The sequence below is a fragment of the Gambusia affinis genome, linkage group LG08, assembly GCF_019740435.1.
Source record: "Gambusia affinis linkage group LG08, SWU_Gaff_1.0, whole genome shotgun sequence".
In the NCBI taxonomy this organism is placed as follows: Eukaryota; Metazoa; Chordata; class Actinopteri; order Cyprinodontiformes; family Poeciliidae; genus Gambusia; species Gambusia affinis.
Window position 1 is genome coordinate 7,501 of NC_057875.1, and position 102,048 is coordinate 109,548.

The 102,048-nt window shown below is 43.8% G+C and overlaps 10 protein-coding genes and 1 long non-coding RNA gene across 30 annotated transcripts in view; 6 read left to right on the forward strand and 5 right to left on the reverse strand.

Moving 5' to 3' along the window:
- Nucleotides 1-5,126: 5,126 nt before the first annotated feature.
- Nucleotides 5,127-7,637, reverse strand: LOC122835756 (noelin-like). Its single transcript, XM_044125058.1, has 2 exons — nt 7,531-7,637; nt 5,127-7,130 (listed from the first exon to the last, which is right to left on the reverse strand). Exons 1-2 carry the CDS (start codon nt 7,597-7,599, stop codon nt 6,468-6,470), a joined length of 732 nt encoding a protein of 243 aa, XP_043980993.1. The 5' UTR covers nt 7,600-7,637; the 3' UTR covers nt 5,127-6,467.
- A 2,449-nt stretch (nt 7,638-10,086) lies between these two features.
- On the forward strand, nt 10,087-16,908 carry chmp1a (charged multivesicular body protein 1A). The gene is made up of 7 exons (XM_044126089.1): nt 10,087-10,237; nt 11,141-11,160; nt 11,469-11,546; nt 13,058-13,204; nt 13,310-13,438; nt 13,519-13,712; nt 16,142-16,908. Exons 1-7 carry the CDS (start codon nt 10,231-10,233, stop codon nt 16,161-16,163), a joined length of 597 nt encoding a protein of 198 aa, XP_043982024.1. The 5' UTR covers nt 10,087-10,230; the 3' UTR covers nt 16,164-16,908.
- Nucleotides 16,909-17,027: 119 nt separating this feature from the next.
- Nucleotides 17,028-19,618, reverse strand: LOC122836262. Its single transcript, XR_006371432.1, has 2 exons — nt 19,229-19,618; nt 17,028-18,394 (listed from the first exon to the last, which is right to left on the reverse strand). It is a non-coding gene; the product is annotated as an uncharacterized LOC122836262 (long non-coding RNA).
- Nucleotides 19,619-20,559: 941 nt separating this feature from the next.
- slc10a3 (solute carrier family 10 member 3) lies at nt 20,560-22,978 on the forward strand. The gene has a single exon (XM_044126088.1). It carries the CDS (start codon nt 21,103-21,105, stop codon nt 22,465-22,467), a length of 1,365 nt encoding a protein of 454 aa, XP_043982023.1. The 5' UTR covers nt 20,560-21,102; the 3' UTR covers nt 22,468-22,978.
- A 4,865-nt stretch (nt 22,979-27,843) lies between these two features.
- Nucleotides 27,844-52,509, forward strand: LOC122835352 (Fanconi anemia group A protein). 4 transcript variants are annotated; one of them, XM_044124368.1, is made up of 42 exons: nt 27,844-28,040; nt 29,777-29,889; nt 29,961-30,075; nt 31,022-31,161; nt 31,420-31,515; nt 31,737-31,810; nt 32,544-32,653; nt 33,039-33,098; nt 33,190-33,235; nt 35,042-35,154; nt 35,289-35,365; nt 35,610-35,751; nt 36,245-36,378; nt 36,525-36,635; nt 37,197-37,292; nt 37,373-37,432; nt 39,263-39,345; nt 40,767-40,827; nt 40,902-40,951; nt 41,055-41,125; nt 41,455-41,544; nt 41,629-41,741; nt 41,811-41,881; nt 42,137-42,236; nt 42,537-42,685; nt 42,777-42,873; nt 42,947-43,150; nt 44,357-44,430; nt 45,186-45,314; nt 45,740-45,827; nt 46,303-46,457; nt 46,558-46,663; nt 46,761-46,820; nt 46,888-46,992; nt 50,303-50,418; nt 51,080-51,230; nt 51,338-51,400; nt 51,470-51,563; nt 51,650-51,728; nt 51,904-52,039; nt 52,106-52,204; nt 52,287-52,509. In XM_044124368.1, the coding sequence occupies exons 1-42, from the start codon at nt 27,986-27,988 to the stop codon at nt 52,371-52,373; spliced, it is 4,173 nt and encodes a 1,390-aa protein (XP_043980303.1). In that variant the 5' UTR covers nt 27,844-27,985; the 3' UTR covers nt 52,374-52,509. The 4 variants fall into 4 exon arrangements, with proteins under 4 accessions (XP_043980303.1, XP_043980304.1, XP_043980305.1 ...); XM_044124369.1 differs by having other exon boundaries at nt 45,743-45,827; XM_044124370.1 differs by having other exon boundaries at nt 31,740-31,810.
- Nucleotides 52,510-52,855: 346 nt separating this feature from the next.
- znf276 (zinc finger protein 276) lies at nt 52,856-57,766 on the reverse strand. Of its 9 annotated transcripts, XM_044124381.1 has the most exons (13): nt 56,758-56,959; nt 56,633-56,680; nt 56,298-56,551; nt 55,800-56,121; nt 55,674-55,720; nt 55,245-55,598; nt 55,074-55,149; nt 54,916-54,993; nt 54,672-54,788; nt 54,521-54,596; nt 54,309-54,426; nt 53,967-54,066; nt 52,856-53,440 (listed from the first exon to the last, which is right to left on the reverse strand). In XM_044124381.1, the coding sequence occupies exons 3-13, from the start codon at nt 56,506-56,508 to the stop codon at nt 53,188-53,190; spliced, it is 1,752 nt and encodes a 583-aa protein (XP_043980316.1). In that variant the 5' UTR covers nt 56,509-56,551; nt 56,633-56,680; nt 56,758-56,959; the 3' UTR covers nt 52,856-53,187. The 9 variants fall into 9 exon arrangements, with proteins under 9 accessions (XP_043980316.1, XP_043980318.1, XP_043980314.1 ...); XM_044124383.1 differs by lacking the exons at nt 56,633-56,680; nt 56,758-56,959 and adding an exon at nt 57,634-57,766; XM_044124379.1 differs by lacking the exons at nt 56,633-56,680; nt 56,758-56,959 and adding an exon at nt 57,634-57,738 and having other exon boundaries at nt 55,800-56,124.
- vps9d1 (VPS9 domain containing 1) lies at nt 56,990-72,233 on the forward strand. Of its 3 annotated transcripts, XM_044124373.1 has the most exons (16): nt 57,702-57,800; nt 58,606-58,666; nt 60,252-60,425; nt 60,558-60,693; nt 60,819-60,930; nt 65,807-65,869; nt 66,858-66,910; nt 67,536-67,623; nt 67,770-67,852; nt 68,044-68,119; nt 68,168-68,273; nt 68,404-68,622; nt 68,687-68,816; nt 69,687-69,892; nt 70,489-70,570; nt 71,283-72,233. In XM_044124373.1, exons 1-16 carry the CDS (start codon nt 57,714-57,716, stop codon nt 71,335-71,337), a joined length of 1,731 nt encoding a protein of 576 aa, XP_043980308.1. In that variant the 5' UTR covers nt 57,702-57,713; the 3' UTR covers nt 71,338-72,233. The 3 variants fall into 3 exon arrangements, with proteins under 3 accessions (XP_043980310.1, XP_043980308.1, XP_043980307.1); XM_044124375.1 differs by lacking the exon at nt 57,702-57,800 and adding an exon at nt 56,990-57,060 and having other exon boundaries at nt 68,044-68,273; XM_044124372.1 differs by having other exon boundaries at nt 68,044-68,273.
- Nucleotides 72,234-79,578: 7,345 nt separating this feature from the next.
- Nucleotides 79,579-82,727, reverse strand: si:dkey-238o13.4 (uncharacterized protein LOC560780 homolog). Of its 6 annotated transcripts, none has more exons than XM_044123817.1 (6): nt 82,556-82,727; nt 81,939-82,046; nt 81,085-81,224; nt 80,886-80,982; nt 79,966-80,090; nt 79,579-79,826 (listed from the first exon to the last, which is right to left on the reverse strand). In XM_044123817.1, the coding sequence occupies exons 1-6, from the start codon at nt 82,638-82,640 to the stop codon at nt 79,650-79,652; spliced, it is 732 nt and encodes a 243-aa protein (XP_043979752.1). In that variant the 5' UTR covers nt 82,641-82,727; the 3' UTR covers nt 79,579-79,649. The 6 variants fall into 6 exon arrangements, with proteins under 6 accessions (XP_043979752.1, XP_043979750.1, XP_043979751.1 ...); XM_044123815.1 differs by having other exon boundaries at nt 79,579-79,856; XM_044123816.1 differs by having other exon boundaries at nt 79,987-80,090; nt 81,897-82,046.
- A 4,739-nt stretch (nt 82,728-87,466) lies between these two features.
- Nucleotides 87,467-95,415, forward strand: spata2l (spermatogenesis associated 2-like). 2 transcript variants are annotated; one of them, XM_044123808.1, is made up of 4 exons: nt 87,467-87,539; nt 89,297-89,601; nt 90,000-90,287; nt 93,843-95,415. In XM_044123808.1, exons 2-4 carry the CDS (start codon nt 89,299-89,301, stop codon nt 94,533-94,535), a joined length of 1,284 nt encoding a protein of 427 aa, XP_043979743.1. In that variant the 5' UTR covers nt 87,467-87,539; nt 89,297-89,298; the 3' UTR covers nt 94,536-95,415. The 2 variants fall into 2 exon arrangements, with proteins under 2 accessions (XP_043979743.1, XP_043979744.1); XM_044123809.1 differs by having other exon boundaries at nt 87,530-87,646.
- A 493-nt stretch (nt 95,416-95,908) lies between these two features.
- On the reverse strand, nt 95,909-99,088 carry pdf (peptide deformylase, mitochondrial). The gene is made up of 3 exons (XM_044123819.1): nt 98,952-99,088; nt 96,479-97,082; nt 95,909-96,168 (listed from the first exon to the last, which is right to left on the reverse strand). The coding sequence occupies exons 2-3, from the start codon at nt 97,044-97,046 to the stop codon at nt 96,011-96,013; spliced, it is 726 nt and encodes a 241-aa protein (XP_043979754.1). The 5' UTR covers nt 97,047-97,082; nt 98,952-99,088; the 3' UTR covers nt 95,909-96,010.
- A 198-nt stretch (nt 99,089-99,286) lies between these two features.
- The window catches only part of LOC122835075, a 7,072-nt gene continuing 4,310 nt past the window's right edge, over nt 99,287-102,048 (forward strand). The window contains exons 1-4 of the mRNA XM_044123807.1: nt 99,287-99,474; nt 99,720-99,937; nt 100,059-100,160; nt 100,303-100,404. Coding sequence (XP_043979742.1) covers nt 99,459-99,474; nt 99,720-99,937; nt 100,059-100,160; nt 100,303-100,404 — 438 coding nt within the window. The 5' untranslated portion in view covers nt 99,287-99,458. The remainder of the gene's footprint in view (nt 99,475-99,719; nt 99,938-100,058; nt 100,161-100,302; nt 100,405-102,048) is intronic.

Here is a 102,048-nt window from a genome sequence, read left to right on the forward strand (position 1 = left end):
ACCCTAAATGTTACCAACCCTAAATGTTACCAACCCTAAATGTTACCAACCCTAAATGTTACCAACCCTAAATGTTATAACCCTTTAAACCAACTTAAATGTTACTAACCCTAAATGTTACCAACCCTAAATGTTACTAACCAACCCTAAATGTTAAATGTTAAATGTTACCAACCCTAAATGTTACCAACCCTAAATGTTACCAACCCTAAATGTTACCAACCCTAAATGTTACCAACCCTAAATGTTACCAACCCTAAATGTTACCAACCCTAAATGTTAGGTTTTGCCCAGTTGTACCCTTCCTTAAAATTTTTTGGAAATTTGTGCACCCATTTACTATTACATTTAGCAGAAGTTTGATGAATCTACACTCACTGGTCTAAAACTACCAACCTTTACCCTATCATAACTATTACAATAAAATGGATGTAGGTAATTAGTTTGATGAAGCTACCAACTAAATCAATGAAAATGATTGGAAGAGCATCAACACAAGTTAAACTGAGTGTTGAAATATTTGCAAGGTGAAATGATTTTTGCTACTACTGATGATGTCTGTTAATGCAAGACAGGCAGAAGACACCTCAAACATGTCACAATTAAATATATGAATCTCACAAACCAGTATTGTCCATATACAATACTCCAAGATGGCTGTAATTGACCTTATAATGAGTTGCTACCACAAAATTGAAAATTGAGGGTACCAATTACAGATTTGGCTTTAAACAATGGCTGGCTATTTTACTGCAAAGACCTCTGTGTGGCACCCAGAAGAGCATCATGCACCTTTTTGCATGGAAGCAGCAAAAATTGTCTTTGCTTAGCTTCATGGCAACTGACTTCAGAGTGAGAACCAGAGATTTTAGTCCAATTGAAAAAGCACCCAGTGAAGGTATTGCTCCATGTCTCAGTCCATGGAAGGGCTAATGCCAAATGCAAAGGGCAGTAAACGTGAAGAATGTAATGTGGTGCAGAGTAAAAGAACATCAGGAAAAAAATGAGTGCAGTTTTATTTGCAAGGTGCTCTGCTTACAGGCAGGTTGCAAAGTGGTTTACACACAAGTATGAGCATGATCCAATAAGGGGAAAAATAAGTTGAGTAGATTTGGTCTCTGAATTAAATATTTCAAATTAACTGTATAGAACAGCAATAATGATTTACTTTATACGGAAAATGCACCTTCCCATACTTATTAGCAGTATATTCAATGTGCCACATTGTGGAAACAGTCTCAACTACTGTGTCGCATTTTGTTTTTAAACTCAGAAATAATGCTAATGTGAACGGACACCAAAGGTTTGGATTTCATTGATCAATTGTTACTTTGTTGCCTTTTTTTACATTTAAAATAAATGTCCTGATGTGGACATAATTATTCTCAGCAGCTACACATTGTAAAAATTTTATATTTGGGATGATTGGGAGCTAATGATTGCAAAAATCAAAGAGGATTTAATAATACATGCCATGCTAGAGCTCAGGTCTTAGGAGGTTAAACCTGTTTAGCAGACCTTTAAGCTGAAGATTTCCTAAAAATAACATTCATTCCTTTTGCATTTAGAAATGGAGGAGCTGTAGAATTGAAGACAGAATGCCAGTTGGTGTGTATGTTGCTGTGTGTGTGAGGCTAATCCTCATAGAAGACTGGACTGCATTTAAGACTCCTGAGTCCTAGAGTCACCTTTCCCACGTGCTGTTCCTATAGGCGGAACCTGGGAAGGCTGATACGTACCGGGCCCCTGGTTTCAATAACACGCTATCCGTTAACACCGCAAGGTGGAACTAGCATGCCCAGGAAGCAGAAGCGTTCTCCGTTGATTCTCTGCCAGTCTGCTTCATCAAGTGCTGAAAAAAAAACTGCCAAGCTAGCTAAAGTGAACTGTGCACCAGCAGATCTCCATCGGACTGGTACGGCTTCCCATGCCATAATGCTCCCCAGGAGGATGAGCAAAAGCAGCCATAGCAAGTCATCATCGCCCAGCCATTTTCCCAAGGAAGAAGAACCTGGACCAGCCACAGCAAGCTGCTGCATTCCAGATCTCTAGGAACCTGATGGATTCAAATGATAAACCATGAAATAAGAGCAAAGAGCCATTCTAGTGCCATCATACACCGCAAGACCTCTAGAATGCTCTGTTCCAATTGGTCCCAATAAAGATTCACAACCATATTAATAAAGTGAGGAAACTTACCCAAAGCAGCCAGCAGGAGGTCTTCAGTGATGGCGCATGCAGCAGGCAGCAGTTAAACAATGCACAGCCCATTCTGACTCATGGTGCCAGTTTTCTTACAGGTTTCCAAATTCATTCTAAGCCATCTAGTTTGACAGAGGAGTTCATTCTGATGACAACTGTATATGGTTTGTCAGAGGTTGCAGCAAAAACAGCTGAACTAGAAGCTAAAATATGAAGCTCCAACATGCAATGCATTCTGGGTTCTTTTAAAGTTCATTTCTGATGTTCACAATGGTGTTAATACACATTTCTGGAACCTAGCAGGAGCTCAGTGATGAAATTAGAAGCTGAGCTGTGATTTCTGTCTTGAAAACAGTTTGAAGAGAAATAAAACAAAATATAACTTGTTTAAAATATCAGACTTTTAAAACCAAATTCAAGCCCCTTCAGAGCAGCATTAAGATAAAACTCCATCAACAACAGAGGCATTTAAATTACATTATAAAGCTGAGCTGAGTTCATTCCAAAAAATGAGTTAAAAAAGTAAAAGGAGAGAAAATCACTTTAAAAATTGACTTTTAAAGCCAATTTCTGGTGAGTAGAGCAGCATCAAGGCAAAACTCCTTCATTAATCAGAAACTAAGACGAGTTTTTAAAGCTGAGCTGATTTATTACAAAAAATGGAGCTATAAAAATGCATAAGAATGGATTCAAATTTGGTTTAGTTAGGGTAAGAGGCAACTGAAGATAGGGTTAAGTTCAGCTCAGTAGGAAATTCTTACTCAGTTTGAGTAGGTCAAAAAATGAACGGCAGTCTATGGTAGCTACATCAAAGGACTGTGCTATGAACACCAATCATGGTGGGGACCTGCAGAGGGCAGGAGGGAGTACGCTTATCAAGTTTGGTCAAATGAGCACTTATTGTAGTTCACTCATTTTCCCTAACATTGATATATCTGAGGGCATTAACTCCATAGAAAAGATGTTCTATTAATACTGTAGAAGACCAGATAAGGAGCTACTCCATCTATTGCAAATCAATTTAAGGAGGAATAATTTTGAGCTCCAGCTTGAGGGAACTGCCAGGGGAAAGAAGTTTGAACCCAAATATGCAAAGATCTTCATGGCACCATGGGAAACATCTTCTACTTCAGATACCTGGATGAGATGTGGGGGTCTGGAATCACTCAGAGGAAGATTTTAGATATTTCACTCACACACACCACCCATCCTTCACATTGAAATCTATCACCAGTGTTAGAGCTGTAGACGTTTTATAAACCACCACATACAAAGACTCACAATTCAAGAGCACACATAAACTAGACATTAAAGTTTATTTAGAGCCCACTGACTAAACATGCTCTCCTCTATAAAACCAGTTATCACCCAAACACTCCTAAGCAGACCTAATTAAATCTTAGTCACTCTGATTCCACTGTATTTCCTCAGCAGATTTCAGGGAGTCCTCTTCAAGGCCTCTCTTCTGAGGGGAAATTCCAGGACTTTCCTGAGGAGATGCAGAGCTTCTTTCCTCCAGTCCAGAGAACCAGAGTTCTCCTCTTCTCCCTCTTCTTACCACATTTTCATCGTCTGTCAGCGAGCTCATTCACAACATCACGTTCCAAACAACTCACTGTTACCAAATTACAGAATTATTGCAGTGTACAGCAGGAATAAAAACCTAAAAGACCATTTGGTTCATGCATGGGTTAAACAGTTAAAAGAACCCAGGGTCAAAGGTCAGGGAGAACTTTTCAAACAACTATATTGGATTAAAACCAAATTTAACACAGTATAAAAAATGGCTCAATCTGGATACCCCAAAATCAAAACCTGTGTTTAAATGCAAAAACTGCCAAACTGAATATGTGGGTGAAACAGGAAACACCATTCTGAGCCGTTTCACCAAATGTAGATACAACATTTTGAATCAATAAGAGAGAGAGATTTGTTTCAACATTTTATTGATTGTGGATGGATGAAATTGACTGTTTTATCCCACCTGGCTCACCGCTCAGTGCAGGAGAACTGAGTGAATCTGGACCTCCAGAGTCAACGAACAGATTCCTGTCCTTCAACCGAAGGCGACGGAGATGTTCTATCTTCAGAATCCCTAACCCAAAACCTGATGGAAGGATGATCCTCCTCATCTTTAAAATGCTAACCAATGTTTTTAAACTTAGAACATAAACTACCAAAGAAGCATATTCATAAACTTGAATTGCCAGTTGCCACTAAATATGCCGAAAGGCAATATGTCAAAATCTGCAGGGAAGTTGCTCTTGCTGCAACATCCTTCAGTCGCTACGTGAAGAAAATATGTATGAATGCTTTACACACACAGATTTGTGATTCTACATGTGATTTTGTGCTGACCAAAGAATTGGACATTTTGAGTGAACTTACCTGAGTATATTTGTGTTCATCTACTTCTTAAAGTATCTGCACTCTGTTTACAGATACTTTTGCTCTGAACCTATTATAAAAGAATAATAATAGGTTATTATTATTATTATTATTATTATAAGTCACGTCAAGGAATCTGACTTGACACGACTTGCAGAAACAAAAAGTCCAACAGTGTTGGAAGGGATTGTGACCTGGAAAGAAGATGGAAATGTCTCCCAGAACGGCTGGTTGGTGTAACCCTTCACAGCTGCCACTACCGTGCTCTCCTTGTCCACTATTCAGTATTTACCCTCCCAGAAAGATTAACCAGCCCTCCAGCCAAGCTATTCTGAATGTTTTTGAGAACCGGCAGTGGGAATGACCCTTCACCCATTTCACTTGTTCAGCCATGTGGAGCTTGTGAAGAATTTTGCAGTTCTTGGTTCAATTCCAGTCATTTTTTTTGCAGGTTTATGCAGGAAGGTTCATCTTTGTCCCATATTATTGTACAATAAAGAAAACAAATTTCAGAAACTCCTCAGTCCACACATCTGCACAGTTCCCACTTTTATTTGCTTAATCTACACAAAACAGTGAAAATGTTCATGTTGATTCTTGACTTGTATTAATGGTGACACAAAATCTACACAAACCATTAGAATAAACAGTTATAAGAAGTTTATAGAATAAACTGCTAACCATATGTATAATTAATGGATCCATTTGGATTACTTTACATGGCACCAAACACCGAAATGAACTAAATTATTTCACAAGCAAATAAATCAAATTTCTGAGTCTATAAAAAAGAAACATATCATAGAATTTTACCATCATTAAAGTAAATGTGAATTTTTGATATTCAGCAAAAAAGGGTTTATATTTCAGTAGAAATTATGTTTCACAAATTAAGCTGATAGCACAGAAAGTCATACGAAAAGTTACAGACTTTAAAGTTCTGCTTGTCCTACAAAAAGTTCTAACTATACTTTTTTGCAAAAGAGAACAATAACTATTGCTGTTTGATATGTTACATTTAAAAAATCATAAAATTCCATTTTGAACTGGAATCCTAAAGTTATACATTCTGAAAAAAATACAAACGATCCCAAAACAAAACATAGATTTTATTCAAACACTTTGTTGTAATTTAGAAAGCAATTGATGTGGAGGCTAAGAGGAACTGTTTGAGGAAAACAAATCAGTCCGTTTCCTAAAATCTGTAACAATAAAATAACATTTTAACATCTAAAAGTTACTTTGTTCCATATTTTCAGTACCAAGAAAATGTCTGAACTTGGGAAATTACAAAACCCAGGAGTTTCTGGTTAGTTTCTTAAACTACAAACACTTTCATTACTTTTTGGTTCCTTAAAAAACTATTTTTACAGCAGTCTGAGAATAGAAATGTTTTTAACAGCTTGATTAATGATTTCCAGCCCAGCGTTAATGTTTATATGACTTATGAATGAAAAGAGAAAGGTCTGCGTAAAACTCACAACATGCATCTTAATCCAATATTTGGTGCTGTAACAATTTTAAAAACTTATAAAATCAGAAATACGTTTGGAGTTCCACAGTTCTAAGAGTGCTGTTTTTTATTTGCTCACGATTGACAGGCAGACATCTTATTGTAGTGTGCCATGCTAAGAAACACCTCTAAAACTGTGTAGTACAGAGAGGATTTGAGCGAAGAACAGCCGCTTTTATGCTTCCCTTCAGCTGTGATTAACAGTTTCAGTCAGTGATGCTATTTGCCCTGGAAGCACATAAACTATCTGAATAATTGCTTTTGTCTTACAGGTGTCTTAAAGTCAGAAATTGTGAGAGGAAATGTGGAGTCTTATGTGAGAATCATATCATATTAAACTGTGACACAGAAGAACAATGTCTAGTTACTGTATTATATGATAAAGGGTAACATTATACAGAACTTGGTGGCCGTTGTTCCAGGCATAAAGTGCTCTGTCTCTAGGATTGTAATCCAGCATGGACAGGTGGCTGTATTTGTTGGTCAGGGGAATGTCAATGTACTCGTAGGTGGAGGAGTTGGTAGAGAAGGCGTAGTACACCTTAGTTCCTCCTGAGTACCCATTGGTGACATACAATGTTCCACAGATCATGAAGGCCTCACCGGCACTTCGCTTTGGGTGGTTGGTGGTCCAACTGCGGATTATTTGAAGAGTGTTTGGATTTAATTTGCTCAGCACAATGTTGCCAGCGTTTTGATTGGTTGCGTACACAGCCCAGAGCCCCCCCTCGTCCACCATGAGGTCGATATCAGAGTGCCCACCCCAGGAGTAATGGTACATGTTGTTGTAACCGGCAAAGTCAAGCTGTCTGGAGCGGCTGATAAGTGACGTGCTAAAGTCAAATTTGATTATGGTGTGACTCTGAAACTTGTTATAGTAAATGGATCCATTATAAACAACTTGGCCAGTACCGGACCACGGATGAGGCAGGCGATGGGACGTGAAGTTATCTGTTGTCATGAAGTCAAACATTGACTGGTACTCCCTGACAAAGCGATTGTTGTGATAACCATCCATGTACCACACCTGTGAGACAAGTGAGCAGAAAAAGCAATTCAACTGTTTAGATCATCTTTAATAGCTTCATTAATTATTGACCATGGACACAAATTCTGGGTTTGGTGAAGAATAAACTTCAACATGAGTAAAATGCTTTGCCTAGGTTGGATCATTTCATTTTTTACATTTAACAATATTTACATTTATGCCAACTTTATTCAATGTCTTTCAGATTAGCAACAGGAGATGAAATGAATACATTTGTCCAAAGTATTGTGATGAATGAATTGGACATTAATTGTTCACAACTGGCCTTTGAGATAAAGCTAATTTAAAAATTCACATTTCCAATGCTTAAAGATTCAAAGCAAGACAAAATGTCCTTTGTTGTTTTGGTAGTTTCTGTTCTGAAAGTTGTGAAACTTACTCTGTTGTCTCCAACTGAAGCCAGCGGGTCGGTCATCCACGAACCAAATCTGGACCCAGATGTTTTCATTGTAATAGGTTCTGATATTCCTGTAAGTTTCCCACAAGCTGTAAAAATACAGAACTACATGAAGAAATGGCAAGATAAAATGTGGAAGAGATAAAACCAAGTAGAATGTGAACTTAAAAATGATTATTTAGGTTTTTGGAAATTAGAGGGCTTTTGATGCCACTGAATGAAATTAGTTGTGGTTTTACATTACATTATTGCTTCATTTCCATGTTCACTGTTTCTTTGTAATTATCTTTTAACCTTTAGTCCTGGTCTGATATTCTGGTTAAGATTTAAAAGGTCTTTTGATCCTTCAGCTTGCCCTCAAGGTATTGAAGATCATAAAAAGATGAAGTGGGACTGGATGGATGGGAGATCCAGAAGGCTTCAAATTTCATCCAAAAAAGATGAACTAAGAGTAAAAGTGGTGAACGACAGCAGAGCATGTAGTAAAAATGGGAAGAGCAACATTATTAAGAAAAAAACCTCAAAGATTCGCACACCTCAGTGGAGTCTTCAAGGCAGATTTTGGTTTGATTAACATGTTCAGATCTTGCATAAGAGGCAGAGGCTACATTATGTGAGTCATTTTGAATCAAACAATGACCTAAGTGGAGTACATCAAGGCTCCATTATCTACCCACTGATCCTCAGTGGCTATTTGATCCCATTAGCTTACACCATCTCACACAGCATCTACTAGCATGTTGATGTTGGGTTAGCCATGAGTAGCTGTTAGCCATCGGTAACTATTAGCCATCAGTAACTGTTAGCCATAGGTAGCTGTTAGCCATCGGTAGCTGTTAGCCATCGGTAGCTGATAGCCATCGGTAGCTGTTAGCCATCGATAGCTGATAGCCATCAGTAACTGTTAGCCATCGGTAGCTGTTAGCCATCGGTAGCTGATAGCCATCAGTAGCTCTGCAGGCAGATGTTTATTGTAACACGGAACAGAGAGCTGAGGTTGTTTCTCCCTACATCCAGTGGGTGGCATTACAATAGATAGTAGCAACAAAGGCACACCCACTAGAAAAAAAAACAAACAAAACCAGCATAATACTTTCATTCTTTTGGCTGAGAGGTTGCTAGGCGACGGTACTTTTCTATTCCAAGCGCAAGCAGAAAATGATTTAAGCAAACAGAGAGATTTGCGAGCGGAGATTTAATCTGAACAGAGACCAGTTTTGAGCGTGAGGCAAAAGGTTTGAGAGCAGAGTGAATATCTGAAAGAGAGCAGAAGTTCAAGCATTACACGTTTTGAGAAGAAAATACATAGAGACCTGCTTTCAGACTGACAATGTGTGCTCTCGAATTATGGCAGTAAAATTGATAACCATTGGAATTCCCTAAGGCCAAATGTTTGTGAATGAAAAGAGATTCAAATGAAAATAATGAACCGATCGTACTAATTGAATCTGCACCTCCTAACTACAATTTCTTAAGTGAGAATAGAAAACATAAAAAAGGAGGAGGCGTGGCTTCAATATTTAATAATACCGTAAATAGTAGTAAAATCTCTTTGGGTCACTTCACCTCTTTTGAGTATCTAGGAATTGAGATTAAAGGCCTCAAACGAACTTTGACACTAACTTTATACAAAACTCCAAGATACGTGGAAAATTTCTTTACTGACTTGAATGAGCTTCAATCTCTCATATATATTGATTATGATTGTTTAATAATTGTTGGTGATTTCAACGTTCATGTTGACAACACCAAAAACAGAGGGAGAAAAAAACTCTATAATATATTAGAGAGTTTTGGTGTAACACAACAAGCAACACACACTCAAGGACACACACTGGACCTGGTTATCAGTAAGGGTGTGAATATTTCCAATGTCTCTGTAACTGATGTCGCATCACTTCCTGTTATCTTTGAAAGTTGTTTATCCTTTAATCCACTTGGACAAACAGCAACCATCACAAAACGTTCTCTCACTGAAAACACAGCAGAAACATTTCATCAAATCTACTCTTCTTCCTCACCTTTAAGATGTAATGGTGTAATGTTTTATTTTTACTAGAAAGTATTTTCTTCCTATCATGCTTTCCAACGCATACAAATTTTCCAACAAATTCGTATGTGTTGTCAATATCGTTGAGATACACTAATAAATAAAATTTACTGTGTGATTACTTAACATGGACTTTATCGTAATCAAATGGGGAACAAATTAACATTTTAATATGTGGGTAAAATGTGGCAGATTTTATTTCAAGCTCTGAGACATGCAACAGTGTTATCGTTTTTAAGCTCTCATTTTCTGCACAGAATATTAATAAACTTGGTTGAGTGCATTTCACCTGTAAGCTGCAGTATGTGACTTTTATTTTTAAATATAAACAAACCTAACTCTAACCTTCTTTAAACGTGTCACTTTGTTGTGACAGTGTGGTATGAGACAGATTCTCCCAGTCGACTGGTTGTCGACTGTTTGCACATCAGCCCAATAGGGGGCGACAACGTACCTTCGCGCAGGTTGCTAACAGCCAAAAACCATCCGGAGAAGAAGAAAAGGAGGCGGAAGAAGGCGGCGGTGGGACCAGGAAGAAGGGGCTTATTTTAACCAGAACAGGTTCAGAACCGCAAAAAAAAAACGTCAGAACGTGATACTCTGTAGCTGTCAGGCATCGTGTTCGTGTCGACATGGAAGGTGGGTTTTGTTCTGACAGATTAAGACTCTGTATTAATGGGATTGGTCTGTTTTTAATCTGATCACTGGGAGCTACTGCTAACCTGGGCGCGGATGCGGCTTGTTGTTGTTTTCTTTATGTTGAGCTTCGAGTAGAACTGAATCTGATCATTAAATCAGATTCCAGCTGGATTCAGATTATTGGCTAATAACTCACATTAAAAAGCAGATACTTCCTGAACTTTTCACCTGTACAAAGTAAAACTTCCAGAAACAAATATGTATTATTAAAAAATATTATCATTTTAACAAGTTTAGGCAAAATGTTGAATCATAATCTATTTGATGCTCATTTTAATATTATTGACCTTAGAAACCAGAGAAACCAGACATTTTTTCTAAAGTGCCTTAAAAGGAATTTGGCTATGAACTGGTGAAATTTCAAAGCGACATTAATATGACTTTATTAGCCTTTATTTATTAGCTGGCAGGCCATCAAACATTACATTGTTTATTTGTCTTTTCAGGTGATTTGTTTTTATGTCATGTTTTATGAAAAACGGCATATAATGGTGATAAAATTGAATTATCGTGCATAGAAAACCTGAAGAAAACACAAATGTCAGTTTAATTACTTTCTGCTTATTTAAATATAGATATTAATGAAAACCTTAAAATTAAATTCCAGGGTTTTTATGTGGTTGGAAGGGGGAATTTTTCTGAAATACCGAGACGCTGTTTGATGAATGCTTTATAAAAATGGAATTTAATATTTTTAGTATTTGCAGTGAATCTGTTTATGAATTAATATTTGTAATGTTTTCAGTTAACAAAAGCATTATTTGAACTGTATTTATGGCCTCAACAGCCATATTGTGAAGTTTGCTCTCATTCATTTTAATGCACTCTGCTCTCTTTCTCCAGAAACACTCTTTCAGCTGAGGGTAAGTCCTGAGATCATGTTTGATCCGTATTGTCTATATCAGTGCTTCTCAATTTCGGTCCTCGGGGCCCCCCTGCTCTGCATGTTTTAGTTGTGCCTATACAGCTGATTCAAATGATTGCATGACATCTTCTGCAGCCACCAAGTACTGCAGGAGCCTGTTAATCACCCAAAGATTCAAACCAGGTGTGGCAGAAGGGAAACACCTAAAACATGCAGGGCAGAGGGGCGAGGACCGGAATTGAGAAACACTGGTCTATACTAGCTAAAAGTTCATTATAATTGAAACGTTTTCCTGGTTTCTCACAGTTTACATCGAAGCAGCTTGAGAGACTGGCCAAGAAGGCAGAAAAGGAGTCAGAAAAGGAGCAGGCCAAAGTCAAGAAGGTGAGGATTAGGAGCCGGTTTAATGCTCAGTGTAGTTCAGGACGATCCAGATTTTATTCTGCTTACTTATTCTCTTTCTTCATTTCTACTGTCACATCTCTACATTGGATGAAACATGCTGGGAAGGCTTGACATGGATCAGCAAACAGGCCAGAACCAAATGACTTGATCCAATTTTGGGTTGGAATATTTCTGATGGGCAGAATTTGGAGTTCAGTGAACAATTAGATTTTCAACTGGAGTACAGAAAGTCCAACTTGTTTGGCGTATTTAACACGTTCAAATGCAAACATTGGGTAACGATCTGCTGAGCTCTGCCGTCCTTGATGAGCTGAAGATGGAGCAGAGTGGCTTTCACAGCCCAACCTGCTGGCTGGTTGGTCAGAGAACAGAACTGATTCATGGTTCTCCAAATTTGGGTTTAACTATGAAGACCTTAAATAAAGTCCAGTGACTACTTCTACACTTCACCTAACTAATAAATATTAATTTAGTATTAATATAAATGTAGTTGTTCTGTGAAGCAGCCAAGAGCACCTGGGGAGCTCTGGAGGAGCTGCAGAGATCCACAACTCGGGTGGAACCGTCCATTAGTCTTGGACTTTATAAATCTGGTCTTCATGGAAGAAGTCCAGGGTTAGCCATTGTTGCACTGCGTCAGTACAGTTTAATCTGTGCAGCTGTGATGGAAAGTCAGATGATGAATTCCAGCAGGTTTGTTCAGTCATTTGTATTTTTTTGTTCATTATTCTTCTGTAGCCCATAATGATTTCTTGAAGATGGACCTGATGATCCTTCAGCTGGAAATCTGGTGCTGCACTTTTTCTCCTGACATTCTTAAAGTGATCAGAAAACCTTCATGAATAGAGTGTATTTATAGAATCAGTAGAAGATGACTCAGCATTTTCTCTAACATGTATTCATGAAATACTTCACCTGTCTCACCTCCTCCTTCATGCCAGTCAGAGGAAGGTTCGTAGCTGGCACCAAAATGGCCGATCATCTGTTACCGTAATTATGAAAAAGCAATATTATTTAGTTTTGTTCATGTATTTACCCTCTGGGTTGGTAGATGGAGCTTTAGACAGTTGTTATGGCGCAGATAAGTCAGCAGGAGGCAGCACAGCTCCACCTCTGAACAGACTTGTTTGGAGCCCAGAGAACTATTTTTTAAAGTCTGCTGTCTGAGTCATTACTATATTACTCATTAGATTTAAAGCTGTTTTGTGACAGTTGTAGTAATAATATTCACTAAGTATTAGTAACAAGATAAACCTTCTGATGTACAGGGACAGTAAAGAAGTCCATTTAAAAAAAAACCTTGTTCATGGAAAGAAAATCGAACTTTACAATTTTATATTAAATGGATTTTCTTTTACAGCTTTGTCTTTATTTAACTGAATTATTCATATAAAATGCTTATAATTACCCGAGAGACCAATCGGCTATCAGTGCTGTTGTGTGTTTCTTCAAAACATGAATTAATAAATAGTAGAATTTCTTCTCAACAGGCTTTGCAACAGAAAAATGTTGAATGTGCTCGAGTTTATGCTGAGAACGCCATCAGGAAAAAGAACGAAGGTGTGAACTGGCTGCGCATGGCGTCCCGAGTTGATGCTGTGGCATCTAAAGTCCAGACTGCCGTCACCATGAAGGGAGTGAGTATCACCAACTGGATCAGCTCCACTTCTGTCTAGAACTGGACACTTCAATTTGTATTTTTGATTAAAAGTGTATAACATTGATGTGATTTCCTGGTTTAGGTGACTAAAAGCATGGGCCAGGTGACCAAAGCCCTGGACAAGGCTCTGAACTCCATGGATCTGCAGAAGGTTTCCGCAGTAATGGATAAGTTTGAGAGCCAGGTTCAGAACCTTGACGTCCACACCTCAGTGAGTCACTGCAGAGTCTCCATCTGCTCTCATGCTTCAGAAACTCCCTCCCTAACCTCATCTGCTCCTACCTGCACCAGGTGATGGAGGACTCCATGAGCTCAGCCATGACGCTGACCACGCCCCAGGAGCAGGTGGACGACCTCATCCACCAAATAGCAGAAGAGGGCGGCCTGGAGGTGATGGACCAGCTGAACCAGCTTCCTGCTGGAGCGACGTCACTGGGCGGAGAGAGTTCCCGGAGCCAGGACAAGGAGGACCAGCTGTCTCGGCGGTAAGGGTCACCCGCCTGACCAGGTAGATCTGTTTGAGATGAAACACCTGGTGAGGCCTGGCAGACACCAAACCTGAAAAACAGGAAAATCTAAACCCACATAAAGGAAGAAAACCAATGAACACAGACACATTGAGGTAAAGGTGGGTCTAAATTACAGGTCGATGTTAATCAAAGCATTTACAAAGAAATACAGATTAAGAATGGCTTTAAATACATTTAAAAAGACCAACTTCTTGGACTAGAAGTCTTTCTCCAGTTCAAGTCAGGCTTAGCAACCCGGAAGGTTTTAACCAGAATCAGAGTGAAGATTATCTCAAGAAAACATCCGACCAGGTCAGAAACAGAGAATTCTATCAAATTGGATGAACTGAAATAGGACAGAAAACTATTTAGAGTTGTTTAGGACAGTCGGTACAAAACGTTTATCATGACTGAGTTATTCTTTAGACTTTATCTTGTTGGCAACGTCGCAGCAGCAGACCTAACCTGTGCTGAAATCATGTGAATACTAAAGACTGATCTCCCCATACTGCACAAAAGAATCATCATTCTATATTGTTTAAAAATGGCAATGAACTTTTTCTATTGTAGGATGTGTAGAAATATCAATACTGATGCATATTGAGATTTATTATACGAGAGAGAAGAGAGGCCAGAGTGTAACAGCCAGTTTATTCCATCCTCAAATGAAATGTGGTACCAAGTGTCCTGGAGTTTAAGTAAAATTTCCCAAAGTCACTTTTACACAAAATTATTCTCCATTGTCTTCATTCTGGTTCTTTTCTGGCCACTGGATCTTTCCTCTGATCTCTGGAAGTTTTGCCGTCGTTATGGGATCAGCAGGAACATCCAGGCCAGAAATAAGAAACATTACGAGGCCACAAAGTTCAGCGTCTGAATGCTAAAGGAACCTCCTCCCAGTCTACAGCTGGAACTGCAGTCTGATACTAAAACGTTCTGCTGGAAACCTCTGGATCAATCAGATCGCTACTGGATCTGATTCTTTATCTGTCAGAATCTGAGATTATAATCTGGACTAACAGGGAGCCGATGAAGAGAAGCTGTAATTTCCAGCAGATGTTTGGGTTCAACTCCAGATCCGAGCTGAAGCTTCACAGGTTCTGAATATTTCAGCCCACCAGAGGGCGCTGTGGTTCAACAGAGTGAAGTATGTGAGCAAGATTTAGAATAACTAAGTCTAGAATAAATACCCTTAAAGTATTTCCTCAAATCTGTGAAACAGAAAATTATTCTGGGAATGTGAGAAATTATGCAGCTGTTTTATAAAGTGTAATATTATTGAAAAGTGAATTTATTTAAGTGATTTTTATTTGCAATATTCTCCATAGTGATGCATCTGAAATGCTTGTTTTTGATCATTTTAATGTTTTTGGTTTATAGTTGATAAAAACCTAAAATTAATTTTACATCAAACCAATAAAAAAATGTTATATCCAGAAAACCTGAAAAGTAAAAGCTGTGAAACGTCCTGGCTGATGCTGCTCTGGGTTTGGACCAGATAGAACCCTACCAGAACCAAAAGGCTCCTCAGATCTTCACTGATTAGAAACTTTAACCCCAGATCCATGGACACATAGTTTCAAATGAAAAAGCTGGACTTCGGATCCGGTCCTTTTCTCGTTACTCTCGGGTTCTGGAGTGGTTCTGTGAATGTTGGAGTTCATGTTCTGAACCAAACCTTCTGGACTTCCTTCAAGCTGTTCAACTGGTTCCGCTTCTATGGGCTGCAGTGAGCCCTGCTGCTTCAGAACCTTTTTCTCAGACAGCTCTTCCTTCCACTAAACATTCCAGCAATCTTCATTCTGTGAACAGCCAGCTTGTTGTAGCTTTCCCTCCTTGCAGAGGGTGACAGTCAGCAGCCCTCTTCAGTGCCCCCTGCTATGAAAACTCCTTTTACGGATTTTTCTGTCAGAATCATCCAGAACAGGCTGTCAGACTCCAGTCCTCCAGTCGCTGTCCTGCAGGTTTTAGATGAGCCACAGGTACAAAACACTGGAATGAAATGGTTTAATGACCTCCTCCTTGTGTAGATCAGCTCTCCAGAGCCTTAATGACCTCATTATTCCGTTCAGCTGCTGCAGCAGAGGAACATCTATACGTTTTACAAGAAACTCCAGGACTGGAGTTTGAAACCTGAGATCCAGAAGGAAGAAACAAACGTTTCCTGAGAAGCAGAAAACAATTAGACTTCAGACCTGGCAGGGTTTATTTTCTTACATTGATTTATTAATATTACAACTGTTCTGTTATGATTCGGTTTGTTTTTATTAAACCGAGCAGCAGGAGTTTTAATTTAAACTGTTTTAATGATTTGAACTGAGCTCAGTTTGTCTGGATTTTTGCTGCAGGTTTTTCTGCCGTCAGTTTGCTGAAATGCAGCTGATGTGTGAAATGTTTGTTTGCAGGTTGGCGGCTCTGAGGAACTGAAGGCGCTGCTGCATGGAGGAGCAGGACGGCAGCAGCTAAATGTTTTGATTGAACTGTTCCTTCTGGGAGAACTTAATGAGTTTATTGATTTTCCTCCTCTGGCCTAAAAATAAATCGCAGCAGCCAGGAATAGCATCAGCTTTCCCTACTGGCTCCATCAGTCTCCTCTTCACTCCATGCACAGAAATCTGGATGCAAATGTTGTAAAATATGTTTCTAGTGATGAGCTCAGCTGTTGGTTCTCAGACCAGATGCTGAAAACACTAACAGGTTTATTCCTCTTCCCTCCTAAGACTCAGACAATCCTCCCGTTTCTCTTCTGTGGAGTTTAGTTCAGTCACTTTCCTGGGTTCAGATTTTCTGCTTTAAAGCCTTATGTTGGGATGCAGCTGCTTCTTCCTTCAGTGCCTAGAAAGAGCAGCCGGGTCGGCGGCAAGAGAAATGTTTTTACTGGTTTTTAATAGTTAGCCATCACAGGTGGAATTCTGATCCGTTTATGGATCAGAACCAGAACCATAATGTGCTCCAGATGATCCTCTGCAGCGTCTCCACCGGCGAGGTTCTGATTCGGTTGCAATTTGGTTCCGGTCCAGTTCCGGTCCAGTTCCTCTGTAATTCAGAGGGAAGTTTCTGCTGTTTCGTTGCTTATCCTTTTTAATAATGGAGGTTTTATTTAAACTGTTCGGCACTTTTTGTTTTCCGTATTTATCTTGTAAAATAAAGTTCTGCCCTCTGTTGTCCGTCAGCCGTTTGTTTCTCCCAGTTTGATAAAAATCCAGAAGCCAGAGATTTTCCAGGCCCTGATTGGTTGGATTCTCACAGTTTTAATTATAAATCGGATCCATTAACATAATCATGCAAATCTTGAAGCGTTATTCACATTTATTTTGCTTTTCAAGTTAATCAGAGTGAAAAGTTTTCATCGATGGTTCATGATCTATAAATCTGAGAACACTCATAAAGGGAAAGACAAGAGAACATTCCTATTCTACCACCAAATTAACCTCTTAAATATTTCAAATCTGATTTTTATCTCGTTGCTTCAGACCGAAGTTGATTTTAATCTGTTTCCAAACGGTTTACTTCTTAAAAAAGGGAAAAGCTGAAACTGATCAAAGTATTTCTATTAAAAACAAATAAGACGATTAAAATACAACTAAGTCATAGAATTGTTGATTTATCTCAGGCTGAAAAAACAAAGTTGAAGTTTCACTTAATTAGAAACTATTTAACTCTAGAGATCACAATATATTTGATTACAATGCCTCTTATGAATCAGACTCTAAAACCAACAGTTAAACAAGCTTTAAACATTTTAGACCCAAATCTTCCACTATTGTCAGAAAACCTTGTGATGTTTCTAAAATATGCTTTTTGTTCAACCAGATTCTCAGTGTGAATGAATGAATCCAGAAAAATCTGAATATTATTCTGATTAATAATCAGTTATAAAATAAAAAGACTGAAAAAAATTTCAGTCTTTTAGGAAAATCTGATTATTTTGGGAACTTTCCTATTATCAGACACAAGTTGATCCCTGTTTCTGTTTTTCATGCATGTTCAGGTTTAGAAAAAAAACTTCACTCAGTAAACGTTCTGGTTCTGATCCAGGCTGCAGGGCTGCTCCTCTGTGACCTTTGACCTCTTCGTCTGGGTTAGGGTTAGAGAGATCAAACATTTGCTTCATGAATGTCCAGATGTTTCTGTAAAACCAGAAGGATCATCTTCATCCCTCCTCTTCCTCCTCACTGAAGGGAAACTCTATTACAGGAAATAGCGCCCCCTTCCGTTCTGGAGTGCAATGGTGCCATTTCAACAAGATATGGAAGTGGTATGTGGTCTGTCCAGAGGTCAAAAGGGGGCGTGGCTAAAGCCAGAAGTGGATAATTGGGCCGCACTACTCACTCAAACCTTCAACAAGCATCTAAAGAGCAGAACGAGGGAGGAAGGGAAAAGATCGGAACCGGGCCTTCATCCTCTAGGACAAACAGGAACCCCCACTACCAAGGAGCCCCAGACTCTAAAAGAGGCCGAGCTCCGTTCCTGACCCCCACCCCAACTGGTTGCTTCTCTCCATTCAGAAACTGCAAAAGAGGGGATGTAGAAAAGAATGCCTCCGATCCCCAAGACCCTCTGAGTCTCAACGGCTCTTCCCAGATCCTCATGTTGGATGGAAGGACAGACGGACGGAATGATCCAGATCCGCCTCCTCCTCCTCATGGACCGGGTGTCTGAAAACAACATGGAGGCAGAAACTGAGTTATTATTACAGAGGGCAGCCAGACTAGTTTATTTTGCTAAATTATTATATTTAGCTAAATATTATTGCTGAGGGGAACAAGCAGGCCTTCTGACATACAGATTAAAAAAATTAAAAATTGGAAAAAAAAAAAAAGATTTGAGAAAAAAGTGTTGAGGGCACTTGGGGCATCAAGAATAAAAGGGGGAGGGGCTCAAGCCCCCTCTGCCCCCCTCTTGCACGTGCCTGCAATGCATCCATAAAATATGATCAAAAAACATGATAATTTTAACATGGAACTTACCTCTTTGTTAATAAATCTTTATTAAGATACAGAATACATAACAGTACAAACACATTGTGGTATAATGTCCACCAGGGTTACAAACATTGAGACAACGCCATAACATTACATAAACACTTTAAAGAGAGAACATAAAGAGTATGTTTTAATAGCTTTGGTATTGGTGGAATTTTAAATAGGTCAGATAAATTGTTTGACCTCATTTTCAAAAATGAAAAAAAGTGTTTTTTGATTAGTGTAAAGGCATTTGCGAATGAGTCATTTGGCTAAGAATATGATAAGATTAATAATATAAAAATATTTCTTTTTTGGTTATTGGGTAGTCAGTGAGGCCAAACAATACATGTTGAAGACAAAGGGAGAAATATGGTTCAATGGAAGTACAAATCAAAGTGCAAATACTTTTCCAAAATTGAACAGAAAATGGGCAAGACCAAAATAAATGAAACACATCTTCAGGATTTCCTTCACAAAAAGAACAAATAATATCCACATTATTGTTAAAACGTTGTTGGAACTTACCTTGTTACGATAAGCTCCAGACCAGACGCCATACTGCTGTCTCCGCTCCTCGGGGAAACACGTGACGTCACAAATACGGAAGGAACCGTTTGGTGTTAATTTAGAAATCAACACCAGAAAGAATTGCTTTTATTTAACTCTCTGGAATAACACCAACTGTTTAGGGAAACTAGCTCATGTTGTTGAATTAACACTGGATTTTGAACATACAACACCAACATTGGAAATCTAACACTTTTAATTTGCTTCGCCTTGGTTTTTCCTCCATTACTTTTCTCAACTGTAAATAAGGAGGTAATGCCCCCCTCCCTCCCACCTTCCTGTGGTCACATGACCGCCCCTGCTGACGGGGCGAGCCGTGACGCAGCGCCGCTCCAAGGATTATGGACCATCAAGGTAGTCATGGTTAGAGTGGGAGAGCAGGAAGTTCCTTTATAAAATGAAAGCATTCAGCCTATTAATGAGCAGGTGTTTGATTAACATACCTGAGGTATTAATCAAACATTATCTTATTAGTAATTATTTTTGTTTTTCACAGTATGTCTTTAACATATGAAAATATTTCTGTCTGTGATGAAGGAAGAAAAACATCATTAGCATCTTATGAGGTAAAGGAAGAACATATTTTTGTGTTTCTGTCAACTTGTTACTATGGTTACAGCAAAGCTTTTCCCTGATAGGTTCATCAAACCTCATGACACCTCCTTCTATATATATATATATATATATATATATATATATATATATATATATATATATATATATATATATATATATATATATATATATATATATATATATATATATATATATATATATATATATATATATATATATATATGTAAAGCAGCTTAGATAGTTCTTTAAATGTTCAATTTCTTAACAGTGTTAGTTTGTAGTCAGATGAAAAAAATCTTAACCTTTCAGTGGAAGGAAAGGAGGTATGAGACTGTTTTACACTTAATAGCCAAAATACTTTAATGTAACTTTACAATGTAACAATAATATATTAAGAATGTAATTTAAATATCTATGAGGTAGCTAAACTACAGTAATGAAAAACTCCTCCAATTTAATGACTTGCTAATTTAATCTCAGGTTGGAACCAACTGAAAACAACGGAACCAAGTCCTGAACTGAAAGAACTAGTTCTGGTCTGAAAGAACCAAATGTGAACTTTGGTCACTATTATCTAAAAAACACTAAGATCATTCGTCTACAAGAAATTCAGTTTTAATCCAGGATTCATCCTGGTTATTCTAGTTTTATCATTGTGATAAAGGTCAAAACTCTAAGATAACATCCCATAGTGTGAACACGAGATTCCTCCATCTAACCTTTATTTTAGCCTTTATTTTTATTCATACAGCTGGGCTCATCGTGTTCGCTCGTCTAAGGAGATATGGGGCTTTTATTTTGGCATGCCTGAGCGGAAGTCTGCATCTTCCATTAACCAGCTTGAAGTGACGCCTCGGCAGAAGGCTGCAGCGTCCGTTTTCATTATTTTTTTCAATCCCTTTTCATCTTTCTAGAGAAAAAATGAGCGAAAGAGGCGAAGCTGCGGTTCTTCCTACGGACTGAAGACCAACCGGCCGGTTGTGGGTTGGATTCCCGGAGCTGCCGCGGTGCCGCTGGGCTCCGCCAGGGCCGGACAGGGCGGGGTGATGCTTCGGGTCCGGTATAAAGGCGGTACGAAAATGGGAACCAGACAAGACGAGGAGGCGGCCGACGACGCGGAGCTTTTATCCCAAAGACAGGAATGAGAAGTTCGGCGTGCCGGCTGGTTCGGGCGGCGGTGTAGCCGTCTGCAGAGGGCCCTGGCCGGGCCGACGCGTGTCTCTGCGGCGCCCCTCCGCCCTCTGGCCGCCACTGCGATGAGGACGCTTTTTACTCTCTGTTTGCTCCTGATCGGCGGACCGAACCGGACCTGGGCCACCGGGAACCTGACCGTGGACAGCAGCACCGACACCAGCCGGACGAACCACACCGGCTACATCTCCATCGGGGACGGATCGGCGCAGGAATTTGAGTTTCCGGAAAACACTGAAGGAGTGATCGTGATCTCCAGTCGGTACCGGGGCTCCAGCCGGAAGCAAACGGTGAGGGTTCGGTCTCTGGACCCGGAGGTCCTCTCCGTCCTGAATGTGACGGCCGGCGGTCGGGAAGGACCGGCCGGAAGCTTCATCATCAGCATCCGTTCTGGGTTCCCGGGCCGAGCGCCGCTGCAGATCCAGCTGCTGGACCGGGACCGGGACTCGGTTCCGGTTCTGATCGAGGAGAGGACGGACTACTTCATCAGAGTGGAGCCCAGCGAGGCCGACGCGGCCACCCGGCTGCTGCAGTCCGGGGGCCTGTCCCACTTCACGGAGAACCCGGTGCTGTTCGCCTTGCTGCCCCTCATCTTCGTCAACAAGTGTGCCTTCGGCTGCAAGGTGGAGGTGGAGGTGCTGCGGGCTCTCCTGCGCCGCCCGATGGCGCTGCTGCTGGGGGTGCTGGCCCAGTTCCTGGTCATGCCGCTGTACGCCTACTGCGTGTCCCGGTTGCTGTCGCTGCCCACGGCGCTGTCCCTCGGCCTGGTCATCACCTGTTCCGCCCCGGGGGGCGGCGGCGGCTACCTTTACAGCCTGCTGCTGGGGGGCGACGTCACACTGGCAATCTCCATGACGCTGGTGTCCACGGTGGTGGCCACGGCGGCCATGCCTCTGTCCTCGGCTCTGTACGGCAAGCTGTTGGGCGTCCACGCAGCCCTCCACGTCCCCTTCGTGAAGATCTTGGGCACCCTCCTCTTCATCGCCATCCCCATCTCCCTGGGCATGCTGATCAAGCTGCGGCTCCCGGCTCTCACCCGCGTCCTGCTGGTGCTCATCCGGCCCTTCAGCGTCGTGCTGATGGTTGGTGGCATCTTCATGGCCTACCAGATGGGGGCGTCCATCCTGGCCAACGTGCAGCCCCAGATCGTGGCTGTCGGGGTGACGGTGCCTTTGCTGGGCCTGCTGGTCGGCGCCGGCCTCGCCAGAACCGCCGGCTTGGCTCTGCCGCAGATGAAAACCGTGAGCATCGAGGTGGGCGTCCAGAACAGCCTGCTGGCACTGGCCGTCATGCAGCTGTCCTTCCGGCGAGTGGAGGCGGACTTTGCGTCCCAGGCGCCCTTCATCGTGGCGCTCAGCAGCACCTCGGAGATGCTCCTCATCGTCCTGGGCTCCTTCATCTGGCGGAAGCTCTGCTGTCCTCAGGAGTGACGGCTGATTGTAGCTGCAGAATGGACCTTTGGAAACCTGTGGACATCCGTCTGCCTTCGTGGTGGCTCGGTTCCGGTCCACTCATCACTGTTGTACAGCGGACTGATCTTTTCTGCTTCTTTTAATGTCGTTTTTGGTATTTTATTTTATTTTTTCATGGAAACCAAAGGCCTTTTACCCCTGAGAGTTTTGTGTGTTGCTCCTTTTTCAGATCAGATTCTACTGTGAGCTTCTTCATGCTGATATTCCTCTGAAGACAGAACTTATTTTTCTACAAGACGGATTTTTGTATTTCTGAAATCAGACTGAAAATGTATCATGTTTACAAGTGATCTACGTGTCTTAGCCTGCCAGGGGAACATGGCTGCTTCAAGAGGAACACCCTTCAAGGATCATGATGATGTGATTATTTCCTTCAGAAAGTATTTGCCACTGATTGTGTCCTGGATATTTCACATCCATGTACTTGAATATTTGAAAATGAAGAATAAAGTCCTTGTGAGAGCTTTAACTTCTCAGCTGTGTGTTTTGTTTCCAAGGTGCATTTATCACCAAGTTGAAGTTTTTCTCCTGGTGGTGAAACTTTCAGCAGCTCAGTGTGAATCATCACCAATTGCTTCTTTAAACTCGGCTTGTTACAACAAGCTGCAAAGCTACCCACATTCACGGTCCTGAACCTTTCCACTTTGTCATGACCGACCATAAATGCTGATGCTTGGTCTTAGGATTTTCTGCCACAGATGTGAAAAGGGTTTTCAACTTGTTTTACAAGTAAAAAATATCTGGGTTTGTATTCATTCCCCATAAATAAAATTAGCTTCATTCAGTCAGATATTTTCAGGGCTGAAAGCTGAAAATTGTCAAATGATCATTTTCAAGGAAATTAGTTTTGTGCTTTCATGTTCTTCCTCTGAAAAGTGTTAAGTGTGTAAAAACGTGAAGTGAACTGGTCCACCGCTCCTAAAATGTGGAGCTGTTGAATAAAAAGAAAAGCTAATGAGGAAATGTGAGTTTACTAACTTGTTGCAACATGGGACAAGGTACAGGTTTTATCTGAACAGTTTCACAGGGTCAAAGTTCACAAGTTTCACAACAACACAGAAAACCTTCATCTGTAGGTTGGAGCTAAACACTTTGATGGTGGGAAACAGAAACGTTTGGCTCTGTTTGGTTGCTTGAGCTCTCAGGAATGTGGCGCAGCTGTAAATCGTCCAAACAGGACAAGATTTAAAATGGCGGTTAGGGGAAGTCCAGCAGAAACAGGAAGAAGATCATGTGAGTCATCACTGTGGACTCCTCCTCTGCTTTGTGTGCAGGATGATAAACATGAACAGTGGAGCCATGTGTGACATACAGCAGCATCATTACAGTAGATAAATCTCCCTTTTTTAAATGTCATTTGTTTTTGAAAATTATATTCAGACATTTATATATGAATTGAACCAGAAGAAAAGCTCCCTGAAAATGAGCATTTTATAAAAAAGTTAACTTGTCTTTGCAAAGAAATCAACAATACAAAATATTAATGTGGGTCCATTAAGATAACTTCTATTTCAAAGTATTTAAAATACAACAATAAGAACTATTTACAACTAGAAGATGTGTCTATTAGGCGACTGATCACAGCTTGTTTGGAGCCGTCTGCACTAACACTGATGAAGAGTTACTTGTGCAGCAAACCACAGAGTTTTAATGGTAGTTTTTCTCAAAAGGGTGCTGAGAGTTGGAATTCCACAAGGCAGCTGTCTTGGTTCACTCTTGTATGCTATTTTTACAAATGATCTACCTTTTATGTTAAAACATGCAAAATTAACAATATATGCAGATGATGCTAGTGTGTATGCATTTGCAAAATCATTATCTGCATTGACATTAATCTTAAACAATAAATTGGAAATTGCAGATCGATGGGTTTTAGATCATCAAACAAGTAGCAGAAGTTAAGTTACTTGGGATCTTTTTGGATAACAGGCTGTCTTGGTGAAGACACATTAGAGTAAATAAAGAGTATGGGAGAGGCTTTGGCTCGCATGTCAGAACTTTAATTATCTCTCAGACTGAATATTGTCACATAATACGGACAGAATAATGCTGCTCACCTAGTGTTGAATTGTTCTTCCAGGACTAAAATACACACAATGCGTTTTAGTCTAACCTGGCTAAACATGATAGGATATTAGCTTCATTATCTCTACATGGAAAACTTTAAGATGCCAGAGTCCAAGAGTTTTCTTTGCTCCTTAAAGAACAATTTAAGCTCATATGGAAATGTAACCAGACATGCAGTTGTAGGATGTTTTCAAATTCCTCAGATAAAAACTTAATTTCTCCTTGTCACCTTCACCTGCAGAGTGTTGACAGAGCGGCGCTCTCTACCATTAACTTCAGTCAAAGCTCAAAAGAGGCTTTTAAAAAGAAAATGAAAAGCTGTTTGAGAAGAAATGTACCTATAACTGGAATGGTTAATTATTTTATACTTGATAAATTTATCAACATTTTGTATGAACTGTAGCTACTTTGCATTGACATGCTAAGTCTGTCATCTGTCATATATTTGAGTGATTTCTATTGTATGATGTGTGTTTTTAATAATAGACACCAAGAAGAGCTGGGTGTAAATCCTAGCTAATGGCAATTCCAAGTAATAAATAATAAAGTAGATTTGTTGTTGATTTTTACATGTCAGGACATAAAACACCAACTTCAATTCTGTTTCGTAGTGGAGAAGTAAGTTAAAAACTGTTTCCCTAAAAGAGACCAAGCTGATGATCTTCATAAGTGTGAGCTATGAAGGGTTAAAGAGAAGTTTCTGTTTTAATGGATAAAACTTCTTCCTTCTAGAAACAAGATGGCTGTCGGTCGTAGGTTAGCAGAGATCCATCCGGCTGAAGGTCAAGACTTCAGAGACAGATGAGAGAAACTAGAGGTAGTTGGACATAATATTTACAAGGAAACACTTCAAGACAAACACTTCAAACAAACTGTCAAGCACGGTGGTGGAAGGTGGATGATGTGGGCTGTGTTCTGTGAACCCAAACATGAACCCTGCAGTATCCCATGCTGTTCTACAGCACAGTGGGAGCTAAAGCTTGGAGAGGATTGGTCCATTCAAGACTCAGGTTGTCGTTAGTTAAAGAGGACACAAATGCAGCGGCAGCAAGTAGATTTGAAGATTTGAATGAAAACTATGAACAAAGGTTTACAAAAACACATCAGAAACAAAGAAAAGCACAAGGAACATGGCTGGGACCTAATGCGATGTGACAGGAGGAAACAGCAGCAGAAGAGTTTAAATACTGGCACTGAATGTGGGACAATGGAGCTGAGCTGACTGGGAGGTAAATGTATTACCAATCAATCAATCAATCAATCAATCACTTTATTTTGGTAAATTGTCCACATTAAACACAAGAAACAAAAGAAAAAAGAAAACAATAAACAAACCCACAGTTTACCAAAAAAGGAATAGGCCGAAGCAAAGCTTATTCTTGTCTATCCTATTTTTTTACTTTACAACCTACCAGGATTTCTTCAAATTCAGATTCAAGTACATAGTACATATATAGATCTACATAACAGCGTAAGATTTTATAATTTTACATTACCAAAGAATAACTAGACCTAAGAAACATAATAAAACTAGTAGAACAAAGAATAACTACAGAAAAGAAATAAGCTAAAATCATTAAAAAGGACTGAACTAAAATAAAACAGAAACATGACTGATCTAATCAAAGAAACACAGAATAATAAAGAAACCTTAAAAACAACTGAAACAATGACTTGAGGTCTGAACATTGGTGTAATAAATAACGGGACAGTGTGGTTTATTCTGTTTATAATCTCTTCAGACTCGTTCTGAATGATTTCAGGACCTGGGAAGCATCGACTGCAGCCAGCTGGCTGCACATCCCCCTCTATTTATTTCTCTGTCCAGCACATTAGTGGCATAATAGGCAGATGGGCTTTTAAATATTCAAGAGGACAGGATGAATTAAGATTTCATGAGTTTCTTTTAGCAGCTTTTATAAGCAGCTTTTCTGTTGCTTGAACATCTGCAGCAAAGCCTGGCAGAAACCAGTGCCTTGTGGACGGTTGCTTCACTCAACTTTCTCTAAGTTTGTTTGAATTTTCAGCCTGATTAGTGATAATTTTCTGTTTTGTACAAGTGGATTATCAGAAAGCTTGAAGAAGTATTGAACAAAACCACGTTAGAAGACGACTGGCTGCTTCTGAGTAAAATCTAGAACCCAACAGGTCATTAACGGGCCTGGGTTCTATTTCACCTGAGAACCAGAAAGTGAGGAAATATTGGGCGGGTCCTGAAGCCTGAGCTGCTATGCCTTGTTCTGTAAGACATTTGGGTCACTGAGCCCAGATCGGAACCAAGTTGATAGTTTTGTTTTATACAAAGGGAGGATTTAACCCTAACCCAACTCACTTAGATATTCAAAAACACTCCTGCTGCATCTTTTACATTTCATACAGAAAATGCATATTAATGAATTTAGACCAAATGCTTGCTAAAATCTGCAGTGATCAATCTACACACCAAGATCTAAAGTGACAGTGTAAATTGAGAGTCCTGGAAGATCTGTGGAAGAACAGAGAGCAGCAAACTGGTGCTCATGTTCTGATTACAAGAGGACCAATGCTGAGCTAAAGCTGAAACTTTATATATCAGTGACACAATAATGTTGTGGTTGCACAGTGGTGCAGTTGGTAGAGCTGTTGCCTTGCAGCAAGAAGGTCCTGGGTTCGATTCCCGATTCCCGGGGTCTTTCTGCATGGAGTTTGCATGTTCTCCCTGTGCATGGTGGGTTCTCTCCGGGTTCTCCGGCTTCCTCCCACAGTCCAAAAACATGACTGTCAGGTTAACTGGTCTCTCTAAATTCTCCCTAGGTGTGAGTGTGTGTGTGAATGGTTGTGTGTCCTGTGTGTCTCTGTGTTGCCCTGCGACAGACTGGTGACCTGTCCAGGGTGACCCCGTGACCCCGCCTCTCGCCCGGAACATAGCTGGAGAGGAACCAGCAACCCTCCTGACCCCATTAGGGACGAGGGAAACAGAAAATGGATGGATGGACAATAATGTTGTTCTGCAGCTTTACTCAGATTTCGCCTCAGCAGCCAAACAGGAACCTGATTCTCTGCTCTGCAGGCAAAGCAACACAAACAAACATACAAAGCTATCTGCTGGTACAACAAGATATTCTAGGACAACTTGCTAGTAACCAGAGGAAATGGACCAGATGGTCTGTAGTTTACGATCAATAAGGTTTATATATATCGGTCCAGTTTGTGGCGATGATGCGTCAATATTTTACTTGAAGAAGAAGAAGAAGAAGAAGCTCTTACCTGATTGGCTGCTGGTCCGACCAATAAGAGCGTAAAGCGCCAAGCGGAAACATGGCGGAAACAGAAAGCAGGAGCAAGACAAGTTAAACCAGAACTGTTTCTGGAACCAAAACCTTCTCTGACCCAGAATCGTCTCGGAACCGGGACCTCCAGTCCAGACATCATGTCCCTCCAGGCTCGCCGTGGGTCGCAGAAACGGCCGTTCTGCTCCCTCCTCGGTGAGTTAATACACCTGTGCAGGTGACCGTGGCCGGGTAAAGTTAGTAATGTTGTGGTTATGAACCTAGTTAAAGTTTGCACGTCCTATAAATACAGCAGAAACTGAATAAATGTGAACGGAGCTAAATATGACTCTATTTTCTAGACCTGGCTTAAATATTGAATAACCCTAAACCTAAATATTCTTTTCAGCCTCACAGGGTGAAATATTACAAAGAAAATAAAAAATTCTCAAATAAGCTAGAAGAAGAACCAAGGAAAACAAGAGAAGAGAGGCTGATTGGAGCTTGAAGATCCTGAAATATTAAAGTAGATTCCAGCAGCAGACCTGCAATGCAGCCATAAATTATTGGGCAAATATTAAAGGACGTCAGGAAAGTTATCCTCCAAGTTTTGGATGGATTATTAATAATGAAATAAATGAGGTAGGAATAAATAATAATGTAATTAGTCCTGTGGTGAGTATTCCTGATACTCCACCTTGGTTAAGTGGAAAAACTGAAGTTGATTTAAGTTTATTGGAAAAAGGCAGACAAATAGAAAAGAAAAAGGTGGAAAGTTATATTAGGAAAGAATATGCAGAGTATATACAAGTATATACAGATGGTTCTAAAATGTAAAATGATAAAATAGGAATAGCATTTATAATTCCGGACTTAAATATTATGAAAAATAAAAGAGTAACAGATAGGTTGACAGTATACACAGGTGAATTAATGGCTCTAGGATGGAGTGAGGAAACGAGAAAGAAGGATATATTGATTTGTTTAGATTCAAGTAGTGCATTAATAAGTATTTTAGAGCAAAATTCAGAAACAAGACAAGATATCATACTGGATATTAATCAATCAATTTTTACAATTAAGACATATGGATCCCAGGTTAAATTAGTTTGGATTCCTGCCCATATTGGAATAGTAGGAAATGAGTTGGCAGATAAATTTGTTAAAAATGCAGCAAAAAAGGATAATGTTGAGCTTAATATCAAAATGAGCAAAAAAGAGGTAAAAAGTAAAAGTGAAACGTATATTAAAAAGAAATGGCCGGAGCAATGGGATAGAGAAGACAATGCAAGGTTTTATTATAGCATTTAAAAAAAGTTGGGGAATGTAGGAAAGGTAATAGGAATAAAAGAGAAGAGGATGTTACATCCAGGTTAAGGTTTAGGCATCCGGGGTTAAATAGTTCTCTGGAAATAATTAACAAACATCGTACAGGTATGTGTAGATATTGTGGAGAGTCAGAAACAATACAGCACATTTTTCTAGAATGTAATAAATATTATCAGGTGTTAATCAGAGAGTTAAGTAGAAACAAAAATAAATTAGATATTAGAAATTTGCTGCAAAAATTGTCTGAGGATGTAGTGTTCAGTAGCATTTTTAGTTTTCTTAGGAGGACAGGCATTATGGGAAGATTATAGTGGTTTGACATCTGGTTCATACTCCAGTCTGAAAGGTGGTGGTAATGCACCGCCATAAAACAAAAAGAAGAAGAAGAAGATCTGCAATGCTGCTTTTGAGCAGGACAATTTGTCCACAATTTTTAATTCTCTGGTGAGCGGATGTAAACGTCCTGCCACCTTTCTGCAGATTGAGGAAGCAACTGGAAGCTTCCTTGTCTTCCTCTGTGCTGAGGACAGATTCCCGTCCCCATGGAGGAAGTTTGTCCCTGGAATGGTTTCTAGTTTTCTAGCAGATGTTGTTTTAATATTTCTTGTTCTGCTCGGTCTCAGCTGGGCACGGCTTGAAGAAGCCAAAGCCTGATGATGGGGAGCGGCTGCAGGAGGCCGCGGTCCAGCTGCTGGAGCAGAACCAGAACCTCTACAGCCTGTTTCAGGAGCTGCAGGTGAGTCATGGTCCATCTAACAGAGAGGAAGTCTCTTCCTGCAGTAACCTTTAGATGTTTGATGTTTCCAGAACCCTGATCCATGTGGCATGATCTGCTTCCAGAACATGGAGCAGAACCGAAACCCGGAGCAGAACCAGGCAGCGTCTGATGCTGACCCTTTGAATGTTGCAGGACTGCTAGTGGGTGAGAATGTGCACAATGTACCTTTATATTGTCTGACGTGAAGGTCAGTGGAGATTAATTTATGTTTCATTAACAAAATTAATAATTTCAGAATTGTAAAAAATATTTAAAAATCTTCCTTCAGAGTCAGAAGTTTCCATCCATCTCCTCAGTTTTTGGTGAATTAGTTGCTTTCAGATCAGTGGTGTCAAAACTGGACACAAAATTTGACACTTTTGGAATTAAAAATCAAAAATTAATTTTTTATTTTGTTTTCTATTGTTTTCTACATTCTCAACAATAACTTAACATGCAGTGTTTTAAAAAAGGATGAAAGTATTGTGAGCCTTGTGGTAAATGGATCTGGAGCCAAGTGTAAATATAGGTTGGCCTTTGACTAGACCAGCCTAATTTAATGAATAGATGAACTAAAGTCTGCTGCTGAGTTAAAGTCGCTGCATATTTCAGTGAGAATTTTTCAAATGGTACTTCATGTTACAGCAAGTATGTAAATATAAAAAGACACATAAACTACAAGACAAAGTATCAAAAGTAAAAAAATATAAAACAAAAAAAAACATACCAAAAATGAAATCAAATACAAATCAATGCATAATGGGAAGAGCACAGTGGTGTATATAGTTGTCTACCGACAGTTGCTATGAACACCAACACTCAGGTGAGGGTTCAGTCCGCCCACCGTGTCCTGCGTTAAAGAGACAAGTTACCATAGGATCAAAGCAGAGCTTCTACCTGTTACTGTCCAGAAGAGTCTGAGCTGGGATGTAACTTGGGATGTAAAGGCTGAACAGTTCTGTAAGTGAGCATCGTTCAACTCCTAATACTAATACTGGTAGTCAATCCCAAAGGAAACTAGTCCCAGATTAACAGATTACTCGCCTCCACACCAAGATCAAATATTTGCCTCTCATTATTTCACCCCTCCCCAACGTGTTGTCTGCTGCAGGGAGTGAACTGCGGCGTCAGGCCGACCGACGGGGCGTCTCTGTCGGAGCCGTCTCTGTGAAGACGATGTTGGACAGACTGGAGGAGATCGCTGGGAGACGGGAGGACAAACTGAGGCAGATGTTCACGTCTTCTCAGAGAGTGAGTCAGTCTGATGGACCCACAGCTGCAGCTTTGCACGACACTGATACCGGTACCGGGTCACCACTACGGTACCTTACATGTTCAGTTCATCTGACTCTGCTGCAGAGCTTTCCCATTTGTACCTGCACCCGTTTTCTGGTTCCTCTTTAGGTTTTCTGTGGTTCTGGTCGCTCTGGGTCAGTTTTCCACCAGCAGCTTTGGGATGTTTCTGTTGCAGATGTTCTGACAGGTTCTGTTCTTCCCTGTCCTCTGCAGGTCCAGTTGCAGGTTCTGTTGGAGGCCAGCAAACTGCTGCTTTGCCAAGGAGTTTTTTGCCCCAGGCTGTTGTGGGCGGAGTACCGAAGAGATCAGGTGATCACTCACCTGGCAGGGGTTCACTTCCTGCAGCTCAGACACTTTTCTTCTTAACTTGCATGTTTTTACAGTTCTGAATGTTTTTAGAACTTAAATGAAGATTAAAAGAACCTAGGAGACAGAACCTTGGGTCATGTGAATCTGGTACTCTGGAGTGTTTTTATTCTCTGCCAGCAGGAACTTTGTGTAAATTAAACTCAGGCATGTTGTGTTTTCAGAAGCATCCTGACCTGGAGCTGCTGTACTTTCTTCACCTTTACAACATCCTCACTCTGGACTACATCATAGAAAGGTGAGCTCTGCTTTCTGGTTTGCTTCATGATGAAAGTTGGATGTTTCAGGAGCTGCTGATGCTGCCTAAGCAGAAAGCATCTTGGTAACCTGAAGTCAGATGCTGCCGTATTTCTGAGCATGATTTATTTTTCTGATTGGTTGTCAGATAAAAGAGAAGGTGTTCTGGACCCAAACCGCTGCCATTACTGATCTAATGTCCTCCTCACTTATTGGTACCAAAGGGTCAGATGTTTAAGAGCCTAGAAATAAATTTGTTTTAGCTGCATTTTCAATAAAATTACTTCCTCTGGTTTCTACAGGGTTTCGTTCTGAATGAGACGATGGAAGGAGGAGGAACTGATGTTGATGGTCCACATGTTCTGGTTCTGCTATCCAAACAGGAGCCATGTTCAGTTTTCCATCAGATTATGATCTAAACAAGGTTCTCAGAACCTGTGGGAGAGAAACACTCCCACAGCATCACTCCTCCTCCATCATGCTTAACGATGAGCCTCAGGTTCTTCTTTAACACAGAAGAACTTGAGCGTCATGCTAAGGTTTTTCCTGGCAGAACTTAGCTGACCAATCAGCACTCAGATGGAGTCTACTGGTTGCTATGGAGACCCCAGTGTTGTTGCAGTTATGGCTCTGATGGAACCGACTCACCATGTCAGTGATGAACCTTTTAGATGTGTCTATAAATCCAACGTCCTGCCCCCCCCCCCCCTCCCCCTCCCCCCTTTGTGTTCCAGTGATGACGCCGTTGCATCATGGCTGCCCGGTCAATTAAAGGCTCTTTGCTGCTGGACGCCTCCACAGGAGGAAGAGGAGACCAGACAAGTTCAACAGGAAGTTTTATCCAGTAAGAGCATTTTTCTCCAGATTCCTCTGGAGGCGACTTGTTGTAACCCTGAAAGTAACAATAGTTCCTGCATCAAGCGAAAGATGCAGCAGGACTCAGTGTAACTTTACAGCCTTCCCTCATACTGAGCAAGCACACGGCGACCGTGGAGAGAAAAAACTCCCTTTAACGGGAAGGAACCTCCAGCAGAACCAGAACCGGGCTCAGGACAGGTCATCTCTGTTTTAGATTTAGAGCAGCTCTATGATGCTTCAGAAAGGTTTGAATACGGTTTTGGTTCTGCCCTGAGGTTCTGACTGTGTATTGTGGTTCTGTTTGGACCCGAGGAGAGTCCAGCTGCCGGTTCCATAGAGCCACAGCTGAAGATGCGTCTCCTGTGTTTCAGCCGTGGTTGGAGTCCTGGTGGCATCGCCGAGGAGTTCAGTGCTGGACGAGCTGCTTCACTGTGAGTCTGCTGCTGCGCCCGCTGCTGCGCCCCCTGGTGGTGCATTTACTTTCTGACTGATTGCTAAGGTTTGGCTGTTGTTTGTTTTTAGGGTTTCTGGACATCGAGGAAGAGCGCGATGAAGCAGCAGAGCGATGGTTGGTTTCTTGTTCTTAACCTTCAGGTCTGTCTGCTCCTTGCAGAAAGGGTCAAAGTTCACGCTGCCCTCAGTCCAGATTCACATTCATCCAAAGGCAGACTGGATAAAAAGTTGCACCAGATGGTTCTGGGTTCTGGTGTTCTGCCCAGCTTCCACAGTAAAAATCGCCATACGGACAAAATGGCGCACAAATGTGGACGTATAAAGCTGTGGCTCAACCTTTCCTTTATAAATCACAGGTGGCGGAAAATAGAAAAATACATCTTAATGTGAATTAGAATAAATACCTGGAAGTCTGCTGCCACCAGAAGCGGTAACCATGGCAACGCTCTGGCAGTATAGATATTTAAAATAATAACTATTATTTATTTAAAAGTTGCTTTCAGGGATCATAAGGTCATTTCACAAAAAAAAATATAATAATACATTATAAAAAAAATCCAAATAGAAAAACAGAGAAAATAAAGAAATCCAAGTAGAAATGTTTGTTTGAACAGCAGAGCATTGAGCCGGGATTAAAGTCAGACAGAGTGTGTGGGGAATGTGGACGTTTATTCCAAATACAGGAAACGTGTGTGTGTGTGTGTGTGTGTGTATAAGTTGCACATTTACAGAATGGAGACGCTTTGTTTTCATAAAGCTGTTGGCTCAACTGAAGGATGACTGTCTGACCTGCAGCTGTTCGGTGAGCGTTCACTGTCTGGTGGCCACACAACAAGATTTGTTGCTGCGCAGTGAGAAGGAGAGAGGAGATCAGCTGCACACGCAGGCTGAGAAGTGATCGGTTTTGGTGATTGGCAACCATACACTTTTTCTTGGAAATCGGGCGGTTATGATCGATGGCCAATCGATCGGCACAACTCTAGTCTGGATGAATCTAAACGCTGATCAATCTGATCTCTGATCAATCTGATCTCTGATCAATCTGATCTCTGATCAATGGCTCCATGTTCTCCTCAGGTAGCGGCTCACCTGGATGCAGCTACTGATGGACCTGTGATTGTCTCCACACCTGATCAATAATCAAAGCTGTCTGGAGTTAATCTGATGATCCAACATGTTTTATATTTTTAGTGAGAACAAATAACCCATAGATGTATTTACATCTTTATGAGACAAAAACTGAGGAAACGTAGTTTTTACATTCTAGTGAGGTTGAAATGATGAAAAACACCCTAAATCATCAGGTTTGATGCTTCCTGGTCTAAATAACTGAATGTCATCAGATTTTGGTGTATTTATGTGAGTTTTGACTTTTTGTAGTTGATATTGTTCACAGAAAAGGTTTGCGTGGCTGCCACACATTTTCACGGCAGGTCAAACGTTTGCGCGTACAAAGGTTTAACTCTAGTTGCCTTTATTTGAAAGTATCCTGACAGGAAAGAGGGTGATGAGAGAGGGGGAAGACATGCGGCAAATGTCGCCAGGCCAGGAATTGAACCTGTGACTCCCGCCACCAGGACTATGTCCTCCATATGTGGGTTGCGCTTTGCCCCTGCGTCACCACATTCATTTAGGGTTAGGGTACCCCACTCTCAGCGCCAATAAATTGGTGCACCACTATTTCTGTGTTTGTCCAGGTTTGGTTCATGCCTTAATGCCTTGAAGGATATTTATAATGTTTTTTTTTTTATTATTATTATTTCACATAATTTCTTTTAAATGCATAAATTATTTTTGTATTTTTTTTAATGTGAATTTTATTTTGTATGCCTGCTATTTTGAACATCATTTTAAAGACGCAGCTCGAACAAAAATGTCTCATCATTTTGCTCTTTGCTCTTCTGTTTTGGGTTTCCTGCAGGATTCAGACTCTTGATGCTTCGCTGTGTGGAGGTTCGGTGTCACCAGAAGCTCTTCAGCGGTTCTTTGCTCACTGCCTGACTCAGATTTTCACCTGGAATCCTCAACTGACAGGTAGCATTAGCATTAGTAGTAGTATCAGCAGTGACAGTGGCCTTAACCGTCGTGTTGGTGTCTGACACGATGACTGGATGAATTTCTCTGATCTGGCCTGAAACTTGTTGGAATACATTTTTGTTTGTCGTCAGTGTCAGACGCTGTGACCTCGCAGAACGACTGGACTGTTGCTAAAGCCGGCCGCTGTCTGACCTCGCTTTGCTGCAAGGTAAATGATTTCTACCAACTCTGCTGTCTGGAAAACTATGGGCTGATGCTGTGTTTGAATCTGTAAAAGTTTGTCACTTCATCAGTCCTGGCATATAAGCTTTGCAGCTCTGTGTCTGGTGCTGAAAGGAAGAGGAAACGTTAAATATGGCATCATATTTGGAGCCATCTCCGCCGTTCGCTGCCATGATTTTCCTGATGATTTGTGGAGGATGCATGCATTATGGATGTCTCCTGTCTGGCAGCTGGCTGTGATCTTCAGTGTGGAGCAGCTGCTGCATCACCTGCAGCAGGTTCTGGAAACGCACGAGGTCAACTGGAAACACGTCTTGGTCTTTGTCTCCACTCTGCTGGTTTACGACCAGTCGGCCCAGTCCAGCCTCAGCGGTAAACCCAGTTTCTATGAAAGCTACACTGACCAGGATCTCATTCCAAATATTCCAAACCATAATCAAGTCTTTAACTAAATTTAAACAAATAATTTTCTGACTGTTGGTTTTGCTCAATATACTGAAAGTTTATCACAGTAATAAAATAACCTTCATGTTGACAGAACTGCAGCTTATGTTCTTTCAGGCTTTCTGACCAGAATATATCTGCTGACTCGTGTTTACAGCAGCATTGAGCAGCACCAACATTTTTGGACGAACTTTTTTGCTCAGATTGAAATATTTTGTAAACTTTCAGCTGCTCTGGGGTTAGGGTTAGGTTATTGCTGCTGCTACATCGATCAGCGATATTTACTGGTTTCTTCACTTCTCTGCTCCAGTTTAACATCCCATAATCCTTTGTTGCGTCACTGTCACATGATCACATGCCAAGCCCCCCGCGGGGCGTCGGGTTAGACCAGCTAACGGCGTGCTGCGTCTGTTTCTGTCAGAGTTGTTGTGCCGCCTGCTGAGCTCGGCATTCGGAGGCTACGATCTGGAGAAGCTGATCACCGCCTTCCTGCTGGCCCGGCAGGGGGCGCTAGAGGGCGCCGGCGTGTTTCCATCCTACACCGACTGGTTCAAGGTTTTGTCTGGTTTTAACAGCAACTTGTAAATGAACATTTCCCCGTTGCTTTTGGAACAAAGCTCGTTATATTTCACTCCATGAATTTGATATGAACGTTTCTTTTAAAGAGTAATGTTTGTTGAATTTATCTGCTTTGCTTTCAGATGTCGTTTGGCGGGCGCTCCGGTTTTCACGCTGGCAGCAAGAAGTCTCTGGTGTTCCTGCTGAAGTTCCTCTCTGACCTCGTGCCCTTTGAACCTCCTCAGTACTTAAAGGTGAAATCCTTTAGCTACAGGTTGAATGAACAGAGCACATTTATTCACATTAGTTATTTTATTTATTTGGAGGCAGCAGAAAGTGGGAGTATCCTCACATTTAATGTCAGTTGAATTTTGAACATACTGAGGTAATTAAAACCAGGCTTTATTTTCCCATCATTAAATATTAAACAGCCTCAATTGGAGGTGGAAAAAAAAAATCACAAAATGTCATTTTTCAGAAAAATCAAGATCAGGATTTTATATCAATTCTCTTGTAAATAAAAACTTTACACAGGCCAAAGTTTGTTTCTAAGCAATGACAGAAAATGTTGTCATGTTTCACATCTGAAGTCATTCAAGTTTGAAGTAGTTATAAAAAATTACTCATTTTTATCATTTAAAACGTTTTAAATATTAAAACAATAAAATGACTGAAGTCTGAGTTCCTTAAAGGTGTAAATGCACCAACTGTAGCAGTAATTGGTGAAAAATTCATTTCAGCCTAATTGTGGAGTTTGCTCATGTACTAGGGTGACCTTTGACCTTCCACAGCTGACAGTTATCATTTTCTATCAGGTTCATATTCTTCACCCTCCGTTTGTGCCTCCAAAACTCCGCAGCCTCCTGATGGAGTACGTCACGCTGGCGAAGACCCGGCTGGCCGACCTGCAGGTGGCAGGATGAGTTTGAGCTGAAATATTTTATCTGAAGGTGATTTTAATAAACAGAACAATTATTCTGTGTTGTTACAGGAGTCGGTGGAGGACATGGGTTTGTATGAAGATGTTTCTGCTGCTGGTGCTTCACTTCAGGTACTTCCAGCCAGCAGGACCCTGAACTGTTGATGTGAATCGCTCACTTTAACACCATGAGCTTCTTAGCAGAGCGCCGTCTCATCAATCCCCAGCTGCTCTTTCTTATTAAACTTACTCCCATTATATTTGATGTTGTTGGCATCAAGCACAAAAAGTTAGTTTTGGGTCAATTTTATTTCGCCTCCCTGCTGACGGTCTGTAGATCTTTGTGACTTGAACTTTTCTGAAAAGTGTGGCCGGCCCTGCTGCAAAGTCAGACACACACGACTGGTAAAAGAAGTCCACCGTTCTGTCACACTTTGTATTTAATATGTCTGTACTAGGCTGTCAACTTTAACGCGCATGCGATTAATCTGGACATTTTACCAAGTTAATATCACATCATTCAGATTAATAGACTATTTCAGTTTAAAAGCCTCTTTTAGGCTGCCGTGTTATCAGAGTTACGATTCGACCAACGGCAGCGAAAAGTGAACGTTCTTTAACGTATGTGGCTGCTGGCCTGTGTTTGCAGATCCGTGTGTACAAGTCAAAATTTCAGATGTATGAATTACGCCGGTCGCTTTGCTGCATGAGGACCAATGACTGTCGCCTCATCGCAGAAGTTTCAGGAAATGAACGGAGAGGAACTTTTCTAAGTTAATGTTTAGAACAAAATGGCTTTTTTTAACCTTCCTGAAAATTAAAAGCTGAGAATCTTCAGCCATGTCTGATTTCAGACATTAAAGCATTTTTTGAATTCGGGCAGTTTCCCAGGGCGGCATCAGGAACTAGAAAATTAAATATCTCACAACGGTTGGGCCTTGAGCAACTTTGCTGCTACTTTTTTCTTAATCAGGAGATTGTATATTTATTGACATTACATATATTTTGCAAAACTTGCATAACTTCTCAGAATTCTTTTCCCTTTATGAACATAAATTACCATACTGACATAACAAAAAAGAGAAAAAATAAATAACATTTAAAAAGGGGGTGGCACTGTGGAGCTAAAAGGTAATGGTATTTTACCTTTGTCATGTTACTAAGTTTAAACATTGAATAAACGTTTAAACTTTTATTCAATATCTTCTATGCATGAAGGTATCATGCATAGAACGATGCCTTCATGATGCATCGTTTTATCTACGATGCAGGCAGAGATTTGAGGGACTCTGCAATACTCTGGGTTTCCACTTGTGATTAAATTTTGCTGAACTGCCCTTCACTGTTGATGAAATTTGTTCTACCTTCAAAAATGCTCTTACTTTGCGCACCAAGCCATTATCCTCTTGTGGTGCTTCAACAACTTGACCCAGTTGCCACCGACTTCTGGGAAGTATGTCTTCCTTTATGATGACAATGTCATTGACCTCAAGATTACAACGAGGCAGATGCCATTTTTGACTTGTAGATATGTTCAGAAGGTACTCCACTTTCCACCTACTCCAAAACTATTCCATTAGATATTGCACTCTGCGCCATCTTTTTTCTTGCATATAAGTCCCCCTTCATAAACTTTCCAGGAGGAGGCAGTGCAACCTTTGATTTCATTAATATGAGATGGTTTGGAGTTGGAGGTTCAGGTGATTTAGGGTCATTGATTCCATTTACGTTTAGTGGTCGGCCATTGATTATAGAGATTGCCTCATGAAACAGTGTTCCAAAATCCAATAATTTTATGTAAACTTAGAAAACAGAGATGCAACACATTTAACTGTATTGTGGTTTTATTAATATGAGAAGCTAACAAATAGTTTCATTGTAGTAAAAACTCTAAAGAACAACATCAGATCTGCAACAAAGACGTTGATGAAATAAATTGTATGTTAATGTTTTTCCACTCAGAGCCAGGCTGCACAGGACGTGGAGAAAGCTGTGTGTCTGTTTGAGAGCAGCGGCAGGATCCCTGCAACAGTCATGGAGGCCAGGTGAGTCACCTGTCTTATAGATATTATATTAATTGTTTATTATTGAGTACTTTATTTCAGCAGACCTCATTGTCAGAGGTTTGTCCTAAAACCGTTAAAAGGAGGAAAACGCTGTAGGAAACATAAAGCCATTTTTCCTTACTAATGTATTATTGACGGCGGATTGGAATTAGTGAACATTCAGAATAGCACAAATATCAGAAAAGTTGTTTTACATTGTTTCCTTAATGGTAAAAAAACCCATTAATTCAGTTTGTTTCAGTCCCAGTTACAATATTTAAAAAAAACCCAACATGATTAACAATAGTAATAAAAACAATCGCAGTCCGACTGCAGAAGGCCTGCCTTTAACCCTAACCCATGGTTACTGTGGGTAACCATGGGAACAACACTGCTTTTGCACTGAGTCCCTCTTCAAGGGGTCACGCTGTTTTAGATCAAGTTTACCAGCTGGCTGAAATACGGATAGATTTCAGTTGGTCATAACAATCACCTGATCAGCTGCAGCCATGATTCCTGCAGCAGCGTCTTCACAGGTCTGACTCACAAACCAACGGTCCAGAACGCTGCTGCTGGAGTTCTGACTAGAACCAGGACGATAGAGACACCACCCGATTCTACACCATCTAGTTCTACATTTCTTCACTGAGAGGCTTTAATCTGCTGTTAGTTTATAAATCACTGAACAGATTAAAGATCTGACGCTGGATCAACCTGCTGGTTCTGGTTCTGATGCAGAGCAGAACCAGAACCAAACATGGAGAAGCAGCATTCAGCTTCTATGCACCACAGATCTGGAACAAACTTCCAGAAAACTGTAAATGCATCCTGTGTTTCTGTGTTTTTATGATGTAATGAACTTTGAACTGTCTTGTTGCTGAAATGTGGGACAAATAAACTCAACTGATTAGAACAAGGAAACGTTGCAGCCAGACGTAGAAAAACTGAACTGGAAATGAGAGGAAGCCATGATCAGAAACGTTGGATCGCACAGAACCAGCTCCTGTAAAGTAACTGGATTATTCCCATAAACTGGAATTAAAGATGGATCATTTCTATTCATATATCTGTTTGACCCAGTTACTACAGATGAAAGCAGTGGACTTGAAATTATTCTGATAAACATTTATTATTAAAGTATTTATGTTCACAGAGTGAAAACGCAGCAGTTCATGGAATGGTTTTATCTGTCTGGTTAGAAATCTGAGCTGAACTCGATGCAGTCGGATCCTCAAAGCTTCCATGGAGCGATTTAAAAACCTCGGTGTCATTCTGACCTTTGACCTGACCAGCACAGCCAGACTAAAACATAATAAAGTTATGAAGAGTTAACATCAAATGATTTGAGACAAAGTGACTAAAATCTCCTTCCAGCTAAAGCTAACATCCCAGAACACTAACCGCAGTTTTTCCCTCCATAGCATTTTCCGGAGGCCCTACTTTCTAACGAGGTTCCTTCCTGTGCTGCTGAAGCCCAGAGCGGTGAGAACTTTCAGTGTGTTAGTCAGAGCGGTCAGAACTTTCTGTGGGTTGAGCAGATTTTTCTCGTCTTCCAGTTTCCTCTCAAAGCCGATGCTCAGATGAACTTCATTGAAGCTCTGAAACAGTGAGTTCTGCTTTTTCTTCACTGACTGATGATCCAGCATTTCTCCTCGTGGTTTACTGGGAGTTGAAGATCCCCAGCAGTCAAACTGGTTTGTTGTGTGCAGAGCAGAGAAGATCCCAGCTGCCCAGTATTCCCAGTATGTGGAGTCCTGTCAGAAGCAAAGGCAGCAGAGCGGTAAACGATAAAATTTATTCTTTAAACCTTCATTTCGACTGCGGCATCAATTCAGGTGTAAATATTTAGGATTAGAAGTAATAATTCTTAAATCATAAATTAAGTTCAGTAAATTTGGATGAAATGTTTTCCTTTAAATGTTCAGAGATGATTTGATTTGAGTTTCTTAGTTTGGATTTGATTTTCCCAACAGTTTATTTATTAATCCAGCGCTGACTAGATCTGCGGCTCATAGATCTGTGGCTCATAGATCTGCGGCTCATAGATCTGTGGCTCATAGATCTGCGGCTCATAGATCTGTGGCTCATAGATCTGCTGTGATGTTTCAGGAAGCCCTCGGCGATCCGGAGCCCCGCTGGCCGTTCTGCAGGAACAACTGCAGGAATTCACCAAACTGCTGGCAGCAGGACGGGACCCAGGTTCTGGTTCTGTTCCTTTAACCCAGTTCCGTTCCTTTAACCCGGTTCTGGTTCCGTTCCTTTAACCCGGTTCTGGTCCCTCAGAGTCGTTGGCCCAGCTGTCCAGGATTTCTCACACCCTGAGTGTCGTCTGTCCCGGTTCTGATGACCCGGTTGGACCGGCTGCCGCCTCCTCGCTGCCCGAGCTCCATCTGAAGGTAAACCCGGTTCTGGTTCTGGAACATGTTGGATCTGCGGTTCTGAAGCGTTTGTGTTGTGATCTTCAGGTGGTTGATTTAATTCTGCAAAGTTTCTGTCAGAGTCTGCTGGTCGCTTCCAGAGGAAATCCTCCCAACAGGTGACTTCCTGCCACTTTCACATTAAAAGCTTTTTTTACTGCAAATGGCTGCTTGAAGTGATTATTGGCAGATGACCGATCTGCAGTGATATCATACTAATAGATTTCTGTCAATGTTTCAGAAACTACATGGGGTTAGAATGAATCATATTTAATAAGAATCGTTTCTGTTAACGTGGAAAAGCAGCATCGATCAGAAATGTTTGATTTCTGATCAGAAATTCCTTATTTTTTCTGATTTGTTTCTGTTTTCAGACAGAATTTGTGGGGCAGCAGGTTCGTCTGCATGCTGCTCGATAACAGGCAGCTTCTCTCCAGTGTAATCCACAGACTGAAGGATCTGTTTCACCAACAGGTACCATAATCCAGATTATAGCTCAGCCAGAATAAATGGAAGTCCACATAATTCATTTAGACAGAAAGAGTTCACAACAAATATCGTCTGAAGACGTTTCATGAAAAATTGTTGAATCAGTTGAGCTGCAAGAACAGATTGGCTTCTTCAGGTTCACTTTAATCTAGTAATAGATTTCTATCAAACTAGCTGCAGAGATTAACCCCTTAGTTGCCATGATGACGCCGGCGTCCTCGACGGTTACCTTGGGAATGTTGTCATGGTGACAGTTAAAGGGTTAACCCCGTCTTCTGTCCTCAGGCAGCTTCTCTGAAACCGGCTCACATCCTGGGCCTGGCAGCCTTCATCAGCCACTTGCAGGCAGCCCAGCCGGGTCCGGCTCTGGTAGAAGAGGCCCTGGGATCGGCTGTGTTGACCGGCAGTCGGACCAGCATGCTGTTCTCTGTCAGGTGAGATGGTCCAGTTAATCTGAACACCAGTGAAACCAATAAACCTCCCAGTTTGCATCCTGGGTATGAAAGCAGCTCTCTCTGTCCCCAGGCTGGCTGTGGCTGCTGTGTCCTATGGACTCTGCAGAGGACACTCTGCATCTCCGCAGCGACTGCAGGACTTTGTTCCCAGGAGCCTCTATAAAAAGGTTCTCTCTCTTTTTCTCTCTCTGTTTCTCTCTCTCTCCCTCGTTCCTCATCAGTGGTTGTTTCTCTGTCCAGCTCCTGTATCTGGTCCCAAGGCTGTTCCCTGAGGCCAGGATACGTCCAGAGGGACAGGGGGGGGACGGTCCAACAGGTGGCCATCTTGGGGATGGTCCGGCTCTGCTGTGGAGCTTCACTGATGGAACCAGCTGGATAAAGACGGTGTTGCATCTGTGGAGACACGCTTCTTTCCAGCAGCTGCAGCAACTGCAGCTGTACCAGGTGAGATCAATCTGGGTCGATCTGGATCAATCTGGATCAGGTTCTATTTGCTTAGCTGGAGAGATTTCCCACCTTCAGTGTTTGGATCCAACCAGCAGGTTCAATGTTTCAGACATGATGATGAGGATGATGAAGACTAAGCCAGGCTGTGAACTGATGAACTGCTGCCAGTGAATCATTTAGTCTCCTGGATTATAATCTGTTCATGTGGTGAAGGAACAAAGGAGCTGATTGGAGAAGAATGTCTCGCTCAGGTCAGAGGTCAAAGTAGAACGGGCCGACTGGGTCCAGAAGTTCAGAGACCCACTGGTTCTGACTGAGTTCTGTGTAGACCCTTGGAGCAGCTGAACCGGAACCAGACCAGGTTGGAGAGACGTGATCTGGTCCAATCAGACTGGATCGGGTCAGAACCAGGTGAAACCAACCAGGTGGTATCATGAAATAGGGGAGATTTTCCTGGCAGACTTGGACCCGTCAGAACCAGCTGAGCGTTTGGACCCCTCGGAACCAGCCGGTTCACCGCCTTTATTCATGGGATTATAGAATAGAATTACTTTATTCATCCCAGCAGGGAAATTACTCCGCAGTTGCAGCATAAAGACAAGACACAGTAACAACTAGTTGTAGATAAAATAAAATATGAAATATAAAATGCTATAAATTGTAAAATTATAAAGTGCTGTAAAATGCAACTTAAGAGCAGTCCTTGCAGAGATTCAATAAATGCAGATATGTAAATGTAAATATATGTACAGCAAGTGTGCCACAGTGCAGTTGTGCAAAATTGGGCTGATTAGTGCAGAACAATAATTTATCTTTTATTGTACAGTGATATTTCATGTGGCAGGAAGGATTTCCTGTATCTGTCTCTACGACAGCAGAGCTGCAGCAGTTTATGTGAGAAGGTTCTCCTCTGTCTGTCCACTATGTGGTGGAGAGGGTTCTGTTTATTGTCCATGATAGACAGAACCTTCCTCAGTGTCCTCCTCTCCACCAGTTTCCAGGGACTCCAGCCTTAGTCCCAGTACAGAACCAGCTTTCCTGATGAAATTCTGAGCTTTACTGGTTGTTCATCTGAAGATGAAGAGTTGTGACTGGATAATGTTTATTAATGTTTTATTAATGGTCTTAGTAATGTTATATTAATTACTTCATTAAGGATTTATTAATGTTTAATTATGTTCAATATCTGCTATTTGTGTGTAGTTGTGTTTTTCAGAGTGGCTGCATGAAGAGCTGAGAGTCCAGAGAAACTCCGATGTTTTGTCAGACGCAGAGCGGTGAGAATAGAAACTCCTTAAAATCATCCACAAATTTGTTCCTCATCACCAATAAATGAGAAATCAGAGAACAGCGACCTCTAGTGGAAACAATCACATCCCGTTTTTATTCACATTTCAACTAAAAAATTTATATTTTGATGTCGGTAATCACATTAAAAACCCTGATGGAAGGCCTCCTTACCATCACCCTAATCTGTAGCGACTGCCACCAGAACCTGGTCTGGACTTGAACTGGACCGCTCCACAGCATTAATATTCCTTTTAAAAATGACTTTAAACTTGAATATCTCTGGTCTGAACTCCATTCAAACAGCTTCAGTTAAAAAAAAACTAAATTTTTATTCTCACGTTTGAAGCTTTATTAACTAAACTATTTCTATTTCATAAACACATAAATGTTTTTGTTTACTCTAATTGCTTTATTTCCCAATTATTGAATAATATCAATTAATTCTTTATACCCAGAAATAATCAATATCATCCATAACAATAAACCTGATCAAACCGTCAGGTTCATGGTTTGATCAGTAGCTAAAACAAAGAGTTTGGTTTATTATTGTAAGGTTTTATTTCGGTCTTTAAATTATTTGTATCAGTAATTTCTGATTATTTCCTGGAACGCTTCAGAAACCTCTGAATGTGCGGTGCTGCAGCTTCAGACGTAATCGCCACGGAAACCAAAGGTCAACACTGAGGCGTGTGAAAACGTTACAGCAGCTCTGAGTGCAGCTCTGCTGTCCGTCTCCCTGCAGGCAGGAGTACCAGCAGTGGGCCTGCTGGGAGCTTTATCTGCCCCGGCCAGAGGAGCAGGGAGGCTGCGGCGGCGACCCCAGGGCGCTCTGCTCCCATCTGCTGACCGCCGTCATGGAGCCGCCGTCCAGGTGCCAGCGACACTCTAACCTTCTCTCACGACTCGTCACAAACCTGAACCTGAAATAGTCAATGACCTGCTGTGTTTTTTTTTCTGCTTTTGGGTTTAAAGGTTGCAGAATAATTTTTATTGTTTTTTGGAATCAGAAACGAACCTGAAGCTCCAGATGAATAAAGATAAACTTAGAGATGAAACATCTGGACGTCATTCTGAGACTAAAACAAAGCAGCAATGAATTAATGGAGTTCCTGAAGCTTCCAGTTTGAGTCTCAAACATCTGCGGCAAAATTTCTATATTATCGTGAATATCGGCAGCTTATTGGTTTTGTTTGTTTAAGGTTCATGTTGCAACGCTCAAATGAAAGAAGTACATATTTTATAATGTTTCTTCAGTAATTTGATTGTTCTAGTTGCCATTAATTTATTTGATGTTAGTAGGGAGATGAACCTGGAAAACCTGGACTTTTCTCCAGGATTGTCTGGAACTGGAACCTGTTTGCCGGACCTGCTGTCCAGATTACAGGTGAGCATCTCGGCTAACGATGCTCACAGTTAGCATTACATGGGAGAACTCCATGCTGCTTAGAGGAGCTTCAATTGTGAAAAACTGAAAAAAAGTCGATTTATCAAAGTTTCTGGTCTGAAAAATATTTCTATCCCATGTGTCTGTCTACATGGTAAATATCTATGTCTCTGAAGACGAAGCGGTGCAGTCGGTTCCCACAGGATCAGAACCTCCATCAGTATTATCTGCCAGTAGACTCTTTAAGGAGTTGTAACAGAAAGAAAATGCTGAAGTGTATGTTTCTGTTATTCATATCACTGAAGATATGACAGAAAACAACTGCAGTCAATGAATAACAGTACAAAACTCCAAATCAACTCACATCAAAGATTACTAAACCGTTAATCTTTCACAAAATGCTGACAAGCAGGATTTTCACATTATAAATAAATTCACCACCAGTTACTTCCTGGTTCTGCTGGTCCGCCCTCAGGAGCTGGTCTACGAGGCAGAGGTCGGTGAACTCAGGGGTCGCCGGGGAGGGCTGGGGGACTTCCTGCTGCAGGTCGTGTCTGAGAAATGCTCCCCCTCCTCTGGCAGCATCTCCTCCAGGCTCAGCCTGGAGAGAACCATGGAGGCCTGGAACAGGTGCTGCTCCGCTCAGGTGACACCTGTGGACAGGTGATACTGGTCTGATGCTCAATGCTGTGTGTGTGTGTGTGTGTGTGTGTGTGTGTGTGTGTGTCAGGGTGCTCCTGGCTCTGCCACCCGTGATGTTCTTCAAAATAAAGGCTGTAGCAGGGCGGAGCGTTGTAGACTGTAGCCAGCTGCTGCAGCACATCACACATCTTCAGGTAAGCTACAGGCTAGCTGGCAGTTAGCTGCAGGCTAAATGGCAGTAAGCTGATAGTTAGCCGCCACTGCTTCAGCTTCTGTCTCCAACTTCCTCAGAGGAAGGCGTGTCCTCCAGCCGGCGTGCTGCCCTGCGTGGTGACAGTTCATCTCTTGAAGGTGAGTCACCTCTCCAAGCCTGAAGATCCTGCAGGAACCAGAACCAGAACCTGCTCCATCTCTGCAGGGCCTGCTCTTTGCTGCAGGACATTGTGGACGTCCAGCAGCAGAAGTGGACCGGGTCTGGTCCCTGATGAGCGCCTCCTGTCCTCTCCTCCTCGTCTCTGCAGTGGTACTTTGCTTTTCATGCCTCTTCTATCAGATTATAGTGATTCCTCCTGACTAGCAGGGGGCGACAGTGGAGAGGAAAACTCTTAAAGCTGCAGTACATAACTTTTCTAAAATGTTTATTACATATTTTTTTGAAAGTGTCTCCTTGTGACAGTTTGACAGATAATCTATGATCAATTCGATCTCCTCCATGAACTGCTATTACCGTCTGAACCAATCAGAGCCAGGAGGCGGGCTTACCGCTATCAGTCTTCCTTGTATACACCATTAATGTGTTAATGGTGGAAAAACAACTTACTGATCCAATTTTTTATTGGAACAGTAAGTTGTCATGGGTGGCTATGCTAACTAGCCAAGCATTCATGGCAGGCTCTGCTGGCAGGAAAAGCTGCAGCGCTGCATAGAGCAAGGGGACGGTTAGAGCAGCGTCGACAAGAATGATTGACAGTGCTAAGACCCTCCCACTGGCTCTGATTGGGTGTTTCTAACACAGGTTTCTGTAATTAACCCTGAAGTTTCACAGATTACTCATTTTAAACTGTTTGAACAAATATGTAAAAAACATTTTTATAAAAGTTGCAAACTGCAGCTGAGATTTTAAAACCAAAACAATATTTTAGTTCAGACATGAAACAAAAATTTTTTATGATTATAAGTTCTGATCAGCCGCAGGGAGGGAGCTGAGAACATCGGAGAAAACGAGTTTCTCTCTCTCAGTGTTGGTGACGGTCAGTCTGAGAATGAAAGCGTATCTAACATTTTCTGATCTATTCTCTTATGCATTTGTTTTCTAATATTCTTTACTCTCAGCGGTTCTAAATCTTGGGGTTTGTTTTTCAGTTTTAGCGTTTACAGCAGTGGTCCCCAACCACCGGTCGGTGGACCAATTGGTACCAGGCCACGCGGATAATTAAATATGTCCATTTTATGTGTTGAGTCTGGAGGAGCTTTTATTTTGAAAATCCAAAACCGGACGCTGTCAATTACGTTTTGCGCGCCAACATGCAGCAGAATGAGTAAGAAACAACGGCATCGGTCTCTATCCTCACAACGCCTCGATGTGAAGGAGCAGCAGCTCTACTCTGAGTCCCTCCTGGATGACTGAGCTTCTCTCTCTAAGGGAGAGCCCAGATATCCTACGGAGAAAAATCATTCCAGCCGCTTGTATCCGTGATCTTGTTCTTTCGGTCATGACCCAAAGCTCATGACCATAGATGAGGGTGGGAACGTAGATCGACCGCTTCGCACTCGGCTGCGAACCGCTCCAGCGAGAGCTGCAGATCACGTCCTGATGAAGCCAAAAGAACCACATCATCTGCAAAAAGCAGAAATTTGATCCTAAGGCCACCAAAACGGATCCCCTCAACACTTTGGCTGGTCCAGAGATTCTGTCCATAAAAGTAATGAACAGAATCGATGACAAAGGGCAGCCCTGGCAGAGTCCAACTCTCACCGGAAACGAGCCCGACTTACTGCCGGCAATGTGGACCAGACTCTGACACCGGTCCTACAGGGACCCGACAGCCCGTATCAAGGAGCCCGGTACCCCATACTCCCGGAGAACCCCCCACAGGGCTCCCCGAGGGACACGGTCGAACGCCTTCTCCAAGTCCACAAAACACATGTAGACTGGTTGGGCGAACTCCCAGAACCCTCCAGGACCTGCTGAGGGTGTAGAGCTGGTCCAGTGTTCCACGACCAGAACCAGAACCACACTGCTCTTCCTGAATCCGAGGTTCGACAATCCGACGGACCCTCCTCTCCAGAACCCCCCTGAATAGACCTTGCCAGGGAGGCTTAAGAGTGTGACCCCCCTATAATTGGAGCACACCCTCCGGTCCCCCTTTTTGAACAGGGGGACCACCACCCCGGTCTGCCAATCCAGGGGAACTGCCCCCGATGTCCATGCGATATTGAAGAGACGCGTTAACCAACACAACCCTACAACATCCAGAGCCTTGAGGAACTACGGGCGGATCTCATCTCCCCCCGGGGCCCTGCCACCGAGGAGCTTTTTGACCACCTCGGCGACCTCGACCCCAGAGATTGGAGAGCCCAACCCAGAGTCGCCAGGCTCAGCTTCCACAATAAAAGGCATGTTGGTGGGATTGAGGAGGTCTTCGAAGTATTCTGCCCACCGGCCCACAACATCCTGAGTTGAGGTCAGCAGCACACCATCCCCACTGTAGACAGTGTTGGTGCTGAACTGATTCCCCCTCCTGAGACGCCGGATGGTGGACCAGAATCACCTCGAAGTCGTACGGAAGTCTTTCTCCATGGCCTCTCCAAACTCCTCCCACACCTGAGTTTTTGCCTCAGCAACCACCTGAGCCGCATGCCGCTTCGCCCGCCGGTACCCATCAGCTGCTTCCGGAGTCCCACAGGCCAAAAAGGCCCAATAGGACTCCTTCTTCAGCCTGACAGCTTCCCTCACCGAAGGTGTCCACCAACGGGTTTGAGGGTTGCCGCCACAACAGGCACCGACAACCTTGCGGCCACAGCTCAGATGAGCCGCCTCGACAATGGAGGGGGAGGTGTTCCCCACCTCCCCCGGGACATGTTCAAAGTTCTGCTGGAGATGGGAGTTAAAGCTCCGTCTCACAGGGGATTCCGCCAGACGTTCCCAGCAGACCCTCACAACACGTTTGGGCTGCCAGGTCTGACCGGCATCCTCCCCCACCAGCGGAGCCAACTCACCACCAGGTAGTGGTCAGTGGACAGAACCTCTCTTCACCCGAGTGTCCAAGACATACGGCTACAGATCCGATGAAACGATGACAAAGTCGATCATCGAACTGCAGCCTAGGGTGTCCTGGTGCCAAGTGCACATATGGACACCCTTATGCTTGAACATGGTGTTCGTTATGGACAATCCATGATGAGCACAGAAGTACAACAACAGAACCCCACTCGAGTTCAGATGGGGGGCCGTTCCTCCCAACCACGCCCCTCCAGGCCTCACTGTCATTGCCCACGTGAGCGTTGAAGTCCCCCAGCAGAACAAGGGAGTCCCCAGGTGGAGCACTCTCCAGTACCCCCTCTAGGGACTCCAAAAAGGGTAGGCAGTCTGAGCTGTCGTTCGCCATCGTTGCCCCCCCTCCAGGCCTGGCTCCAGAGTGGGGCCCCGGTGACCTGTGTCCGGGCGAGGGAACACCAAGTCCATTTATAATTTATTCTATGTTATATTATGTTACTTAGGTTTCTGTTCTATTTTCTGTTACACAGGCTGTGATACTATGTCGCTTATTTATTGAAAAATAAATGAATTATTAAAAATCAATCTCTTTCTCTCTCTCTCTCTCTCTCTCTAGCGTTGGTGGCAGCAGATTTCTCCGGTTCTGGCTTCACTCTGGACCCGCCTCCAGGATGGAGAACCTTTTCCAGAGCAGCTGCAGCTTCTCTCAGCCTGCCGACTCTGGGCCTGCAGGTAGAACCCGACCCAGAACCCGGTTCCCCCCGACTCGCAAAGACCACAGATATACCAGAACCATGCAGGAACGTTTTCTGAACCATCTAAACCAGAATTTCTCAAATCTTTTCAGGCCGAGGATCCCTGAACCCGTTTAACAAACGCCCAACCCTAAATTAACCACAATAACATCTAATTTATACAACCTGAAATGTTTGTTCAGGACAGTAACTCACTCATTGTCATAAACAATTCTTCTTTAGTTATTTTTATTGTGAAACGTATGGTTTCTAAGCTTTCAAATTTTGTCAAACACATGGAAAGTAGAAAAGAAGTTCTATACTAACAAGTGCTGTGTGCATGACATGTAGGTCTTTTTGTAATTTAGAAGCAGGATTAAAGAAAAATAGACTTGATTTGCTTTGACAGAAACAAAAATCCTCTTCTGCACCATTAAACATAAAACTATACACCTACTTATTTATCTATTGTTTGTAATTAATGTTAATTTTAATTAAATAAAAGTCAGTAAGCTAGCTGTAGCATCACACTTTCAGCTGATGTAACGGTCGTTTACATGCAGTACCTTGTTGACCATTAGGGGGCGCCCATGGTCCACAGTTTGAGAAAGACTGGTCTAAACGGACCTGGCTCAGCGTTGTTCTGTTGTCTTTTGCAGTCTGAGAGCAGATCCGGTTCTGGTCCAGATCCCTCCAGGTCCGGTTCTGGTCCAAGCTGCCAGCCTGCATGGCGCCTTCAGAAGCGGGGCGGAACACCAGCAGAACTTCAGAGAGGTTCTGGACAGACTGAGAGAGGTTGAGAACCAGCAGGTGAGAGTCCAACCAGGTTCTGATCGGGTCAGTTCTGCTTTCCCTTCCAGGTTCTGATCAGTTTGTTGTAATTGGGTTGGTTCAGAACGTTCTGCTTTCCCCTCCAGGTTCTGGTTTCTCTGCTCTTTCTTTTTGTGATGGACTTCCTGTCAGAACTCCTGGATCCTCAGGTGGGTCCGGTCCAACAGAACCGACGTTGTGCTCTGCTGAATCATTCTGACGTTGCTTTCTCTACGCAGGAGAAAAGTTCTGAAAGGTCCAAATGGTTCTGCTCAGAACTTCTGGCGGTTCTGGTGAACTCAGCTGATTGGCTGCTGCTCTTCAGGTCCAACGGTACCGTTTACCCTACTCTGGCTGCTCCGGATCTCTGGTTCTGGATGTTCTGTAGCCTAAAGATCTGTGCTGTTGATGTTCTCCAGAACCGGACCTGGAACCGGACCCGGTCACCCTGATGGTCTCAGATGATTGCAGCCGGTTGATGCCCTGGGCGATCTGCAGGTAAACCGACCCGTTTCCTGCTGCGGTTCGGTTCTGCTGGGGAACCGGGCTCTTTATCTCCTTTCCTTCTTCCTGAATCGGAGTAAAAGATGTAACCGAAACGTTTCGACATGCAAGCTGATTGTCAGGGCGTACTTACTTTTCTCAGTGTCGGAACCGTTCTCCATGTTCTCAGTTTGCTGCAGCAGCAAAGCGCCGCCTTCCACCAGAGGGCGCTGCGTGTCCCCGGGTTCCTCTACAGCACCACCCTGTGGTACCTGGCAGCGCTGCAGCTCTTCCTGGACGGAGAAGCACCCGCCTCGGCGCGCCAGGTGAACGAGGTTCTGTCCAGGCACAGAACCATCAGAACCAACTCTAACTGTGGTTCGGTTCTGCAGGCGGAACCGACCCGGGTTCTGGACCGCACCAAGCAGTTTGTCCTGAGTTTGATCCGGCAGGCGCCGGCAGCGGCCCTGAGCTGCAGCCAGTGGAGACAGGTAACCCCCTGACCCGACCCGACCCGGCCCGGCCCGGCGCCACTGACATCCTTTTTCTCTTCCTGTCTCGGTTCTGGTCCAGTTGGAGACTCGCTCTGCGGACCTGGACCCAGAACTGGCTGCAACTCTTTCACTTCACCTGGACCATCCTAGGGTGGGCTTCCTTTAGCGGACCGGAACCAGAACCAGAACCAGCTGATCTGATACTGAATGTCAGACAGTCGGTTCGGTTTCATGAAAACTTTTTTTATTTTCTGTTTTTTCTGCAGTAACATGAATCCTAAATAAAATAAAACCAGTTCCTCCTCCTCCTTCTTCTCCTTCCTGCTGCTGACAGGAAGTACAGCGCCACCTGGTGCATCAACTGCAAACATCAACTTTTAAATATTTCATTGTCTGAGCAGCAGCCCAGTTGTTAGAAACTTGGTTCTGGAATAATAGGAGCGGTTCCAGAACCAAAGACTTAAGTGCAGCTGTAGCTTCACATTACTGAACTCCAGCGCTCTCTGGTGGCTGAATCAGGAACTTCACAACCTGTTCATCTGAACACTAATATCTGATCAAACTGAACTGAGTTCTGAGCTTTTAAACCCAAATAATCCAGAGAAATCTAAACAAGCAACTTCATCATCATGGAGTGTAACGAATAAATAGAAAACCATCAGGATTTATTAATCTGGATTAACTGATCCTCCACAGAAAGGTTGCACAGAACTCAAAAAACAGACCTTCAAAATAAAGCGTCATTATGAAATGGTAATAAGGGTGGCTGTATTTCTAAACACTGGAGCCGTAATCCAGAAAGTCGCTTCTCTGTTAATCCCATCATCATCGATGGGATTAAATATTGATCTGTTGCTTCTACAGTGAAATTCAGACGGACCTGGCTGAGTTCTGCTTCCTGGTTCTGTTGTAGTCCGTCTGAAGAACCTTGTGAAAAACTGCGTCCAGCGGCAGGCTCCTCCGGACCGGACCCCCGGCCGTCATCTGTCCTGGTCCTGCGGGACCAACTCTCCGGTGAGGCCGATGGTCTGCAGGCGAACCGGGCCGGCCTGCCGGGCCTCGGCCAGAACCGGCGGGTGGACCATGGACATGTGGACGTTGAGGTTGTGGGGCTTCTCAAAGCGCTTGCGGCAGGTCCGGCACTCGAAGGCCAGGTCGGACTCGGCTTTGTGCTTGGTCATGTGATACTTGAGGGACGCCCGCTGGCGGCACTGGAAGCCGCAAACCTCACACCTGCAGGACAAGAACCGGGTTAGGTTCTGGTTCTGGTCGGTACTGGGTCCAATGTTTCAGACATTGAGACTGGTGGTGGGAAGACTAAAGGAGCGCCACCATCAGTCTGATTAAGGTAATGCAGTGTTGAGCAGCTTGTTCTTAGAAACTACAATTAAATTGTTCCTGTTTATTATTTTACTTATTATTTTATCCTGTTATTTTATTAAATCCAATTAAAATAACAGGAAATAAAACTATTTTTGGAGCTATGAATCAGGAAAACCAATTTTAATCTAAATGCTTCCTACCAATAAATTAAACGATGTTGATTGCCTCCTTGTTTCCTCATTGTTTTAGAAATTTAATAGTTTAACCATTTTTTTTTTACATGGTTTTCATTTTAAAATTTTAGACTGTTTTTCAACAAAGGTTCATCATGAATCTATGTGCCATATTTCTACAGAGGTCCCTAAAACATGAGGATGGGAAATGCGACAGACATTCTATTCCTAATGTGTGTTATAGCGCCACCACCAGGACTCACTGCAGCGGTTTGGCTCCTGAATGTCTCATCTGATGAACAGACAGGTGTTTCCGCTGCTTGAAGGTCTGACCGCACTGGTCACAGATGTAGTTCCTCTCCTCTGGAAGAAACCGTTTCAATTAGCAGGAAAAACGTCAACAGGACAGAAAACCGATTCTAACCGAAAACAACAAAGTGGAAAATCTATAAAAATATTACATCTGAATTATTAAGGCCTGGAAACGTCCAGCTGATTAGAGTACAGCAGCCTAATGGAGCTGTCACCATGACAACAGCTGATACCAGCTGCACTCCAGAACCAGAAGAATATTCTGGCTGCGTGGCCTCACCCGGCGGCCTCACCTGTGTGGATGAGCTTGATGTGCCTCTGCAGGTAGCGGTCGATCATGAACACCTTGTTGCAGCCGGGATGGGGACACGGGCGCTCCCTCATGTCCTCATGATGCTCCTTAATGTGTTTCTGAGGGGAAGAAGAACAGCGGCTCGGAACCAGAATAAGAACCAGGTCCGAACAGATTGAGGTTCTGGACCGGAACCAGACCAACAGCTCTGACCTTCAAACCGTCAGGCGCTCGGTAGACGGCGGTGCAGCCCTGGTACGGACACTTGTAGATGTTGGGAAGCTCCTCCCTTAAAAACAGCAGAACCAAATGGGTCAGAACCCAACCGGTCCGAACCGATGATGTTTCTGGAACCTCTACGCACCCTTTGGGCCGGAACTGGTTCTTCCAGCCCGGTTTGGGTCCAGGTTTCTTTCGGACTCGGGGTTCCTCCGAGGTTTTTGGTTTCTGCCTCCTCCGGGTTCTGCTGAGCCTAGAGGTTCTGGAGGAGAGTCAGAACCTCAGTTCTACTGTGAACCAGCACCAGGAGTCCAGAACTTAAGTCCAGTTTTTAAACCATGTTTTTATGAATCGGGAAAAGTTCTGCAGGGCAGACGGCATCAGCGTACCTCTGGTTCTGGACTGGGTCAAACATCTCCTCGTCGGACCGGGCCCGGTTTTCCTGGAGCTCCTCCTCAGAGATTACCCTGAAACCACAGAATCACATCAGTCTGACCGGTCCAAAAGGTTCGGTCTAGTAGACCAGGATGGGACCAAAGAGACTCACCTGTCCGACAGGTCGCTGTCAGCGGTCCGGTCCTGGAGCGGTCCCGGTCCCGGCGAGGTCACCTCCTCAGGAAAACCTGGAAGAACCAACCGGACCGGACTCAATTCCCAGTGAGCCAAGTGGGTCAGAACCGTTCAGCCCAGTCTCCTGCAGGTCTGGTGAGGTTCTCACCTTCGGCCCAGTCGTCCTGGTTCTGTTGGGTTCCTGGGTCCATCCGTCCATCCAGAACCTTCTCGACTCCAACCTCCTCGTTGCTCTGCCTCCATGAGGCTCCGCCCCAGTAGTCCACCTGGTCTCCCAGGTAACCGGCGGCAGCGTTCCGAGTGTCCATGATGTAACGGTGGCCGTCGGCGCAGCCCCACACGGCCCTCAGCGAGCCCCCGCACCGCCCCTCCAGCACCTCCTTCAGGTCGGGACAGGAAGTGCAGGCCTCGCCATGGCGGTGCGCCCAGCCCACCAGGCTGTGAAGGCACTCTGGGTCGGAGGCGAAGCACGGCGGTTCTGAAGATGGGAAGCACGGTGGTTCTGGAGGAAGAGAGACAACGTTGACGACACCAGGCAGCAGCTGGACCAGAACCTCTGAGGAACGGGTCTCTTTACTTCCTGGCGAGTCATTTGCCGGCGTGTTCGGACCCTTCAGGTTCCTCCTAGAAACAAACAAACCTGCTTCAGGTTCAGAACTTCTCTTTGTGAATCGGACTTCTAGCGACACGCTAGCCGCCTCACCGGTTCCCGGTTCCGAGCGCCGGCAGGTTGACCCTCTGCAGGAACCGCCACAGGATGCTGTGGCACTTGTAGAACTTGGTGTGGCACCTTTTGCAGATGAAGTCCGAGAGCCGCGGATCCCTGTCCAACTGGACCCCGACCAGACGCTGAAAGTCCGAATGGAACGGGAGGGGCGACGGGGCGGCCGGGTCCAAAAGGGGCGACGGGGCGGCCGGATCCAGGGCCCGCAGCGGCCCCGGAGGCCACCTGCTGAAGGCATGCCTCAGACTGCGCGCGGAGAACTTCCCATGACAGAGACGACAGACGGCGCTGGACGTCCTTCCTGCTGGGAGACAAAACGGTTAAAATCAGACGCAGGTTGTTTCCTGTGGGGTTGGAGGTGGAACCGTCTGACCACTGAAGGAAAAGACCAATATTTACATCCAGACTCAGGTTGTTCATGTCAGAGCGAACCGTTATAAAACCTTCTCTGCAGGTCTGAAGTCAGGTTGAACTCACCTGAACATCTGGACTTGCTCTCTGGGTCTTTCTCTTCGTCATCTTTTATCACGCTGCAGTGAGAGTTTGTGTCCATCGCCGTCCTTTCAGGAGTCAAGCTGTCTGTGGTGTTCAGCAGAGTCTCTCTGTCTTCAGTCTTCCTCCCCTCACATCCATCGGCTGCTGTCTGATGCGTTGAGGAGATCTTTAGACGCCGCGGTTTCTTCTTCATGGTTTCTGCGTTATTGGACCTTCAAATCCGAATCTTATGCAGCCTGAGGAGAAAACGTGTCCGTAAGCCACTGACATGAAACATCTGGAGAGAACTGGAAATGATTCCCGTTTCTGGATTTGACCTGGAGGTTTATTCAGAGACTGTATTACAGTAAACGGAGGCTGGTGGACTGGAAAGAAGATCATAAAACAGCCTTTGATTATATCTCCAGATTTCTGAAGGTTACTGATTTTCATCAAAACATACCGACCTGACGTCGTTAGCTTCGTTAGCCTGGTTAGCTTTAGTGAGTCTGCGCAACACCAGAGTTAGAAATTAGAGCCTGTAGTTGTCATGCGCAGAAACCAGCAGCAGCTGAACATGTTTAACTGTACCACGTGACTTTCTGAATAATAAACATATATAGTAAATAAACAAAGTCCCAGGCTGCTAAACTGCTCCCACTGTAAACATCAGGACCCGGAAGTACTACCAGAGAGAGAGGGAAAGACAAACAGCTCAGAGCGCCACCTACCTGCAATACCGTTACTTCACCGGCATAAGAAGAACGTAAGGTCCTTTTATTAGTCTCTTTCTGTATATATAAAAGTTTATATGTAAACTTTTTGCTCTGTACTGTATATATATGTACAGAGCAAAACGTTTGGACACACCTTCTAATTGAGTTCAATTAGAAGGTGTGTTCAAACTTTTGGTCTGTACTGTGTATATATTTTTTTATCATTTAACTAAGAAATAAAACTATACGTTCAAGTTTTAAGTTGAACATATACATTTATAATCCAATCTCTGGTGTAACTGTCTGTCTGTCTGTCTGTCTGTCTGTCTGTCTGTCTGTCTCTTTCATCTGCAGCTCTATGTATGGAAGCCCATTTCCATGGTCTTCATATTTTTCATGTAGTTTTTTCAGTTTGTGTGCTATGCCCTGCCAACCTCTGAATATGTAGAAAGGTATTCTCACTTTTAATCATTCAAACTTTTTTTAAACCTGGTCTTGACAGAGAATAAGCAGTAATGCAACAATGCGACATTGATAAACAAATATTTATTTGACAACTGAAAATGAAACCGCAAACTCAAATCAACACATCTGACAATAGAAGACAGATATTAATAATGTACCTAGGAAACAACCTGCATGGCCGCCGGAGGGCGCCGTGGACCTTAGTGAGCAGCCCGTGAAGCTGAAGAAGAGGAAGAGTATGGCGGACGGCGGAGGGAAGCCGCTGCAGAGCGCCATGAAGATGGCCAAGCAGGCGATCCAGCTGGAGGGGGGAGACAGGCAGCAGGTAGGCGGCTGCTCACTGGACGGCAGGATCAAAGCTCCGGGCTGAAGCCGACCGGAAGTGACGACGTATGGAATGTAAACAAACATGTGGGCGGGGGCTGTTCCAGCCGTCATGTCCAGAAAAGCCAGTAAACAGACCAGCTGGGAGCTTGACTGGTTATTATGGTCATAATGTTGGTAAAAATGGGGCGGAAGCTCCTGATGGACTGGAGAGACTCCCCACATTTACCCCCGGAGGTGGTAGATGTGGGGAGGCTATTAACCCTCCTCCGGGTCACTGGACCCTCCAGACTCTCTGACCTCTGACCTCTGGAGGAATCCTCTCCTCTCTCTTGATGGAGTAAATCTGAAACCTGCTCACATTTATTTCTAGCTGCCTGATGAACATAGATCGTTAGTTTATTTTGGCTCGGTCGTGGTTCTGGTTCTGCTGGACTTCTTTCCTGTTAAAGGAGAGGTTTTTTCTCTCCACTGTCACCCCCTGCTGGTCCAGTAGGAGTGATTCAATGTTCTGCTGGGTTTCCTGAGATAGAACCAGTTTAACCAGTTGGAACAAAGAACTGGACTAAATGCAGATTCATATTTATTTGTATCCCAATTGGGTGATTGACGTTTTGATCCTGTTCAGTCCAATCCCGTTCCAGTGATTGAAAACTGGAATGGGATTGGACTGACTGAATATTTATAAACTGTTTGGAGGAAAATAACCTCCTGGTTATTTCTGGAGGAAATCCTCAGGTTGATCTGATGTGAAATTCGTGTCAACATGGCCAGACGTTGCCGTTGATGTGTTTCTGTCTCTGCAGGAAGCTTACTGCCAATACCTGCGAACGATCAACTACATATCACACGTTCTTCTCCAAGAAGGTGAGCCTCAAAGAGCTGAGCTGAGCTGCATGTTAAATAATATATATATATATATATATATATATATATATATATATATATATATATATATATATATATATATATATATTAAGCTGCTTTGTAGAATATAAGCTTCAAATAATCAGTTTCATGTTCAGCAGTTTCCAGTGAGTTCGGTTAGGGTTAGATGATGCATCTATCATCTATTGATTGATAGATGCATTATTATTCATTATTTCCAGACTTGAAATCATAATTTATTGACATTTATTTAATATAATCCTATCTCACAAGAGCATGATGACCCAGATTAGCAGCTCTGTTCAGTGAAAAGGGTGAAGTGGGAGAGATGCGGTTTGCTGGCTCTGACATGCTGCAGTTCCTCAGGCTTCACCTGGTTTACCTGTCCAGGTTCACTCACTGTAGAGTTTTATCGCCCTCTGGTGGAGAAAGGTGAAAATCAGAATAGATTATTAACTCAATCAATCAATCAATCAATCAAACTTTATTAGTAGCACATTTCAGCATCAAGGCATTTCAAAGAGCTTTACATCAAATCAAACACAAAACATAATGCAACATAGAATCAACAATAAAAACACAACATCAAGTCAGATTCCGTCAATAAATTTATAATTGAGTACGTTTCAAATAAAACTCTAAACAAGTGGGTTTTTAGTTGAGATTTAAAGGAAGTCAGTGTTTCGGCTGTTTTACAGTTTTCTGGAAGTTTGTTCCAGATTTGTGGTGCATAGATGCTGAATGCTGCTTCTCCTCATTTGGTTCTGGTTCTGGGGTTACAGAACAGAACCAGAACCAGAACCAGAGAGTTCTGGAAGGTTGATACAACAGCAGCAAATCTTTAATGTATTGTGGTGCTAAACCATTCAGTGATTTATAAACTAACAGTATTTTAAAGTCTATTCTTTGAGCTACAGGGAGCCAGTGGAGAGACTTTAAAACTGGTGTTATGTGCTCTATCTTCCTGGTTTTAGTCAGAACTCCAGTAGCAGCATTCTGGATCAGCTGCAGCTGTTTGATTGATTTGTTGGACAAACCTGTGAAGACGCTGTTGCAATAATCAATACGACTGAAGATAAACGCATGGATGAGTTTCTCTCAGTAGCTGCAGCACCAAGAACTGGTCATAAACAACATCAAAGAAGTCAGACCAATTGGGTCGATCCGCTTCCCAGCCAGTCTGTGGCAGCGTGACTGAAGCTCACTAAAACGTCAGAAGAACATGAGAGATGCCAGAACCAACAAAGAAGACCAGCTTGAGGTCAACCTGGACTTCCTGAAGAACCAGAACCAGAACCTGGAGCTCTTGTTCTACATAACAGAATAGAAATGTCCTTTATTGTCCCTCAGTGGGGACGTTCAGCTCCGCCTTTCTGGATTATAATCTTGTATTAATTGCTATAATTTTCAGATAACATGAACATTTTCATTAGCTGGAGGTCAGAATTATGAAACAGGAAGAATCATCTGAAATATTTTACTTATGACACGTTAATCTTATAGAATAAATGATTTAACTTTTAGAACTGAGGTTTTGTCCTGGATTATTTGTCTCTGTCCTCAGAGACGCAGGTGGAGGTGGAGCGGATGCTGCGGCTGGCGGAGCAGTGTCTGGACCGAGCTAAGTCCTTCATAGGGAAGCGCTCTGTCCATCCTGCCCCCCCTGTCCTCCACAACGCCTCCTGTTCTTCAGCTGACCAATCAGAGGCTGAGGCCGGTCCTAAGGCTGGAGACAGAGGTGAGTCCTCTCCTCCAATCAGAAGCAGCCCTGGCATAAACCCAGCGACCAATCACAGCTAACTTCCTCCTGGGTTAGGGTTAGGGCTCTGACATTCTCACCTTGTCTCTTAATGTCCCATTTTGTCCCCAGCCTCTGCTGCTGAGGGACAGGTTGACGCTTCGTCCCAGTTTGGTCTGTCAGATGATGGTGGACAGCCGTCCTCTTTCCCTCCTCCTGATGTCTTCCAGAGACAACAGACTGCAGCTTCACACGACTCCAGCAGGAAGTAAGTCCCCAGAGTAATGTCCAAATCACTGCTGCTGGTTCCACTGATTCCACTGGTTCTATAAACAATGGCAGACCGATGTGTCCACTGATTGTCCTGATGTGTCCTGGATGTGTCCCCTGCAGGACGCTGACCCCGGTGGAGGAAGCATCCCGGCAGAACCAGAAGCTCCAGGCGTCCTATGAGGCTCGTGTGGCCCGGCTGGCTCCGGGTCAGGCGTCCCAGAAAACCTCCTTGGTGAGTCTGGACCTTGCAGAGCCGATCTCTGTCATCACTTCCTGTCTGAATCCCAGGGGCCAATTTACAGTTCCTGGAAAAAGTTTTCACACCCTCCCTTTATTGCTTCAGCCACTCAGGATTGACAGGATTAAGACCTTTAATGTCAAAGTGGAAAGGTTTTCCACAAAAAGTTGGTCCAGTTGGTCCTGGGAGGAGTTCGGACCTCCTGTTGAACCTCTGCGTGAAGGAGCAGTGTCTCTGAAGTCCAGCTGACTGGACCAGGAACTGCTCCACATAAGCAAAACAGAACCAGAACCTTCTCTCTAGCGCCCCAGTGGGTTTTCTGGTGTGTTTTGGTGGGGCACAGGTCTCAAACTCCAGTCCTCAAGGGTCGCTGTCCTGCAACTTTTAGATGTTCCTCTGCTGCAGCACCTGAATGGAATAATGAGGTCATTAAGGCTCTGGAGAACCCATCTACACCAAGAGGTCATTAAACCCTTTCATTCCAGGGTTTTGTACCTGTGGAACATCTAAAACCTGCAGGACAGCGACTGGAGGACTGGAGTTTGACACCCCTGCATTAGGGGGCGCTGTCGCCTCAATAACTGATGTTGGGTTCTGATGGATCCATTCCAATCGATGGTTCTGCCAGCAGCAGATGGATTTCAGGATATCTGAACTAGAACTCTTTGATTCTGATCTGGTCAAGATATAAGCACACTCCTCCGGGATCTGAAATGTACCAGGAGGTCCGAAACATGACGTCCGGGCTCTTATTTTGAAACTGTAGTGGTTCCGTTTCAGGTTCAGGTCGGTTATTGATGAAGCTGGGGGTGAAAGGGCGGGTTTATCTGGACTCTGGGCTTATTTAACTCCAGATAAGGTCCAAGTGGCTCTGTAGAACCTCTCCTTTTCTCTCATGTCTGTGGTTGGGAACCAGAACCTGAGGAAATACCATGGTGAGCCAAATCTTTTTTTAAACCGCGTTTCCTCGTGTCTTAGATTATTTCTCTAGTTGTCAGAGAAATTTTGGATTAAAGGAAAATTTTCTGTTTAGATTAGAAAAATGTTTCGGAATCTGGTGGAGCTGCGGCCATATTGGAGGAAGCTGAATATGTTCATGAAGGTAAGGTGTTGGCTAACTGCTGCAAGCCGGTTCGGTCCAGACTGACAGGTTCGTGGTCTGCTGCAGACACGGTAACGAGCCTCACACAGTACCTGAACAGAACCGGAACCACATATAACTAGAACCACTTGGAACCAGAACTACGGGTCCATAAAGTCTGAGTGCTTCCAGATTAAACGGTGAAATTTTGGTTCAGATTCCTGGAGTTCTTTCAACCTTTTACACTTCCAATCTGACCCAGTTACCCCAGTTAAGCTCCAACTTCAGGTTTTCATTTAATGGGTTGAAATAGTTAAATGTGTTTCTTTTAAATCTTGTCGTAACTCATATTGTCCAAGTATTGATGGTGCTGGGGGAAGTACGGACCTCCAGTAGCAGTCAGTGTAAAGAGGTCTCTGACTGAAGACAGTCTCGTGCTAACAGCTGAACATCCAGACAGCAGATTTGTTTTTCCACAGAAAGCTCTGCAGGTGTGATTAATAATTTAAGTGATTTGAGGCGTTGTCTCTCAGCTTCTTGGTCCAGAGGTTCTCAGAGATCCACGCTGCTGTTCGGGTTTTTCAAGGGCGTAAATCCTTCTCATTATTGGGTTAGGGTTAGGGTTAGGACCATAAACAGGAAAATTTCTTAAGACCAATTTTGGGGGGTTGTCAAAGTTACAGTGAAATGTAACGTAAAATGTGGTTTGGAAAGTTTTTAAACCACATTCAAGCTGCAGGACCAAAAATAACATGTAATGCACATCAAACATGTTTTATTCTCAGTAAACAGCCTGCAGAGAAATAAAACTAAATTCAAATGTTGCTTCTATACAAGTTTTGTTCAGTCTGATCTAATCTCTGCTACACCTTTACAAACATTTAAGGCTCTAAATAAAATAGCTTTAATGAGTAACTGCTCTTTTTATTCAAATGGCTCCCAATACAAGTTATGGGCTATTTAAATTATAACTTAAGTTGCTTTATTTTTAAACCTTTTTTAGTTTTGCCATGTCCTTGGTGACTGAGAACCAGCAGGTAGATAGAAATTGTCTGGGGGGTATTATAACTGAAAGCATCAGGGTTTATACGGAAAAATATTTATATTTTATTTTGTGCTTTTAAAGGCTCTACGTTGAAGACTGAGAAATAGAAGCCATAACTTTCTGTTTTTTCTATCCTGTCTCTTCTGTTCTCGGCTCCCACACTGAGCTGGTCCACTTGCTCAGCCTCTCCTGATGTTTCAAACTCTAATTAACTAAAACTTAAAGAGCTAAATATGAATGAGATGTTGCTACATTTGACAAAAAAAAAGCTTAAGTCTATGAAAGCAGTGTAGCTGTTTTTGCTAATAACGCAGCTTATCGTGATTCAGCCAAAGTAAGAAAATAACAAACTGCAGTCTGATCTTTATTGTTAATGTTTCTTCGTTTTGAGCAGTGAAAGTAAATAAAGGGTGTTACATTTCTTTTGTTTTAAGTATTTATTTACTGAAGGGTTTTTATTTGTGCTGTAGAGCCACAGCTAACACTTAGCTCCTTTCATCAGCGGCTCTGTCAGCTACTGCAGTTCTGCTGCCGTTGGTCCTCCTACACTTTGGACTGAACCATTGTTCTAATAATGGTAGGGGGGAGCTATAAATTAATTCTTATTTTTTCCTGATATAAATGGCAGATTTATTTCGCCCTTTGTTTCATTTGGATTTTCATATTAATGTTATTTAAATGCAAATGTTTCTTTAATGGCTTTTTGTGGGGGCAAAATACGATACTTTTCCAAGATGACCCCCCCACACCCGCGGGATTTACACCTATTGGGTTTTTAGGAGGACTTGATGGATTTTCTCTATTTTCTGATGGAGCGATCAGTAATCTGATTACCTAAAACAGGGGTCTCAAACTCCAGTCCTCGAGGGCCTGTCCTGCACTTTTTAGATGCAGGACAGCTATTGCTTAATGGACCTTATCACAGGGCCGCTTTTCATTGGCTGATGCCCATTCTACGTGGTCACGTGATTGGCCGTCTCACAAACAGCTTCCTGTTAGCTAAGTACAGCATAAAGCAGTACTGATACAACTTCTACACCTTGTAGCCTGTCTGCTACACAGTCTTACGTTAGCTAAACTGATCAATATGCAACGTGTATCTGACACACACTGAAGATTTGATTTTAGCAGAAAAGGTTTTGGACTAAACTGTTCCTCCTGTTAGCCTCTCTAGCACCAAGTACAGCTGGTCAATCAACCATCGCTGTGTTCAGGGAAGCAACGATTAATAATCCAGAAATAAACTTGATATCGTAACGGACTGAATGTTTTGTTTTTAACGTAATCTTTGCTTGTCTTGTGGCACAGGCGGTTGCCACGGTAACAGGTGTGTTTAAACTACAAAGAGAGAGAGTAAAAAGGTAGGAGTGGTTTTGAGTTGATCACCTGTTCGGGTTATTTTACCTTTGTTTACCTTTTCTGTGGCTCATTACAGCCGCTCTAGTTTCTAAACGTTGGACTAATTACCTCGTTCATTTGTGAGTTTACATCATTCACAACAAACATCAAATAGAACAAATAGATTTCATAAAATTTTAACAAACAAACGGCTTCTTTACCTTAACAGAGCTCTTTGGTTCCTCCTATCAGTCTGTAGCTTCTCATATTGAGGTCAAAGTTCAGATCTCCCATAACTGACTGACACCTGCTGGCCTCAGGTTTGCAACCAGCTTGTGACTGAGAAACCAGTAACCTCCTCCCAGATGATGACATGAACTTGTTAGTTCCTCTGTCCATTGTAGTAGCTGATATATTGTGATAATCCGCTAGAAATGAAGCACTAATGGAGTCATGTTTCCATAGAAACAAGGCGCTACAAGGCTTTGTTTGTGAGACTTGCGGTCATGTGGGTTGGTTGTGGGCGGAGCTTGTAAGGTGACCTCCTCCTTGTGTAGATCAGTTCTCCAGAGTCTTGCTAATGACCTCATTATTCTCTTCAGTGTGGTGCAGCAGCAGCACATCTTAAAGTTGCAGGACAGCGGCCCTCCAGGACTGGAGTTTGAGACCCCTGACCTAAAAGCTTGTTTCATCTTCAGATGCTGCAGATGATGAAACAGAGCAGTGACCTCACTCCTGCAGCACCTGGTGGATCTAAAGCGCTGCTGACCTCTGACCTTTGCGGCCCAGATGCACACGTTTCAGGCGCTATGGTGTTTGTTTTGGTTATCAGGAGTTTAGTGTGGATGGCGACGACTGCTGCAATGTTTGGATTCTTCTCCTAACGATGGACACACTTTGAGTCTGCTGCTCTGTTTACACTTGATTTTGTTGTTTGACATGAAAATATGAAACAATGTTCAATTCATTTATTCATATTGGTCATCTTGGCGTTTTATTCCGGATTATGTTGGGACTCTGGGCTGCGGCTAAGCCTCCTGCTGTTGCAGAACCGGTTCTGAGAGTTGCTACCAACGTTTTGGTTGGAACCGGTCTGGGTCGTTTCTGGACTTTCATTAACTCATCAACTGATGGAGAATCAGTTTCTATTTTTATTCCACTTTTGTTTGCTGGATTTCTGCTGAGTGCTCCTTATTCTCTGTCATGTTTTTGTCACAAATTAAAATGTAATAAAGATAATAGAAATATTTATGTTGTGTTTCCTGTTTTCATAGTTTAAGGAAAATGGATTTCTGGTTTCTGTCTGGACACTGAACCTTGTTTAGGAATCTGGTTCTGTCTGCTTTTAACAGTTTGTTAAAAGTTTTGGATATAAATGTTTATTTTCCTCTAATTTTCTGCTGCAGACCCTTTCTCTGCAGCGGCAGATGATGGAGAATCTGATCATCGCCAGAGCCAGACAGGACGCCGTATCCTTTCACTGAGCGCTTCCAAGATAGAGGCCAAGAGTTAAAATCTGCTGCTTTCTAGAACTTGAGCTGCTTTTATATCCAGGGAAGCCAGTTATCAATTGAGTTCATCTAAAGTTGATTGATCTTAAAAATCAATGAGACTGATCATCTCTCCACAACAGAAAGGGTTAAATTGATCATAATAGGCCGAGTTAAAAATATGATCAAAATTTTGACATTATTTTTGTCAGTTTTATTAAATAGTGACTGAACAAACAGAAGTTCTCACATAATTAAACTTAGACCCATTTCTAAAATAAAGCTAAATGGAATAAAGATTAGATTTCCAAAGTAACTCAAACAATTCGTCATCTGAAGCGTTCATAATTACACTTTAAGATTTCACATATTTGTGGATGTTAAGCCCCCTGTGCTGCCACTGAGCCGTCCAAACTGTTGCCTGCAGAACTTTTGGGTTTCCGGCACAAAATATTCCGAAATGCCACAATGGAGAAAGAACTCAGCATTACAAGATATGCCAACATAAACTTTGTGGATTGCTTCAGAAATCTGCAGATTCCTATTTGTCCTCTTCCAACAGCCATTGCACTTAAAAACAGAAGAGATGAATTTTCAGAACATTTTTTCAGTGAAATTTTAAAATCTGCATAAATCTAAAAAATTTAAGATATCTTGATTTTAAATTATGACTGGTCAGAAAAATGAAGGATATCATAAATTTACTTTGACTAGTCCTATTGTAATAGAAACATGAAATGTGCATTTCTTGAATTGAAGCCTCCAAACACGTCAATAGTAAATCTGGCATCATTTAGTCAGAATGGAATTAGAGAAACCTTCAAGATCTAAAACATTTGGTCATAAACCAGTTTCAGAGATCAGGGATGTGAGTGAAGCAGATTTCATGCTAAAGCGGCTTGCCATAGTCAGTGAGCAGTAGAGCTGGTTGTTCTGAACTCTGACCTTTCCTCAACGTGAAGAACAGCTGCAGAGGAAGGTGGAGGAAAAGAGGCAGAGGCTGCAGGATGAAGCTAACAGGTAGCAGCACATCATCATCCTCACCTGGGGGCGGGGGAAGCGTCCGGCTGCTCAGATGTGATCAACTGCGATCCAAAGATCACTCTGTTATCTGTTGGTTTGGTCTGATGTAACTCTGGGTTGTTTGGGGTTCCGTATCCACCCAGTGTTCCCAGTTCCACTGGAAGCTACAATGGAACCTGTAAACTTTAGCAGTCGCATATTTGTGGCTATAAAGAAATCAACCTGGTTATAGTTGATTAATCAGGTTCTGGTCTAATCAATCAACCAATCAATCAAGCTTATTAGCACATGTGAGCAGCAAGGCAGCACAGATTTATTTACATCAATGAACCCAAAAATAGAAAGTTGCTCAGCCACACAGTCGGCAACTGAACTTATCGACGAAACGTCAACAGAATCACATCAGATTATTGATCAGCGTTTCATTGATTATGGTTCAACAGCAGCTCTAACCAGCAGCTTTTAGTCTTAAAGGATCTCAGAGTTTCTGCTGTTTTGCAGTTTTCTGGAAGTTTGTTCCAGATCTGTGGTGTATAGAAGCTGAATGCTGCTTCTCAATGTTTGGTTCTGGTTCTGATGCAGAGCAGAACCAGGATTAATCTGATTAATCTGGTGTCAACAGGAGGTTTGCTGCCTCTGGAGCACTGACTGCAGAGGAGCAGGAGCAGCGGCTCCTCTACGCCCGGGTTCTGGAGTACGAACTGGACCACGTGAGTGACCCAGCAAATCATTATGACCAGCTGGCCCAGCAGAACGTCTCGGTACCAACCGTGTTCTGCTCTAGTCAGGATGGGTCCATCTGCTAAAGGTTCTGCTGGGCCCAGAGTGGTTTGGCTAAAGGCGGTTCTGGTTCTAGGACTGGCCCAAACAGTGGAGAACCAACATCAAGGGGAACCCGGACGCCTCACTGGTTCTGGATCTACTCTCCTTTCTGCTCAGGTGATTATGGGATATATCTATATCTATATATCTATGTAGATATAGATATCTATCTATCTATATATATGTATGTACATATATGTAGATAGATATAGATAGATATCTATATCCATCCATAGATGGATATAGATATCTATCTATATCTATATATCTATATCTGAGTCTGGAGTGATGATCCTGGTTTCTTCCAGGTCTGATCATCCACTGGTGGAGCTGCTGAGGAAACATCAATTCAGGATCTACAACCAGCTCTACCCCATTGTCACCCAGAGTCTTCCTCAGAGTCTTCCTCAGAGTCTTCCTCAGAGTCTTCCTCAGAGTCTTCCTCAGAGTCTTCCTCAGAGTCTTCCTCAGAGTCTTCCTCAGAGCCCCGCCCTGCTGCTCAGGTCTTCTCGCTGTGTCCCGGTCCGGCTCTCTCCAGGTGAAACATCCAGTTGGTAAAGTTGGGCGTCAACCCACTGAGATGATGCAGATTGTCGCCATGACAACCGTCGCATAGGGTCATCGTCTCAGCGGGTCGGTAGTGAATGTTGTGTGTCGACCCGTCACAGAGCGAAACCCGACCGGAACCAGCAGCTCGCTGGACGGCGAGGATGCGGCGCAGCGGGACGACTCCTTCGAGGACCTGGAGCACTTCCTGTCCCAGCTGGACTCCGGCGGCTTGCGGGCGGAGCTGACCTTTGACCCCTCTGTTGAGCTGGAGCAGCTGGAGCTCAGAGTTCTAAAAGAACACCTGAAGGCCATTGTTAGAGACATCCACGGAGCCGTCGGTGAGCTGATCGACTGATTATTGATCGATGGATTCTGAATATTGATCCTGAGCTTCGGTTCCAGATCAGCTGCTGTCGCTCTGCCTGCTCTCCTTCGACTGCCTGAACACCGCGACCTTTAAGGACCTGAGTCTGGGCTGCATCGAGGAGGCCTTCTTCACGCCGCTGTGGAGCCCCCTGCTGGCTCTCTTCAGGTATTACACCTGTCCTCTGATGGGCCCAGCGGCTCCAACCTCCAGCCAGTGACAGAATGTTTCTCTGGTTTATGGAAATCAGCCTAAACTGGTTTTTAGTTTCTTTCTGGGACAGCCGGCAGACGCTGGTGTTAGGGTTAGACGATAAAGCCGATAAATTAAAATGGGGTCGATAGTTTTAATTTATCCTGCGATTAATAGATTTATTGTTTATGGCGACAGGCCTGATCTAAATCACCATCAAATGTTTTTATTTGATGTGCCTAGAAAAAGTATTCACACCCTCTGTGTGTAGAGAGTCGGTTCCCCGCTTCCCCATGGCGCGTAGAAATAAAAAAACATCTTTAAATGTCGGCGCTCTGGGTGTTACCGAGGCTTTAGCCCCACCCCCACCACTGACTGGCTTATCTACTTAGAAATATGCATTCCAGAAATTTCCTGCTTTTGTTCCATTTCCTGCTGCACTGTGAGCCTTTATGGAGTCGTCTATGACCCCTGACCTTTGGTGGATTTAAACCATTCCAAATTACAACATGTTAGTTGACGGTTTCTGTCAGCGCCATGTAAATAGCAATTTTATTTTAGGTGCTACAGCTTCTAGGTGCAGTTAGTCACCTTCTCTCAGTGCGAACTAGAAACTGTCAGCCTGGAGGCGGGTCTTAGCGTTGCCAATCATGTATGTGTGCCCGACCCTCCAACCTGATGGGAGAGGTGAAAAGGGAGAATGGAGGAAAGCTGACAGATCCAGGCAGACAGACTGATGTGTTGATACTAAATCCTGGCAGGAAGTTTTTGCTCCATATTTTTCTGTTTCCTCTGCAGGGATTAGCAGCTTTATTGGGATTATTTCCTGCATCTTGTGTTCCTCAGGCGAGTCCTCAGGGAGCGAGAGCGGCTCTTCCAGAGGAACATGGCGCTGTACTGCAGCGCCTCGCCAGCAGAGGTCGGTGTTCCCGTCAAACTGTTCCCCCAGGACCCCGGCGCGCTGCAAGGTTCCTACCCCTACGAGGTGGCGGTGCAGGAGCTGAAGCTGCTGGTGCAGGGCGGCTGCCCTCAGAGGAAGCTGGACTGCGTAGGTGAGATTAAACCAGATTATAATCCAGCTGCTCCTAAATCTGGTTCTGGTTCTGTCTGGGGAAAGCCCGGTAGCCTGGTATCCTAGCAACAGCCTGAACGCCACCCAGTTTGGGTCTACAGCAGTTCTGGTTCTGAGTCAGAGCTGGTATCAGAACTGGGTCTCTAAAAGGTTGTTTTGGTTTACCGGAACCACAGAACCGGACCGCAAGGTGCCGCGGGAAATGTCTGACCTCAGGAGAAGCAGAACTCTCTTGGTTCTGATCCGGTTTCCCTCCATGGTTTGGTTCTTTTCAAAACGTTCTTAGCAAGTCGGGTCAGTCCGTTTCAGAGCCAGCAGCTGCTTCTGCTGATCCGCAACTGGCATTGTGGATGGTTCTGTTGAGCCAACATGGAACCCAAACCTGACCTATCAGAACCAGAACCAGGATGTTGAACAGTAAGAAAGCACACTGGTTCTTCCTATGAGGTCAGTAAAGGCCCGGCAGAACCGCCGGCCCGACAGAACCACCGCCCCTTGCTCTGTCGACCCGAAGGACCGGTTCTTCAGAACCGTGAATCGGACCCACTTACTGGTTCTGTTCTGTTTGTGTCTCAGTGCGGACGCTGCGGCTGATCTGCGGCTGCGCCGAGGATTACCGGAACCAGCAGGAGGGCGGAGTCTCCCGGGCCGCCGCCATGTGAGTAACCTGCCGGGCCGGCGCCGGTCCGGTTAGAGTAAACAGTCTTTCTTGTCTTTGACCTCGTTGAGCTTCGGACTCCTTCAGCCGTGAAATCGGTTCTGAAAGGCCGACTGGGGCTCCGTGACCCAGCAGCGCCGCTGTCGGGTCTCATCAGAATCACTGGGCCCGGCCCAGCAGGAACCGCCCCGGTTCTGGACCCCCTCCCCCCCACAGTGGCCCAGCCTGAAACTGGGTCACCGCGTCTGAAGCAGGAGGTCAACGAGGCCATTGGAGCGGGAAGAAGAGGGCGACCCGGCAGAACCATAAAACCCAAATGAACTCTGAACTTGGTTCTCATTTTTCTAGAGGGGATTAATAATCTGAACTAATAATTTCTAATCTCTTTTCTGGAATTTAAGGCCAGATTTAGCTTTCATTATAGCTATCATAGTTATTTTATTAATCAATTATTGTATTAATAAATAGATTTTTCTTTTAACCATTTAATCCTTTTTAGACAGAAATACAGAAAACCTGCTAACCCGGCACCAGGGGGCGCTGCTGATGCATTTCATGCTTCTCTTCCAGTTTAGGCTTCATTCTTCTGGCCAACAGCGTCTTCAGAGCCTCTGTGCTCCAGTTAACCATTAATGGATTAATTACTGAATTAATCGTCATTATTAATTTCAATAATGACGATTAACCATTTCCCTCCCCTCTGTCCCCTTAGCGGCGCCGATGACCTGCTGCCCATCCTGTCTCCTGTTGTCTTCCCAGCTTCCTGATTGGTGAAGAGGGTTACTGTCTCACCTCCCTGCAGAGCGCTCTGGCCTACATTGAGTCTCTGCCAGCAAGAGCTGACCTTGCTGACCCCGAGTAACGCCCCTGACCTGCGGAGCCGCCACAGGTACAAGCTGGCCTCTGATTGGCCAGACGGAGATGAGGTTATGACCTTTGCTCTGGAGGCTCCTGGATATCAGGAAGGACTTACAGCTGGCTGCTCTGAGCATGCTCAGTAGGGTCTGAGAAACGGGAAGCACTGCAGCCGGACCGGACCGGACTGGACCAGGGGAAGGGCTGCTTCGGCGTTTCTTCTACTTTTCCGGGTTGTTCCTCATCTTGCTCAGTCTTTATTTTCTGACGCTGGAGCTGTCGGCTCCGCCTCCCAGCCAATCAGAAGACTCCAGGTGTCAACTGGTTTTTCTGCCCCCTGCAGGACATTTCAATAATTCCTCTGCAAACATGATCACCTGGTTGGTGGGCGGAGCCTGAGCTGGAGAGAAACATTCAGGAAGTAAAGCAGCAGCAGATCTGAGGCCTGTAATCCAGACTTTACTGGATTATTCAGTCAAAACATGGGAGTTAAACGCGGCTGCAGATTACTGTTTGAAACTACAGGAAGTCTGATAATCCTGCTGATGATCTAACCGGGTCACCATGTTGGTGAACGGCATCGTGGGTAATTTGCTTGCAGTGGATGTGATGACAGAGCAGACTCTGGGTGACCTTCAGGATGACCTCTGAGGTCTGTGTCGGTCCTGCTGCTGAGGAACTGAAGGGAATCTTGGTTTAGTTTTTTGTTTTTTTTCCTGAATTTAGTTTCTTCTCCTCTAGTTTTTATTCAATTTGCCAGAACCTGTCCAGAGGTCGGGGGTCATTAAATCAATTAGGTAACTTTGTATTTTATTGTTTAATTTTAAATAAGACCATTTTATACATCCCAACGATTTATTTAGTTCAGCTTTTATTCTCAATTGTTTATGAAGCAAAAGTCTAATTTTTAGTCTAGAAAATAATTTCTGATCCAAAGAGCAGAAACCAGTTTCAGTTTCTGGTTCTGAGATACAGAACGGACTCGGAGTGAAGAACCAGCCCCAGTAAACTGGTGGAACTGGGAGAACCTGCGGGAATATTTCTGCATGGTTTTTATTTAAGATGTTTTCAAAAGACAGAAAATCCTGTTTCCAGTTCTAACATTAAAAACGTTGAGATGTTAAATATCCTGTGATTTTCCTCTAAACTGTACTGGGAATGTTTATGAAATAATGTATCTTTGTGAGAACAGTCAACAAGATAAATTAATTATTAAACAGCTTGTTTATCTATTTCTCTCTCTGGGTGATTTCCAGCTTAAACCGTCTCGTCCATCCGGACGTCTCATTTTCTTACTTTGGGAGGAAGAAATCCTTCAACTGTCCAGCTGTTCATAGCTAAATAACTGTGGAGAGCAGTTATTAATAAAACTTGTGATTTAGGTCAAAATGCCTGGGCTCCACCTGATAACTAATCAGTGACGTGCGGAAAAATCCTCATGGAAAAATAACATATAAGAAAATTTCTATTGCTGTTTTCATCCTGTGTTTTGTACTATGATGTATTTATTTTTCATGTAGCTTAACCAATTTTGATAATTTTTTCTTCAAAATCGCTGAATTTTTGCATTTTCCCATTTGAATACTCGGAAGCGCAGCAGGTGAGGCTGCAGGTGAGGCAGCAGCTGAAGCAGCAGGTGACGCAGCAGCTGAGGCAGCAGCTGAAGCAGCAGCTGAAGTAGCAGGTGAGGCAGCAGGTGACGCAGCAGCTGAGGCAGCAGCTGAAGCAGCAGGTGACGCAGCAGCTGAGGCAGCAGCTGAAGCAGCAGCTGAAGCAGCAGGTGAAGCAGCAGGTGAAGCAGCAGGTGAGGCAGCAGCTGAAGCAGCAGGTGAAGCAGAACGGTGGAGTTTAACCCCAAGGCTCTCTGCCACTGCAGTCCACAACTCTGAAGTGAACTGGGGACCTCAATCGGAGGTCAAGTCCAATTGCACACCAAACTGGGACACGCAGGAGGAGATAAATGCCCGAGCCACATCAACCGAAGTGATTGATGACAGCAGAACTGCCTCCAGCCACCGAGTAGTTCTGTCCACCGTCATCAGGAGATAGATAAATCCTCTGGAAGGTGGAAGCGGCTCCACTAAGTCCACATGCACATGTTCAAACTTCTGTTGCCGAACAGGAAAGTGCTCCAGTGGAGTCTTAGTGTGCCGTTGCACCTTGGCATGTTGGCGAGCCAAACAGGGATATATCCGTACATCTTTACAGAGTCCGGGCCACACAAACTTTGCCCCTACCAGTTTAACAGAGGCTTTAACGCCCAGGTGTGAAAGGGAATGAACTGCATCAAAAACCCACCAACACCAACCAGTAAGAACCAAAGGTTGAGGTTTTCCTGTCAAGACATCACAAACAAGGTTTACGCCACATTCATGAAAGGAGACCTCCTCTAAATGCAAACAGGATTCACCTGCTTTAAAGGCCAGAACATCCTGGTCGGTCAGTTGGTCTGTGGCCATGGCGAGGTAGCAACAGACAGTCAGCCACCAGATTATCTTTGCCAGCAACATTCTGAATGTCAGTGGTGAACTCTGAAATGGCAGACAAAGCCGTTGTTGCCGAGCCGACCACAGTTCAGAAACTGGTCAACAAAAGCAGTAAAGTCTCTGCCCTCCAACATGATGCGGAAATGGTGTGTTGTCAGAAAGAGGGCAAGCAGGTCCCTATCAAAGGTGCTATATTTATTTTCAGCATCCCAGAGTTTCCTGCTAAAAAAAAGTGAGGGGTTGCCAGGCACCATCCACCCATTGCTCACAAACTGCCCCACCTGCATTATGAGAAGAATCAGTTGTTAGAGCCACAGGAGCCACTGGAAATGGATGGGCCAAAAGTGTAGCATTAGCCAAAGGCTTTTTGTCATCATCTAGTGCCTGCACCTCTGAGGGCCCCACTCTATCTGCTGGTCCCTTTTGCCTCAAAATGCTTCATACAAGAGGAGCATGAGGTGAGCTGCCCATGGGATGAAACGGTTACAATAATTCACCATCCCCAAAAACTCCTGCAGGGGCTTCACTGAGGGAGGGCAGGGAAAAGCGGAAACTGCTTCAAAATAAAAGAGCACATTTTAATTTTTTACCCCCTAAGTTGCCGTGCTTACTGCTTAAAAACTCTCGTTTCCACTGACACCTGTCACTTCTGGGTGGAAGAGGGACAGCTCTAGAACATAACCAGCAAATGTCAACCCGATCTGATGTTTAATTTCAAAATAAAAGCACGGCAACTTAGGGGGAAAAATAAAAACGTGCTCTTTTAATAGGCTTTTATTTTGAAATTAAACATCAGATGGTAAAACTGTGAGCTGAGCTGAAGTAAATAAGAGAGAGAAGTTTAAATACATGTTGAGAGTGAAATTCCTTCCGAAAGGTGAAAATATAAATATGTTTTTAAAGAAAATAAAGACGGGAGACCGCGGTTAATATAGGAAATAGCGCCCCCTTCACTTCCGGAGTGCAATGGTCCCATTTCCAAATAAGGCCTGAGACTGACAGCGGTCCGTCCCGCCACTTCCTGTTTGCTGCAGCGAGGTTCTTCTCACATTTGTTAGTTGTGTTCCAGAGGTGTCCCTTGTTGAAGAAAATAATTATTTTTAGTGCTTAATACAGCTAATCTTACCCCAGGTGTAAAGATTATAATGAACAGTCTGATTTTGAACAAATTTCTTAATTTTGGGGTAAGGGATTTGAAACTAAAACTACTCTATCGGTAAGTATTCAGAAGCAGGAAATTAATGCAGATCAAAGGAGATCTTTTAGGAGGTTCCTGCTGTGTTATCAGCGGTCAGGAGGCCGTAAAATCAGCATCTCCGGGAGACAGAAGCCGGTTTGGTTCACAGAACATCAAAGGTCTTCCAGAATCACATCTGGCATGGTTTAAACTAAATACAATATAGAATGTTGAGATCATTAACATTTTTCTAAGTATTAATAGCAAGTTTTTAACCAAATGCATTATCTAAGTTTAGAATGGTGAATGCTGAATGTATTTGAAAATTGTACTGTCTATGATAATATCTGAATCAAATGGGAATTGTTTCAATGAAAATGTGTTGTTTAGTATTAGAAAATTGTTCAGGATTTATGTGATAAGGCAAAGATTCAAATCTTTGGAGATGCTGAGTGCAGATGAGCAAAAACTAGGTTTGTGAAGGTAATCTTTCCTTGAACCAAATTACTGGATTTAGTTTTGTTAAGGAGAAGATAACGGGAGACACTCCGAATTTCACAGGTATCTGTGAAGTCTTGTTTTATGCTTTTATTTGCCCAAATGGCCCTAGAGCCCAGAAAACCAGAATGCAGCTGCTTGCTCCATTGTTCTACCAGAGAGCAAATGGCCTTTGATCTCTGGCGTAAAAAAGAGGAAGTTCTAAGTTTCTTTGAGTGTCCAGAGGAGAGCCTGGTTGGTCGAACCAGGGGTACGCCTTAATTGACTACATTAAAAAGTTAAGAAACGCCTTCACTATAAAAGTTCGTGCACAGTAATAATAATTTAGATAGCTGTCTTATTCTGCCGTTTTGGCATCAGCCTTCTCCAAAGACATGTCTTTGCCTTTTCTTTCTCTGTCTTTGTCCCTTTGTCTTTTAATTCTTTTGTCTCAGGTAACGAATGTATGTCTCTGTAACTGCAGTTTTCTTGTTAATCCATGCGTTGCTTGATTTGAGAGTTAAACTCTGTGACGTCATCACGCATTGTTGTCTCCTTGTCGCCACACGCGGCTCGCAGGAAGAACTTGGGACCGGAGGAAAAGAGAGAGCCAAGCTTTTTCCAAATTAAGCTAATTTTTATATACTTTTCCTTTAACACCCTCTACCACCCACAAGTGAGAGAAGTCGCTGGAAACAGAGAGAGTTTCAGCATTGCTTAATGTCCCCAATTATTTCCAATACATTATGTCTTTATGCAACTGCACAAATACAAAGTCAAGCTCCTGGAAATCTACTTGCAGTAAATCAAATATGAACCGGATGTGGGCTTTTATTGTGAAAAGAGCGCGTAAATGGGGGTGTCGTAATGTCTTGAGCTATTATCAACAAACATGGTATCAGCATCAGATGTACACAAATCTGAAAACATTGAAGAAGCCGACCTAGGATGCTTCCATAGTTACAGAAATGACAAAAAGAAAAAACAAAAAGCAACACAAAAAGAACAAAGAACAAAAACAAACAACAACAGACAAATAAAAACACACATTAGGGGTTTTCCATCAGATTCAAGTTGTTTATCATATTATACAGTTCTGCATCTTGTTCTTTGTTCTGGGATTTTAGAGATGAGAAGAGGTGGCAGAGTTCCTTGTGTTAAAAGTCTGTCTGTTTGTTTAGTACTACGTTACCCAGGATGCATCTGTTCATTTTGTGGTTCCGTTTCACGTAGCAGAGTGGGTTGTTTTTTTGTGCTTCTGTGTGGCTCGGTGGCATGGAAGTGGCATCCGCGGACATCCACCATCAATCCTCTGGTCTCATGTCTGAAACCTGTGTGTGTTTTTATGATGTAAAGGTGCAGTTTCATATCCTATATTTGTGTTTGTGTCGGTTGTTGGCCCTGGAGGTGAGACATCAATAAACCTCCTGAGCTGCAGCGTTGGAGTCGTTTTATTCCTTTCGATTGATGACAGATCTAGAATTAGCGCCTGTCAGACGCACACAGTTTTCTACCGAAAATAATGTCTTTCTTAGAAAAGATGTTCAATATCACCGTCTCAAAATAAACTAGTTTTATCAACAGCAAATCAAAGTCTGATGATTCCTTAGAGGGAAAAACACCTGAAGAGATTTTAAAATGGACTTCCTTGTGTTTTGGAGGAACAGAAAGATTGAAATAGTTTGTTCTGATTTTAACTCTTTGAACCTTTGAGAAGAAATGTGATATAAAATTTGGATTTGATATAAAAGGAAACAAAGTACTAGTAAAGCATTCCCTAATTTTTGAGTTATTTAGTTTGTTATCGGTGATATTGGGTCATTAATCAGAAGTCCAGGTGGATCAGAGGTTCTGTCATCAGGATTCTCATTAAAACATTTAGCTGTGATTAAAATATTTTGGGGAAAAGCTCTAATAATTTGTTGAAATTCACTTTTATTAACTTGCAGGTTATTTTTAAAATTGAATCTCTCCATTATTTAATAAATGCATCACAGATTAAGCACCTTTGCCACTGATGTGCAAAGATTAATTTATTATTCATTTTTATGTAGCAGCAGTTTCTTATTGTGTGTTTATAGATTAATCTCCAATATAATAAAACTTTCTGGTGAAAGAATGAAAGTTTAACAGGCAGTTTTTTAACATCAAAGTCTCATCTAAGGAGAAAATGAACTCAGACATAAAAATATAATATGGAACCATAATTCATTCTGATTAGTTCAATTAAAGTGAAGCCAGTTTATTGTTAAAGTTCATGCTGTCAAATTCCTCCATCTTCAAACTGTTGGATTAAAAACCTTTTCTGATTTAGTGAGTTTTCTGTTTCCAAATGAAGTCAAAATTCATCCAGTTGATTGATTTGATTGCTGAATTATTGATTATTCCTAATGTATATGCAGGGTAGATGAGTCTGGAAATACTTTCCATTTGGTGAGAAATATTCTTCCCAGAATAGATAAATCTCTGTGTGTCCATTTATTTAAAGGACTTTTACATTTCTGAGGTTTCTCCCAGAGATTCAGATTTTCTAAATCAGATTTATTTTTATTTATTTGCACATCCAGATACTGACTTTGGATTTGACAGGAATATTAAAAGCAGTAGATATAGGACAGTCTTTTAGAGGAAACATTTCACATTTGTGGCTGCACAGTGGTGCAGTTGGTAGAGCTGTTGCCTTGCAGCAAGAAGGTCCTGGGTTCGATTCCCTGTCCGGGGTCTTTCTGCATGGAGTTTGCATGTTCTCCCTGTGCATGGTGGGTTCTCTCCGGGTTCTCCGGCTTCCTCCCACAGTCCAAAAACATGACTGTCAGGTTAATTGGTCTAAATTCTCCCTAGGTGTGAGTGTGTGTGTGAATGGTTGTGTGTCTCTGTGCTGCCCTGCAACAGACTGGCGACCTGTCCAGGGTGACCCTGTGACCCCGCCTCTCGCCCGGGACGCAGCTGGAGAGGAACCAGCAACCCTCCTGACCCCATTAGGGTCAAGGGTGAATAGAAAATGGATGGATGGATTTCACATTTGTTTAAATTTAAGTCCTGAAGCCTTTGAGAAAGTTTCAATCAATTTAAGAATGTTGGGAATTTCATTCAGGTTATTTAAGAAGACGGTTGTGTCACCAGCTAGATGACTAATAGAAAACTCTCTGCTTTTCGAAGAAAAGCTTTACCGCAGTGGTTTACTAGCTAGCCATCTGTGAGTCCAACCAGGTGAACAAATGAACTAACTGGGATCCGAACTACCGACCCCCATGATTTAGTGACGTAGCTGCAAAGGGTCGAAGGTGCTGAAGGCACAAAAGGGTTTTGCTCCTGCCTCCCTGATGTTGCCTCACATGATGTCATCGCATGTGAGGAGTTTCTGGAGGACACATCTCCAGCTTGGTTGATCTCTGACATGCAGAGGTTGATCAGAGCAACTCTTTGTGATGGAAAAATTCTAAAAGATACCATGACCCATATTGGGTCATGCAACCAGAACCGGACCGGATTCCTTCCCATTAGCGAGAAGCAGAGACCCGTTCTGCTGCAGGAGCGGTTCCTGGTTCTAGCCGTCCCCTCCGTTCGGAGCTGAACCGCCTGAGGCCGCAGCCGACTGCAGATGGAAACTCGGACCCAGAACCAGGAGGATTAACGAGTCCCTTCCTCCAAGTCTCCAGTCCAAGAAACTGCAGACGAGTCGCCTCGTCCTCCACAGGCCGGGTCAGCCGAGGACTCGTCAGAAACGACTCGCCGCGACCCGATGTGACACGATTTCCTGCCGCTTCGCTGCGTCCGGTCGGCTGTCAGCCGGAAACTCGTCAGCCTGGGTCAACACAGCAACCTGCCACAAGCAATCAGTCATCTGCAGGAGCGGACGACTGATTGTGAGGAGCAACCAGAACCAGAACCAGACTGGTCAGAACTTGGATCTGTGGACAGAACTTTTCTCCAGAACTCTGTTTGTTAAAAAAAATCTCCCACAATTCCTCAAGTTTTTCTTTTCAACATGTTTTAATGTTATGGACAGAAAATATTCGGTTCTGTTTACAGAAATTTTTTTAGCCTGAATCTGGAAGGAACCAGAACTGGTTTCTCTTGGGTTCTAGAGATTCCCGTCCAGTAGCTGGGTCTGCAGGTCCGCAGGGCTGCCGATGGTGAACACGCAGTGGGAGGAGCTTCCTCGCTCCACCAAGGTTGCCACGGCAACGCCCAGGTCCAGATGGTTCAGGTAGCCAGGCCCCAGGCGCTCCGGAGTCGCCACACCTGTGTTGATCTTCACCTGTTGGAGAGGAAGGGGAGGCTGGAAGAACTGCATGGTGGGAGATGAACCATAAAAATGACAGATTTAGCAAAACAAGTAAAATATTAAAAGGGCTTGGAGGGGTCAGAGGTCAGAGCCAGGAGTCAGCCCTCCTCACCTGGCACAGCCTGCAGTCTACCTGCGGGTATTCGTCTCGCAGCACCTGGCAGAAGGCCAGCGCGCTGGCGGCGCCGACCGTCAGGAAGCCAGTTCCCGGCATCAGCAGCTGCTCTCCGGCTCCCCCTGGAGGCAGAGACACATGGGGTTACTGGGAGCTGCCCCTCCCCAACATGTTTCTTTGGGGTTTGTTAGAGCAGTGGTCCCCAACCACCGGTCCATGGATTGGTACCGGTCCGTGGACCAATTGGTACCAGGCCACGCAAGAAATAATTAAATATGTCGTCCCATGTGTTGAGTGTGCAGTAGCTTTTTTTTTTTTCCCATCAGGGGGTCTTTTGTGGCTCTAGTGTCCCTTATATGACAGCAGGCTGACAGGAAAGAGAGAAGGAGAGGGCTGAAGACATGCGGCAAATGTCCGCTGGGTCCGGGAATCGAACCTATGACGGCCGCGTCGAGGACTCAAAGCCTCCAAATGTGGGTTGTGCTATCCCCTACGCCACCACAGCACACCCTAGTATGCAGTAGCTTTTATTTTGAAAATCCTAAACTGGATGCTGTCAGTCGGTTACGTCTTGCGGGCCAACATGCAGCAGAATATGTAAGAAGTCACAACGCAACGTCCCCCCCCTCCCCCCCACATACTAAAAAGGTTGGGGACCACTGTGTTAGAGAACAATCAGCATCTCTACAGTGAAACATGGTGGTAGCAGCATCATGCTGTGGGAAGATGGCTGCAGCTAAATCAAGACTATCCTGGAGGAAAACGTGAAAGTTCAGCTTCCAGCAGGGTGACCAGCCAGTGGTCAGATTCATGGGCTGAAATGGCCTAGTCAAAGAAGCTTATTGCTTCTGAGTCTTGTTGCCAATGGCGACGCAGCGTGAGATCATCCCGGGGTTTGAATATTTTGCCACGGTTACCTGTGATGAAGGTGTAGCTACAGGACGGATCGTCTCTCACAAGGGGAAAGAACGTCTTCCAGGAGACGAAGGTGCTGAACAGCAGCGCGTCCAAAACCTGCAGAGAACAACAGGCAGGACGCATGAGGACAGCAGGGGACAGGGGGGACAGGGGGGACATGAGGGACGGGAAGGAACAGGAGGGTGTGTGTGTGCTGACCCAATGCAGGTCCTGGAGGGTCTGGGTGTGTGGCGGGCCGCCCTGCCACCAGCTGAAGCCCAGGGCAGAAACCACGTCCGTCACCTTCCCCACGTGCTGCAGCAGCTGCTGCTTCGCCTGCTGCGCTCCGTCCTCTGAGCCTGGACACAAGGAGAGCGCATCCGCATGGCGTCCGAACCTTAAATCATCGCTTTAGCATGTGAACGCATTAATTTAACATTAGCATGTTAACACGTTGGATTAAGGTTGGCATGCTAACCTGTTAATTTAATGTTAGCATGCTAACCTGTTGATTTACTGTTAGCATGCTAACCTGTTGATCTGAGGTTCATGTTAAATTAACATGTTGATTTAACATTAGCATGCTAAATGTTTATGTAACATTAGCATGCTAACCTGTTGATTTAAGGTTCATGTTAAATTAACATGTTGATTTAATATTAGCGTGCTAACTTGTTGATTTAATGTTAGCAGGCAAACCTCTTGATTTAACGTTAGCATTGATTTAAAGTTGGAATGCTAACGCGTTGATTTAACGTTAGCATGCTAACGTGTTGATGTTCTGCATCCACAGTTTTACACTCAGCAGTAAATTCAAGTACTGAAAAGTTAAGCAGCGAAAATGGTTGAAGAAATGGGACTTGGTCACCATGGAAACCCCCATCCGCACCTGTTGAGCAGAACTCCCGCTCTACATGCTAGTAGCTAGGCTATAAATCTGTTGCTGGAGTCCGTCAGCTGCTCCAGCAGAAAGACTAAAACTGGCAGGTGGTCATAATGTTCTGCCGGACTGATTTTTTTTGTCCCGTTACCTCCATTCACCAGGAGAAGCATCATGCTGTGGGCCAACTCACCCACGTCCCCCACTACAGCGATGAGGTTGTCCTTGCTGCTGGGAGAGACGAAGGCCCGGAGTTTCTCCAGTCGGCCGCCGTCTCTGGAGATCACCGCCGCCTTAAACCCTGAAAACGGAGCGACAACCGGACTCAGCAACTAAAACACAACTAAACCAAAAACTAATTCCTAAAATCTATCTTCTTACAGGCTTTAAACTTTATTCTCCTTTGAGAATTGCTGTGGTTTAGCAGGAAGATGTTTCATTCTGAACTTTTCAGAACATCATCCATCTGGAACCGCCTCAAGTAAAGGAGTTGATTCAGATATTTAGTTGCGCTTCAATAACTTTATGCTCTCAGTTTGACTAAAGATGTGAGATTATAGATAATGGAGGAACGTGGGTTATTTCGGGTTCCAGTTCGGCTGTTTTACCCATAAAATCACTTAAAAACACAAAGATTATAAATAGTTCAGCAGTTCATGGCTGAAAAATATTGAAAACCACCAGAAAAATTCATAAAAACTAACCCTGGCGCAAAACAACGCTGAATAAGTGGCAACAACAACAACAACAACAACAACAACAATAATAATAATAATAATAATAATAATAATAATACTAATAATAATGTACCTTTATCCAGCAGGGCTTTGACTATACCAGAGCCCACCGTCCCCGCTCCTCCCAGAACCAACACGACCCGGTCTGACTTGGACATGACCGCAGCTGGACAAGCAGATAAGGTTCTGGTTCGTGTGAACTGGACCTGAAGCGGACGGCTTCTGGACTGCAGAGAGCTGCAGACCGAGGCGGAGGAGCGACTCCGCCCCTCACGGTCAGTTCAAGCTCTGCCCGCGGCGCCACGGATGGATTGGAGCTTTGGAGGTTTTGGTTCAGATTTCTGATGCCTTAGAATGTGGATGAGTCAGGATGAAACTGAGGTTAAATTAGGATCAAAGTCAAATTAAATTCAGTTTACAGGCGTTGCATAAATCTTTTATCTTAGCTGTTGATTAAAAAGATAATCAAATATATTTTTCACAAAATCTGATGTTATGCATCTGCCCCATTCCTATTATTATTATTGGTAGATTATTACTACAATTATTATTATTAAAGATTATTATGACACTTTATTTCTATGTTCCCCTTGATTTGCTGAAGGAATCTAATACATATATTTTTCTATATCGTTCTACTGTAGCATCAGATTATGGGTGCTCAGATAAATACATGCCGATAAACCTCATAATCGATCATTAAAGATCAGCCCGTTATGAATGAGTATATCATGCATTGCAGCGAAGCAGCGCCATCTGGTGGAGAGAGTTGGTTCTTCGTACTGGTTGATGACTTCAGCTGTTGCACGAGGTGCTTTTCCACTGACGAGTTCCTGACCGGTTAATGTCCGGTCCAGTTCGGTCTGGTTCTACCCCAGGTATTATCCGCTGCGTTCCCTGGACGGGCCGTGAGCAGCAGCAGCAGCTGGTCGGGTCTCTGCTGCGGATTGCAGCGTCATTCAACAATGGAGAACCTCCAGGTTCTGGTTCCAATGGACCCAAATAAACCCAGATGTTTCATTTTGTCCTGTAGAAATTCATTGCTCGCCCGAACATAATGATAAAGGCTCAGATCAGCTGATTATTTCACTATAATTACATTCTGGCACTTTAATTTTTTAAATGTGCAACCATTTGGATTTAGATAATACGGTCAGAAGATGTAAACTAGCCACGCCAAAGCTTTATTATATTTTAATAAAAAATAAAATTAAATTCACATCACAAGTTTACATTTTGTAGTTTTGGTGTTTCACACCGTCGGTGCTAAACTGCAGCGGTCAGAGAGCTGAGCAGCTTCACCGTTTATTTTGTCTTTACTGCTGTCTGTTCTTCAGAGAGGCTAACTGCTAGCAGCTAGCAGCGCTGCTAATTCATGCTGCTGTTAATGTAACCTGGTTGTTGTTATAATTACACAAAATGTCTTTGTTTTGGTTATTTGTATTGTTCTCTACCTGACCGAAAAGCTGTCATTGTTTTGACCGTGTTACATTAAGAACGGTAGCCCCTCCTTTTTATTTCTTCTTCTATGGTTTTGTCTTTAAAATGTTTGCGTCCCTTTGCCCCTCCCCTTTTGTCATGTTGTCCTGCGGGAGAGGTGTGTCCTATTTATTTTCTATCTAAATACATCCAGTTTATTTATAGATTTATTAAGTTAATTTCTGTTATGTATTTTTGTTTTGTAGGACTTGGAGCGGGCAGCTTATAACACGGTTGTTTTTCTGTTTGTTATTCTCGTCAGAATAAATCGATAAATCATCTGATAAAAGACAAACCGTGTCATGGCCTGATTACTGAAAACCTGCACAACGCAGAAAAGATCCGGTTACACTAATGTTATGAATTGCGGTAGTTTTTTGTTTTTTTAAAAAAAATTAAACTTTATTTACAAATAACAATATACAATTACCGATAGTAGTATGCTTGAGGTGCTGGGGTAACAAATCCACAGGATTCCATGACAAAAAAAAGAGAAAAAAAATAAATAAAATAAAATAACAGTTTACAAATCAAATTCATCGCTTATGGTAATAAGTTTCATAGCTTTAGAGTTGGTGCACATTTTTAAAGAGTCCAAAAAACTCTGTTAAAACACTACCCCTCATCAGAGCACTGGCGAGTCTCCTTTTTTTCTTATGTTTGGCCGTGAACCTCACCTGCCTGTGGATTTCTTGTTGGGTCGCATTCGGGACCCTGCACCAGGTGAAGTGGTGGACTGGCTGGCTGAGCATCAGACCAGGTTAACTATGGCGTTCCGTCATGCTCAGGATCACTTGTTGGCAGCTGCAGGGCGTAGAAAAGAGCATCATGATCAGGGCATCCGGGAGGTTCCATTGCAGGAGGGACAGTTGGTTTACCTGCGCGATCATAGTGCTAGAGGTCGCCATAAAATCCAGGACCTCTTTAGCCCGGTTATCCATCAGGTCGTGAGAGCCCCAACAGCTGGAGGGCCGGTTTATACTGTGGCTCCTGTAGGTGATTTGCAGAGAACTCGAAAGGTGCATCGTACTTGTGAAAGACAGGAAGCCCAATCCCGCTTCCTAGACATTGGTAAAGTGCGCAGCAGATTATGAAGTGTTCTATTAAAGCGCTCACATTGCCCGTTTAACCCACAGTTAGGGCTTCCTTGAATAGCTACTGCTGTCTTGTCTTACAACACCATAAATAAAAACACAGCTAAGACCCTAAACACACACACAAAAAAATAAAATAAAAAAAACAAAGACAAGTCCGTGTTCAATGATGCATCCTGCTGATGCAGTTGCTCGATGTTTCATTCATCGCTCACTACTGACATCTGCTGCTGAAACTGTAACAGCCTTGTCGCTCAGTTAGATCATACTTCAAAAAACAGGTAAATGCAATATTGTCTCAAAGTTTTCACCAAACCTATTTTTAGCAACAGAATTATATTTAATTCCGATATGTTTTAGTTATTAAAAATAATTTGAAATCTAATCCTGGTACATGTTGACAGTCAGTGGTTGTGTTTTCTTTAGACTGATTTGACAAGACAAGACATTCGACGTTTTAGTGTCTTGGGAATGCAGTACTTGTTAGGGCATTCGCTTTTTCTTGGATTTCTAATCGGCTCTGATCCCTTATGTTTTGCTACATGCAGAATTTTAGTCTTGCAACACCATTAAATCTGTTTCTGTTGTGCAAGACTGATATATCTTTGCTGATCAGACTACAAATAATAGTGGGAATTTCCAGAACGTGAGAAATTGGGAGGTGGAGGGTTAATTATTATTATTTAAGAATAATTTTATTGTGAGCGATCATCTCAAGGTATTCCCAGATGTCAGAGATTTTCTTCTTGCTGGCTCCATTTCAGACAATCAAGCTTTTTGTGTAGCACATTTCAGCAACAATGCAGTTAGAAGATATTTACATTATAAAACACAAACATATAAAGACTATTATATTCGCACAGCGGAACACTGAACCTTCTCCCCGAATTCATGAGAACATAACCTGATGTTATGTGACCTATCAGACAAGATGTTTGACTGATGGTAGTGTGGAATAAAATAATTATTCACAGTATGTTTATTTTTATTAGAAGTTTATTTAAAGTTAATCTTACAATGTTTAATCAGTTTATTATATTTTACTCAGACTTGCAGAGTCATTGTTTCTCTTCTAGCCTTCACAAGTTTGCTCCAGTGCGATAAGTAAATAACTATCAAACCTCCAGAGTGACAGACCAGAGCCAACGGCTGAGTGATTATTATTAGGCACAGAATATTCTGCCTGAAACTGGTTTTTAACTAAAGGTTGCATTTTTCTCACTATGTATATTAATCTGATAAGCTTTTTTAGAATATCAGCAATGACACCCTGTCTGTGTGTGAAGGGCATTAAACAGTAAATATAGAGAATGATTCCTTTGTCTAGTCAGATCTCAGATCTCTTCTGGGTTCTCCATCTGGCCAGATGTAATAAAGCTGTTTTGTTCTCTCTTTTTAACAAGGTTTGGACTTTGTTAATTTCTCGCACTCGACAGTAGCCTGATCAGACAGAGAGAGGATAGATCCAGAGTGTTAATGATCTTACTTACCATCTTTGCCAGACTTTGAATTTGAGTTCTTAATCTAACGGTAAGATTTCCAAACCATCCAGTGATGCCATATCTCAGAATAGACTTGACAGTTGCCCTATAAAAGATCAACATTATCATTTTATCATGTTAGCTACATGGTTACTAGCTAATGTCAATATATCATGTTAAGCTTGTTAACAAGGGTAGGCTACTAAGTTTGTTATCTATGTTCAAAAGTGGATAGTACTGGTTACATTTACTTTAGTAACTTTTTGGGGAAAGTATTTATAAGAATAATTTTAATGCTCTCCAAATGATATTAGTCTTTTAGTTTCTAATATTATTTCTACTCTTGCTTGATTAGACTGATTTTGCATAAAGAAATTTACTATAGGAAACTTTAGATTTCTGCAATACATGAGCTAATCTCTGTGCAAATTTGAGTATAATTACTCAGCATTTTATACATTTATATCCTTGCTGTTTATTTTGTATTAATAAAAATGGTTATTTAATTTGAAATGTTACATAAAGGTTTGTTTGCGCATTTATATTAAAGTAAAATCTCATTTAGTCTCCCACCCCTCCTTGTGTCACACGAGGCATTCATACTGCACACCTCTTCACCTGACCTTTGACCTTTGTTGGCTCTCGGGGGATTCAGGTGGACCATCAGCAGGTTCTGGGAAATACCCAAAACACATGACATTTTTTACTTTATCGGTGACAAGGCTCCTCCCCCTCATCCTCATCCTCCTCTTCCTCCCACACAAAGTGGCTAACTGAAATATAATTAATGTCTTTTTACCACCAAAAACCTAAAAGCAATAAAGAAAATAAAGAGAAACTTTATTCATTTATATCCATGACAGAAAACTCAGACTGGATCCGGTGGGTGAAAAGTAAGGATGTTCTGCTCATGAACAAGAGGAGGCGCTGTGCACCTACAAGTCGCTTGTGAGCCTCTAACACAGAAGGGACGAAGAAGAAGATCTGAGAGGTCCAGCGGCAGGTGAGGTTCTGTTTCTTCTTCTGTTTGGACCCATGTCCGAACCGTCCGCCTCCACTTGGTGTTGGAGCCAGCGCTGGCTTCAGAAACGAGACTTCTTTGAGAAAAAGGTTTAAATGTGTTTTCTTTTGAGAATTACTGAAAGCCCGTGTGGTGTCGAACCTCAGAATTAAGGCGTTTGGAGTTGACCAAAACCGAGCTTTTATTCGGGGCGGGTCCAGAACAGGACCGAACTTTACTTTGGATCAACCTCAGAACTTTAAACGGCGCTGAAGTTAGTTTCCGGTTCGGTGGTTCATTAATGGGCTATTTCACGAGTTTAAGGTATCAGGTCTACTTTTGATTATCTAGTTTTAAGTCGAACCGAATCTGAATCGAACTATTCTACTGATCCTTCAGATTCTTGAAAACATGATTTATGGTTTGGAAACGTTTTTATTTATCTGGAAGGAATTTTTTTTTTGCAATCAAGTAAGCATAAACGAAGTTGAGTTTTAAAACTGCAGAACTGGGACCAGTTGAACAGGGACCAGTCCGGTCCCAGTTAAACTCAGTGTTGATCTGCGTTGATTCTGCTGGCTTTAGCTGTAGTTTATGAATGAAGGAATGGAGAACAACTGGTTGGTTCTGATAGACTGACGATGTTAAAGTGGAAAGACAAAAACCAGAACAAAACAGTTTCAGTTTGGTGGGTTGGACCTGCAGTGTGGGTCCAGAGCAGCACGGTTCTGGTTCTGATCCAATCTGGACCTCTGATGATAAGAAAAAATACCCAGAATTTTACTGGTTATCTGCTATTTTATATTATGTAATCTGATATAATCTGGTCTTATTTGGGCTGGATTCACTGCGGCTTCAGGTTCTGTCTGACCCGGTCCAAAAAATGAACTAATTTCTTCCAACCCTTAAGTGGTCAGAACTTTCTTCAGGTTTTCTGCTGAAGTTTCAGTTGAGCTCAAACTTTATTGGCAGATTTTGGCAGTTACATAAAATAATGTTAAAATGTAATAAAGAAACAACACAACACACATTGTAGTAAACAAGGAAAAATGCAACAAACTAAAGTTTTTATTCTTAAAATCTTATTTTGAAATAGAGCTGATTTTAAAAAAACATTTTAAAAATAACAAAACAAGGAATAGCCCTTTACTGCACCTCTGAATCACAAGCTAACTTCACCGTTGAGTTCAGGGCACTAAAGTTAGGTTCCGATTCTGAAATATAATTTTTACTTCAAACAGCAACAGAAATAATTTCTGTAAGGAACTGCTTCAGGAAGAACAACAGAAAAGCTAATAACTTTACACAGAGACAGATTTACCTGTTTGATTTTATCTAAACTTCCACTTCCGGTTCATAATGCTCCTGTCTGGATTTATTAATTCTGGATTTATTTTCTTACTTCTGATTAAAGATGACGGAGAACTAGAGACAGGAAATGACATCTTCACTGAATAAAACACTAAAAGTTTGGGAAAATGCTTCACAGTTTTCATTATTTTCACAAGTAAAAACCTAAAAAATGAATATGTTTTAAATAGCTATTTATTATGGTGGTGGCAGCATCATACTGTGGGAAAATGAGCAGAGATAACCAAGACACTCAGCTGAGACTGGGGTCAAAGTTCAGCTTACAGCAGCCAGAAATATTATAGTTCAGTTCAGAGCTCATTCATGGGTTGGAACAGCCAAGTCAAAGTTCAAACCTGAATTCTGGTCCCATTTTTGGTCCTGGTTCTGATGTTCTTCTCATCCCTCAGAGATGCGCGGTGTGGACCTGGTCCGGGCATACGACCGAGTTCTGGAGCAGCAGATCCTAGTTCGGGGGTCGTGCCGGGCCTGTCAGGACGAGGCGTTGAGGTCAGAGGTCGAGGGCCTCCTGGCGACCTCCGACCCTCGGGAGTTGCACGGCCTGGGCCTGGAGCCTCTGCGGCTGATGGAGGAGGTTCTGGAGGCCCGGCGCGGTCCGGGTCTGCGCGGCCTGGCCCGGACCTTCGAGGTTCTGGAGCAGGCGGCATTGAACCTGTACCTGGGCCCCTGGAGGGAGGAGTACCGGGTGATCAAGGTACTGCCGGACCCTGGAATGGCTGACTGATGAACAGTATAATTATTATTAATTGCTGTCTAGTAACGATAATTCATTGTTCAGAGCCAAACTGCAAACCAACAGTTCCTAAAACGATTCCTTTGCTTTCATCTGTAATGATCCAGATCTGCTACCACACGTGAAAACATTTTACAACTACAACATGTTTTATTTAAAGTACTTTAACTAAAAGTAGTTTTATTGTTTTACCAAAAGCTGAGCTGTGCTTTGTGAAGCTGCACTCGCCTCTAGGGGGCGCCCGATGTTCTTAAAGGGTTGTCACGGAGAATTTTCTGAACTGAGCCAATGTTAGCATAAAGTTAGCATGAAGCCTGCTGAGCGTTTAACGCTGTGGCGTTTCATCTCCTTTGGTCCAGATGTACTCCGGTACCTTCACCCACTGCGTCGCTCCAGTACTTTCGGCTGTACAGACAGAAGAAGTGTTCGGCCTGCTGGGGTACCGCCCAGGCCCGGCTCAGACCCGGCTGCTGCGCCTGCAGCCGGCCTGCGGCCTGACGGCGCCACGGGAGCTGCTGCGCCTTGCCTGCGCCTTCTTCCTGGCCCGCTGTGAGTGTTGCCTCCTGATGGCCACCTTGGGGAAGCGTGGAGGCACCCGCTGGGAGCTAGGCGTAGTGCGGGAGCGGCGGCAAGGACAACGGCTGCAGGTACGGCTACTGAACTTTGACCTCAGCTTTAATGCATCACCTCGTCTCCAGGTCTCGTCTTTATTTACTCTGATTCCCTTCCAGGAGCTTCTTCTTAGGCAGGAATTTCAGCATTTAACTGAAAAACGATAAAAGTATTTATAGCAGATGTTTCAGCTCGGTTTGCTTCAGAACCTGCAGATGGAGTCTCATCTGGGGCTTGCCAGGTGGTTCTAAACCATAACTGGCCCTTTAAATATCGCTGAGACCATAAAACTGCTTCCATGATTGAAAACATTAACTACTGTATTTGTTCTGTGAACACCATTTATCCATCTTCTTCCGCTTATCCTGGTCGGGTCGTGGGGTCAGCAGTTTCAATATGGAGGCCCAGTCTTCCCTCTCCAGTCTCTTCTTCCAGCTCCTCCAGGAATCCCAAGGCGTTCCCAGGAATCCCAAGGCGTTCCCAGGCCAGCAGAGAGACATCGTCCCTCCAGCGTGTCCTGAATTTCCCCTCCTCCTGGTGGGACATGAACTCCTCACCAGGGAGGCGGCCAGGAGGCATCCTGACCAGATGCTCCTCAACTGGCTCCTCTCGATGTGAAGGAGCAGCTGCTCTACTCTGAGTCCCTCCTTCTCTCTCTAAGGGAGAGCCCAGACACCCTACAGAGAAAACCCATTTCGGCCGCTTGTATCCGCGATCTCGTTCTTTCGGTCATGACCCAAAGCTCATGACCATAGATGAGGGTGGGAACGTAGATCGACCGGTAAATCGAGAGCTTCGCTTTTTGGCTCAGCTCTCTCTTCACCACGACGGACCTCTCCAGAACCCCCGAATAGACCTTGCCAGGGAGGCTTAAGAGTGTGACCCCTCCTGTAATTGGAGCACACCCTCCGGTCCCCCTTTTTGAACAGAGGGACCACCACCCCAGTCTGCCAATCCAGGGGAACTGCCCCCGATGTCCATGCGATATTGAAGTGTCGCGTTAGCCAACACAACCCTACAACATTCAGAGCCTTAACGAACTACGGGCGGATCTCATCCACCCCCGGGATGAGACGCTGGATGGTGGACCAGAATCACCTCGCAGTCGTAGGGAAGTCTCTCTCCATGGCCTCTCCAAACTCCTCCCACACCTGAGTTTTTGCCTCAGCAACCACCTGAGCCGCATGCCGCTTCGCCCGCCGGTACCCATCAGCTGCTTCCAGAGTCCCACAGGCCAAAAAGGCCCGATAGGACTCCTTCTTCAGCCTGACAGCTTCCCTCACCGAAGGTGTCCACCAACGGGTTTGAGGGTTGCCGCCACAACAGGCACCGACAACCTTGCGGCCACAGCTCCGATAGGCCGCCTCGACAATGGAGGCAGGAACACGGTCCACTCAGACTCCATGTCCCCCAACTCCCCCGGGACGTGTTCAAAGTTCTGCTGGAGATGAGAATTAAAGCTCCGTCTCACAGGGGATTCCGCCAGACGTTCCCTGCAGACCCTCACAACACGTTTGGGCTGCCAGGTCTGACCGGCATCCTCCCCCACCAGCGGAGCCAACTCACCACCAGGTAGTGGTCAGTGGACAGAACCGCACCTCTCTTCACCCGAGTGTCCAAGACATACGGCTACAGATCCGATGAAACGATGACAAAGTCGATCATCGAACTGCAGCCTAGGGTGTCCTGGTGCCAAGTGCACATATGGACACCCTTATGCTTGAACATGGTGTTCGTTATGGACAATCCATGACGAGCACAGAAGTACAACAACAGAACCCCACTCGAGTTCAGATCGGGGGGCCGTTCCTCCCAACCACGCCCCTCCAGGCCTCACTGTCATTGCCCACGTGAGCGTTGAAGTCCCCCAGCAGAACAAGGGAGTCCCCAGGTGGAGCACTCTCCAGTACCCCCTCTAGGGACTCCAAAAAGGGTAGGCAGTCTGAGCTGCAGATCGGCCTGTAAGCACAAATGACAGTCAGGACCCGTCCCCCCACCAGTAGGCGGAGGGAGGCTACCCTCTCGTTCACCGGGGTAAACCCCAACGTACAGATGCCAAGATGGGGAGCAACAAGTATGCCCACTCCTGCCCGACGCCTCTCATCCTGGGCAACTCCAGAGTGGAAGTATGTCCAGCCCCTCTCAAGGAGACTGGTTCCAGAACCAGAGCCATGCATCCAGGTGAGACCGACTATTTCTAGCCGGAACGTCTCGACCTCACACACTAGCTCCTGCTCCTTCCCCACCAGAGAGGTGACATTCCACGTCCCAAGAGCTTCTGCAACCGAGGATTGGACCGCCAGGGTCCCCTCCCTCGGCCGCCACCCATCATGATGAGGCCGCTTACAGGGAGGAGTTAGACCGTCTGACTGAGTGGTGGGACAAAAACAACCTGCAGCTGAACCCCGAGAAGACCAAGGAGCTTATCATGGACTTCAGGAGGAACTCTGACCAACATTCAACACAGTCAATCCCCTGTTGGCCCCTCTCACAGGTGGTGGGTCCATGTTTCCTCTTCGGGCTCCATGGGTAAAAGCCCGGCCACCAGGTGCTCACCATCATTGGCTCCAGAGTGGGATCCCGGTGACCCGCGTCCGGGTGAGGGAACACCAAGTCCAATGTTATTGTTCATCATCAGGGTCTTCAGGCTGCACTTTGTCTGGTCCCTCACCTGGACCTGTCTGCCTTAGTGACCCTACCAGGGGCATGAAGCCCCAGACAGCAGAGCTCCCAGGATCATTGGGGCCTCAAACCCTCCACCACCATAAGGTGGCAGCACAAGGAGAGATTCTGTGAACACAGAAGCTTTTAATAATAAACATCAATCACAGAATTATATAAATTCCTAATTTTTCTCAATAATAATTGGGTCAAACGCCGGCGCCATCTTGTGACATCATCAGGTAAGTCAAACCTTAAACGACCGAGTAACAAGCGGAGAGAGTTGATCAGAGCAATTTCTGTGCCGTTTTGGAGTAATAATCCACATAGTGATGAAGAGGAGGGAGCAGGCAGCCATATTTATTATTTATTGATACATAAGTGACGATGACTCAAACGGTGAAGGTTTGGATCTGAACGTCTGTCTCCTTCTGATAACTGTAAATATTTCAGTTTTTTATTTTAGGGATTTTCACTTTGTGTTCCTGTTGTCTGCAGAGAGAAAGCAACAATATATTCTATTTAAACTATTTACAATTAGGCTAATAAACATAATAAACACATATTAAACATGGCGGATAAAGGCACAGTTGGACTGCTACGCTTTGACTTACCCTGATTATGTCACAAGATGGCGCCGCTGCTCTCCTTTCAGTAATCTGTGAGAAATATTTATTATTAAATCTTTTGTGTTGGCAAAATGAAAGCAGCAGTTTGTCTTTTCAAATCATTTTATTGTGTCAGAGATACTTTAGAAGCTCCAAGTCTGGAAATGATGGAGGATTGCAGGTCAAAGGAGTCTGACCTTTGACCTGCAGGTCTCTGAGCTCAGCTTCTGCCATGGTTTGGTTCTGGTCTGGTTGGTTTTGAAGGCCCAGTTCTTATTTGTCACTGGAAGCCATTGAAGCTGGATGTTTGTTTCTGGACAGGTTGCCGTTGACAACGCTGAGCGGCTGCTGTCTGTTCCGGAGGAGGCAGAGGGAGAGTTGGACCTGTACCTGGAGGACAGCACGGCACCCCCTGGTGGCCAGCGGCGCAGCAACGGGCCGGTGGCGGCGCCTCGTTGCAGGAGGTTTGGTCCAGTCGTCCCCCCGCCGATGGAGGTGGAGAGAGGGCGACCCCATGACCTCTGCGGCTGTCTCCGTTCGCCTCCGCTCCGTCTCCAGCACTGCCTGGACTGCGGTGTCCTCCATGACATCACTTGCGTCCACCTGACCGACTGCAGCCTGCAGCGCCACCAGGTGGAGCCAGCGAGTGGCTTAACAGAGACGGGGTCGGAGACAGGGGAGGAGCGTCCCCGAGACGCCGTCCCCGAGGACAACGCCGCCTCTCATCCAATCAGCTACCACTGCGAAGCAGCCAGCGCCAACCCCCACCTGCTGTGCCTCACCTGCAGAGCTGTCCACACTGCCACCTGTGTGGAGGGCAAGCTGTGCCACTTGGCCCACCGGACCCGCTGCCTGGGGATGTGTTCCTGCGGGAAGTCCTGCTGCGGGACGCCGCGCGTCCTGTGCCTCTACTGCGGCGACGAGTTCTGCAGGGACTGCTGGTACAAGAACCCGCTGACCTGCGTCTGCGGACGCAGCTTCCACCTGTCCACCGACCTGTCCACCTCCGTCTGAGGACTTCCTGCTCTTCCGGCTCAATGAGCCCGACCTCAGTGCCTGAGAGAGCAGCACGTTGCAAGTCCACCTCGCTGCAGCAAACAGGAAGTGGCGGGACGGACCGCTGTCAGTCTCAGACCTTATTTGGAAATGGGACCATTGCACTCTGGGTGTAAAGGGGGCGCTATTTCCACCCTTTACCATTAATTCTGGCATTACTGGAACCATAAAAGAACAATTATCTTATAAAACCCCATATTTTTTAATTTTTTTAAAGGAAATAGAGCTAATTAAATGACATAAACAAAACCTCAAAGTGGTTCCAGTTTCTCTCGATGGCCAACTTGTTGAAACTGAGGCTAATTATAAATTCCTTGTGTCGTTCCTGGACAGTCAACTCAACTTGCTGAAAACACTGGCTATACCTTTAAGAACTGTTCTCAGAGACAAGACCAGTGATCTTGGGGTAACTCAACCAGAGGTTGTGTATGGGGCATGCTGTGGTGGCGTAGTGGACAGCACAACCCACATTTGGAGGCCTTGAGTCCTCGACGTGGCCGTCGCGGGTTCGATTCCTGGACCTGCCGACATTTGCTGCATGTTTTCTCCCCCCTTTCCTGTCAGCCTGCTGTCATTTTGAGCCCCTGCTCCTTTTATCCTTGATGCTCCTACTGCCTTTTTTTGAGTTTTTTTTTATTTGTGTGTCAGGAGGCCTGCATGTGCTTCTCAACAGGATTTAGCTAAAAATAATTTAGCCAAATGAATGACTCTGGCTGTTCAGAGTCCGGGCCCCTGGAGGGGCAGATCTGTGCCCTCTATCAAATTAAGGCCAAGAAAATATATTTTTCCCAACATGCACCTGTTTGTGAGTAAAACCGTACGTCTGATGTTGAAGTTAGAAAAATCGTTTCTATTTATTTTCCTAATTGTCCTCCAATAATAATAACTGTTGTTGCACCCAAACACGGAGAAAACTTCTGCCCCAGAGCTGGGCTAAATGCCCCTCATGCTGGGCCGGCCCAAGGTGATGTTAACCGGGCCCTACCAGCACAGAGGTAAAGAACCAGCAGAACCTCTGGGTTCAGAGTTTACTTGGTTTCACTTTTCAGAAAATCAGAGAAACGTTTGTTTATTTCTGTAATGAGAATAGATCCACACAGTCGGTTCTGATGGTTCTGGAAGTTCTGACGCCTCTGGTGTCTGTTGATGGGAAAAGTTCAGTTTGTCAAAGAAAGGCAACAGAGCCACGGACCCATCAGTGGGTTTCATACTCCAGAACCTGGACCTCTGCTCTCAGTTCTGGATCTGAAACGTTCTGGTACCAGCTGACCCAGAACCGGGTCGAGTCCAGAACATCTTTTGTGCTCAGACTGATGAAGATCAGATTCAGCTCATTTCACCATAAATAAATTTTATTTGACCCGTTTGGTTCACCAGAACCAGGGTCCAGCTCTGCGCCATGCGGCGCTGCATATGCCTGGGGCCGGCTGGCGCTACTCGTTGTGCTCCTGCCAGTTGATGTTGATGAAGGTTCTGGAGTCCATGCGGTCCAGGAACAGAACTCCGTCCAGGTGGTCCATCTCGTGCTGCAGGATCCGGGCCGGCCAGCCGCTCGCCTGCCAGGTGACCTCTTGACCTTTCTCGTTCAGGCCTGAAATCAGGAAGCAGAACCCCTGAACGCTCCATTATTTCTTTCCTTGATGTTCTGGTTGTTTATAGAGTTCAAAGGTCAATTCACCAGACAGAAATACCATAAATCTACTCCATCAGTAGAGCTCATCCGATCAGAACCGATCAGAACCAGCCTCCTTACCTGATGGGTTCTAATGCTTTGCTACATTAAAGAGCATAAAATGGAAACATTTCATGGGTTGATTTCCTCCTGAACCAGCAGAACCTTTCTGGGTTTTCAGAACCGGCAGATCTGCCTTATCCGGTTCTGAACGGGTTTCCAGACGTACCTGACACTTCCACAGACCGGAACCGCGGCACGGCGGCGGAGAAGCCTGAGACGCTCTCGCAGGCCTCCTGAGACAGAACCGTGCTGCTGTCCAGAACCCGGAGCTCTGGGTTCAGGAAGATCCGGAGCGGCTGGATGGAGAGGCCGAGGGCCCGCCGGGTCGCGGGCGGAACCGCCTCGAACAGGTTCCAGGGATACTCCAGCATCAGGATGCGGAGCGGCACGCCCACCTGCGGCGCGCTCAGACCCACGCACTGCAGCTTCCTCATCACCGTCACCATGGTTACCAGAACCCGCTGGATCTCTGGGCCCTCTACGGCTGCCGGGTCCACGGCGGCAGCCCGGCGGCGCAGGACCGGGTCGCCCACCTGGCACACGTGGCTGTAGGGGGGGATAGGAGGGGGCCGGAGCTTCCGCTTCACGTACTGCAGGTAGGAGCGCACCTTAACGCCGCCGGACCAAGAGCGGCTGCAGGCGGGTCGGACCAGGACTCTACATGAGGAGGAAGTGGTTCTGGACGCACAGAACCCGAATCTGGACCAGGTGAGCAGAGCGGCGCTGGAGGTCATAGCGGCACTGCAGGTCAGGATGGATCAGGACTAGGCCTGTCATGATAATAAATTTTGCTGAGCGATTAATTGTCTCAAAAATTATTGTGATAAACGATAATATTGTTTGAAGACCTTTTTACACTGATTTATTGGAAATGACATAATAATTCATGATTTCCTGCCAAAGATAGATACACTTTATTTTCAAAAGAACATTTAACACTGGAACTGATAAAATAAACAAAACAACCAAAAACTAAAATAAAATGGATTCTCAGTCTCCATTAGTAAAAATGTACTTGAATAAAAACCATACAACATAAAGCCAAATGGAAATAAATACTGGATTCAACCAAAAGAGAGCAGATTATGAAGTCTGTAAACCATATTGCCCTTCAGTAATCATTAGATTTAAATAGAGAAGATGGAACATCGACTACCTGATGCAATAGTTCACACTACACGTTAGTTCACTCCTACATTTTCCCCTTAAGACAATCTGAGAACGTTGATGTTCTCAGATTGTCTCTTGTGGTTTCATAACCGATCATCCTGTAGTGTGTGGTGTGTTACGGTAGATCGTTGTGGCGCTCGATCTAAATCAGGGTTTTCCACTGGGAGCTTAACGCAGCCTGTTGAATGTGACAGGTAGCCAATCAGAAAGCCGGATTCTCCTCCTGCTTTCTGAGGGGAAATTACAGAGGGGAATCCCAAACAGCTGACACGGAGCAACCCGAAGTCCAGCGGACATTGGAGATGATATGTGGAAACAACATTAATGTTTATAAAACATTTGGTGTAAAGAATATAGAAATGATGAGGGGAGGAGTTGGAGCCAAATTGGTACCAGTTGATGAACCCGGTAACTTTTCAGCTGTTCTTTGTTAACGTGACATAAAAAGGTTCTAATGATTTTCATTCAGTCAGGACGTTACGCTGACACTAGAGACACATGCACTGCAGGTAGATTGTAGTAAAGCATTGATTAATGCCTGGTTTTAAAATGACTTCACTGGACTTGGAGCCATTATTTTGTGCCCATTGTTGGACACCACACGGCCCGATGGAACCCGATGGAACCGTTCTACCTAGGATTTCTGTCGGCTAATGTGTGATCCCTCAGATTTTGAAAATGGGCCGACAATCGACCGACAGCTCTAAGATGGTGTAGTGTGAACTGGACATTACACTGAGGAAATGAGGAAGGGAGGGTCAGTGGAGAGCAGCGGAGTTGAACCTTTTTTCATTCAGTGTCATCAACAGAAAGAGAAAAAGGCTGGAAGAGACGATAATTAAAATGACATCGATAGTTTTAATTTATCTGATTTATCGTTTACAGGGCTAATCAGGACAAAGGAATGTTAAAGTCACAGAAGAAGAAAAAATGGGAAATGTTCAGCAGAACCTTCTGAAGGCCAACTCACTGTTTACACAGATCAGGCAAAACATTATGACCACCTGCCTGAATGTTAAGCCAGGGCCGGGCAGCCTTTAGATACGCCTCTGCTTCAACACACCTGAGTCACATAACGAGGTGATTAGCAGGACTCTGGAGAACCTGACTGCACTGTGTTTGACCGGGGAGAGCTAAGAGTCTCAGGACGCCAGAGGACAGGGCTTGCCGCTGTCTTAAGTCCAATAATTCCCGCCCACTTACTGCAGCCATGATGAAAGGTCATCAACCACTGTACCTGTCGGTGGTCATAACGTTATGCCTGATACATACATTTGTGATATAATTAGAAACCACCAGTTTAGTTAAGCGCACCATTAAACCCCGCCCGCCCGGTCTGTCTAGTACATTAAAACATGCTCTCCTATCCAGCAACTCCACCAAGTATTATTGAGTATTACCGCTCCCGCGACTTTAGTCTGAAATAAATGACGTATTTCCGTGTCAATGGTTAATAGACTTCCTGTTACCTGCAGGTCCGATGATGCTGAAGCTACCTGAGCTACAAATATCTCAGTTCTGGAAGGAGAAGCCAGGACAGAGAGGTGCTCCCTGTGTTCACTTTCTGGTCTACCACGCATGCGCAGCACGATTCACTTCAGAATAAAAGCCTATTTTGGACCAAGGTTCTCAAACTGTGGCTCCTGTTCTGGTCCTGCCGGTCATGGTTCTCATAGGAAATGTTGGTGCCAAATAATTATATAATTAACTGAAATTATTATTATTATCCCTAAATATTTACACTTATTTTAAAAACTCTGGACTTCAGGAGATTTTATTTTGAAGGTAAGAGTTGACTTTGAAGCGGAAGTAGTTCTATTTTAAATCCAGATTCAAGCAGACTGAGGGATGCTGAACATGTCTCTGCATGTCCCGCTGGAGGTGGAGGAGACCGGCATGCCGGAGGACCTGTGGCCCGCAGAGAGCAGCTGATCCGGGCCGGGTCCACCCAGGTTCTTCCGCTGATCTACAGAATCATGGCGGTTCACCAAGGTAGGGCCAGCTGACGGACAGATCTGTTAAAAGAGGAAGCTGGATAACGTCTGGAGAAAAACCTGCTCTAAAATCCTGATGCGTTTAATTCAAAATTAGCTGGAAAAAAATTTGGAAAGTTTTGGATGTTTGACTAGAGAAAGTGAAAGTATCTGATCCAAAGTTCCCTGCTGGCCACCATTGGACTTGGTTCCTGTTGACCGAACCGCAGCAGAACCTGATCAGAACATCTCGTTTCCCCGCAGTGGTCTCCGGCCGGGTCGAGCCGGACCTTCGGTCCCTGAACCTGGAGGACAAGAGGCGGCTGCGGGTCCTCTCTGCCCGGGCTCTCTCCATCGTGAGGAACCGGGAAGTGCAGAACTTTGAGACGGTGATGACGTTCCTGGACGCGACGCACCGCCTGCTGCCCGGCCTGGTTCCCGCCATCAAACACATGAAGATCCAGTTCGGCCTGAAGACCATGGTAGGACGACAGGAGGGATGGTCCTGAAGGTTCTGGTTCTGTTGCAGGTCGTCATGCGGATGCTGAGCGAAGGTATAGAGGGACGGTTCTGGTAGTCCTGAAGGTTCTGGTTCTGTTGCAGGTCATCATGCGGATGCTGAGGGAAAGCAGAGGGACGGTTGACATCGTGTCCAGTATCATCCGGTTCTTCCCCAACAAGCTGCCTCAGTATGAAGATCAGTGTGTAAGTATCTAACCTGCTAGAGCCAGCGGTACCGGTTCTGTTGGATTGAACTGGAACCGGAGCGCTGACTGTTAGAGCTGATTTTGATCCCTGTCAGAGGTTGTTGGTGCGAATCCAGGGGCTGATCCTTTTGCTTCCACAGAGCCAGAGAGAAATGTTCCTGATGAGGAAGAACCAGGCCGACTTCAGGCGCCTGGCCCAGAACCTGACCTTCACCAAGGAGAGGCTGCAGGACTACATGAAGGTCAGTAGGACCCAATAGGAGCCCATTGGACCTGTTGATTGACCTCAGCTCCACCTTCATCTCTGCTGCTGGTTATGTCCAGCAGGGGGAGGCATAGAGCTTCTATCAACCCTGTGTATCTCAGGTCAAAGGTCAGGTGTGTGCCTTCTTGCTGCAAGGCAACAGTGTTACCAACTGCACCCAATTTCAATTCATATTTATAGACGTATACAAACACAAAATAATACAAATATAGAAAAACAAAGATGCCTCTGATCAAGGGTGAATATTTACAAACATCAGCAATGTCCTCAACTTTAATTTAAGCCATGTTTATAGAAATCAGGTAAGAAATAAAGGCAAAACAAAGAGACTTTGTGTCCCAGGAACTCAACAGCAGGCAGACCAAATTGGCATTAGCCGGGGTCACGATCAGGTCATGTTCACTGAGTAACAAACAGCTGATGCACCTGTGTTCTTCTGCAGAGGGACTAGCCACCAATATGTTGTCCAAATAAGGGTCACTTCACTCGGACCGAAGCCGAGGGTTTTAGGCGGATCGGAGTTCGCTGTTTTTAGAGTCTGAATCAGGACTCTAATCCTGGGTTGGTCTGAATGCACCCAAGATCCGATGTGAGATTCAATCTGTGCAGTGAACCCGTTTCCCACTTCTTCCTCACATCGTGTCTTTAGGAAACCTTCAAAACAAAAACAGGAGATTTTGACAGAGTGAAAGAATTACATATTAATAATAGTCTTTGCCATCTGTGTAAACTTTGCTGGTGAATGTTTAAACATGTAATATAATTTTTACAATATATATTGTTTCATTTCTAATGTAGGGTCTTGTGTCAGATAATCTAAATCAATGTTAAGAAAATAATTACAATTTAAGATTTACAAAATGTCGGTTAGCCTCCAAAGCCGGTGCTGAACCCAGCTATCGATGAAATGTATCTGCTTCACGAAACTTGCTTGAAAAATTCACGGATCCTCATCATCTTTAGGATATAATGAAAGGTAAGCTTATCTCTCTAGCATTCATGTGTTAGATAGATAGACTGCTGCCTCTCAGTGCTGAAATGTTTAGGTTCACTTCCTATATTAAAGCATAATAACTAATATTAGCTGGCTTTTCACCCATGGACATCAATACAAAATAGTAACATTCTGTTCACAAAATATGAACAATAATTTGTCCATCTTACTTGTGAAACATTGTCTTTTGAGCCCTCACTTAAATAGTCAGTCGATATGAACAGAATCTCCCTCAGTGAAAAAAAAAAACTCAAAAAAAGGCAGTAGGAGCATCAAGGATAAAATGAGCAGGGGCCCAAAACTGGTTTGGTTTTAGCCAAGTAGGAGGGACGACCGCTCCGAGATGGCTGCTGTATTTCCTGTGTCTGAGTAGCCAATGAGGGGTCTATTATTAAAAATCATAATCGGCGGCGAGCCGGTGGAGAAGGTATTAAACTTCCGTTTCCTGGGAGTTCATATCACAGATAACCTGGCCTGGGATGTAAGCACAGCAGAACTCTATGGTTTCTCTAATGACAATAAAGACTTTTATTATTATTATTATTATTATTATTATTATCATCATCATGTCTACGGAATCACTGGCTGATGTTAATCCAGTGTATGACTGAGCCAGAAAGCTGATGA

Bases quoted from the DNA above. Each gene is read 5' to 3' on its own strand.
- LOC122835756 (XM_044125058.1), bottom strand. From the start codon at position 7,599: ATGAAAACATCTGGGTCCAGATTTGGTTCGTGGATGACCGACCCGCTG. The intron at 7,131-7,530 runs GTAAGTTTCACA...CTTGTCTCACAG, and splicing joins CTTCAGTTGGAGACAACAGA to GTGTGGTACATGGATGGTTA.
- chmp1a (XM_044126089.1), top strand. The intron at 13,205-13,309 runs GTGAGTATCACC...TTCCTGGTTTAG, and splicing joins CTGCCGTCACCATGAAGGGA to GTGACTAAAAGCATGGGCCA. The intron at 13,713-16,141 runs GTAAGGGTCACC...GTTTGTTTGCAG, and splicing joins GAGGACCAGCTGTCTCGGCG to GTTGGCGGCTCTGAGGAACT.
- slc10a3 (XM_044126088.1), top strand. From the start codon at position 21,103: ATGAGGACGCTTTTTACTCTCTGTTTGCTCCTGATCGGCGGACCGAAC.
- LOC122835352 (XM_044124368.1), top strand. From the start codon at position 27,986: ATGTCCCTCCAGGCTCGCCGTGGGTCGCAGAAACGGCCGTTCTGCTCC. The intron at 43,151-44,356 runs GTGAGATCAATC...ATTTGTGTGTAG, and splicing joins AGCAACTGCAGCTGTACCAG to TTGTGTTTTTCAGAGTGGCT. The intron at 44,431-45,185 runs GTGAGAATAGAA...GTCTCCCTGCAG, and splicing joins GTTTTGTCAGACGCAGAGCG to GCAGGAGTACCAGCAGTGGG.
- znf276 (XM_044124379.1), bottom strand. From the start codon at position 56,508: ATGAAGAAGAAACCGCGGCGTCTAAAGATCTCCTCAACGCATCAGACA. The intron at 55,721-55,799 runs GTGAGGCGGCTA...GTTTGTTTCTAG, and splicing joins GCGCTCGGAACCGGGAACCG to GAGGAACCTGAAGGGTCCGA. The intron at 55,599-55,673 runs GTAAAGAGACCC...CTCTTCCTCCAG, and splicing joins GGCAAATGACTCGCCAGGAA to AACCACCGTGCTTCCCATCT.
- vps9d1 (XM_044124372.1), top strand. From the start codon at position 57,714: ATGGCGGACGGCGGAGGGAAGCCGCTGCAGAGCGCCATGAAGATGGCC. The intron at 60,426-60,557 runs GTGAGTCCTCTC...TTTTGTCCCCAG, and splicing joins TCCTAAGGCTGGAGACAGAG to CCTCTGCTGCTGAGGGACAG. The intron at 69,893-70,488 runs GTGAGATTAAAC...TTTGTGTCTCAG, and splicing joins GAGGAAGCTGGACTGCGTAG to TGCGGACGCTGCGGCTGATC.
- si:dkey-238o13.4 (XM_044123813.1), bottom strand. From the start codon at position 82,640: ATGTCCAAGTCAGACCGGGTCGTGTTGGTTCTGGGAGGAGCGGGGACG. The intron at 82,047-82,555 runs GTACATTATTAT...CTCCGTTTTCAG, and splicing joins CAAAGCCCTGCTGGATAAAG to GGTTTAAGGCGGCGGTGATC. The intron at 81,225-81,896 runs GTAACGGGACAA...CCTTGTGTCCAG, and splicing joins GCTTCTCCTGGTGAATGGAG to GCTCAGAGGACGGAGCGCAG.
- spata2l (XM_044123808.1), top strand. From the start codon at position 89,299: ATGCGCGGTGTGGACCTGGTCCGGGCATACGACCGAGTTCTGGAGCAG. The intron at 89,602-89,999 runs GTACTGCCGGAC...CCTTTGGTCCAG, and splicing joins AGGAGTACCGGGTGATCAAG to ATGTACTCCGGTACCTTCAC. The intron at 90,288-93,842 runs GTACGGCTACTG...GTTTCTGGACAG, and splicing joins GGCAAGGACAACGGCTGCAG to GTTGCCGTTGACAACGCTGA.
- pdf (XM_044123819.1), bottom strand. From the start codon at position 97,046: ATGACCTCCAGCGCCGCTCTGCTCACCTGGTCCAGATTCGGGTTCTGT. The intron at 96,169-96,478 runs GTACGTCTGGAA...TCCTGATTTCAG, and splicing joins CCGGTCTGTGGAAGTGTCAG to GCCTGAACGAGAAAGGTCAA.